The 132,835-nt window shown below is 64.3% G+C and overlaps 8 protein-coding genes and 1 long non-coding RNA gene across 16 annotated transcripts in view; 6 read left to right on the top strand and 3 right to left on the bottom strand.

Moving 5' to 3' along the window:
* Positions 1–1,854: 1,854 nt before the first annotated feature.
* LOC125424636 (FERM domain-containing protein 5-like) lies at positions 1,855–10,807 on the top strand. Its single transcript, XM_048482039.1, has 3 exons — positions 1,855–1,861; positions 9,704–10,044; positions 10,224–10,807. Exons 1-3 carry the CDS (start codon positions 1,855–1,857, stop codon positions 10,269–10,271), a joined length of 396 nt encoding a protein of 131 aa, XP_048337996.1. The 3' UTR covers positions 10,272–10,807.
* Positions 10,808–13,549: 2,742 nt separating this feature from the next.
* On the bottom strand, positions 13,550–23,735 carry WDR76 (WD repeat domain 76). The gene is made up of 12 exons (XM_048482033.1): positions 23,608–23,735; positions 23,322–23,441; positions 23,103–23,158; positions 21,592–21,718; positions 20,241–20,342; positions 19,296–19,339; positions 19,055–19,208; positions 18,726–18,881; positions 17,754–17,968; positions 16,043–16,195; positions 14,629–14,682; positions 13,550–13,955 (listed from the first exon to the last, which is right to left on the bottom strand). Exons 1-12 carry the CDS (start codon positions 23,647–23,649, stop codon positions 13,700–13,702), a joined length of 1,479 nt encoding a protein of 492 aa, XP_048337990.1. The 5' UTR covers positions 23,650–23,735; the 3' UTR covers positions 13,550–13,699.
* A 6,671-nt stretch (positions 23,736–30,406) lies between these two features.
* On the top strand, positions 30,407–47,420 carry FES (FES proto-oncogene, tyrosine kinase). The gene is made up of 19 exons (XM_048482100.1): positions 30,407–30,863; positions 31,267–31,640; positions 31,906–32,079; positions 32,501–32,597; positions 32,751–32,934; positions 33,016–33,153; positions 33,240–33,365; positions 33,663–33,785; positions 35,440–35,626; positions 35,819–35,902; positions 36,122–36,331; positions 38,303–38,425; positions 38,509–38,562; positions 39,176–39,294; positions 40,598–40,692; positions 43,799–43,922; positions 45,937–46,094; positions 46,313–46,435; positions 46,860–47,420. Exons 1-19 carry the CDS (start codon positions 30,407–30,409, stop codon positions 47,000–47,002), a joined length of 3,093 nt encoding a protein of 1,030 aa, XP_048338057.1. The 3' UTR covers positions 47,003–47,420.
* A 2,389-nt stretch (positions 47,421–49,809) lies between these two features.
* Positions 49,810–69,500, top strand: MAN2A2 (mannosidase alpha class 2A member 2). 4 transcript variants are annotated; one of them, XM_048481825.1, is made up of 23 exons: positions 49,810–50,234; positions 50,410–50,667; positions 50,855–50,999; positions 52,113–52,284; positions 53,630–53,757; positions 57,135–57,308; positions 57,643–57,826; positions 58,732–58,909; positions 59,189–59,391; positions 59,541–59,723; positions 59,817–59,931; positions 60,026–60,093; positions 61,157–61,322; positions 61,574–61,810; positions 61,917–62,039; positions 63,642–63,756; positions 63,851–63,984; positions 64,068–64,209; positions 65,282–65,415; positions 66,936–67,022; positions 67,209–67,394; positions 67,577–67,687; positions 68,171–69,500. In XM_048481825.1, exons 1-23 carry the CDS (start codon positions 50,097–50,099, stop codon positions 68,324–68,326), a joined length of 3,537 nt encoding a protein of 1,178 aa, XP_048337782.1. In that variant the 5' UTR covers positions 49,810–50,096; the 3' UTR covers positions 68,327–69,500. The 4 variants fall into 4 exon arrangements, with proteins under 4 accessions (XP_048337782.1, XP_048337778.1, XP_048337779.1 ...); XM_048481821.1 differs by lacking the exon at positions 66,936–67,022; XM_048481822.1 differs by lacking the exon at positions 66,936–67,022 and having other exon boundaries at positions 59,189–59,331.
* Positions 69,501–70,702: 1,202 nt separating this feature from the next.
* On the top strand, positions 70,703–79,545 carry UNC45A (unc-45 myosin chaperone A). Of its 2 annotated transcripts, XM_048482037.1 has the most exons (19): positions 70,704–70,953; positions 71,063–71,099; positions 71,320–71,495; positions 71,598–71,690; positions 72,397–72,564; positions 73,165–73,333; positions 73,828–73,998; positions 74,072–74,243; positions 75,374–75,674; positions 75,778–75,872; positions 76,045–76,186; positions 76,379–76,519; positions 76,647–76,774; positions 77,584–77,650; positions 77,735–77,848; positions 78,023–78,138; positions 78,233–78,350; positions 78,448–78,603; positions 78,782–79,545. In XM_048482037.1, exons 1-19 carry the CDS (start codon positions 70,756–70,758, stop codon positions 79,046–79,048), a joined length of 2,829 nt encoding a protein of 942 aa, XP_048337994.1. In that variant the 5' UTR covers positions 70,704–70,755; the 3' UTR covers positions 79,049–79,545. The 2 variants fall into 2 exon arrangements, with proteins under 2 accessions (XP_048337993.1, XP_048337994.1); XM_048482036.1 differs by having other exon boundaries at positions 70,703–71,099; positions 72,401–72,564.
* Positions 79,546–82,714: 3,169 nt separating this feature from the next.
* On the top strand, positions 82,715–84,982 carry RCCD1 (RCC1 domain containing 1). 2 transcript variants are annotated; one of them, XM_048481921.1, is made up of 6 exons: positions 82,715–83,432; positions 83,531–83,652; positions 84,007–84,117; positions 84,197–84,340; positions 84,500–84,529; positions 84,629–84,982. In XM_048481921.1, exons 1-6 carry the CDS (start codon positions 82,885–82,887, stop codon positions 84,769–84,771), a joined length of 1,098 nt encoding a protein of 365 aa, XP_048337878.1. In that variant the 5' UTR covers positions 82,715–82,884; the 3' UTR covers positions 84,772–84,982. The 2 variants fall into 2 exon arrangements, with proteins under 2 accessions (XP_048337878.1, XP_048337877.1); XM_048481920.1 differs by lacking the exon at positions 84,197–84,340 and having other exon boundaries at positions 82,790–83,432.
* PRC1 (protein regulator of cytokinesis 1) lies at positions 84,921–91,955 on the bottom strand. 3 transcript variants are annotated; one of them, XM_048481916.1, is made up of 14 exons: positions 91,829–91,955; positions 91,588–91,720; positions 90,847–90,969; positions 90,529–90,762; positions 90,277–90,447; positions 90,029–90,178; positions 89,274–89,421; positions 89,040–89,176; positions 88,827–88,922; positions 88,600–88,746; positions 88,273–88,374; positions 87,111–87,212; positions 86,595–86,777; positions 84,921–85,850 (listed from the first exon to the last, which is right to left on the bottom strand). In XM_048481916.1, the coding sequence occupies exons 1-14, from the start codon at positions 91,861–91,863 to the stop codon at positions 85,815–85,817; spliced, it is 1,797 nt and encodes a 598-aa protein (XP_048337873.1). In that variant the 5' UTR covers positions 91,864–91,955; the 3' UTR covers positions 84,921–85,814. The 3 variants fall into 3 exon arrangements, with proteins under 3 accessions (XP_048337873.1, XP_048337875.1, XP_048337876.1); XM_048481918.1 differs by having other exon boundaries at positions 84,921–85,843; positions 86,675–86,777; positions 91,829–91,872; XM_048481919.1 differs by having other exon boundaries at positions 91,598–91,720; positions 91,829–91,838.
* Positions 91,956–96,583: 4,628 nt separating this feature from the next.
* Positions 96,584–97,285, bottom strand: LOC125424573. The gene is made up of 2 exons (XR_007243254.1): positions 97,129–97,285; positions 96,584–96,921 (listed from the first exon to the last, which is right to left on the bottom strand). It is a non-coding gene; the product is annotated as an uncharacterized LOC125424573 (long non-coding RNA).
* A 29,988-nt stretch (positions 97,286–127,273) lies between these two features.
* SEMA4B (semaphorin 4B) overlaps positions 127,274–132,835 on the top strand; it is a gene marked incomplete at its 5' end in the record, with an annotated part of 9,822 nt that continues 4,260 nt past the window's right edge. Inside the window, 5 exons of the mRNA XM_048482102.1 lie at positions 127,274–127,409; positions 127,649–127,812; positions 129,746–129,924; positions 130,123–130,273; positions 130,404–130,614. Coding sequence (XP_048338059.1) covers positions 127,274–127,409; positions 127,649–127,812; positions 129,746–129,924; positions 130,123–130,273; positions 130,404–130,614 — 841 coding nt within the window. The remainder of the gene's footprint in view (positions 127,410–127,648; positions 127,813–129,745; positions 129,925–130,122; positions 130,274–130,403; positions 130,615–132,835) is intronic.

Below are 132,835 nucleotides of genomic sequence, written 5' to 3' on the forward strand. Positions count from 1 at the left end.
CCTTATTTCTCAATGTGGGGGGGGGGGGTAATCAGGCTAACCTGCGGCTATCCAAGTCTAGGTGTTACCATAGTGATGACAGTAAACAATCTTGCATCACAATACTTCTGTTGGGTCATCCTCACTGGCCATTTGGTCTGGTTAGGACTGGTCTTACTGTTCATTTGAGCTCATCATGAGAGGTAGGAAAGTCCTCAAATGGATATTAGCAGCAAGGGATCCAGCCTCATGCACTCCTGCCACATCATGGGGGTGGGGGGGTGGGGTGGACCACATTAGCCAAACCTGCTGTTGTGTGAAGTGTGGAGGTCAAGGGTGAGAGCCCTCCCAGCTGCAAGGGATTCAGGCGGCTTGGTCTTTATTTGTCAGCTGAGTGTTGCTTAGGGTCCTTTGAAGGTTCACCACTTCAATGTCCCACCCATCCATTTTCTTTTCCCTTTATAGATGAAGCGCATCTTACAGACAGGACTTTCAAGACCACCCCAGGAAGAGGGCCTAACCCCTCCTCCAGCCTATCTAGGATGGTGCAAAAAACTGTCAGCTGGCTTGGGAGGCTTGCACCCATTCCCCCTCGCAACTTTACAACTTTAGCACACTTGACATTGTCCATCCAAGTACTAGCCAGGACTGGCCCTGCTTGGCTCCAGAGATCAGGCTAGCCCGGGGCTACTGAAGTCTGGGTGTTTCCATAGCAATGGCAGTAAACAATCTTGCACCACAACACCTCTGTTGGGTCATCCTCACTGGCCATTTGGTCTGGTTAGGACTTTCCATACTGTTCATTTGAGCTCATCATGGCAGGTAGGAAAGTCCTCCAAGGAAAGGTTCATGGACTTCTCTGCCCTTCCTGCAGACAGTCCCTCTGCCTTTGGGGGTGGAAGAGACAGAGACAGAAATCCAGTATTCCTCCTTGTATGGGATTATGCCTTGGCTTTCTAACAGAATGCAAAGCGATTAAAGAGGCCCATGTTTGCCTGCTCTGTTGTTTTCCTCTGCTTCCAGGCCAACCCTTTTTATAATGGATGGAGTTTTCCTTGGCCTTCTTGAGCCAGCCCTTATTTCCCAAAAGTGTTTGCTTTTTTGGCTTCCACGGTTGCCATTTTTGGTATTTTTACATGCGTATAGGTGACATCATAAGAGAATTTCATTTTAGGTGTCCATGTCACACTTCGGGGGTGTCTGGATTAGTTTTTCTTTCTTCCTGAGACAGAGCGAATGTGCATCATTCCAGTGGTCTAAGCGCTGCATTTTTCTTAGGGTGCCCCTTTGGAATCTGAGCCTCCTTTTGGAAGCTGGTGCTATCTCAGATGCCTCCTCCCCTCTACGGTGGGACCTTGTTGTGGGCTGGTATTTCCCAGTGGCTTCTGGTCTTCTGTAAATTAGTTTGTCATACCACTATGTGCCCCTAGAGCATTAGATCTACCTGACTTTGCTCTTCTAGTTTAGTGCAAAAAATTCCACATGCTTGTGGCAAATGGCACAGTTATGTTTTCTTCATAGTTTTAAAAACGTTTCTTTTGCTGTCAAATCACATTTGACTTATGCCAACCCTGGTCGAGTTTTCAAGGTAAGAGACATTTGGAGGTGGTTTGCCATCGCCTTCCTCTCCAGCACGACACTGGTATTCCTTGAAGGCCTTTTATCCATGTACTAGCCAGGACTGGCCTTACTCGGCTTCAGAGATGGCTGGGGGGGGGGGGGGGGGGTAATCAGGCTAGCCTGAGGCTATCCCAAGTCTAGGTGTTACCATAATGATGACAGTAAACAATCTCGCATCACAATACTTCTGTTGGGTCATCCTCACTGACCATTTGGTCTGGTTAGGACTGGTCTTACTGTTCATTTGAGCTCATCATGGAAGGTAGGAAAGTCCTCCAATGGATATTAGCAGCAAGGGATCCAGCCTCATGCACTCCTGCCACATCATGGGGGTGAACCACATTAGCCAAATCTGCTGTTGTGTGAAGTGTGGAGGTCAAGGGTGAGATCCCTCCTGCCTGCAAGGGATTCATGCAGGTTGGTCTTTTTCTGGCAGCTGAGTGTTGCTTAGGGTCCTTTGAAGGTTCACTACCTCAATGTCCCATCCATCCATTTTCTTTTCCCTTTATAGATGAAGCGCATCTTACAGACAGGACTTTCAAGACCACCCCAGGAAGAGGCCCTAACCCAGTGGTTCTCAACCTGTGGGTTGGGACCCCTTTGGGGGACGAACGACCCTTTCACAGGGGTTGCCTAAGACTCTCTGCATCAGTGTTCTCCATCTGTAAAATGGATAAATGTTAGGGTGGGCGGCTCAGCTGGTGGAGGGAACCCTGCAATAAAAGGGTCATGCATTAGGGAAGGTTGAGAACCACTGGGCCCAACCCCTCCTCCAGCCTACCTAGGGTGGCTAAAACTGTCAGCTGGCTTGGGAGGCTTGCACCCATTCCCCGCGAATCCCAACTTTACACCTTTTAGCTATTAATTTGACATTGTCCATCCAAGTGCTAGCCAGGACTGGCCCTGCTTGGCTCCAGACATCAGAGATCAGGCTAGCTACTGAAGTCTGGGTGTTTCCATAGCAATGGCAGTAAACAATCTTGCATCACAACACCTCTCTGTTAGGTCATCCTCACTGGCCATTTGGTCTGGTTAGGACTTTCTCTCATACTGTTCATTTGAGCTCATCAAAGTGGCAGGTAGGAAAAGTCCTCCAAGGAAAGGTTCATGGACTTCTCTGCCCTCCCTTCCTGCAGACAGTCCCTCTGCCTTTGGTGGTGGAAGAGACAGGAGACAGAAAACCAGTATTCCTCCTTGTATGGGATTATGCCTTGGCTTTCTAACAGAATGCAAAGCCGCATTAAAGAGGCCCATAAGTACTGCTCTGTTGTTTTCTCCTCTGCTTCCAGGCCAACCCTTTTTACAATGGATGGAGTTTTCCTTGGCCTTCTTGAGCCAAGCCCTTATTTCCCAAAAGTGTTTGCTTTTTTTGGCTTCCACGGCTGCCATTTTTGGTATTTTTACATGCCATAGGTGACACTCATAACATATTCCCCATTTAGGTGTCCATGTCACACTTCGGGGGTGTCTGGATTAGTTTTTCTTTCTTCCTTCGAGACATTACATTTAACGTGCATCATTCCAGTGGTCTAAGCGCTGCATTTTTCTTAGGGTGCCCCTTTGGAAACTTGAGCCTCCTTTTGGAAGCTGGTGCTATCTCAGATGCCTCCTCCCCTACCGGTGGGACCTTTGTTGCGGGCTGGTATTTCCCAGTGGCTTCTAAGCTCCCTGTAAGCTAGTTTGCTCATACCACTATGTGCCCCTAGAGCATTAATAGATCTACCTGACTGTGCTCTTCTATTTTACTGCAAAAAATCCCACATGCTTGTAACAAATGGCACAGTTATGTTTTCTTCATAGTTTTAAAAACGCTTCTTTTGCTGTCAAACCGCACGACCCCTTATGCCAACCCTGGTCGAAGCCAAGGCAAGAGACATTTGGAGGTGGTTTGCCATCGCCTTCCTCTCCAGCACGACACACTGGTGACCTCTTTGAAGCCCTTTTTATCCATGTACTAGCCAGGACTGGCCTTTACTGGGGGGCTTCAGAGATGGCTGTGGGTGGTAATCAGGCTAGCCCGAGGCTATCCCAAGTCTAGGTGTTACCATAATGATGACAGTAAACAATCTCGCGATCACAATATTATTCTCTGTTGGGTCATCCTCACTGACCATTTGGTCTGATTAGTACTGGTCGGACTTTTCATTTGGGCTCATCAGAGAAGGTAGGTAAGTCCTCCAATGGGATACAGCAGCAAGGGATCCAGCCTCATGCACTCCTGCCACATCATGGGGTGGAACCACACAGCCAAATCTGCATGTTGTGTGAAGTGTGGAGGTCAAGGGTGAGATCCCCTCCTGCCTGCAAGTGATTCATGCAGGTTGGTCTTTTTCAGCAGCTGAGTGTTGCTTAGGGTCCTTTGAAGGTTCACTACCTCAATGTCCCATCCATCCATTTTCTTTTCCCTCGAGTAGATGAAGCATGATCTTACAGACACAGGACTCACAAGACCACCCCAGGAAGAGGACCTAACCCAGTGGTTCTCAACCTGTGGGTTGGCATCCTTTGGGGTACTGAACGACCCCTTTCACAGGGGCTGCTCTAAGACTCTCTGCATCAGTGTTCTCCATCTGTAAAATGGATAAATGTTAGGGTGGGCGGTCACCACAGGAGGAACTGTATTAAAGGGTCGCGGCATTAGGAAGGTTGAGAACCACTGGCCTAACCCCTCCTCCAGCCTATCTAGGGTGGCGCAAAAAACTGTCAGCTGGCTTGGGAGGCTTTCTGCAAAACCATCTCTGAACTTTACACCTTTAGCACACTTGACATTGTCCATCCAAGTGCTAGCCAGGACTGGCCCTGCTTGGCTCCAGACATCAGAGATCAGGCTAGCTACTGAAGTCTGGGTGTTTCCATAGCAATGGCAGTAAACAATCTTGCATCACAACACCTCTCTGTTAGGTCATCCCTACCGCCATTTTGGTCTGGTTTAGACCTTCCACACTGTTCATTTGAGCCTTATCATGGCAGGTAGGAAAGTCCTCCTCCAAGGAAAGGTTCATAACTTCTCTGCCCTTCCTGCAGAGAGTCCCTCTGCCGTTGGGGGTGGAAGAGACATTGGTGACATTGGTGAAATCCAGTATTCCTCCCCTTTGTATGGGATTATGCCTTCGCTTTCTAACAACAGAATGCAAAGCCGCATTAAAAAGGCCCATGTTTGCCTGCTCTGTTGTTTTCCTCTGCTTCCAGGCCAACTCTTTTAATACTCTGATGGAGTCTTCCTCAGCCTTGAGTGAGGACCTTATTTGTCAAAACTGTTAGCTTTTTTGGCTTCCACAGTTGCAATTTCTGCGGTTTTTACATGCGTATAGGTGACACCCAAGAGAATTTCATTTTAGGTGTCTCATGTCACCCCTCTCTGGGGTGTCCTAATTATTTTTCTTTCTTCCTGAGACATGTAAATGCACATCATTCTAGTGGCCTAAGTGCTGCATTTTTCTTAATGTGCCCCTTGGGAATCTGAGCCTCCTTTTTGAAGCTGGTGCTATCTCAGATGCCTCCTCCCCTCTACGGTGGAACCTTGTTGTTATTGGTATCTATTAGCCCCGGGCTAGCCTGATCTCCTCTGATCTCTGGAGCCAAGCAGGGCCAGTCCTGGCAAGTACTTGGATCGACACAATGTCAAGTGTGCTAAAGCCAGTAGTTATGGGGCGGAATGGGTGCAAGCCTCCCAAGCCAGCTGAAAGTTTTTTGTGCTACCCTAGATAGGTTGGAGGAGGGGTTAGGCCAGTGGTTCTCACTGGGAATGGGTGCAAGCCTCCCAAGCCAGCTGACAGTTTTTTGTGCTACCCTAGATAGGTTGGAGGAGGGGTTAGGCCAGTGGTTCTCAACCTTACTAATGCCGTGACCCCTTTATACAGTTCCTCATGTTGTGGTGACCCCAACATTAACATTTATCCGTTTTACAGATGGAGAACACTGATGCAGAGTGTCTTAGGCGACCCCTGTGAAAGGGTTGTTCGACCCCCAAAGGGGTCCCGACCCACCAACACTATCCAACACTATTGAACACTTACAAAAACTGAGTGCAACTTGCACTACCTCAAAACTACAAGAAACCGTTGCACTCAAGCTGATGTGAAATAAAATGTTCTTTACTATTATGTATCCAGTTTTGTCATCTTATTTCATTTCATATATCATCATATTACATACATAAATCCATAAAGGATATCCGTCCATATTTCATACTTCCAAATTCATAATTCATAAGAGCAAAAATCTATTTTTTCAGTCATCCATACACCAGAGTATATATGTTCTATTCCATCATTATCCAATTTTTTGGCAGCCCACTTAAAGTACCATATCAAAACAAACAGGAAACGCTTTGCGCATAAGCGCATTTCTCGACTACTTCTTCAGCAATATATGCTAATATATGTAATTTTTATAGGCTTCCTACAGGTAATAATCTCTCCTCAGAGCTGTCACTCCCATCCTGCCTTCGGTTCTGTTCATTTGAGCTCATCATGGCAGGTAGAACAGTCCTCCAAGGAAAGGTTCATGGACTTCTCTTACCAGTGGTCTAAGCGTTGCATTTTTCTTAGGGTGCCCTTTTGGAATCTGAGCCTCCTTTTGGAAGCTGGTGCTATCTCAGATGCCTCCTCCCCTCTATGCTGGGACCTTGTTGTGGGCTAATATTTTCCAGTGGCTTCTGGTCTTCTGTAAATTAGTTTGTCATACCACTATGTGCCCCTAGAGCATTAGATCTACCTTGCTTTTCTCTTTTATTTTAGTGCAAAAAATTCCACATGCTTGAGCCATACGGCATAGTTATGTTTTCTTCACAGCTTTTAAAAATTTTCTTTCGCTGTCAATTACATTTGACTTATGGCAAACCCTTCTGCTGAAGTTTTCCATGCAAGAGACATTTGGAGGCTGCGGTTTGCCAATGTCAGTCTCTCCCGCACTGCCCTGGTATTCCTGAAAGCCTTTCATCCAACTATTAGCCAGGACCAGCCCTGCTTGGCTTCCAGAGATGGCTGGGCGTGGTTAGGGGTATCAGGCTAACCTGAGGCTATCTCAAGTCTAGGGCGCTACCATATAACGATAATAGCAACAATCTTGCATCACAATACTTCTGTTGGGTCATCCCTCATTGGCCATTTGGTCTGGTTAGGGACTGGTCTTCCTGTTCATTTGAGCTCATCCTGAAGGGTAGGAAAGTCCCTCTAAATGGATGAGAAGTAGCAGTTAAAGACTCCAGCCTCAGGCCCTCCTGCTTGTTATTCATGGGTGGTGGGTGTGTGAACCGGCCAGCTTGGGCCCATATCTGCTGTTGTGTGAAGTGTGGAGGTCAAGGGTGAGAGCCCTCCCAGCTGCAAGGGATTCAGGCGGTCTTTATTTGTCAGCTGAGTGTTGCTTAGGGTCCTTTGAAGGTTCACCACCTCAATGTCCCATCCATCCATTTTCTTTTCCCTTTATAGATTAAGTGCATCTTACAGACAGGACTTTCAAGACCACCCCAGGAAGAGGGCCTCACCCCTCCTCCAGCCTATCTAGGGTGGCGCAAAAATTGTCTGTCAGCTGGCTTGGGAGGCTTGAACCCATTCCCCCTCAAAACTTCACAACTTTAGCACACTTGACATTGTCCATCCAAGTACTTGCCAGGACTGGCCCTGCTTGACTCCAGAGATCAGGGGAGATCAGGCTAGCCTGGGGCTATTGAAGTCTGGGCGTTTCCATAGCGATGGCAGTAAACAATCTTGCATCACAACACCTCTCTGTTGGGTCATCCTCACTGGCCATTTGGTCTGGTTAGGACTTTCCATACTGTTCATTTGAGCTCATCTTGGCAGGTAGGAAAGTCCTCCAAGGAAAGGTTCATGGACTTCTCTGCCCTTCCTGCAGACAATCCCTCTGCCATTGGGGGTGGAAGAGACAGAGACGCAAATCCAGTATTCGTCCTCATTTGTGATTATGCCTTGGGTTTTTTTTTAGAGAACACAAGGCAATTAGGGAAGCCCATGTTTGCCCGCTCAAATCCCCCCCCCCCCCGTTTTGTTTATAGCTGGTTGTTGATCCTTTCCTGGCCAATCCTTTTTATCAGTGGTGGGATCCAAAAATTTTAGTAACAGGTTCCCATGGTGGTGGGATTCAAACAGTGGCGTAGGCCCAATGGGGCTGGGCGGGGCACGACGGGGGCATTGCCGGGCATTCTGAGGGTGGGGCTGTGGCAAGGACGCAGGGCACATGCACCCCAGGTGCAGTTCGCTTTAAGGAGTCTCCAAACAGCTTACAAATGCCCCCCCCCTTTTCTCTCCCCACAACAAACACCTTGTGGAGCAGCAGGTGGGGCAGAGAAAGTGGGGAATCAAATTCAGCTCTCCAGATTACAGCCCAGCCCCACAGGAAAAGTTAAAGCTTTCAGGTGCTTTATGCCCCAACCCCCCCCCCCCCCAAGGGCATTCACAATTGCAAACAAGATTTTAGGGATAAAAGTGCAGTTTGGATTTGCACATTACCTTTAAGGAGTCTCCAAACAGCTAACAAACGCCCCCCCCCCCTTTTCCTCTCCCCACAACAAACACCTTGCAGGTGGGGCAGAGATTGCCTCCCTAGCCGGCCTATGGGTTTCTCCTGTGCTGGCCGGCACCCGTCTGCTGGGGAGAAGGCTTGAGACTGAGAGCAATGGCAAGGACTTAATGGAGAATAAGGCACTGCGCTCTGGGCTTGCTGGGGCTTGCAAAATCAGCCGGTGGGGGGGGGGGCATTTTGGCGCCCCCCCCCACGTGACTGCAATGGATGCGCCCGGGGACATGGGGTACCCCTTGTCCCTAGGCAAATACGCCACTGCCTCTGAGCGGACCCAATTAGTAACCCCCTCTCGGCGCACACACACTCTCGGGAACCTGTGAGAACCGCTGGATCCCACCTCTGCTTGTAAGCGTCTGTGTTCTGTCTGACACACGAGCCCTTTGATCATAATTGTCTGCACCGCTTCAAATGCACTGCAACACTGATGCCATTGAAGTTTCAACTTGCAACAAATCTTCTGCTCCTTCTGCTTTTAGTTAAGAGCAGTCTTGGTTCAGGGGGGGAGGGAAGTTTAATTTAAGCTGTAAATATGTCACAGACAATACGAGGTTATGCTGGTATCCTTTTAATCAATATATCTAATTCTAATTTTGCAGATAAAATCTTATCGCTCTGCCGGGACCGCCTGGCCATATTTGATGCCAGACCGCCTCCTGGTCCTATTTTGGACCACTTCAGGCCCCTCTCCGTGGACAATTTGAACAGAAGTGGGGGGCGTGGGGGCGGGGGAAGAGCCATTTCTTCACACAAGGAATGAGCTTTTGGGAGTCAACACTCCTTCTGTCAGATATTCTGATGAAAAAAAACTGGCTCTCGAAAGCTCATGCCTTAAAAATCTTGTTGGTCTCCACATGATGCTGGACTCGTATCAGGCTGTTAGCCTTTGTAATCCACCCCTGCCCAATCCCCTGTTTGTTTACACTGAAGTAAGTCAACCTTATTTCCGTGAGACGTTCAATTTAGTGAACATGCATTAGATTATTTGTGTATTAATATGTATCTATGCAAATACGTGGCATTAATTGGGAAAAGGTTTTCTTGTAAACAGGGGGATATAAATCCAACTCTTTTTCTTCTGTGTTTGTGACCACCAAGACAGGTTGCCAAGGCCAGAGACACAAGAAGGTCTGTGTCTACAGTCAGCCCAGAGGTCTGTGGGATGAGCTCAGAGCTTTGAGAGTCAGCTGACAGGGAGAAATCCACAGCTCCATTTTCTGTTCTGTTTGGATTTGATCCCAAAGAGGCGAGTCGCGCTCTGGAGCCAGAAAGCGCATTGGCAGGCCCTCGGGCGCACAGCTCCACTCTGGGAATCACTGCTGTAAGGTTTCTCAGCTTACAAAGATCTACAACACACCTGTCAAACTCGTGGCCCTCCAGATGTTATGGACTACAGTTCCCATCATCCCCTGCCAGCATGATGCTGGCAGGGGATGATGGGAACTGTAGTCCATGAACATCTGGAGGGCAGCGAATTCTGGAGGGCCGCGAGTTCTGAGCCTGTGGGCTCAGAAAGGCTGGAGCGCCCGGGCCTCCCCTCTGAGCGCTCTTTCCCTTCCCTGTGCAGGCCTCGAGTCTTTGCGGGACAGCGCCCACTCGACCCCCGTGCGCTCCGCCTCGCACGGCGACGCCTTCCTGCCGCGCTCGGAGAGCTGCCGGGCAGAGAGCAGCGAGCGGGTGGCCATCATCTCCGACGAGATCTACAGCCCTCTGGACAGCGTCCTGCCCACCCCGGTGGCGGAGCACAGCCTGGAGCTGATGCTGCTGTCCAGGCAGGTCAACGGGGCGCCCTGCAGCATCGAGGAGGAGTCGGAAGCCGGCACCCCCACCACGGCCGAGGCCCCCGGCAGGGAACTGCGGGCCTTGGGCCCGGGCACGGCTCGCCGGGGCCACGCCCAAGCGGAACAGGTGAATAAGTTTGTTTTAAGTGTCCTCCGTTTGCTCCTTGTGACAGTTGGACTCCTGTTTGTTTTGCTCCTCCTCCTGATCGTCCTTACCGAGTCTGACCTTGACGTTGCCTTTTTCCATGATATTCGCCAGACCCCCGAGTTTGAACAGTTCCATTATCAATACTTTTGTCCCCTCAGGCGATGGTTTGCCTGCAAAATCCGCTTCCTGCTCAGCCTCTTCCTTGACAGCTGAAGGGAGGGGCGGCCTCCTCCTAGTCACTAGCCAGGTGGACTGTGGAAGAGCCCCGGGCAGTGGGACGCCTCGCACACGGCACCCTCGGCACATAACATAAGGCCTCCTTTCATGCCTCAGAGTGCGCTGCGGCCTGGCCTGGCCTGGCCAGGGGGAGAGAGCGGAAGGGAGAGAGAGACTCCTGCCAGACCCCGGCTGCCCGCTGTCCCGCCCGGGGGCTCCTCCTGCAATGCCAGCTTCTGCAGCAGATCCGCTTCCTCACTTTAAAATTATTCTGCAACCTTCAAGTTTCATTTTAGCTTTCATAGATGTGCTCACGTCAGAAATTCCAAGGGAAAAGAGTTTTATTTTGTTACTACGGATACCTGCATGATGCGCCAGCCAGCCAGGCAACCTCTGGCTAGACCCCCACCTGGCTCAAGAGGACCGTTGGTTGTTTGAGGCAGGAGCTTCTGTTACGGTGCTACCACATTGCAATTTCAAGATGAAAGGGACTCTTATTTTATTGGAACTCGTAAACGTCCATGGTGGAGAGGTGGCAGAAAAACGAGCTTCTGGACCATACAGCGTATCTTGGTACTGAATGGGCGAATGGAATTGAGGAGCGGCTGTGGTTGATGCAATCCGATCAGCCAGCACCTCAGTCCTTTACAAATTGCCGGCAAGCTACGCCTGCCTGCTGCGGTCGACACTGGGCCCTTCCCCGTAGATCGAGAAGGTGCTGGTATTTGAAACATGTTTGTTGGGAGTTTTACACTGGGCGCTACGAGCGGAACAGAGGTCGGCAGAACTTGGGCTTGACTGGCGAAGTCCGGCGAACGGTCATATGGCGGCAGAGACAATACCTGGGGGTAGTAACTGTGTGTGTGCTGGGTCAAACCTCAGAGTGTAGGGAGGAGTGATCACATCTGTGGTCCCCGAAAGACATTTCGATTCAGAAAGCTGTCCTGGTTCTTTGTACTACAGAAGAACAAACTTGCTGCAACGTATATTTTAACAAAATGCTATTTTGTCAATGAGCAAAGACTTTTTTTTTAATGAAGTAGATGAACACGCAAGACGAGGTGGTTCATCAACAAGGGATTCTGGCAGCAGGCGGGCTTCTCAGGAGCCCTTCGACAGGGTGGAGAGGATCCCTAACACTAAACTGGGAAGGAGAACAACCCAGCTCCGCTCACTCAGCCGTCCAGCCTGAAGGCGTTCCATCCTTTTAAACATGGTTCTGCATCAGAGTCTGAGTGTGTAAAAGAGCCGCTGGTTTTGTCAAGGGAGCAATAAAAATTGTACGTCGTCCTCTTCGGTGTAAACAAGAGAACGGACTCAGCGTGTGTTTTATTTCATCTCAGGGAGAGATTTCAAGACATCTGGAACTCTTAATCAAAACGCTTTCAAAAGGCTGGATTCATTCTCTTGTCTCTGAACACAATTTCGGCAGGAGCGCCTCCCCTCCCCATTCCTGAGCCACATACAGAGTTCATAAAAGGGGGGGGGGGAGGGGGTGGACCTGTGGTCTCCAGCCCTGCTTTCCTCTCCATGTGCAGCCATGCGCTTGCCCCAGCTGGTCCTTTATTGTTTGGAAAAAGATCACAATCACACTACTAGCCATACACCAAGTATTGGTCCGAGACTCGGCTGGGGCGCACGCATGGTGCCATGGAAAGGACGCCCCGGAATCTGAACACAGCCCTGGCGGCCTGCAGGTATCTCACTTCTGGCCATTAAACGCAACAGCTAGAAAGCGCGTCCCAGGAGACAGGCTGTACTTTCAGCACATTTCAACAAGATTCATTAACTTTTGGAACGCCTGCCAGGTGACAGGAGGGAGAGATTTTACAAGAAGAGCTACTGTTTTATGCAACACAGCAACGAATTAATTTCTAGTGTCGTGTTCCTACCTCAGTCTGTAGTAAACGATGCTTCTATGCAGCGAGCGAGAAGTCTTAATTTAACATTCTCCATCATTCTGACAAAGATGCAGTATTTCATTTTTTTAATTGTTGGTGTTTTCCTCATGCCACAATTAATGTGTCCAATTATGTTTATCACTTTTGTATAAGAAACGTTTTTCCACACGGGCAGCCTTTGAATACTGGTAGTGGCGACAGCTTCGGGCGGCTGTTTCTCTTTTAAACACCCAGGATGCAATCCGGAGGGGAGGTCTGTTGCGTGCCTCCCCTGGGACTTGTGTGGGAGAACTTCCCAATGTCTTGTGCCCTGTTTTTGCTAAGCATTTTACCCTGTGACTTCTCCAGCCGGTAACTGAAAAAAGTAGTTTTCCCTGTCTTGCCCCAGAGTACCTGTCTTCTGTTTCACTACTGAGTCGTTACAGGTCTCATGTGAAGAAACTGTGGTGATTTCCATAGATTGCTGTTATAAGTGGAAATGACCCTCTTAGTATGGCCTAGTTAACGTACTGCCTCCATAAGCAGTAGAAGGTGCAGTACCTGAAAAATGTGAATTTTAGTTTTCATAATATAGATGTTAACCTTTCATGTGCCAAATGCTGTATGTTACATTTTTTCCTTCAAAACTGTGTACATTTTCTACATATTCAATATGTAGTTAGCATAAAATCATTGGTGCCATAAAGTATTTTTAAATTGAAATAAATATTTAAATATTATGAAAATGATCCGTTTCGTGTAATTTGACCAGGGCTTGACGGCAGTTGCCCGAGAGGAGTTTTAAAAGACCAGCTGCTCCAGAAGACGTTTCTTTCAAGCTCAGATTTCATGCAAACGTGCTGGACTTGGCCTGCTTACGTTTAGACAACAAATTTTAAACTAACTTCACTCCCCCCTTCACTCAAAGCATCCTGATGTCTTTGGGGAGGCAGGAGGGGTCAGGGAGTAGTCCCGCAACATGAGCTGAGTAGTCTGCAAAGCATTTTGCATGCTTGTTTTAAAGGGACCCCAAACGGAACGACCAGAAGGTACCAGGCTGGGAGGGTTGGGGGGCCACTGTTGTCCAGCAGTCTCTGTTTCCCTGGGGGGGGGGTGCAACGTTAAGTATTACTATGCAGAAGAGGCCCCTCCCCGTTTGGTTCTTGCCGTTTGTAAATGAGCATGTAGAAAAACTAATCCCCCCCTCCTCCCTTCTCTTGAAGCTCTCTAGAAGTATCTTCCTGTCTCACAATACTACATGAAATATTCCATTCAAAGGCCCTGTTCAGGTTTCTTAGCTGCTCTGAACAAACCGTGTTAAGTTAAATCTGTTTGGCTTTGTATAAAGTATGCCACCGCTCAGCTCCCGTTATTGATAATCCACACCATTTTAAGATTGGATTGAATACATTTTATTCCAAATACGTTTCTTAGCCTTAAAACAAACAGATATAAACAAAAACCAAAACAAAAGCATCCAAACCATTCTTGGTTCTCTGAGATAAAAGGAAATGTTCCTTTCCAGCAATGCACAACTTTCACTCTTTAAAAACATGGAGGCGCCCACTAGAATTGCCCCCTGCCATAATGTACCTGGTTGGGTGCCAAGCATTGATGGAACACACGGAGCCAAGGTAGTCGGCACTGGAGAACGAATGCAGCAGCTCTCCGGTTGTGTGGAAGACCTCCACTCGTCTTGGTCGAGCCATGCTGCCCACCACAATGCAGTCGTCCCGTTTGGGGTCCCACACCGCCCGGAACCTGGTCAGCCAGCGGCCTGTATTGTTGTTATGCCTAGACAGAAAGGGCAGGATGCAGAACTCTTTGTTTGGGACTCAGCACCCATTTTTCTGAGCCTGGTTCCTGCTTGGGATTTCAGCTCCAGTTTGGGAAATTTCTAGAGATTTCCTGGAAGGGACTAAGTGGAGCTAGAATGTCAAAGTCCACCCTCCAAAGTACCCATTTTCTGTCGGGGAACTGATCTTTGTAACCTAAAGACCCACTGTAGTTATGAAATATATCCAGCCGCTACCTGGAGACTGGCAACCCGAGTCCTTGCCTGACACCTGCAGCGGCTCTGCCGTCACTCAGTCCCCTTCCCCCAAAGTCATGAGCTCAAAACAGTTCCCTAAACCCACCCCATCCTCATCTTTATCCACTGAGGGCTTAAGCAGAGCTCTAAGAAGGACTTCCTTCAAAAGCTTTGGAAACATCCCTTCTCACAACAAAGAGGCATCGTTTTATTCAAGGTCCTGACGAAACAGTACATCTTGGCGAGCAGGAAAAGGAAAGGATTGAACAGCTGCAGCGGCTCTCACAGCAGAAACCCTGCCGGCGCTCCGGAATCCAGCCGGCTCCATCTGAGGGCAGACACACACACACACACACACACAGGCAGGCAGAAGGGGCCCATTCAGCTGCACCTCGCACAGGTCACGCCCCAAGACATCCTCCTCACTGAACTCACCTGATAGTTGTAAGAATGGGAGCCATCGATGACAAACAATGGGTGCCAAAAATCCTGAAACAAAGTACAAGCTCTTTACTAAAAAACACAGAATTATCATTAGAAATTCACAATATATGTATATTTATATCCCGCTTTTCTCTCTAAGAGCAACCCACAGTGGCTGACAACATTCTGCCCTCTGCCGTTTTATCCTCCCAACCAGCTCCCTGCGAGGTGGGCTAGGCTGAGAGAGGGTGACTGGCCCTGGGACACCCAGCGAGCTCCCGCGGGAGGACAGAGATTTGGGCCTGGAGGCTCCACAGCCTAACATAACACTCTAACCACTACACCACTGCCTGCTTTTCTAGCCAGGACCTGAAATGGCTTATGAATAAATCTGGGGTCAGGAGGGGAGAGAAGAATCCCAAAGTCAAGAGCGAACATAGAAAGACAGAACACAGACAACAAATCTGGGCTGGATCCACCAAGATGACTATTGCAGGTTCCAGGTTAAAAGTTCCCAGTCAAGAGCCCTTTGGCCCTGCCCTGGCCCTGCCCAGGATAAATACCTGCAAGCGGGGGGGTGGGGTGGGATGGGTGGAGCCTAGCTAGATCTCGGCCACGGCTAACAGGACAGAAAGGTTCTCCTTGTAACCTGTGCAGTGCAAACAGAGCTGTGCTGCACCAATGGCAACTTTTCCATTCCCCCCCCTCACTTCAGACTTCTGTGTTTTCAAGCTGCACCCCACCCCCCCCGCAGGCCAAGGGATTCCCTGGAATATCATGGGGGACAGTGGGGGGGGGGGGGGGACAGGCTGTCAAACATCTCCAGGGCATCCTGCACTAGGCTGTACATTTTGCCAGTCTAGCAAGAGAAGGAAGCCTCTCAGACGAATGGAGATCAATCTGATTATACTCTTGAGCAGCAACAAGTCTTTGGCGTGTCCACAAGATTTACAACAGGTCTCTCTCATTTTGCTTCCCCACCCCAGTTTGTAACTTTGCTTATAGAGGTGTTTGCAGAGTGATTACACACCTCAAGCACCCATGAAGTGAGGCCTAACTCGCTAGTGAGCGTGCCACAATAAAAACCACCTTCAGGGAAACAAGACTCTGGCTTATGTTTCCTGCAATAGACAAGGAGGGCTGCCCGTCAGGAATTCAACCTGCAAGCCCCATTTCAAGCATGACTGCACCACAGGTATGACACGTAGGGCAACTGGACAGTGGGGGCTCTATTTTCAGCCTCGCCCCTAATCGTCCCTAGCATCCTCTTCTCCCCACGGCGACCCACCTACCTGCCGTTTCCCCTGATCTGTCCACCACAACCCACAGATCCCTTTCCTGGTTAGTTGCCACAGTTCGGATTCTAAGACGTTCTACTGCGCAAGAGCGGAAGACGGCAGCTCCCTTCCCGGGCTCTCCTGCATACCTCAGGTAATCATCAGCACAAGTGGTCACCACGCGGTTGCCAGTGACGGGGGAAAAATACGCTGAAGCCACGCTTTTGGAATGCCCCACGAGAGGGACCACGGGCTGGCTTCCGCTCTCCTTTAGGTGCCGGACGTCATAAATGCCAACATTCCTGCAAGGCAAATTGTAGAGAGTTCTGCCGGTGAGGAAGCCCTGCCTTGCTCCTGGGAAAGCATTCATGCCCTTGGAGCAGGTGGGAGTTGCCCTCAACGGAATCTGCAACCAGCCCCACTGAATAGATTTCTCTGTAACATTAAACAGCTGAAAACCACTATGATACTTCTGTGCTCAGTGGAAACTAAAAATGGTTCTAGATTTTATTATTATTATTATTATTTATTTATTTATTTATTTATTTAACTGACTTATTATACCGCCCTATCCCCGAAGGGCTCAGGGCGGTGAACAATATAATACCATATGTAAAAAACATACAGTTGAATTAAAAGCATATTCTAAAAACAGTATCCCACAAAAACCCGCATACAACCTGCCCAGAAAGCACAGTGGGTCCCAAAGATGTTAGGGCCCCTATAAGGCAGAAAGGGAGGGGGGGTCAACGGCTGGTCTCTCCGAAGGCCCGGTGGAACAATTCAGTCTTGCAGGCCCTGCGGAACTCTCCAAGGTCCCGCAGGGCCCGGACAGTTGGAGGGAGAGTGTTCCACCAGGCTGGGGACAGAGCCGTAAAGGCCCTGGCCCGAGTGGAGGCCAGCCGCGTCATGGAGGGGCCAGGGATCTCCAGTAGATTGGCCTCTGCAGACCGCAGAGGTCGATTTGGGACATATGGGGTAATGCGGTCCCGAAGGTACGAGGGTCCCAGGCCGCGTAAGGCCTTAAAGGTCAGTACCCACACCTTAGTCAAAAATGTTCACATAAACCCCTGCCCCGTTTTCACAAGAGGGCTAAATTTAGAAGGTGACCAAGTCTTCAACTTCCACAAATGTTGACAAACTTTGCTCCAGTTTCTGATCCTTTCACTCCTAGCGCACAACACAAGGACTCCTTCAGAATGGGCCCCCAGGGACTGAGGTGTGCGTGTTGCACCCGATCAAATGAAGGGACTGTCGGTCCCTCGTGCAGCCAGCTCAGGGTCTACTTCTTTGAGGCAGGGCTGCGTTCCCCCCAGAAGCTCACAGCTTGGGGATGCTTTGAAGATTCAGAGTGCTGAGGGGTACCTCAACCTTTTCTGTGGAAAGAGGCCCCTTTAGCCCTCAGCCCGTCCCCTGGCCACGAGAGTCCACGCGCACGAAGCCTTGTTTCATGCATCCCCACAGGCAGGCAGGCAGGCCTTTTGTATGGGGGCACTCTGACTGTATAACTGCCTCCCATCATTACTTGTAGCACCAAGTGAAAGGGTGTGTGTGTGTGTGTGTGTACGTGCATTTGTTTTTACTGTAAGCCTCCCTCGCTGAGGCTGCTTCTATCTGTTTAAGCTATTTCAGAACTGCCACTATATATCGTTCTTAGGTTTTAAGCAGTAGTTAATTGACTGTTTATAGGACATAGTGCTGGGGATTTTAGCTGTTCTATTGGGATTATTTTGATTGCTTTTAGAAACACTGAGCCCCTGGCCCGACTTGGCCAGGAGCATCGTGACACCCCCCTGCCCCCGAAACAGACGCCTAAGAAAAAACATCACTATTTTCACCATTTGCTCGGCACGTTCTTACCTGGCTCCCGCAGCAATGAAATACTGTCGGCTGACTGGGTGGACGTGGACAGTCCTCGTCACTGAATTAAGATCGGCAGAAACCTCAGCAGACGTTCCAGGTGTCCGTTTGTCTACGACGGCCACCCTCCCGTCCCACATCCCCACAACCAAAGTGGAGGCATCGCCGGCCAGGAAGTCAAACGAGGAGAGGGCGAACTCCTCATTCCGATACACCTGAGAAGACAGAGGCTTCACTTTGGCCTGGCTGAATATTCCTTGTCCAGTCTAAATTCCTGTTGCTAAAGTCTGCTGTTTTTATGTCGACATTTTACCCCAGAGGAAGCTTGCCTTAAACTGCAGAAAACCCTAAACTCCAAAAGTGGCCCGGTCTTCCCTCAGCCCTCTTTTCTGTGCCTTACAGACACAGGAGTCATGAAGAAAATTCCCCATCCCAAACTGAGTTGCAGCTGAAATTTAGATTCAGACAATAAAAAAGGCACAAGAAGAAGAAGAAGAGTTTGGATTTATATCCCCCCTTTCTCTCCTGCAGGAGACTCAAAGGGGCTGACAATCTCTTTAGTTGCCCTTTCCCCTCACACAATGTAAACAATCCCTGTGAGGTAGGTGGGGGCTGAGAGAGTCTCCAGAGCAAGCTGTGACTCAGCCCAAGGTCAACCCAGCTGGCGTGTGTGGGAGTGCACAGGCTAATCTGAATTCCCCAGATAAGCCTCCACAGCTCAGGCGGCAGAGCTGGGAATCAAACCCGGTTCCTCCAGATTAGATACACGAGCTCTTAACCTCCTACGCCACTGCTGCTCCAAGATGAGTGAAGGACATTCGAGAAAATGGGGAAAGCACAGTTCCATTAGCTGGAGCTTTTCTAAGAACGTTAACCGCAGATATTCTTCCGTCATCAGCCCCTAAGTGAGGACAGGACACCCGAGTTTGCTCGCCACACTGTCGTTATTAGAAGGGATTTTTAGCAGGTCACCTCATCAAAGGCAGTTCGCGCAACATCTCCGCACCGCAGAGTGCCGTCGTGGCTCAGAGACAGGAGGTGGGCAGGGGTCACAGGAGAAAACTGCAGGCAGCTGACTGGCCGGCTGTGGGGAAGAAAGGCATGCGCCCCCTCTCCCGAGGAGCAATCCTGGAAAGTGCAAAAAAAGGGTCGTTTGACACCCCCCTCTCGGAAGTTCAGCAGGCAGGACGGCAGGCGGCAGCAGCAGCACCTCTGTCTTGGTCCACAAACACGGCCAGCAAACGTGCTGTTGAGCTAGCTATGACACACACACCCCCGCCAGAGGGTCAGTAGCCACTCACCAAGTTCCACAGGCCCACGTGCCCCTCCTTATCTCCAGCCGCTACCAAAGTTCTGCTTTCGGACGGGTGAACAGCGACGGAGTAAATCCGGGTGTGGACCACTTTGGCGACCGCGTCTTCCTGGAGAACCATGCCCCGCAGAGCGGCCTTGTAACTAGGCCACAACAAACCACAGGTGAGACGCCAGAGAACGAAACAAGTGCCCACTCAAAAAAGACAGAAAGCCGTTTTTCAAAGTTACCTCTCCAGGTGAGGCAGAGACGTCTCCGTCTTCTGGTGCTCGATCTACATGATTGGGGGAGAAAGCGCTTTACTAGAGGTGCTCGCTGGACTGAACATAAGAACATAAGAACAAGCCAGCTGGATCAGACCAGTGTCCATCTAGTCCCGCTCTCTGCTACTCGCAGTGGCCCACCAGGTGCCTTTGGGAGCTCACGTGCAGGATGTGAAAGCAATGGCCTTCTGCGGCTGTTGCTCCCGAGCACCTGGACTGTTAAGGCATTTGCAATCTCAGATCAAAGAGGATCAAGATTGGGAGCCATAGATCGACTACCTCCATCCACATAAAATCTGTCACGGTCCAAGCCCCTTTTAAAGCTATCCAGGTTAGTGGCCATCACCACCTCCCTGTGGCAGCATATTCCAAAGACACCAATGTCACACGCTATCGCGTGAAGAAGTGTTTCCTTTTATTAGTCCTAATTCTTCCCCAGCATTTTCAATGGATGCTCCCCTGGTTCTAGTATTGTGGGAAAGAGAGAAAAATTTCTCTCTGTCCACATTTTCTACCGCATGCATAATTGTATAGACTTCAATCATATCCCCCCTCAGACGCTCTCCTCTCCAAACTAAAGAGCCCCAAACGCTGCAGCCTCTCCTCATAAGGAAGGTGCTCCAGTCCCTCAATCATCCTCGTTGCCCTTCTCGGCACTTTTTCTATCTCTTCAATATCCTTTTTGAGATGTGGCGACCAGAACTGAACACAGTACTCCAAGTGCGGTCGCACCACGGCTTTATATAAGGGCATGACAATCCTTGCAGTTTTATTATCAATTCCTTTCCTAATGATCCCCAGCATAGAGCTTGCCTTTTTCACAGCTGCCATTGCATTGAGTTGACATTCCCATGGAACAGTATGAATTCTCATACTGCCAAAAAGTTAAGCCAATGAAATTTAACAGGGTACCTGGCTTATCTTTGCCCATTCGCTCAGAAACTCTTCTGTTAGTTCAGGTGTCTGGTCTTGGTCAGCAGCTACCATGTGAACGGGACCTGGGGGCAAACGGGGCTTTCGAAGGAGGAAAATTGCAGAGACGGTTACTAGTTCAACCTACCTGTCCATATTTAACCACTTAGAACCAGCCAACAGAGCTACCTCCTGACTCCCACGTCCTAATTCTTCCCTTGACTCAAAACCCAAACGACTTCTGAAGAAAAGTCGAGATCCTTAAAACTCACAGGAAACCACATTTGTCCCGACAAGGAAACAAAGGCCCCTTCCGCACACACAGAATAATGCATTTTCAAACCACTTTCACAACTGTTTGCAAGTGGATTTTGCTATTCCGCACAGCTTCAAAGAGCATTGAAAGCAGTTTGAAAGTGGATTATTCTGCATGTGCGGAAGGAGCCAAAGACCGCCAAAGTCCAGCCTTTTGCTTCTTAGCCAGGAGCTTCTGGGGACCCCTCCGGCAGCCACCCCGCGCCCTCCCTTCTCTCAGACACGAACATCCCGGCACTCAATTGCCCCGGAAGACCACCAGTTTCCATAAACAGAAAAGGGTTGATCAACTTCCTAAAGGCCGTGCAGAATTACACAAACCTCTGCCCCCTGTTCTTCCTAAACTCTGTTCCCTTTTCCTGATCATCCAGCTCCCCCTCCCATTCCTTTTCCTGCTGTTTCTGAAATCATATGTCCAGATCGGTGCAGTTTTCCAGATGTGGACGCCCCATCGGGCAGTCATTCTGAAGCATGAAGGCCAGCACACGGCCCTCACGGAGGAAATCCCCACGCTGACTTTGATCCCACTAGGACCATGGTGGCCAACCTGTGGCACTCCAGATGTTCATGGACTACAATTCCCATCAGCCCCTGCCAGAATGGCCAATTGGCCATTCTGGCAGGGGCTGATGGGAATTGTAGTCCATGAACATCTGGAGTGCCATAGGTTGGCCACCACTGCACTAGGACAAACTAACCTGGATAGTCCTGGGGGCCAGTCTGGCCTCGCCAGGCCTCAGTCGCTTAGCAGGGTCAGCCTTGGGTATTATTTGGATGGGCAACCTGCAACCGCCGAGGAACACCGGGGCTGGGATGCAGAGACAGGCGAGGCAAGACCCCTCCAAATGTCCCTGGCCACCAAAACTTCACAGAGGCAGCTGTTACTTGATGGCCAAAAAAAGGAAAGGGACAAACTGTCTTGATTTTACAGCAAAACCCGTCCTGTAAAGTGATGAACTGCTGGAGAAGCCAGCCCCCCCCCCCCCGCCCTCAGGGCTGCACGATGCAGTTCTCCACTCTGCGTGGGCCGCCTCACCTGCTCTTCCACTGCAGGTCCTGCCAGAACGGGCTTTTCTGGAAGTGGCACTCCCAGGGGGTCTATTCGCTGCAAGCGCATCGATCTTCGAAGCGTCGTCTCCACGGTTGCTTTGGCCTGCTTCACCCTGGAGCAGTGATGGTGAACCTTTTTGAGACCGAGTGCCCAAACCCCACTTATTTATCGCAAAGTGCCAACCCGGCAATTTAACCTGAATGCTGAGGTTTTAGTTTAGAAAAAAGTTGGTTCCCTCTTCCTCCGCCCCACCCGCTCGAGCAGGGGCCAGCCTGCTCTAGCCTCCAGCATGTCCCGCGTGCACTGCTCTGTGCCTCTCTAGCATCTCTGCCTCCTCTGCTACCCCCCTCGGGCAGCAGCCACCCAGAGCACAGGCACCAGGCTCGCCAGCTGAGTCCTCCCTGCTCACCGCGGTGTGCGCACGTCGTACTCAGTGGCCCAGGCCAGCCTAGATGTGTATGTGTGTGGGGGGGGTGATTTTCCGCCCCCCACATGATGAATTCTGTGTATGAGTGCCCATAGAGGGTTCCGAGTTCCACCTCCGGCACCCGTGCCATAGGTTCGCCACCACTGCCCTAGAGAGAACACGGCTGCCCCATCAGGGACTGGGCCTCAACTCCACGTCTCTGACCTCCACACGAACACAGGCTCAGCTGCTGCAATTCGAACCAACTGAAGTGTCTCGGCCATCGAGTCAGAGCACAGATCACTGTGGCCAGATCCCGCTTGGGGAGGTTCAGCGGGGGGGGGGGGGGGGTCAACAGAGGAGGCCTGAGCTTTCATCGGCAAGCAGGACCCAGCCACACCTCAAGGCCACAAACCTGCTTTTCAAGCAATTCCCTCCCCCCTCTGGCCTCCCATGGCTTTTGGTCGGGGACCGAGACTCCCCCACAGTCTTCCTTGGGCTGAGCACCAGTGTGGCCCCCCCTCATCCACCCGTTCTTCCCTCTGGGCTCCTGTCTGGGGCCTCCGTGGACCTGTGCACAACTCGGCTGTTGAGGAAAAACTGAGCCGCGTGGTGGCCGAGACGCCTTCAGTCTGCCGAGTGCCCCCCTTCCATGACGACCACTGCAGGTTTTCTGAACGTCATGGACGGGGTGCAGCTGAAGGTGGGTTCCCCCTCCTTTCACACCTGAAATAACAGCTGGCCAGGTGGAGCTGCAGAGCCCTCCTGAGCAGAGTCCGTCTCTTCTGGGGCCTGTGAGGTGCCCAGGCCTCCCTGCAGTCTCCGTGGCGTGCCAATGTCAGGCCTGTCTCCCACCCGGGCCGGCACCTTCCAGCTGGAGCCAAGGTCACGCCTGCCCGCCCGGGCTGTTGTTCATCTGGGGCCTAATGATGGCCCCTTCTGTTTCCACTGGTTCACAAGGGGACACTGAGGCAGCCCAGCTCTTGCACCTTTCCTGGGTGCAGCAGACAGACCCTTCCAGCCTCCCAGCTCCCCCGGGCGAAAGAAAGGCACCTGTGCGCGCTGAAGGTGCGCCTGACCCGGACCTCACCTGTTCACTCGGGCAGGACGCCTCCCGGTGGCCCCTCTCCGCAGCCGGGCCGCTGACTGGGAAGAGAAAAGGCGGTCGCGGCAGTCAGGCAGAACTTGCCAGCCCGGGAGGGGGGACCTTTTTCGCCCCCCAACTCCGCCCCCCCGGTCCCTGCCTGCTTTCAGTCCGGGAGGGGCCCTCCTCCTCCTGGTGCCCGGGGGGGGGGGTCTGCGCGGGTACCTGGAAGAGCTGCAGGGAGGCCAGGAAGGCGGCGTTCTCGCGCAGGTTCCGCAGCCGCTGCCTCTCGTAGGCCGACAGCGGCGCCCCGGACGGGTCCTGCTCCTCCTGCTGCTGCTGCTGCTGCCGGGGGAGGGCTCAGCGGTCCGGCCGACCCAAGCCCCGCGCCCGACACCCACCACGGGCCTGCCGCACGGAGGGAGGGAGGAGGCGGCGGCGGCCCTTCCACGCCAAACCCCCCCCCCCCGGTCCCGTCCCGTGGCCAAGGAGCAGCCCGCCCCCTCCTCACCTGCCCGGGGGCGCCGGAGCCCCTCGCGGGCGGCTGCTCCATGGCCGCCGCTGCTCTGCCGCCGCCTCCTGCGCACTTCCCGCCAAACGCGGCTGCCCCGCCCCTCGCCACGTGCCCCCGGCCTGGGCTCTTGCGGGGTGGCGCCGCCCCCTCCCCCCGAAGACTCCTCCCACCCCCACCACGCGGCCAGGGGCGGAGGGGAGAGGCGAGCAGGAGGAGGAGCAGGAAGGCGGGTCTGTACCCCGCTCTTCTCTCCTCTTAAGGAGACTCCACGAGAGAACCGGGACTGGTGTTTGGAAGATGCTGCCACAGGAGGTAGTGATGGCCACTCACCTGGCTAGCTTTCAAAGGGGCTTGGGCAGATTGATGGAGGAGAAGTCGATCTATGGCTACCAATCTCGATCCTCTTTGATCTGAGATTGCAAAGGCCTTAGCAGACCAGGTGCTCGGGAGCAACAGCCGCAGAAGGCCATTGCGTTCACCTCCTGCAGGTGAGCTCCCAAAGGCACCTGGTGGGCCACTGCGAGTGGCAGAGTGCTGGACTAGATGGACTCTGGGCTGATCCAGCAGGCTAGTTCTTATGTTCTTATGACCTGCGCAGCCCCCTCATTATGCTACTGGGAATCCCTTTGGGGCTGGCTCTGGCGCCTATCGCTGCCCTTTCGTTGCTGCACCCACCACACCACGTCATAAGCCCACATGTGCCCACAGGGACGTAGGTAAGGGGGTGGTTCTTAGGTTCAAACCCCCCCATTGCATGTCCAAAGCTCGCCCCCCCCCCATTTATGGGTTTTTGCATTTTAAAGTGGTTTTTTGTTTTTGACCTGCAGGGGGCGCAGTTTTCAGACTAACGGCACCAAAATTTCAGGCTATCGTCAGGTGACCTCTGATGATGATACCAAGTATTTGGTGAAGTTTCGTTCAGGAGTCCAAGTTATGTGATTTAAAGGTGCCCCATCCCCCATTGTTTCCAATGGGAACTAATAGTAGATGGGGCTACCCTTTTGAGGGTCCATATCTACTAAATCAAACTTCACCAAACCTAGTGTTTTGGGGTGGATTCTCCCCCACCCTGAAACAGCATCACTTTCAACATTTGAACTGGGGACCTCAGATTCTCACTTTAAATCCATGCCAAAGAGGGTGGATTTAAAAAGAGAATCTGAAGTGAAGTGCCTGCCTGCTGTCAGGGGTGCAATTGTTAAGCTAGCAGCACCAAACCTTCAGGGTATCTTTGGGAGACTCTCCTGATGATACCACCCAAGTTTGGTGAAGTTTGGTTCAGGGGGTCCAAAATTATGGACTCTCAAAGGTGTAGCCCCCATCTCCTATTAGCCCCCATCTCCTATTAGTTATAACGGCAATGGCCATCAATATCCGTTATATCGATCACGGCAATGGCCAGTCCCAGAGTCCACCACACCCCACCCACCCGCAGCCCTGTTTTTCGGGGCTGGGGGGGAAGGGGCTGCCGTTTTGGAAAGAGCGGAGGGGGAGGGCATCCCTTGGGGGCGGGGCTTGGCCTCCACCTGAAGCCAATAACGGAAGCCCCTCCCCGCCGCCTCGTGGCCAATGGGCTCATTGGCCCGTCGCCCTTCCTCCTTGTTCTCCTCCCGCTTGATTGGTCGGCGGGGCCGTAAAGGCAGAAGCGTACAGCGAGCCCCGTGAGCGGAGCGGACTCTGGCCGCCCTCCCTCCCTCCCTCCCTGCCTGCCTCGCTGGCCCTGGTGGATGGGGGGAGGGGCTGGCAGTGGAGGAGCGCTCGGCGGGGGGGGGGGGGGCGATGGGTCTGTCGCTTGCAGGGGGCGGGAGGAGGGGGCAGCTGCTGGGGGGGGCAGTTCTGGCCCCTGGGAAGGGAGGCGTGCATGGGGCTGATCTTGTCCGCCCCTTGGCTCATTCCGCAGGAGGAGGAGGACGGGAGGAAGGCTCGCTGCTGCTGCCTCCGCTGCTCCCCTCCGGGAGACCCCTGCACGGTCTTTTTAAAAAATCTTTTAAAATTATTTTATCATTTTGGAATACATATTAATTGGCAGACAAAGTGGTTCCAGTAATAACAGAATATGATCTGCCACATAAATTATAAACAATGTACTAAATATTTGCAAGTGATAGTTACAGAAGAAAAAGTGGTTCGCCTGCATCTGAAACCACACCTTTGCAGAGCAAGTTCCACCCAAACACTGAATGATTGGTTCCCCACCCTGGGACATGGACAATATACCACACTAAACTTTCCCTTCTCACTTAGACACAGTGAGAAACAGACTTCCCTCTGTGAGACACCTCTGAAGAGGCCAGCCACAGATGCAGGTGAAACATTAGGAACAAGATCCACCAGACCATGGCCACACAGCCCGGAAAACCCACCAGAACCAGTTGAATCTGGCCGTGAAAGCCTTCGACAATACAGAAAGTGATGCTGTTTGGGGGTGGATTCCAGTGTCACAGCAGCCGCCCGTAGTGTGGGGTGGTGTGGTGGTGCGAAAACCTCAGATTTTGCACTGGGCTCCATTTCCCCTCGCTGCCCCTCTGCCTGGCGGGGAGAGAGAAGGTACTGCCGGGTGCCAGCTGGGGAGCCCAGCCAGTTGGGGGGGGGTAGGTCACAGGAGTCTGCCATTCCTTGCCTCAGAGAGCTGCTTTTTATAAGCACTGAGGCCATGGAGTGTGTGGCAGGAGGCGTGTTACACACCCCTGGGAGTGGTAGTGAAGCTGTTAGCTTCACCCCCCAAATTCCCCATAAAAAATCTATACCTCACGTCTCACTGGGTGGGGCGGGGAGTGAGGGGAGTCTGCCGTCCCTGCCTTGGGAAACGAGGTGGGAGCTTGGGGAGGCGTGGCCATGCCCTAGGGGCAGGTGGGGGTGTGACCCCACCCGAACCGGAGCAGCTCCCATAAAATTCTATACCCTACGATCCCTGGTCCTCTGCTAACACCATCAATCCTGAAGCAAAACGGCTGCATCCGAGAAGATAATGTCTCTAGAAAGCAGAAGGCGGGATGAAACCTGTGGAATTCAGGACACACACAAAGACCTTCACCTCCCACCCCAATGTCACGCGAGACTCTCCCTCTCTTGGTTTAGACATGGAGCACTGCATGGCTTGCTGTAAACACATAATACATCTCCTGTTCTGCTATCAAGAAAGAGCTCGGTTATAAAATCCCCAGATTGGAGAAGGGTCAGAGAAAGTGGAGCCACCTTCCGCCACGTCCTGCCAGGTGCTGCTGCAGGGGACAGGCGGGTAGAGCAAGGGGGCAGAGAGGGGGCAGAGAGGGGGTGGGGGGGGGTGGGGCGAGCCTCCCCTTCCTCCTGCTTGCAAGTTCCTGCCAAGGGAGGAGGGAGCTGGGGTGTGAGCTTGTGCGTCACTCAGGCTGGTGGCAGCAAAGCAAAGGGACGGGGTCAGGCTGGCATTCACCCCGCTGGAGCTGCCGCTGCATGTGGGTGGGGTGCAAGGGTGGGAAGGGATGAGGGGGGGAGATGGGGAGCCACCTCCCATCCCCCACTGCTCAGGCAGGCAGGGAGCAGTTGGGTGGGCAGGCAGGCAGGCAGAGCTTTGGCAAGAGGGTCTGGCAAGTGAACCGCAAAATGGGGCAGTGTTATCAGTGGGATTGTGAGTTTCTCATGTGCCCCCACGTGGAATATATCGAAGTCCTCTATGACGAGCACAAAGTCCTGCAGAAAGTCAGCAGCTACAAACAAGACAGCATTTTGGAGCACCCGAAAGATTTAACCTGGCAAAAGCTCTCCGTTTTAGAGCCAACTGTCAGGTGCCGTCCCCACTGAAACATTAACTCCCCCTATTTATTTATTTATTTATTTATTTATTTATTTATTTATTTATTTATTTATTATTCAAACTTGATATTCCGCCCCATCCCCACCCTACAGCTTCACCGGGGGGCGGGGGGGGGTTAACATTACCTGCTATTCTTTTAAGGGTAGCAGTGTTGAAAATGTTGAAGTAATGGACAGCTTCCCGAGGTCTTTGCAAACATCAGTGAGTTCTGAGAGGCACTTCTTCACCATCTCCAATTGGCCATGCTGGCAGGGGCTGATGGGAATTGTAGTCCATGAACATCTGGAGAGCCACAGGTTGCAGACCCCTGGTCTAGAGGGTAACTGTAGCTGCCTCACCCACATCCCTGGTGGAGTCGCTCTGTGTTGCAGGCCCTGCGGAACTGCATTAAGCCGTGCAGGGTCCTGGATGCTGCTTTCCCCTGATCGTGACCGTTGGGGCCGTGGGACTAACCCACCTGTCTGAAGCCAGGGTGATACACTTGCGTTGTCCACCACCAGACCAAACAAGAGCACCTTCTTGGCATCTATCCTGCTGTGCTTGTGCTGGTCCTTGAACCCTTTGCCACAGCAGCAAACTGTTGTGGCAGATGGATGCCTTGCTGTGGGAGCCCCTCCTGCCCAAAGCATAAGCATAAGCATTTTATTGTCATTGTGCACGCACAACGAAATTTACAGCAGCATTCCTCAATGCACACAATTCCAGACTCATACCCCATCCCTCCTTTTCCCCTTCCTCCACCCATCCCTACACAGCCCCAAACACATCAACATGAAGCCCCGGAGTTCAACATCATACAGCTCTAGAGTAGAAGCTGTCTCTAAACCTCTTTGTCCCTAGCTTTTGATAGATCTGTATGATCTGCCGGATGGCAACAGTTCAAAAAAAGAGAGTGTGCTGGATAGAGGCAGGGTCTCTCAGAATATCTTTGGGCTTTCTTTGGGGCTCAGGAATTTATAGAGTTCTTCCAAGGGAGGGGAGAGGGGCAGCCCGAGTCATCCTCTGTGCAGTAGTGATCGCCCTTTGGAGCGCCTTCCTATCTGCCACTGTGCAACTGGAGAACCATACACAGATGCAGTAGGTTAAGAGCTGCGATATTGCCTCAAAGGCCACCATGGCCGCAGCAGCCACTACGAGACGGAAAGGGCTGGTGAGGGTGCCGACGGTGCCACAAGAGGTAGGAGCTGAAGGAGCTGAGAGTTGGGGGCCAGAGGTGTTCCCTGCCCCAGTCTCACACTCTCTGCCCACACCAGCATGGCATCCGTCTCGGAGGCCTGGTGCTCCCTTCAGCCACCTCCGTATTCCTTGGGCAACAGCACCTTCCACCTGCTCCCAGTCCCGTGTGTCTGGGTAGCCATCCAGCAGAGGTGGCGTGCACAGGGAGAGAATCAGCACCCCTCGCCCGCTGGACAGCTCCTGCCTGGGCTGCTTCTGGCTGGACATAGAGCAGTGGTGGTGAACCTTTGGCACTCCAGATGTTATGGACTACAATTCCCATCAGCCCCTTCCAGCATGGCCAATTGGCCATGCTAGAAGGGGCTGATGGGAATTGTAGTCCATAACATCTGGAGTGCCAAAGGTTCGCCACCACGGACATAGAGGGAGAGTCATCACAAGGACTTTCCACGGACACCACGAGAGGAAGGAGACAGCCAATATGAGGGGGTTAACATGAAGGGGAGTAAACAGCAGAGGCCCATCTGGTAGGACTGGGTCTGAGAGAGACAAAAGTGTGGGGCTACAAGTGTAGCCCTCCTTGAGCAGCCTGGCAGGGGATCCACACAACATGCCCTGCAATGTCTGGGTGACTTCAACTTCCCTGACTTGGGTGACAAACTCATGTCCACCGGCTCAAAAGTTCCTGACCTGCGTGGCTGACAGCTTCATTCACCAAATGGTGGAGGAAGCCACGAGAGGCTCAGCCCTACTTGGCTCACTATTGACCAGCAGGCAAGAGACTGTCGATGGGGTTAAGGAAGGTGTGGTGGTGGGGACCTTAGGGGGAAGTGACCGAGTCCTCCTAGAAATCCTTTTACGGTGGGGCCCAAGGACGTCCAAAGCCACGCTTGTCTGTTAGAGTTTAGTGGGGCAGATTGCAATGAACCCCGAGGCACGATGCGAGTCATTGCGTGGGCAAGACTGCTGGAAGGGGGAGGGGGGCTCTCCTAAAACAAGAGCTCTCGCAAGCTCAAGGCATCGCTCTTCCAACAAGACGGAGACAAGGCAGGGGATCCAAGAAGCCGCTGTGGAGGAACAGAGAACTCCATGATGAGGTAAAGACAAACAAGGAAATGGTCAAGGAGTGGGGAGAGGGGCAAGCCGCTCAAGAAGAGAAGGTGTGGGTTGCTGGGCACTGTAGGTCAGCCCTCAGGGAGGGCAAAGTTCAGGGAGAGCTGGCAAGCTGACTGGGTGAAAATGGCAACTGACTGGGTGAAAATGGAGGCAACTGACTGGGTGAAAATGGAGAAATTCTGACAGAAATCAGGCAAACGCAGTAAGGCTCAATGCCTATTTTGCCTCAGTGTTTCCCCAGAAGAAGCAAACTGATGGGTTGTGGGCAAGGCGTGTCATCTGGACCGCTGACTGACATGGGCAGAGAGGATGCTGAGAAGCACTTGGCTTCTGAGAAGCTGTGACTCGCCCAAGGTCACCCAGCTGGCGTGTGTGGGAGTGCACATGCTAATCTGAATTCCCCAGACAAGCCTCCACAGCTCAAGTGACAGAGCGGGGAATCATACCTGGTTCTCCAGGTTAGAGGGCACCTGTTCTTAACCGCTACACCACGCTGGCTTTGCCCAGGGGCGGTGTGCATGTTGGGGGTGGCAGGGCCCAGACTTCCCAAGGGAGGCAGGATGCTGCCACGCCCCAGGCCACCAGCTGCTGGGCTTGCCAGGCTTGTCCGCCTCATCCCAGGGGAGGCCTCGGCTGCTGGGCATGCTGGGGTGGGGCAGGGGGCAGTTCAGGGCAGGTTAATGATTCATCTCGGTGCAGGTTAATTCAGCGATGGCTTCTGGGATGCAACCCTGCAGCGGAAGGAGGACGGGTTTGCTGAGGTTTCCTGTTCCTTCTTTGAGGCTGGCCACACGAGAGAGGAGGCCAGCAGAGGCGAAGGAGGCATGCAGGAGCAGCAGCAGCAGGTATGGCCGCAGAGCAAGCGGGGTCTCGGCCATGGAGGGGTCCCTGGTGGGGCGGGAGAAGCCAGCTCTCCCTCAAAGCGGTGCTACGATCCCTCTAGACAGGGGCAGAGAATCCTTGCACTGCACAGCTCCGGTGGTCTGCAGTGGGACAGCTGGATTCGAGATCATGAATGGGGTGGCCAGGTCTGCCCGGCCCCCCCGCAGGGCATCAGAGCAGAGGAATAGCTGCAGCCTGGGAAGGAGAGGGACGAGCTGTAATTCCAAGGGGTCCCCAGGGGCCACCTGGGAATTGGCATCCCTGGAGACCAACAAATATTCCAGGGGTACAGGCTTTGGAGAGTCAAAACTCCCTTCATCAGCGCTTTGATTCGCCAAAGCTCATGTTCCCCACCCCACCCCCATCTGGTTGGTTTCTAAAGTGCGACTGGATCCGGATCTCTCCGGAGGGAATCCAGCCCAGCCCAGCCCAGCCCTTCCTTACCGGCAGGAAGCCTGGCCCAGCTGCTCTCCCAAGGGAAGGAGGCAAAGAGTGGGGCAAATAACGCCAGGCCCCAAGGTGCTCTGCTGGACCTCTCTGGGGCTGGGCCCTCCGCTGCATTTCCATGGTGAGGCCTGCCCTCGGTAGCCCGGCTGGCTCGCAAACAGGGCAGCCCTGAGCCGCTGGGGGAAGGGGGTTGCTGGCTGCTTGCAGCTTCCTCCCCTTGCTCCTTTGGGGAACTGCTCCAGCCCCGTCCAGGAAATGCAAAGAGGAAGCCACGGCCAGGCTATGCAGGAGGATGGTTGGGGGGCCAGGAGTTCCCACGCAGAGGGCTCTTGGGGGTTCGCTGACAATGCTGGCTTTGCAGGGAAGAAGTGCAGCAGGGCCCGAGGGCCAGTCCCCCCCCGCCACGGGCTTCAGGCTGCAGCTGGGCTGCCCGGAGGGCCACAGCGCTCTGCTCCAGCTGCAAGAGGCCGAGCTCCGCCAGCTGGACGCCCTGAAGAAGTGGATGGGCCAGCGTGCCAAGAGCGACCGGGAGTATGCCGCCCAGCTGCACCAGATGTACTGCTTGGCCGAGAAGCAGGAGAGTGGCCGGCAGCCTGGCCCCAGCCACGTCAGCCAGGTGGGAGACCCCGGCCACCCAGCCCACTGCGTGTCCAGCCCCAGGGACAAGCACAGGGCGGCCCCACCTGGCTGCCCCCTCTGGTTTGGCACCAGCTCTCCCGCCCAGGAGGGCCTCTTTTGTTATCCTCAAGATAACTGCCTCGGGGGCATTTTGCCTGGGCCCCCTTCCCAGCTCCTCGCCTGACACCCCCGCCCCGCCCTCCCAGCTTCCCAGGCCTCACCTGACTGGTGAGCAGCCTGCCTCTCTCTCTCTCTGCTCCCAGAGCTGGTGGTCGCTGGTGACGCAGACGGAGGCCCTGAGCCAGCTCCTGCAGCAGCACGCGGAGGCCCTGGCCACGGGGCCTCTCCACAGGCTGGCTCTTCTCACCCGCGACAGGCAGCACCTGCGCCGGATTTACAGCGAGCAGTGGCAGCAGCTCAGCCAGGAGTTCACCCGGGTATGCCAGCCAGCCAGCCAGCCAGCCAGCCTTCCCTGCCCCCCTCCCCTGCCCCTCCCATCCCATCCCAGGCAGTGGGGTTGCCAGCCTCCAGGTGGAGCCTGCAGACCTCCTGCTTTTGCAAATGATCGCCAGAGATCCGTCTGCGTTGGGAGGGTCAGCCGTGTGCCCCTGTGAGTCCGGCTAAGGCTCCGGCCCCCCTCAAGCCCTGCCCTCCCCGGGGCCCCACCCCCATCTCCAGGTATTTCCCAACTGAGAGCTGGTAACCCTGGGCTCCAAGTGTGTGTGGGGGGGAGGGGGTGTCTGTCATGCAGAAGCTCCATTACTGTGGCTGCTGCACCTTTAATCGGCAGCCACCCAGTCCCCCCACCCACCCTTGTTCAAGGCTGTTCCCGCTGTCCCCCCACCCCGGCTTCTGCAGGCCACTCAGCAAGAGCCGGAGCGCCTGAAGGCCCAGTATTTGGCCCACATCCGGGAGAGCCTGCAGGCCAAGCGCAAGTTCCAGGAAGCCAGCAAAGGTGGGCGCGCTCAGAGTCTCCATAGCTGCCCTCGCCCTAGGTGGGGATTCCACTGGCGCCCCCGGGAAACCCCCGCCCGCGTTGCCTCGGTGGGTGGCCCTGCTGCGCCCGTGCTGCGGCCGGCTGTGATCCTCTCCTGGGCGGGTCTTGCAGAGAAGGAGCGCGAGAAGGCCAAAGACCGGTACGTGCGCAGCCTGTGGAAGCTCTACTCACTGCACAACCAGTACGTGCTGGCTCTCCGGGCGGCGGAGGTCCACCACGCCCACCACTTCCAGCAGATGCTGCCTGGGCTGCTCCAGTCTCTCTTCAGCCTGCAGCAGGAGATGGCTCACATCACGTAAGCGGGGCTGTGGTGGGCGGGGGCTGCCGGGCTCCGGGAGGGCTGAGGTGGGCTGGAGCTCTCTGTCTGTGCCAACAGCAAGGAGACGCTGCAGGAGTACGCCACCATCACAAGCCTGGTGCAAGAGGAAATGGTCTCTGTGCACCAAGCCATGGGCAGGGCCCTCGAGCGCCTCCAGCCAGCCATGGAATACAGCGGATTCACCCCCCAGTGCAGGTACGACAGCCTGCTGAGCAGGAGGCCCCTCAGACTCGGGCGGGGTGGGCAACCTCTCTCTGCCTGACTCTGGCCAACCTCCGCAGCTGCGAGGGGGAGCCCCCACCGGTGGTGGCCTTTGACAGAAGCCTCCTGGAGGACCTGGAGACGGAGGGCCTGCAGGCTGGGGAGCTCCAGCTGAACGAGCTGACCCTGGAGAGCGTGCAGCACACGTGCGTACGGAGGAGGGGCTCGCCACGCGCCTGACACGCGGTTGTGGTTGTGGTTGTGCAGGGCAGAGAGGCTGTGCCCAGGAAGGGCTTGGCCTGTGCGGTGAGGGGTCCCAGAGGGAGGCTGGCAATGTGGGGAAGGGGGGGACATTCAGCCCTCCTCCCCAGAAAGGGGGTAGATGTGCCAGCAAGGAGCCCTGGGCCACTGAGCCGAGGCCTGCAGCAGTCCGGCCTGTTGGGGACTGTGCAGGTTGCCTCGCAGCGCTGGGGGTCTCTGAGGCCCGGCTGTCTCTCCTGCAGCCTCACCTCAGTGGAAGAGGAGCTGGCCACAGCCGTCAGAAGCGCTCAGGACCTCCAGCAGCATGCCCAGACCCTGGGGAGTGAAGTCCAGAACAGCGAGTGTGTTGGAGGCTCTGCCGAGCGGTGAGGCTGTGGGGGGGGGGGGGGAGAGGGAGAGGGGCCGGCACAAAAGGAGGCCGGGTCAGAACCATCCCCACCCAGAGACCAGCGCAACCCACGACTTGTGGTGTGGCCGTAAGGGACATAGTCTCTGCTCTGCTGGTTTGGTCACATGCGGGAGCGGTCTGGACACCTAACTCAGTTTTCCTTGCCTCCCCACTGGATCTGGCTCTTTCCACCTGGGATGATTTGTGGAGGAGCGGAGCTGTGTCCGGCTGCCCCGTGGGTCCCCCGCCGGGTATCCCAATACGGGGGTGGTCTGCCTTTGGGAAGCTGCCGCCCTTGATTTTTTTGCCCTCCAGCTCCTAGGACAGGTGGCAAAGGAAGCCCCGCTCATTGCCTGCCCCCACCCCCCCGAGTGTGTTCCAAGTCCAGATTCAAAGCTGGACTTTCCACTAGACCAGCAAATTGGCCCTGAGTCGGGAGCGTCCGCAGCCTTCCCACCGGTTTGCGTGTTCTAGCCTTCTAATATTTGCCTTCTAATCTAATTGATAGGGAATCCCAGTTATGAACCCTAGTTTTTTCCTACGGCATTTGTACTGGGACATTGTGCAGCCTTCACACCTTGGTTTTTGGATTTGCAGAGTTCCTCCGTTTCCGAGATGAATCATTAAGAGACTTCCTGGGCTAATTTTTAATTCCAGAGGAACAGCTGTAAGAGTTGTGAGCTGGAAAAAATAAAGAAGAAGAGTTTGGATTTATATCCCCCCCCCCTTCTCTCCTGGAAGGAGACTCAAAGGGCTTACAAACTCCTTGCCCTTGCTCCCTCACAACAAACACCCTGTGAGGTGGGTGGGGCTGAGAGAGCTCCAAAGAACTGTGACTAGCCCAAGGTCACCCCGCTGGTGTGTGTGGGATTCTTAAAGACTAATGAGACTTTATTCTAGCAGAACGGTCTGGAGTCCACTTTGTCACATGCTGTGGAGTGGACCCTCGTCAAAAGAAAGGATCCCCCAGAGGCATAGTTGAAGAGCACTGCAGGGAATACGGACGTGCTGTGCAGACCACCCCCACAGGGATACAACCCCCCCCCCCCCGAGAATCTCCCTTCAATACTTACCTTGCATTGCTGTCTGTGTTGTGAGGGACCTGTTGTAATCCTCCCAAAGGAATGTTTAAAGTTGTGGGAGGGGTGGCATGCAAGGGAGGGGAGGGGGCCCGGCATCTGGACATGGCCCACCCACCCTAGCGGAGGGGAAGGAGAGGGAGGGGTGGCATGCAAGGGAAGGGGAGTGAGGGAGGGGAAGGAGTGAGGGGTGCCAGGCAAGAGAGGGGAGGGCGGGGAGGGCTGTGGAGAGCCGAGAGAATCCCACTGGGCCAGAGGCAGAAGGGAGGGGAAAGGAGTCGCTGTTGGGAAGGGGAGTGACTGAGGAATGGGAAAGAAGACAATCAATCGTTTCAGTCCCATGTGTGCCTGCACAGAAAACCATTCAATGAACAGCAGTTGCAGGTAAGTGCAACTTTTTTTGCATACACAAAGCGTCTCAGGGCAGGGCACCCCCCCCCCCCAAATTGTCACGCAACTCTGCAACACGCAGGACTGCCCAGCAGCTGCTTTGGTTTTGTCAGTGAGTGCCGGTAGTGGCTGACGGGGAGGGCTGTCTTCTCTCCGCCGCAGCCTCCTCCTCCTGGGGCAGCGCCAGGCCTTCCACGAAGCCCTGCACCAAGCCCAGCTGGCCCAGTGCGCTCAGGCCAAGCTCCAGGCCCAGAAGCAGGTGCTGCAGCACAAGCTGGACGAGCTGGGCTCCAGGGACCCCCCTCCTGCCCCGGCCCTGCAAGAGGACAGTCCGGCCCTGGACCCTGCGGTACGTCCACCCCGCCAGGGGTCTCCTGCTGCTCCCCCCTCGGAGCCCACATGGCGATTTGCTGCTGTGCTCGTCGAGAGAGGGGGCGTAAGCCTGGGACCCTGCAAGCCCCGTGGCCCTGCCTAGCATGTGGGAGCCGTGGCAAGCAGGTCCCCTCACCCCTCTGGCCTCTGTCCCCTCCCTCTCGGGCAGGAGCAGGAACGTTGCGGGAGCCGAAGGCCGGCTTTGGAGGCTCTGAAGCACCACATCTCCGGCATCTTCCGGCCACGCTTCTCAGTGAGTGCTCTTCCTCCCAGTACCGTGCTTCCTAGCCAGAAAGTGCTGAGTGCGAATGCTGTGAGCCATGCCCACTCTTTGCTTGTGATTGGGTGGGGGCAGAGAGTGCCTGGAGTCACAAGATGCCCTCCCTCCTGGCCACCTTTGTCGTGTCTCCCCTTGAAAAGAGGGCCACGTTCCCACATCTTGCCTGGTTCCCCCCTCTCTTTCTCTCCTCAGCTGCCACCCTTAACGCCCACCCTGCCAGAAGTACAAAAGCCCCTCAGCCAGCAAGCCTGGTACCACGGCGCCGCCCCCCGCGTGGAGATGCAGCGGCTGCTGCAGGCTGATGGAGACTTCCTGGTGCGGGAAAGCCAAGGCAAGCAGGAGTCCGTCCTGTCGGTGCTGTGGGACGGCCAGCCCCGGCACTTCATCGTCCAGGCGATGGAGGTGAGCGAGGACTGATCGGGGCGGGTGGGGGTGCCAGGGGAACGAAAGACAGTGGCTGTGGCAGTTCAGTTGGAAACAAAGGGCATAGGGCCTCTTGTTCTGCTCTTGGAATGCGAGAGTTCGCCCCAAATGGGTATTGCCAAATCAGTAATACTGGTTTTTCATAGAATCATAGAAGGTTCAATTGGGAAAGTCAAGCCACCCTCCAAAAGTATAGTACAAGCAGTGGTGGGATCCAAAAATTTTAGTAACAGGTTCCCATGGTGGTGGGATTCAAACTGTGGCGTAGCGCCAATGGGGCTGGGCAGGGCACGACGGGGGCATGGCTGGGCATTCCGGGGGCGGGGCATTCCTGGGCGGGGCTGTGGCAAGGACACAGCCGCTGCGCCGGTCCTTGGGTGGGAAACGAATGCACGCAGGCGCAGGCTGCCACGTACGCCGGTGCACCTCCTGCTAGACTGCTTCAAATTCTGCGCGCTACTGCTGAGAGGAGGGGCGTAACGAAGGCAAAAATCAGGTGGCAAAATCACCCATTAGTAACCCCCTCTCGGCACACACAAATAATTTGTAACCTACTCTCGGGAACCTGTGAGAACCTGCTGGATCCCACCTCTGCCATCAAGTGCAACCCCCTGCAATGCAGGAACACAAGATCAGAGCACTTCTGACAGATGGCCATCCAACCTCTCTTTAAAAACCTCCAAAGAAGGAGACTTCACCACACTCTGAGGCAGAGACGTACCTAGGCAAACTGGACCCCTGGCCAAAACCTGAGTTTGATGCCCCCCCCCATGGGCAGCTACCCTCCCCCACCCTGACCAAACAATGATTTTTTTCCACCAGGTCATTTCAAAGTCACCATCACATTATAGAACATCCCCCAACTCACAAATCTGAACACAGCAATGGGCCATGCCACACAGCAGAAATAATTTTTGGAAAACATTTTCAAAATGCTTTCAAAATGTTTTATTACTGCTATGAAAACATTTTATGGTGTTGTATCCAGTCCCCTCAATTGGGGGAGACAGCATCACTTTCAATGTTATTTAAACTGGGGACCCCAGATTCTCTCTTTAAGGTGGATTTAAAAGGAGAATCTGGGCTCCCTAGTTTAAACAAGTGATGCTGGAATCCACCCCCAAACAGCATCATTTTCAATGGTGTTTAAACTAGGGAGCCCAGGTATGTTGACGGGGTGCAGAGCTGTGAGTGATGAGGACGGCTGCTGCTTCAGTCCTGCACTCTCGTTGGGGCAGGGACTCTGGCTAAAGATCCGGCTTTCTAGGTTAGTTGAGACCCCCGTGGCAACATTTCTTTCCTATGAGTTATTTATAGTCTGCATTTCCCACTGAGACTAAAGGCAGATTACAGAGTGTCAGTCAATGTGATCAACAGGGTGGGACATGATGCAACTGACAGCGTCGCAGGGCTGGGATTGCAGAGGCCTGGTGCCAAGCAGAAATGCGAACAGAATGGAGACAAAAGCATAAATATTGGAATTGGGATTTTAATATATATACCGCCCTCCCCCGAAGGGCTCAGGGAGGTGTACAACATAATAAAATAAACAATAACATAACAATACAATAGGACTGATCATAGTAACAACAGCATTAACAGTCTGACAATAAACCCTAACGATAGTCCAATATCAGGTTAATATGACACACTGCATTTTTTGAAAATTAGATCCTACTTACTGCAGCAGACGGTACAAACGACACCCAGTACACAATGCATAACCCATTATTGTTGTTGTTGTTGTTGTTGTTGTTGTTATTATTATTATTATTAATTAGATTCCCCCCCTGCCCATTTCCACGGCCCCAGCTGCAGATTGCTGATCCCGCAAGGAAGTTCAGGAATCCCCACGAGGAGCCTCTGTCGGTGGCCTCAACATCGGGGCCGGCAGCACAAGTGGGGCAAACTGGTTGCTGCACCTCCCTTCTCTGCTGTGTTTCTCCCCAGAACCAGTATCGGCTGGAGGGCGAAGCGTTCCCCACAATCCCCCTGTTGGTTGACCACTTCCTGAAGTCTAAGCAGCCCGTCACAAAGAAGAGCGGCGTCCTCTTGGTCAAGCCCATTGCCAGGGTAGGGGGTTCCTTCCTGCCTTGGGGGCTGGGGAGGCCTCGGGAGGGAGGGAACGTATAGCTGAATGGCTGCTCTTGCTTCAGGACAAATGGGTGCTGGACCATGAGGAGGTGCTGCTTGGGGAGCGCATAGGGCAGGTGAGTGACCCTCAAATGGGGGGAGGGGGAGGAGGAGGAGGAGGAGGAGGGCTGGGACGGGGTGGGGGTGGCTTTGCCTCCAAGGAGTTCCGGGCTTCTGGGGTGTTGCTCTCAGTTCCCCCTTCTGTCCGAGTCCTGCAGTGGCAATAGAGTGTCCTTGAGCAAATGACTGCGTTGCTCTTGGTTGTCCCTGCGTTCAGTGGGTAAGCAGAGAGCCACAGCACCGCCACGTGGTACCTTGTGGTCTCTGGGCTGGGTGTGAGAAGGGCCGGCAGCCCAGGATCTCGGATGTGGCAGGAGCCCCAAAGCAAAGCACCCTCCCTGCCGGCAAGCAGAGCTCCGGTGGCCAGTGGACCAAGTTGGAACCCCTGGCCTGCGTTGAGTCCTGAGCCCCGAGCCCTGGGCAAGTTGCATTGGGTGACCTTGCTGCTCTGCCGCCTTCCCATAGCGCCGCTTGTCCGGCTGTGCCTGGAGAGTTCCAGACCACGTTCCAGAAGAGGTTCTCCAAGGAGGGTTCGGCCACCCACTCAGGGCGGGTGTGAGGGTTGCCCCCAGGGAGGTCGTGCCCTGCCATCTGTGGGTCGAGCCGACAGCCGAGCCTTTCTTCCTGCAGGGCCACTTTGGGGAGGTGTTCAGTGGGCGCCTGCTTTGTGACAACAGGCCGGTGGCTGTGAAGACCTGTCGCGAGACTCTCCCGCCAGAGCTGAAGGCCAAATTCCTGCAGGAGGCCAGGTGTGTGTGGGCAAAGCCCCGAACGGCTGGGCTTGCTTTGCTAGGGAGGGGACTCATTGGGAGTGTTCCAACAAACGTTAAAGTGCAAACAGTGAAATAAAGTGCAAAAATCAACTGTGCAATACTCTCATACAATTCTATACGATATAGCACATAAATTACAATAGCAGCTCTTGGGTGTCGTCTTTAAACAGTCCTCTTAAATTGTATGAGAGTATTGCACAGTTGATTTTTGCACTTTATTTCGCTGTTTGCACTTTAATGTTTGTTGGAACACTGATAATAATAATAAGCGGTTGATGCAGCGCGTTTGTTTCTGTAGTGATTGTGCACGTTGCATCCATTGAGAGATTGACTCATTGGGAGTCCCATCGTCTGATTCTGGAGGGGAGCCTGCCCAGGGAGGCAGGGGCGGGGTCTGGCGGGGCGGGGTCAAGAAGCTCCATGGGTCACTGTTGTGTTGCCTCTTGAAAGGAGAAATTTATTTATTTATTTATTTAGATTTTAGATTTCTAGGCCGCCTCTTCCCCGGAGGGCTCGAGGCGGCTTAACAACATGGCTGTTATCAACAGCAACTCAAACAACATAACTTAAACATTAAAACTCCGGCAGCAGTTACATATAGTTTAAACAATCCAAACAATTCAAACAGTTTAAAACAGTTCAAACAGGTGCCCCTTCCTAAGGCTAAAAGCAAGGAAAAAGATAAAAGAAGAAAGGGAGGGAACAGGTGGGCCCAGATGGAGTTACGGCAGGCCCGACCAAGATGACAAAGATGGAAATCGGCAGAGTTTCAGTGGGGGGGCAGTAGAACCGCGGCCAGCCTCTCCAAAGGCCCGGTGGAATAATTCTGTCTTACAGGCCCTGCGGAACTCGCCAAGATCCCGCAGGGCCCGGACTGATGGAGGTAGGGCATTCCACCAGGCAGGGGCCAGAGCCGTAAAGGCCCTGGCCCGGGTCGAGGCCAGCCGCATCATCGAGGCCAGCCGGGTCGAGGCCAGCCGCATCAAATGTTGAAGGCAGGCCTGGAGCAACGCCTCCCTGTCTTCCCTGGGGAAACGGCTGGTGCAGGCTGCAATGGCGGGTCTTGGACTGCCAACGTGTGCCCTTGGAATGACTGTGGACCCCCAGCGCAGATGGAGCACAGACAACCCGCCCCCGCCCGCTGCATCTGGACAGTGAGCCCTTTGTTGCCCCTGCTTCTGGCAGCTTTCAAAGCAGAGAAGCTTCGCTAGTGGGAGACAAAACTCATTGCAGGCCTGATTCAGCCCCGCCCTTGTGCCTCCTCTCGCTCTCCCTGCAGGATCCTGAAGCAGTACGATCACCCCAACATTGTCCGACTGATTGGCGTCTGCACCCAGAAGCACCCCATTTACATTGTCATGGAGCTGGTTCAGGGTAAGTCCGGCCCCTCGGCTGCCTCCGCAGCTCCGCTTCGGTGCTCCTGACTCAACACTCGAGATGGAAATACGCAAAAGCTGGTTTGGGGGAGGAGGCTCAGCAGGCGTCCAGGTCGGGGCCATTCATCCCCCTGGTTCCCTGCGCAGTCCTCCTCTTTCAGAGACCAGCCCCTACGCATCTGCCCGGGTTGCCAAACTCCAGGTGGAGCCTGGAGAGCTCCCAGAAGGACCCCTGGCGTCCAAACTGCTGAGGGAATGGCTGCTTCGGAGGGTAGGCCGTGTGGCCTTATTGTGCCCTTGCTGAGGCCCCTCTCCTCCCCCAGGCCCCACCCTCAACATCTCCAGGTATTCCTCAACTCAGGTTTGGCAGTCCCAAGCGTCCTGCAGAGAGCCACACCTGGGTGCTGCTGCTCAGACTGGCCGGGAGGGGCTGGCACTTCCCCTGCACAGAGCACACCCAAGAAGTGGCCCTTTCCTTGTACTGAAGTCCCTTGGCGGGCAGATGTTATGGACTACAGTTCCCATCATCCCCTGCCAGCATGATGCTGGCGGCGATGTCAGGCTCCCCAAGAGCTGCCTTGACATCCACCTAACATCTGGCCACCTGAAACTGAGCAACATCTGTGCTCTAGATCCATGGTGGCGAACCTTTGGCACTCCAGATGTTGTGGACTACAATTCCCATCAGCCCCTGCCAGCATGGCCAATTGGCATGCATGGCAGGGAGACTGATGGGAATCAGTATGAATCCATAACTTATCTGGAGGGCCACGAATTTGACACCTGTGCTCTAGATAGAGAAATAAACGCCCAGTTCAGTACAGAAAGAAGCGGGAAGAAGTGCTGACGATGGGCTTTTGCCAGATGAACGGATTACCAGATTTTGCTAGACGAACAGCCCAGTCCTGAGGCAGCGGCCAGCATAACAGCAGGACCTCTGTTCGGAAACAGCTGGCAGGCATCTGGAGGTACCTGCCACGCGGCCACATGGGCGGAGACACCTCCAGAGTCCCAACTAACTGTGCCATTGTGGTCAAGTGATGTTATACTGGAGCAGCTCAGCTGAGATTGGGGGGGGGGGCGGGGCAGGGGGGCCATAACCAAGTAGCAGCAGCAACAGCAGTAGCAGGAGGAGGATTCCCAGCCTTCGACACACCCACGGTGTGTGGGGTGCAGCTAGCTGCCTGCCCATGCCAATTTGATTCTTTATTTGGCCCTGCTCAGCTGATGTAGTTCCCTGCTGATCTTTCAGTATGTCTAATCATGCTTTAAATTTTCCCTTTGATTTCTATACTGGCCTTCTGGTGATATCCGTGCTTACAATCATCGGTTTAGTTGCCTGAAATGTCTTTGTAATGAACAAATTGTTGTCTTTACAAGCTTCTATGAGTTGGAATCCTGGTTCATTTTGTACTCCTAGCCCAAATCTGCCTACAAACATTTGATTCCGTTTTGTTTCCTACTTTTGCGTTCCAGCCGCCTGTGATTATCATCACATCTTGTTCAGGAGTGATCAGTTTTTTCCTCAACACTTGCATAAAAGCTTTCAATTTTTTTGTCAGCAGCATCTATAGTTGAGACGTAACTTGAATGATTGTTGATAATCTTTCCCTGAGGCCTGATAGATATTATTCAGTCAGACTCTACATTACAGCCCCTGCTACTTATGCTACATCTCGCCTCAGTATTAGAGTAACTCATTTTCTTTTGTTTTTGTCATTCTCTGAGTAAAACACTTCATAATTTGCTGACTGAAGATGTCCTAATCTGGTCCACTTTAGTTAACCCACTCGTAGGATTGAAATATTTAAACATTCAATTTCTTGTTTTACAATTTCAAACTTTCCTTGATTCCTGCTTCTCACGTTCCACATGGTTTTTATTCAATAGACCCCATCTGACTGACCTCTAACAACTGTAATGAGAGACAGGAATTTGATGTGAGGTATTAGGAAATTTTAAGTATGGGAAAAAAATTGGGTTTGTAAATTATAGAGGTTTGATCAGTAGGCATGAAGAAACCCCATAGGACTTGTGATGTACTTTTGGTATTTTCATAATTATCATCTTCAAGGTGTTGCTGTTGACCTTTAAGAAGAAGAAGAAGAAGAAGAGTTTGGATTTATATCCCCCCTTTCTCTCCTGCAGGAGACTCAAAGGGGCTTACAATCTCTTTGCCCTTCCCCCCTCACAACAAACACCCTGTGAGGTAGATGGGGCTGAGAGAGCTCCGAGAAGCTGTGACTAGCCCAAGGTCGACCCAGCTGGCGTGTGTGGGAGTGCACAGGCTAATCTGAATTCCCCAGATAAGCCTCCACAGCTCAGGTGCAGAGCAGGGAATCAAACCTGGTTCCTCCAGATTAGATACACGAGCTCTTAACCTCCTATGCCACTGCTGCTCCAGGCCATGTAAGGCCTTACGTGGCCTGGGACCCTCGTATCTTCAAGACCACATCACCCCATATGTCCCTACACGGCCTCTCCGCTCGGCGGAGGCCAATCTATTGGTGGTCCCTGGCCCCTCGATGATACGGCTGGCCTCCACGTGGGCCAGGGCCTTTACGGCTCTGGCCCCAGCCTGGCGCGGCAGCTCTTCCCTGCAAGCTGTCCAGGCCCTGCGGAGACCTTAGCCGGAAGTTCCGCCCAGGACCTGTAAAGGCGAAGAGTTGTTCCCACCTGGGCCTTTGGAGGGACCAGCCGCTGAAGGTGCCCCCCCACTTTTTTGGCTCTTAATATCTAGGCTCTTTCCACCTAATGGGACTCGCCGCTCCCTCCCTCCTGAGGAGGATTTAAAATTAGGGTTTGTTGGACGCCTCTTGTTATTTTTACTGCTGTTTTTTAAAAGGTTTTAATTATATTTATACTTGTATTGAGATTTTATGTTGTGCACCGCCCGGAGCCCCTCGGGGATGGGGCGGTATAAAAGTCTAAATAATAAATAAAAATAAATAAATAAATTATGCCAACTAACACATCATTCTTCCAGATTGGGCCTCCGACCCTTTCTTCTGCATGCTGAATCACCACCTTCCTCACAGCCCCAAGGGGGGGGGGGGTTGCTGCTATGCCAAGAGGGCACTCAGTCCTCCCAACTTTTTCCACAGGAGGGGACTTCCTCAGCTTCCTGCGGAATGAGGGGCCCCAGCTGAAAGTGCGGGAGCTGCTCCAGATGATGCAGAATGCTGCGTTGGGGATGAAGTATCTGGCCAGCAAGGGCTGCATCCACCGGTGAGTCCCTCGTCCCTCCCCTCCCCCACCAGCCGTGTTGAGTCCCCTCCTTAGTGGAGTTGGAAGAGACCCCAAGGGCCGTCAGGTCCCACCCCCTGCCATGCAGGAACACACAATCAAAGCACTCCAGAGAAGGAGCATAAGCATAAGCATTTTTATTGTCATTGTGCACGCACAACGAAATTTACAGCAGCATTCCTCGATGCTCACAATTTCAGACTCATACATCATCCTCACTTTCCCCTTCCTCCACCCATCCCTACACAGCCCCAAACACACATCAGCCTTACGAAGCCGCGGAGTTCAGCATGCCTCAGCCACACAGCTCTAGAGTAGAAGCTGTCTCCTAAGCCTCTTTGTCCTAGTTTTGATAGACCTGTATGCGTCTGGCCGGATGGTCACAGTTCAAAAAGAGAGTGTGCTTTCGGATAAGAGGCAGGGTCCCCTCAGAATATTTTGGGCTTTCTTTAGGCAAGGGGAATTATAGAGTTCTTCCAAGGAGGGGAGAGGGCAGCCGATAATCCTCTGTGCAGGAGTGATCACCCTTTGGAGCGCCTTCCTATCTGCCACTGTGCAACTGGAGAACCATACACAGAGGCAGTAGGTTAAGACACTCTCTATAGCACAGCGGTAAAAGGACACCAGGAGTTTTCCATTCAGTTGTTGTTTTCCTTAAAAGTCTCAGATAGTACAGTCTTTGCTGTGCTATCTGTACAGACTCCACCACTCTCCAAGGCAGTGAATTCCACTGTCAGACAGCCCTGACGGTCAGAAAGTCCTTCCTGATGTTTAGGTGGAATCTCTTTTCTGGCACCTTGAATCCATTCCTCCATCCTCCCAGTCTCTGAGTCAGCAGAAAACAAGCTTGCTCCTGTTGCGGCTTCCCTTCCAGCCACATTTTGCCGTCTTTGACTCAGCAGGCTCACAAATGATCTGTCAAAGGTCTGCAGACAATGCCAGGCCAGGCCAGGCCTTGGGGAGCTTGGGTGCTTTAGAGACCGGGCCCCAGGCAAACTGATGGCTCTGTCCCCACAAACTCTTTTCCTAATTTCCTAATCATAACAACTCCTATGAGGTAGGCTGTGCAGCCTGAGAATCGCACAACTCCAAGCCAGTGCACGCGGGTATTAAGCATGTAAATGTATCACAAATGCACCCCCCAGCAAAACATTTTACCAAACAAATTTCAGCATCTTTCTCACAATACTAGAACCAGGGGGGCATTCATTCCCAAACTGGGCATCACTTTCAATGGTGAAGAATTAGGACTAATACCAGGGAGCTCAGATTCTTCTCTTTACAATCTACCTGAAAGGTGTTTTAGAATCTGGGGTCCCCGGTTAAAATTGGAAGTGATGCTGTTTGGAGGTGGATTCTCCCCTACCCTGAAACAGCATCACTTTTGAGGGTTGAAAGGACGAATTTATGGAGATAAAATAGCAGATCTCTGGCTGGAATCTTGGCAAATCCTCCTTGATCTTCTGAGATTGCAAACTGTCCTTAGCAGACCAAGGTGCTCAAATATGAACAAATGCGAATGCAAGGTATTTGGGCTTTTGACTGAAACGCGGAAAAAAACACTGCATGTGAGCTCCAAATGGGGGCACCCGGGGAGCATAGGGTACCCCTCGCAGTAGGCAGGAACGCTTTACTAGATGCGCTTTAGAGACCCTGCATGTGAGGCTCCGAGATCAGCTGAAGAGGCACTTGTTCTTATGTTCTAGAGAGGAGGCTGGGTTGGGCGTTCAGGCGGATCTGAGGACGGCAGGAAGGAAGCTATTCTTATGTGAGTTTTCTGCAGGGAAAATGATTTCATGGAAATCTGTGTCTGCACAGAATGAATTGCGTGCACCAAGTGGACAGGGTGGTGTTACTACTGACAAGTTTTAGTCCAGGACCAAGGGACAGATCTGAGCCGCAGCTGCGATCTAGGCGTTTCCTGCCACTGCGCAGCTTGTGTGCGTCTCCCCCTCGCATCAGCCTGGTTAGCGCCCGTGGGTCCGCTTCCTCCTAGGGACCTGGCAGCACGGAACTGTCTGGTGACCGAGAACAACACCCTCAAGATCAGTGACTTTGGGATGTCCCGACAAGAGAAGGACGGCATTTACTCCTCCACGGGTGGCATGAAGCAGATCCCTGTGAAGTGGACGGCGCCTGAAGCCCTTAGTTACGGTAGCCCTCTCTGTGTCCTCCCCCCAACCCTTGCTCAAGACACGTTCTACGGGGAGGGGGCAGCCTCGGGGTGCTCAAGGGCTGGGCATCCTAGCTTGGCCTGGTCTCTCCCCGTGACCCTTTCATGCCTCTGGGGCCCAAGGGGGCATCGTGCAGCCCGGCCACCTCCCACCCAAGGCTCCAGCCAGGGTCACACCACCATTGTGTCTCCTCACCAGGCCGGTACTCCTCAGAAAGCGACGTGTGGAGCTTCGGGATCCTGCTTTGGGAAGCCTTCAGCCTGGGCGCGACTCCTTACCCCAATATGAGCAACCAACAGGCCCGCGAGGGGGTGGAGAAGGGTAAGCAGCGGAAGCAGGCAGGGTCTGCACGCAGGGGGCTTTCTCGGGGTAGGAAGGTCGGCGGTGCCAGAGGCCTCCTGGGCAAAGGAGCAGCAGTGGCGTAGGTGGTTAACAGTTTGTGTATCTAATCTGGAGGAACTGGGTTTGATTCCCAGCTCTGCTGCCTGAGCTGTGGAGGCTTCTCTGGGGAATTCAGATTAGCCTGTACACTCCCACACACACCAGCTGGGTGACCTTGGGCTAGTCACAGTTCTTCGGAGCTCTCTCAGCCCCACCCACCTCACAGGGTGTTTGTTGTGAGGGGGGAAGGGCAAGGAGATTGTCAGCCCCTTTGAGTCTCCTGCAGGAGAGAAAGGGGGGATATAAATCCAAACTCCTCCTCCTCCTCCTCTTCTTCTTCTTCTTCCTCTTCTTCTTCTTCTAGGAATGCGGATGAGTGCCCCCAATCAGTGCCCGGAGGAGGTCTACCAGCTGATGCGGAGGTGCTGGGAATACTACCCCCAGGACCGGCCAACATTTAGCACCCTCTTCCAGGAACTGGTGGCCCTTCAGAAGAGGCTGCCCTGAGGGCGTTTGCCCCAACCCCCTCTTGGGCACCCTTTCCACATACTCTGGCCACCATCTTCCTTTACTTGGCTTTTCGCCCCGTTGGCCACGAAGACGGGTTTCCACACGTGCCGCTTGTTCCCAAGAAGGGAAGCCTTCCTCTCCGACTCGGGGGACGGGTTTCTCGGAAGATCCTGGACCGTCCCTTTTCTAAACAGACCAGATATGGACGTCATTTTGTTGGCTTTATTTTATTAGAGCTGGAAGGGACCACTTGGGTCATCTAGACCAACCCCACTGCCAATGCAGGAGCTACAGTGTCCTTGACAATTTTAAAAGACTTTCAGAAACCTGCACACACAAGACCCACAACTGTGCGAACGAGGCCTGTGTGACCGAGGTGGTGTCAGACTCCCAATAAACGCTCTGGTTGGTCAAAGTATTTTACTGGCAGACTTCAGGGTACAGTAAAGAGGACGACTCTGAGTGAAAGCGCGCCGAGCAATTGATAATGTGCCCCAGGTTCCCCACCCTCGCATGGGAACACAGCAGCACATCACAGCACAACAGAGTCCAGACATCAGGCCCGTCCCAGCAGACGACCCTCAAGGCCGGACCGTTAGGCAGCAGAGCACCTGCAAAAGCGGAAGCAATTCTGGGCATGTCCCCCTCTGGGCCAGGCAAGCCAATGCGTTTGACAGGTGGCCCCTTCCATAGTGCAGCTCTAACCACTACACCATGTTGGCTGTCCTTATTGATTCTGGTTAAGAACATAAGAACATAAGAACAAGCCAGCTGGATCAGAGCAGAGTCCATCTAGTCCAGCACTCTGCTCCTCGCAGTGGCCCACCAGGTGCCTTTGGGAGCTCACGTGCAGGAGGTGAAAGCAATGGCCTTCTGTGGCTGCTCCCCCCGATCACCTGGTCTGCTCAGGCATTTGCAATCTGAGATCAAGGAGGATCAAGATTGGTAGCCATAAATCGACTTCTCCATAAATCTGTCCAAGCCCCTTTTAAAGCTATCCAGGTTAGTGGCAGTCACTACCTCCTGTGGCAGCATATTCCAAACACCAATCACACGTTGCGTGAAGAAGTGTTTCCTTTTAATAGTCCTAATTCTCCCCCCCAGCATTTTCAATGGATGCCCCCTGGTTCTAGTATTGTGGGCAGCCTTCTTGCATTCTCAATAGTTTACATCTGCCTTTGCTGGGGAATTTTACCTGAGAGGCAAGCATGGCCCCATATCTTTCTACTACATCCAGAAACAAGCAACACCCCCCCCACCCCAATTCAAAAGAACCCAGCAGTTGCAACTGACTATAGACGACAGACCCCCTCCCACTCCACACACTCAGATTGGCATCTCTGTAGAGGCCTATGTGACCCCCCCCCCCCCAATCTGCCTTCAGACCAAGGAAAGGAAACATGGGGGCCGCCAGCAGCGGGAGCTGGATGGATTGAGGGCCTCTTGCCTCAAAAAGCTGGGTGGAACTTGAACCCGGCACTGCTGGAGCCGCCAGGGCACACGAGGATCTGGCCTCCCAGCCGGAGGAGTTTCCCTTTATTTTTCCCTGAGTGTGTGACAGCCAGCCTGGAGGACCGTTCTGGCGACCTGGCCGGCTGGCACGTTCTTCTGTGTCGTGGGCCTGGTTGGAAGCAAAGGTACCATTGGTGGTTCTGCCTTCTGCAGAGCACCTGCCAGCTTGGTCCCCCCCCCTCCTCCCCCCCAAAGGGCCTGCTTCGAGGTATCTGTCACTTCACTTCCTAGGCCTGGGCCAGTCTCAGCAGCAGCTGGGGGGCCAAGGAAGGCTGCCCACTGGCTGTGTGGTGACTTGGCTGGAGAAGGGGCAGAAGTGGGGGGGGGGGTCCCCAGGGGCAGGCAGGGCCACTTCCTCCTGGCTGGCCACCTGGTCCCACCTGATGGGCTCATGGGGTGAACGTGGCTCTCTCTGCTCTGGTGCCGGCTGGAGTGTCCCCGTCCCCACCGCCTCCTGGATCGCCTGCTTTGAGGAAATGAGGGGAGGGGGGCGTTTGGTCTCTGCTTGGTGCTGCGGGGGCCTGCTGTCTAGTAGCAGCCTGCTCTTCATAGTGGCCTCCTGGTCGCGCCACCGGCTCCTGTCGCACGATGCGGAGGATGCGGTTGATGCCCGGGGCTGCCCACTGGGCCGCTCCGCGTGAATCGGGGCGCGTGAGAGGCGGCGGCGCAGCTGTGCTGCTGCTGTGGCCGGATGCGGAGGAGGCCCCTCTGGCCGCCCGGGGGTCTTGCCTCCGGCGTGAGCTTCCCTCCGCGCCCCCCCCCCCGCTGGCCACCTCGCCCAAGGGGGCGCCCCCTGCAAAGGGGCAAGCCGAGCTCAGCCTCGCAAGCCCCCGGGCCAGAAAGGGAGCGAGCGGGGCTACCGCCCGGGCCTCAGGCGAAGCAGCGAGCAGGTGCCGGCCGGTCGTTCGCCCACCCGCGGGACCGGCCCCTCCCGTCCGTCCCGCTCCCCTTGCCCGGGCGAGCGCCCGCCGGAGCCGCAAACCCAGTCCGCCTCCTTGTTCGGCCTGGACCACCTGGCCCGTTCCTGCCGGAGGCTTCGCCGCAGCAGCAGCAGCGCCGGGCCCACCGCGGGCGCCTCCCTCTGGGCATGCACAGAGGCCGGCCTGGGCGGGGGGGAGGCGGCGGTGCAGGAGGCTCACTGGCCGGGCGCTCGGAGGGCGGGAGGGAGGGAGGGAGGGAGGGAGCTCCGCCTCCGCCCTCCTCCTCTCCCCCCCCCCAGGCCGGCCCTCGAGGGTCCCTCCCTCCCCGACGCGCGCAAGTGCGCCTGCGCGGAGCTGTCCGGGCCTGGGGGCGGAGCCGGGAGCGCGGCCGGGGCGAGGGCTGCGCAGGGCGGCCGAGGGAGGGGTGGCCCCGCCGGGCTCTCCTCCCCCTTCGCCGCCGCCGCCGCCGCCGCCTGCTCGGGCCGGGCCCTGCTGCACGCCGACCGGACGCCGAGGCTACCGCGGGCCCGCTTCGCAGGCTGGGCCGGGGCCGGGAGGGGAGGGGAGGGGAGGGGAGGGGTGCCGTGCCGTGCCGTGCCGTGCCTGACCTGAGCTGACCTGCGCGAGTCCCAGCCGTGCCCGGCAGCGGCGCCCCCGGGATGAAGCTGAAGAAGCAGGTGACGGTGTGCGGCGCGGCCATCTTCTGCGTGGCCGTCTTCTCCCTCTACCTGATGCTGGACCGCGTCCAGCATGACCCCGCGCGGCCCCACAGCGGCGGCGGAGGCAATTTCCCGCGGGTGAGCCTCGGGCGGGGCCCGGGGGGCGGGTTGGGGGCGGGCGGGCGGGCGGGGGGCTGGGAGTGCGGAGCCGCCCTGGCCGCCGACGGCACCTGCCGCTTTCTGTCCTCTGCGGGCCCGTCGGCCGAGCCATACAAGGAGCGCCGCCTGCTTGACCCTCCCTCCCCCTCCCCAGAGCCAGATCTCGGTGCTTCAGAACCGCATCGAGCAGCTGGAGCAGCTGCTGGAAGAGAACCACGAGATCATCGTGCACATCAAGGACTCGGTGCTGGAGCTGACGGCCAACGCCGAGGGGCAGCCGGTGGTGCTGCCCTTCCACATGCCCAACGGCTCCTGGATGCTGCCCCCCGAGAGCCGCCCCAGCTTCTACTCCGTCGCCTCCCAGGACTGCCACTTTGCCCTGGGCAGCAAGGCCCCCAAGACGGACCTGCAGGTGAGGCAGGGAGCAGGGGGGCCAGGTGGGGCGGACAGGAGAGCCCGGCATGCCCTCTGGGGGAGGGGCTTCTGAGAGGAGGAGGAGGAGGAGGCCTTGGGGGGGCACCCATTGAGGCACGGAAGCCACCCTGGGCAGGGAGCTGCGGGTGAAGCAGGACATGAGCCCGAGGCTCCTCCCCGCGCAGATGCTGGCCGTGTCGGAGTTGCTCCCCTACGACAACCAGGATGGCGGCGTGTGGAAGCAAGGCTTTGACATCACCTACGACCCCAACGAGTGGGACACGGAGCAGCTGCAGGTCTTTGTGGTGCCGCATTCCCACAACGACCCAGGTGAGCGAGCTGCGCCCCTGCCCTCGTGTTCAGCCATTACCCCCACAGCTGCGACACAAACGGATCCTGCCTTGGGTCCGTCCTGACGATCCAAGCGGTGGCGAGGGTGGGGGGAGCGCCTCAGACCCAGTGCCGGCGCCCGTGGTGGCCTGGCCTTTCTCCGCCTCCCAGAAGGAGGTGCAGAGCCCAAAAGCCACAGGGAATACATCTCAGGCTTGTGCGTTTCCACCTGGGCCCAACCCCCTTCTACCGAGGAGCAGCAGTGGCGCAGGAGGTTAAGAGCTCGTGTATCTAATCTGGAGGAACCGGGTTTGATTCCCCGCTCAGCCGCCTGAGCTGTGGAGGCTTCTCTGGGGAATTCAGATTAGCCTGGGCACTCCCACACACGCCAGCTGGGTGACCTTGGGCTAGTCACAGCTTCTCGGAGCTCTCTCAGCCCCACCTACCTCACAGGGTGTTTGTTGGGAAGGGGGGAGGGGCAAGGAGATTGTAAGCCCCTTTGAGTCTCCTGCAGGAGAGAAAGGGGGGATATAAATCCAAACTCTTCTTCTGAGGCCTGGATGCTCATTTTCCTCTGAAAGGGAAAAGCCCTGGGGCCACGGCAGAGGAAGTGGGGCTGACTTGGTGTTTCTGGCGGCCCAGAAGGCCTGGCCCCGGACTCTGAGGAGGGCTGAGGGCTTCTGGAGGGGAAACTCTTTGAGCCGCTGTCGGGGCCCTGCCGAGCGCAGGAAGCCGTGCTGAGTAGATCACAGATTGGATTCCAAATGGCTGCTTGTGTCCCCCCACTCACGTCTGACTGAGGGGGGCTTCAAGGCAAGAGTTGTGCAGAGGGGGTCTGCAGAGAGACCCAGGAGTTCCTCGGTGGTCCCCCGTCCAAGTACTAGCCAGGGCTGACCTGCTCGGCTTCTGATCCTGCTGGTCCAGGTCAGGGCATTTGACTCAACAGGCAGCAGCATCTTCGCTGTCCCAAAGGCGTTCTCGGCTTGGCAGCAGCTGGACGTAAGGCGGTTCCAGCTGTGAGCCTGGCTGGGTGGCACTCACAGGAGCCCTGAGGACCGTGGCCCAGCCCACCCAGGAACAGCGCGCATCGACTGTAACCCCTCCCCCCCGCAGGCTGGATCAAGACCTTTGACAAGTACTACTATGACCAGACACAGCACATCCTGAACAGCATGGTGGTGAAGCTACAAGAGGACTCGCGGCGGCGCTTCATCTGGTCCGAAATCTCCTTCTTTTCCAAATGGTGGGATAACATCAGTGCCCAGAAACGGGCCGCTGTCCGCAGGTGAAGGCGGCGTCTGGGGGTGTCGGTTGCTTTCCTGCTTGGGGTAGTTTCTAGGATGGAGTTTTTGAAAGAAGCATCCAGTGGGGAGGGGGGGTGTCCTACGGACTCCTGGGTGATGAAAGAGGGCTTTGCAGTGGTCCTCCGATCAGCGCAGGCGGACTCTGAAAGGCCTGCTTAAGAACATAAGAACAAGCCAGCTGGATCAGACCAGAGTCCATCTAGTCCAGCTCTCTGCTACTCGCAGTGGCCCACCAGGTGCCTTTGGGAGCTCACGTGCAGGAGGTGAAAGCAATGGCCTGCTGCTGCTGCTGCTGCTCCCGATCACCTGGTCTGCTAAGGCCTTTGCAATCTCAGATCAAGGAGGATCAAGATTAGTAGCCATAAATCGACTTCTCCTCCATAAATCTGTCCAAGCCCTTTTTAAAGCTATCCAGGTGAGTGGCCATCACCACCTCCTGTGGCAGCATATTCCAAACACCAATCACACGTTGCGTGAAGAAGTGTTTCCTTTTATTAGTCCTAATTCTTCCCCCTCCCAGCATTTTCAATGGGTGCCCCCTGGTTCTAGTATTGCTTGCCTTTCCGTTGGCTGAGATGAAGCACACCTGTTTTGTACACCGGAGTCTGTCTTCCCTGCAGAGACTGCTAGGCAAAGTGGCTCTGCCCCCTGTTCTCCTGGAGGAATGTGCTTGGCTCGTCAATCCTCCCTGGTTGTCTGGGAGCCTTTTCCCACGGGGGGGGGGGGGGGGCTCTCTGCCGCCACGAATGGGTCTGTCAGATCTGTCCTGCCTCAGCATGAAAGTGAGGCTTGATCTCTCAGGTGACCACAGGATTGTCCGGGAGCTCCCTGGCCTGCTTCTCTGCGTTGCCCTCCTGTGGTCTGGGAGGACAGCCCTCTGCCGTGCTGCTGGCTTGGCGGTTCAGGAGTGAAGGAATAGCCTTCTCGCATCCGAGCGGGTTTTCTTCAGACCCTCCCTAGTTCTGCTGCTGTGTCAGGAGGGGAGGTGGGGGGGGGGGGTTACCTGAAAGAATCGCCTGTCTGAGGTTTATTTATTTATTTATTATTGCATTTATAAACCGCCCCATCCCCTAAGGGCTCTGGGCGGTGAACAACAAGTATTACAAACAATATAGCAATAACATTTAAAATCATTAACATCATTAAAATATATAAAATTACAGCGTTCTGTACGAACCATATGGCGTCCTGCGTTAAAACTATTAGTAAAAAACCCCTCCCAGAGAGGGGGACGGTGTAGGTGTCACAGGTTGTGCTGCCACCCCAGCCGGAGCAGGAGCCGCCGGGGTTTTCAGTGTTGTCCTGACTTAGGCGTCGTCCTCCCAGGCTGGTGGGCAACGGGCAGCTGGAGATGGCGACTGGAGGCTGGGTGATGCCCGACGAAGCCAATTCCCACTACTTTGCCATGATCGACCAGCTCATTGAAGGGCACCAGTGGCTCGAGAAGAACGTCGGTGAGTTCCGAGGACTCGGAGGGGAGGGGTGAGCGTGGAGTCGTTTGGTGGCGCCGCGTGTCGCTCTGAGCGACGTTGTTGAATGCAGAGGGCGGGGAGGGAGCAGTGCTGAGGCCCGGCGGTGACGAGGTGTCCATCTGCGAGCCACGTGCAGAGTGTGACGTGGCCACCCCCTGCAGCTGCAGTCCCTGAAAGGACAGGAGGTGCAAAGTAGGCCAAGTGACTGCTTTGAGGGTAGCAACTTGTTTATATGAATCTAGAACTTTGCAGTGTGGTGTAGCAGTTAGAGTGCCAACCTAGAACCTGGGAGACTCCAGGTTTGAATCCCCACCCTGCCATGGAAGCGTCAGAGGGATGCTGTCTAGGTCCGTGGTGGCGAGCCTTTGGCACTCCAGATGTTATGGACTACAATTCCCATCAGCCCCAATTGGCCATGCTGGCAGGGGTTGATGGGAATTATGAATCTAACGTTATAAAGGCTGCTCCCTACAAGACTCAATGATGGAGATACAGTCGGAACACAGGAACTGCTTAAAATAACAAATTGCTGCTGCTAGAAAGATATATGCAACCAGCCTGCTATATGTAACTGCTGCCATCTGTGCATCCTTACCTTGATCTTACTTTATGGCTTCACAGCCGTAGAACACTAGAGCTTCCTGGTACTCCTGTCCCACGGGAACTGTGTTACATCCATTGCCTTGTAGGCCAGGAAATCAGGTGGCTTTCTCTTGCCATCTGCGCGACCGTGGAAGCAGCACTCCCAAAGACTGGTTTTCCCCAAGCTCTTGGGGAAGCGGAGGATCCCCTGTAAGGATAAAGGGACTTTGAATGCCAGTTTAATCAGAACTAGAAGCGGCCCAGAAAGCAGGTGCTGATGCCTATTCAATAAAGCGCTGCTGACCAATGCTTCCAGAGTCCATTTTGTTGGCAGGTTCGCGGGGCCTAAGAGGAAGCTTGCTTAGAAAAAGGGCCGGGCCTTGGGTCAGTCCGCGTGCTCATCAGCCCAGCTTTCCTCACAGGGTGGTTAATGGGGACAAAAGCGGGAAATCTTGTCCAGCTGCTTTGGGTTTCATTTAAGGGACAAAAGAAGTAGGACACAAATGGAAACCAAACAAAGCAACAAAACCAGCAGAAGCGAATCTTGCATACTGACGGGCACATATTCCTAAGGAGGGAGGCTTCGGTGGCCTCCTGGCCCGGATCGCAGCAACATTTACTCACGGCTCTCACGTTGCTAAAAGCGATCATCAGGGTTTTTTTTTAATGCCTAGTTATTCGCATGTAGCATATTTGAACTGTCGCGGTGATGGGGCACAGTTAACGTAGCCAGCTGCTTTAGGCTGGAGCAGGCTTGCAGTCAGGGACCCTCTGGCTGCGCCAGTGAAGCCAATATGAAGAAGAAGAAGAGTTTGGATTTACATCCCCCCTTTCTCTACTGTAAGGAGACTCAAAGGGGCTGACAATCTCCTTATCCCTTCCCCTCACGGCAGCACTCTGTAGGGTAGGTGGGGCAGAAGCCTAGAAAGAGCTGTGACTGGCAAAAGGTCACCCAGCTGGCGTGTTGTTGGGAGTGCTTGGAGGCTAATCTGAATTCCCCAGATAAGCCTCCACAGCTCAAATGACAGATGAGAATGAAACCAGTTCCTCCAGATTGAATACACGAGCTCTTAGCTTATATCGCCCTGCTGCTCCCAATATGGTTATTTGGGTTATATTAACAATTATGGTTGTATTAACAATTATGGTTATATTAACAATTATAATATTAACAATTATGGTTATATTAACAATATGGTTATTGTTTTCGTTTCAGTGGGCAAATTATATATAGTTGGAGTTAGTATCTGGTACGGTGAAGGTGGCCGGTGCTGGCACTCAGATGTTATGGACTACAATTCCCATCAGCCCCCTTCAGCAGCCAATTGGCCATGCTGGCGAAACTGATGAAAGTGTAATCCATAGCATCTAGATATAAAGTCCTACCAGTCTATTAGTTTAGGCATTTACCACCCAATTGTCCATTGCATGTGGGGACTCAGAGTGGCTTACAAAATCAATGCAGCCCCCTCCGCAGCGTGAAGTACCGGTCCACTTTTCTGGGCTAACACCTTCCTGGGCTGCTTCTCTCGCTCAGAGCCACAGGCTGCGAGTAGAAGAGCCACAGAGCTGGGCCTGTTGTGGACGGGAAGTGGACAAATAACTCTGGCCTGTTGCAGGATGTCCGCTTCAACAAATCCTTAGGACACTGTACCTTTCTTGAACTGGACAAGTCACGATGGCGCTTTAGCCTAGTCTAGAGAGGCATTGAGATAGTGGAGCTGCTTTTAAGAGTGAGAACTAGGGTATTTCCGGTGGCTGGCTGGCATTTTGTGAGGCCTCTGCTCTGATCAGAATCAGATGCCTTTATCAGGCATCATGTTAAGTCAAGGTTCGAAGGGAAAGACCAGTGCAGCGCCATGTATGCAAAACAATAATGAACCAGAAAAGAAAGGAAGGAAGGAGGGCTCTCCACCTGTCTCCAAGTGCGGTAGCCACAAGTCTGCACTCACCACTCCTGATTATTCAGAGAAACAAAATCTGGTTTTCAGAACAGTCCCTCACAGAAGGTGGGCTGCGGCGGCAGAAGCAGGTCTAAAGCTACCCTGCTTAGGGCAGAGGAACAAAACGTGTGCCAGTGATTCCACAGCGGTGGCACAGCCTGAGCAAACCCGTTCCTGGTTAACAATATTCTGGAATCACTGTGACAGCAGGGCAGAGGGAAGCGGGTTACTTCTATCTAGCCCTTGTAAGAGCCCATCTTTGTTATGGCGATCAGGTTGTGGCGCTTGGGACCGCCAAGGCTGTCCTGTTTTCATCATCTGAACAAGGGAAAGAATGTATTTGCAGCTGGAGAACCTTGGATTTTGGAAGAAGAAGAAGAAGAGGAGGAGGAGGAGTTTGGATTTATATCCCCCCTTTCTCTCCTGCAGGAGACTCAAAGGGGCTGACAATCTCCTTGCCCTTCTCCCCCCTCAGCAAGCACCCTGTAGTGGGAGGTGGAGGCCAAGGCTCCAGCTGTATTGCCCAAGGTCACCCAGCTGGCTTGTGTGGGAGTGCACAGGCTAATCTGAATTCCCCAGATAAGCCTTCACAGCTCAAGCGGCTGAGCCGGGAATCAAACCCGGTTCCTCCAGATCAGAATGCACCCTGCTCTGCGCCACTGCTCTTAGCCACTCGCCCTGCTGCTCCTAAAGAGAGCCAGTTCAGTCCACAAGGTTTGAGAATTGTGCCCAGATGAGGCCTGCTTGGGTGAGCCCGTGCTGAAAGCCGGGACCCGTGCACCCTCTGGGCCACCTGCCAGCCGCCCACGTGCGCCTCTTCTCTTTGCTGTGCAGGGGTGATGCCGCGTTCCGGATGGGCCGTGGATCCCTTTGGGCACAGCTCCACAATGCCATATCTGCTGCGTCGCGCAAACCTGACCAGCATGCTCATCCAGCGCGTCCACTATGCCATCAAGAAACACTTTGCAGCCACCCAGAATTTGGAGTTTATGTGGAGGCAGAGCTGGGGTAAGGGAAGGTGCAGCGGCCCTGATCCCCTCCCTGGGTTTGCTGCCAGAGTAAAAGCCGCCTGCTGTGGGCCCGAAGGAGGATTTCCCTGTGGGCAGCTGGCGGCTGGGCTCCCTGGAACAACTTCTACCACAGGCCGGGTGTTTCAGCTCTGTCTGCTTGTAGACAGTTTCTTTGGCTAGATGTGTGGGGACCAGGTGGACAGACGGACAGACAGACAGACGTGCTCTCCGCGTGTCTGGGCAAAAGGGGCCTTTGAGTTTCTCCCGGGCCCCTGGATCCCCTCTGGCATTTCCTGAGCAGTCCAAAGAAGCTCCAGCTTTGCCTTTTTCAGATGCCGACTCCAGCACAGACATCCTCTGCCACATGATGCCCTTCTACAGCTATGATGTGCCCCACACGTGTGGCCCTGACCCCAAGATCTGCCAGTTTGACTTCAAGCGACTGCCAGGGGGCCGCATCAACTGCCCCTGGAAAGTGCCACCCAAGGCCATCACCAGTGCCAACGTGGCTGAGAGGTGAGTAGCTGCAGAGGTGAGTGCGGCAAAGTCTTCTGCCCCTCCCGCGCATGGCTCCTGTGCTCCACACCAGCCGAGGCCAGGGGCGGAGCTACCAGGGGCAGGGGGTATGTGCATTGCACTGGGTGCATGCCAGCCCCGCCCGGAAAATCCACCCCTTACGCCCAGTTCCAGCCTGAAGAGGTGCAGCCTGGAGAAGCGGCCTGTTCGCGAGAGTTGAAAGCGACCTGGTGGGAACTACTTGCTTCCCAGGAGACCGTGGGGCTTGCAAGGTCTCCTGGGAAGTGTAGTTCCCACCAGGCTGTTTTCAGCCTCCAGAGTGAACTGAGCCCTTTCGAGCTTCTACACTTTCAGGCTGAACCGTAAATGAGGAAGTGGTGAGGGCATGTGTGGAAGAAATGCATCGGGAGCAGTGGTGGCTAAGCCTTCGCCTCTGGCCGAGGCTCTGGGTTTTTCTTTTCTCCCAGGTGGCACTCCTAGATATGGAGCCTCCGCGTCCCCCGGGGGCACAACGCAGGACGTGTCTCCTGGCTGCTTATGGTATCGCTCTGAGTGCTTCTGAGTGTACATAGAGACTGATATGCCACATTTTTCCAAGGGGGGGGAGGGCTAGAGCAGCTTACATGATTGTCCTTTATTTTAGCCTTACAAAACCTCCCCTGTGAGGCTAGTCAGTGATGGCGAACCTTTGGCACTCCAGATGTTATGGACTACAATTCCCATGCTGGCAGGGGCTGATGGGAATTGTAGTCCATAACATCTGGAGTGCCAAAGGTTTGCCACCATGGGGCTAGGTTGAGAGAGAGAGAGGCCCCCAGTTAACTTCCATGGCAGAGTGGGGATTTGAACCCGCGTCTCTCAGATCCTAGTCACCGTCGCCCCCTGCTGTGCTGCTCTCCTCCCAGGGCTCTGCTGCTTCTCGACCAGTACCGGAAGAAGTCCAAACTCTACCGCAGCAAAGTGCTGCTGGTGCCGCTGGGGGACGACTTCCGCTACGACAAGCCCCAGGAGTGGGACGCCCAGTTCCTCAACTACCAGCGCCTCTTCGACTACCTCAACGCTCACCCCGACCTCCACGTGCAGGTGTGGCTGCCTTGCCTTGGGACAGAGTTTCTGGGAAAGGGGGGCGTGGGGGGGGGAGAGCTGTGGGTCCCGGGCTCTCGGCTCAGCTTGTCTCGTCTTGACCCCCTCCTGCCCCCCCCCACCCCCCTGCTCTCAGGCAGGCTGGGGTTTGCACCAGGATGCCTTCTGGGGCTCTCGGAGAGGGCCGATGCCACAGGGTGGTTCCTGCATTCACCTTGCCTGGGTGCTGGCTCTCTTTCGGGGGGGCTTCCTGAGAAATTGCTCATCGCTCTCTTGCAGGCACAGTTTGGGACTCTCTCCGACTACTTCGATGCCCTGTACAAGCGGGTAGGCATCGTCCCAGGCATGCGCCCACCCGGCTTCCCAGTGCTCAGTGGCGATTTTTTCTCCTATGCGGACCGCGAGGATCACTACTGGACAGGGTACTACACCTCCAGGCCCTTCTACAAGAGCATGGGTCGCGTGCTGGAGGCCCACCTCAGGTGCGAGGGGGTGCCGGGGCAGCGTGCGTGGGGGGGGGGGTGTGCCAACTGGCCCCTCCGGGGTGACAGGCTCCTGGCTGTCGTGGAGCAGAGGAGCATGTCTGGGGCGCTGGGGAAGCGAGCGACTGGTGTCCTTTTCTTTGAGGCAGGAGTGCTGAGATCTTGTACAGCTTGGCTGTGAGCCACGCCCGCCACGCCGGCATGGACAGCAAGTATCCGCTGTCAGACTATGCCACGCTCACGGATGCACGGCGCAACCTGGGCCTCTTCCAGCATCACGACGCCATCACTGGCACGGCCAAGGAGGCGGTGGTTGTGGACTACGGAGTCAGGTGCGTGCCGGTCTTGGCCGGGTGGAGGGGCTGGGTGGATCTGCCCCGCGGGCCGCTTCCCGTCTCACTTCCTATCTCCCCCCCTCCTTTCAGGCTGCTTCACTCCCTCGCGAACCTCAAACGAGTCATCATCAACGCCGCGCACTACCTGGTCCTGGGGGATAAGGAAACCTACCACTATGACTTGGCAGCGCCCTTCCTTGGCCCTGTGAGCCGCCGTTTGCCTCTTCCCCAGGGCCTGCTGGGCTTGATCCTGGCTGAGTTTGGGCTGTGTGAGTGCTGAGTCCCCTTCTCTTTTCCAGGATGAGACACGCCTCAATCAGGACTCTTTGCCAGAGAAAACGGTCATCAAGTTAGATACAACGCCCAGGTGGGAACAGCCTGTTTCAGAGCGTGGGTGCAGGGGGGAGGGTGCCCGGTGACTGCCCGCAGGGGATGGGAGAGGAGGGCTGGATGCCCCCCCTCCCGGATGCTTCTCTTCCTAGTCCACAGAGACGCCTGCTAGTTTGGGCCCAGTCGGTTGGGGGGCGGGGCACAGAGGTGTCGGAAAGAGCAGGAGGTTTTGAGCCTTGGGTGTACGGACACGACTCCCTTGCTTTCAAGCCATTCACTCTTTTTTTTTAAATTAACTTTCCAATAATACCAAAATAGAAATAGAAAGACAATAACAAAACTATATCAATAGTTCAAAAAAGATCATGTCTTAGAGCAGGGGTAGGGAACCTGCGGCTCTCCAGATGTTCAGGAACTACAATTCCCATCAGCCCCTACCAGCATGGCCAATTGGGGCTGATGGGAATTGTAGTTCCTGAACATCTGGAGGGGCTGATGGGAATTGTAGTTCCTGAACATCTGGAGAGCCGCAGGTTCCCTACCCCTGTCTTAGAGAGAACCAATAGGATTAGGTTGAATAATGCTGTATAAAATCAAGGAATGATCAATTAATTTTACAAGGATTTTGTCAGCAATCGTAATATAAAGACAATGTGTGTGACGTAAGTAGCAGGGAACCAAAAATCGCGTCACACACTCAGACGGAGAGAAATATATACATTTTGTGTAATATAATTCGTTCAGTTTATAACAGTACAAAAACAAACTAGTAGTATAATTAAAGCAACAGATATTAAATCCAAGTAACGTCCAGGAAAATAACGTATCAATTTTTCTTCAACCAAAGAAAAGGGTCTTATTGACGCCCAATTATGTTTCTCTCTGGAAACCATACGTTCATAAGTCATGCTTGAGTCTCTCTCAAGCGCCTCACGCGTTATAAGAACACTCAGAAATTTTAAAGATAGATTCTGTTAAGGTAATAAAAAAGCCTTGACATGTAATTGCTATTATTGTTTTGTGAGATTTCTTTTTTTACATGCACATATTCTCGTACCAAACAAGCCAGCTTCTCGTCTAACCGCACAGTCCACTTGCAGGTTTGTGGTTGTGTTCAACCCACTGGAACAGGAGCGCCTGAGCGTCGTGTCCTTCCTGGTGAACACGCCTCGCATCCGTGTCACCAACGAAGAGGGGCAGCCTTTGGCCGCGCAGCTCAGTGCCTGGTGGAGTTCTGCCACAGACATGGCTCCCGACGTCTACCAGGTAGCTCATCAGGAGGTCCACTGGTGTGTTTGCTGCGGGGTGAGGGGCATGGGAGGTCACAGTGAATAGCAGGAGGGGGGGCCTTCTCCAGCCAGCTAGGGACAGGCATGCTGGCTACCGTGGCCAGCCTCTTCACCAAGTTCCTGTGCTACAAATTCTCGCCTACTAGCTGGAGGCTGTTGTGGTGCCCCTTTGGCACCTTATGTACCTGCCACAGGGGCTGCTGCCATTGTCTGGGCTTGATTTGACAGGCGTCCATCATGATCCGACTGCAGCCGCTGGGTCTCGCCGTCCTGCAAGTGAGCAAGTCTTTTGACAACCACAGCACTCTCAAGTCCTCTGTGCGCCTCTTCCTGCACGGCCGTGACCTCCCTGTGCGTAAGCAGAAGGCCTTTCCGGCGCGCATCATCCCTGCTGCCACTGAGGACTTCTGTCTTGAGAACCAGCAGATGCGGGCCTGCTTCCTGGGGCCCAGTGGCTTGCTCAAAGTACGTTTGCTCAAAGTGGGCAGGATGTCCAGTTCGGGCGGGGGGGGGGGGGGCTTAAGGGAAGGGGAGGGTCTTGTTCACTGGGGCTCTTCCTGCTTCCTGGCAGAGCGTGCACTATGCTGGGGAAGATCATGAGCGGCAGCTGCAGAACCAGTTCCTTGTCTATGGGACCCGGAGCACCAAGGACAAGAGTGGGGCCTACCTCTTCCTGCCGGATGGAGAAGCCAAGGTCTGGGGAGGGGGTGTGGGGCTGCAGAGCAAGGGGGAGAACGAGGGCCCTCGCCTTGGGGGAGGCCTGGTATTTGTCAGGTTCCCACAGCAGAGACCACCTCCCCTTTTCCCTTGGGCTGGAAATGCTCTGCCAACCTGCACACAATGCAGTCACGGCTTTTTGGAGATGCCAAGGGTGGGCAATTATTTTTTCCATGGGGCCGCATAAGAAACAGAAAATATTGTGGAGGGCTGGGCCAAAAGGCAGGGGGGCGAGGCGCTTTTGAAAGCCCCGCAGAAGCCGGCAGCCAAGGCAACCGGCTTCTGCGGGGCTTTCAAGCCTGCAGCTCCCCAGCAAGGGGGCGAAAGAGCCCGGCGAGAAGCCGCAGCCAAGGCAACCGGCTTCTGCTGGGCTTTGCTGGGCGCCAGCCCCCCCGTGCGGGGCGCAGGGGGGGCAATCAGGGTCATCCGGCGGGCCGGATATGGCTCGCGGGCTGTATAATGCCCAGGTCTGTGCTAGGGCCTTCTTTCATCGTGCCAGCCAAGCACATGTGCCCCCCCCACCCCCCCGGTTTTATCCTTTGATTTTCTTGGACTGTCCCCCTGGGCAAAGCGGCCATCCCTTTCTCTCTTTCCTGGGAACTTGGCAGCCCTGGTCCCCCCAGCCCCCAACACCAGTCCACACCTCAACCCCTTTCTCTTTCTGAAGGAGGGACTCTGGGTTCCCCGGAGCAGCATCCTGAAGGGGGGCGGGGGGGCGTCCCAGGCCCAGAACTGTCTGACTGGCTGCAGGATGTCTTGGTGGTGCTTCGGCTGCGCTGGGCCCCTTCAGTTTAGTAAATCCGTTTAGGAAAACGTCCTGCTCGGGAATGAATGCTCCAGTCTAGTCTGATGCGTTTAATGTGCTCCGAAAGGACCCCGGGCCCCTCTGCACGTGGGCGGTCGTTCCATTTCTACCTTGCAGGAGCATCTGAAAGATGTCAGTAGTTTTAATGGGGCTTTCAAATGCCGGCAGTTTCTTTTGTTTGTTCGTTTTCCTGATGGGATCTCACAAATAGTTTTTTAAACTTTTGTGTTTGTTTGTAAAGGACGTGTTTATCACGCACGGAGCAACTGTTTCACTGCCCTGCCCACTGGCTGTGTATCTGACCATCTGCCAGCCCCCTCCCAGAATTTGACCACTCCCAGGATTTGATCACTGGGGTGTGATGCCAGACGCCCCTTATTATCATTAATTATTAACTATTTATTGATGGATGCTGCTGCTATAGTTTTAAGGTTTTGTATTTTAACTGGGGTTATTCAATTTGTTTTATTATGTTTGTTGTTGTTTGCTGTACACCGCCCTGAGCCCTTCGGGGGTAGGGCGGTTTATCAAATCGAATTAATAATAATAATAATAATAATAATAATAATAACAACAACAACAACAACAACAACAACAACAACAACAACAACAATGATGATGATAATAATAATAATAAAAAAGAATATGTCCCCTTCAGCATGTAGGAAAGCAGGCTCACCAGCTGCTGAGAAAAAGAGGGGTGGGGCACTTTGGGGAATGTGACATCAGGCAGACTGTGCCAACAGGGTGGTTTGCCATTGCCTTCCCTTGCAGCCCTACGTACCCAAGGACCCCCCCGTCATTCGGGTGACAGAGGGACCCTTCTTCTCAGAGGTGGCTGTCTATTATCAGAACATCCAGGAGGTGGTGCGGCTCTATAATGTGCCAGGTGGGGGCTACGGGAACAGCGCAGGGCTGAGTGGGGTGGGGGTGGGGCGGAGCTGAGACTTTCCCCCCAACGCCCTTGCCTTCTTGGGCCCTAGGGGTGGATGGGCTGTCCCTGGAGATCTCCTGCCTGGTGGACATCCGCGACTACGTCAACAAGGAGCTGGCGCTGCGCTTCAGCACTGACATCGATAGCGGGGGCACTTTTTTCACTGACCTGAACGGCTTCCAGGTATTGTGGGGCTGGGAGAAACACCTGAGGCCCCTCCCCACGCTCTGCTAGCATCTTTAGCCATCTTTTTTCTTTGCTGGCAGATTCAGCCACGACAGTACCTGAAGAAGCTACCGCTGCAGGCCAACTTCTACCCCATGCCAGTCATGGCTTATATCCAGGACCCACAGAGCCGCCTGACCCTGCAGACGGCTCAGGCCCTGGGAGTCTCCAGCCTGAGCAGTGGTGAGTGCAGCAGGAGAGGCTGAAGCCCATGGAAGTGAGATGGGGGCTCTCCGTTTAGGATTGCTCTGCTTAGGACAGGGGTCTGCAACCTGCGGCTCTCCACTCTCCAATTGGCCATGCTGGCAGGGGCGGATGGGAATTGTAGTCCATGAACATCTGGAGAGCCGCAGCCCCCGCTGTAAGCTGCAGTAGCTGTAAGTAGCAGGCGGATGGGAATTGTAGTCCAATTGGCCATGCTGGCAGGGGCGGATGGGAATTGTAGTCCATGAACATCTGGAGAGCCGCAGGTTGCAGACCCCTGGGTTCAGGACTAACCCCCAGCAATGCTCCTGGTGGTTTGGGTGAGCTCTAAGGGGCACGCAGGGGAAGCTGCTGGGATGGAGGCCTCTTCCCGTAGGGTCATGCGTTTGTTCACAGTGCTTCTAGTCCACCTTTTCACAGACTCAAGGCAGATGACCCAGTACAAATCAGTGCCATGAACGGGATGAGACATCCCGTAAGCTTAAGCCATGCTGAATTAGGACAGGCGAGCAATTCGTGAAGCGACAGCACTTGAGGTCTTCCGTTGCCTCAGTTCCCAGGATCTGAATTTTTCTCTTATTGTTCATTGACATGTGTTCAAAACAGAGTCCTTCATGGCTTGGGTTGAAATCATCAAGAGAGCCGCTGCTTTGCGCACAGGGGGTTTGTGGTTTCCCATTAGGAGTAATTCCAAGCCAACAGGAAGAAATGCAAGCTAGCTTTTGAGCTTTCAGACTCTATCCCTTAAGTGTGACAATGCAGCTGGCGAACCTTTTGTTCCAGACCAGCCAGAGCTACTTGCGTTACTGAGCACTGAAGGGTTCCTGCCCTGGAGACTAGTGATGTCCCCTGTACTTTTCCTCCTGGCCCCCTGCTCACCTGCTGCCAGGCTCCTGGACATGGACAAAGGGCAAATGCAATCACTGTAATGCCAGCCTGGGTGGAAGCCCTCTGCCCATCCCCAGGCTGCACTGACTGATTCCGCACTGGCAGGAGCCTCGGGTCAGGTCCTGTCCGAAGGCCGTGTGTTCATTTTCTCAATGACCTGCAGGCCAGCTGGAGGTGATTCTGGACCGACGCCTCATGCAAGATGACAACCGAGGCCTCGGACAGGGTTTGAAGGATAACAAACGGACCTGCCACCACTTCCGTCTCCTCCTGGAACGGCGGAGCGCCACTCCGAAGGTAGGAGGCTTCAACCTGTGGTGAAGAAGCCATGTCACGCGGCACATCCCTCCCTCGTGGTTTCTTGGAAGTGCCACGCAGCACCTGCTGAGGGAGAGGATCCAAATGCAAAGGGATGCTGGAGAGGCCCTCTGCTAGGAATGGTGGATTCCCCCCCCCCCCCCCCCCAGTTGCAGGCCAACTCCACTGCTCCTCAAGAGCAGCACAGCAAAGTTCCTACTGGCTGCCTCTTGGGTACCTTTTTCATGCTGGGGGTCTCCTGTCAGGCTGCCCCGGGTGAGGGACCCTTGGAAGTTGGAAGGAAGGAAGTTGCCACGATCTTCTCATCCTGCTTTGCCACATGGCTTGATTTCCGTATCTTTGAAAAACACACACACACACACTCACATATAGCTGCTGAGCGCGCGCACACACACACACACACACACACACTTATAGCTGCTGAGCTGCCTGGTTAAATGCACTGATTTTTTGGTTTTCACTGAATTTCTTGACATCAGCCAAGGCAAGTAGGAAAGGCTGGTTTAATCCAGCCACTGGGTGGCGGCAGCATCACTTGGGGACTAGCATGCAGAGTGAAGGAAGGGAGAGCAAGGCTGGAGGCGGGGGGGGGGGGCATCAAATGTGCAAGGGAGAGAGAGCCCCCTCCTTCTGAAACAGCAGAGCCTTTTCATTCTAGTGTCTGGAGCAGGGGTCTTCAAACTATGGCCCTCCAGATGTTCATAGACTAAAATTCCCATGATCCCTACCACTTGGCCATGCTGGCAGGTGCTGATGGGAATTGTAGTCCATGAACATCTGGAGGGCCATAGTTTGAAGACCCCTGGTCTGGAGGAAAGCGAGTCAGCAAGAAGCAGGCCAGGGGGTGAGTCTTCAAATGCAAAACTCATCCACGTGGCGGGTAATTGGGAAAGAAAATGCTCGTTTCAAAGGCGGGTGGGGTTGTAAAGTCTCAGGCCAGGATGGCATAGAGCACAGGTGTCAAAACCCGCGCCCCTCCAGATGTTATGGACTACAGTTCCCATGATGGGAACTGTAGTCCATAACATCTGGAGGGTCGCGAGTTTGACACTTATGGAGTGTCTGTCTGCAGTCTGGGAGACCAGCTTTGGACTACTTCTCTGCCATAGTGACTTCAAGCCATTTGCACACAGTCAGCCTGACCTACCTCACAGGGTGGTTGTGAGACTCAAGTGAAGAACTGTGTATGTCGCTTTTGGGAGAAAGCCAGGGTTTTTTTTTTTAATAGCAAAACTGAAGAATGAAATGAGAGGGGTTGGTGGGAAAATACTGCCCAGGGCAGCACAGAGATGAGCCCTGGCAGGACGAACTTGAAGCGAGCCCCGTTGCTATGCTGAACTAAAGGTCTCCCTTGTGGCACCGGGGGGATATCGCTGGGCCTCTCCCACAGAGCCTCCAGCCCTCCCTTGTGCCTCAGAGGCCGTGTTGTGTTGGCCCCTGAACTCTTTTCCTCTTGTAACGTGGTTGTTCTCCTTGACCCCCTTTCCACTCCAACCCAGAGCTCCGGCTTCTTTTCCAAAGTGGCCTCCATGCTTAGGGACTGGGTCTATTCCGGCAGCAAGGCCAACGGCCAAGAGGTAAAGCCTGCCCTGTCTTGTGCACCGGCTAGTGGTGACTTAGCTGAGCCCTGCCTTGTGTCTGTGTTAGCCCAGGTAATAGCGCAGTTGGCCTAGATTCCCTGCGTGTGACCGCCTGACCTCCAGGGCCAGACCACCCGCCCTGGACTCTCGGCCAGAGCCTGCTCTCACTCTGCTGCGTTCTCCCTGCTGCAGGCACAGCCCGGCACTTTCCCTTCTTTGCTCAGCCACATGACTTCCATGCACCTGAACACTGAGGTGCTGGTGATGCCCGTGGCCCAGGAGAAGCCCCTGCCTCCGGCCCTGCGGTCTTTCCAGCCCTTCTCAGCCCCCATGCCGTGCGACTTCCACCTCGTCAATCTGCGCACGCTTCAAGGGGAGGTGAGTCCCGGCAGGCAGGGGCGAGAGGCCAAGCAGAGGAGCCGCCAGCCCACCGTGGTCCTGGGGGCGGGGGTGGGGGGCAGCTGGCAGTCCTCTCTTCAGCTGGCCTGCAGCGAGCTGCACTGTGCCTCGTTTCCTCACCTGTTGCTTTCCTCGTGGCACACCTGCTCCCTTCTCCATAGGACGATTCGCTGCCTTCCCCGGAGACCGCTCTGATCCTGCACCGCAAGGGCTTTGATTGCGGCCTGGAAGCCAGGAACCTGGGCTTCAATTGCACCACCACCCAGGGCTCGGTAGGTGGGAGGGCCCAGGGGCTCTGACCTCTCGGGGTGCTGAATGAGAGAAGGGGGGGGTGTAGCAAAATCATTTCACACACCCCCCTCCAGTAGCAAGAGGCGGGAGGCCCCTCTCTGTTTGCTCTGCGATGTGCTGCTGTTGCCTTCTCTGACCCCCTGCCGGGAGCAGCAGTGGCGTAGGAGGTTAAGAGCTCGTGTATCTAATCTGGAGGAACCGGGTTTGATTCCCAGCTCTGCCGCCTGAGCTGTGGAGGCTTCTCTGGGGAATTCAGATTAGCCTGTGCACTCCCACACACGCCAGCTGGGTGACCTTGGGCTAGTCACAGCTTCTCGGAGCTCTCTCAGCCCCACCTACCTCACAGGGTGTTTGTTGTGGGGGGGGGGGGAGGGAAAGGAGATTGTCTGCCCCTTTGAGTCTCCTGCAGGAGAGAAAGGGGGGATATAAATCCAAACTCTTCTTCTACTCTTCTTCTCCTGCAGCTGTCCCTTGGTGGCCTCTTCCAAGGCCTTGAGCTGGTGTCCATGCAGCTCTCCTCGTTGACTCTGATGTACCCACTCGGCCCTGCTTCCTCCAACAGCACAGTCCTTCACCTGGACCCCATGGAGATAGCCACAGTTCGTCTTCACCTCGGGTAACGCCCCTCCGAGGCTGGCTGGAGCATGCTGGGCTGCCAGGCGTTGCAGAAACTGGACTGGTGACAGACGTGCAGGCTGTGCTGTGGGGCCGGAGGGAGGGCGGGAGGCCTCCTGTTATTTATTCACCTCCTTTCAGGGATGCTGCATGTCAAAGGCCAGGTGCTCCGTGGGCCTGTGCAGCTCAGCCCAGCCCAGCACATGCTGTCCAAGGGAAGGCCTCTCATCGCGCCCTCTTCTGACCTGTCCGACGTGGCCTGTTGGCCCGGCTTGGCTGCTTCCTTGAGCAGGAAAACAATGACGTAGCAATCACTGGATAGAAACTAAACGCGTTCTCAGGGAAAAAGCCCCTCTGGGGGACACGCAGCTCTCGCGGAACCCGGGTGGAACGAGCCTCCTTTCCAGGATGCAGGGAATGTCGCCGATGCTGCTACAGACAGTCACACTTGACGCGGTGACAGAAACTGCTATGTTTCAAATGGATCCCAAACAGCTGGATTCCACGAGGCCTCTCTGGCTCTGGCAGACGGGGAAGACGGGAGCCGAAGCTCCGATGGCCAGCTGTGGCCCACAAGGCCCCTGGTGAAGCCGGCGGAGAAATGCTTCTTTAGCTCATTCCCCACCCCCTGGGGAAGTGGACAGGCCTTCCTGGGTGAAGCCCTCGGCCCTGGGGCTTCTTCCAAACCACAATGACTAGTATCCCCCGAGTGCTTGTCCGCACTGCAATGATCAAGAGCTAAGTGCGGCTCCGAGAGGCTTAGGATGAGCCCCCTCCCACCTGACAGCATCTTCCTCTGGAGGGTCTCCAGCGCTCACGGTGGCTGCATCACGGAAGCAGGGCTGTGGAACGCCCCAGGCTCCCTTCTGGCCACGGAACAGTGGTGTCCTGCCACTGGCTTCGTCGGTGGAGATGCTGGCTGTGTGTTGTGCAAGGAGGATGGGTGGCGAAGAAGGGGCTGCCCTCACTTGTACCTGGGCGCTAGTGGGGGGCCCAGGGAGCAGCACCCCCGCCCCTGCAGCAAAGAGCAACGCCAGAGGGGGAGGTTGCAGCTGGCCAGTGGAGGCCACTCGTGCAAGAGGACTGGTCCTCCTCCGCAAGGCAGGCGAACACTTGGCCAGGCATGGCAGCCAAGGGCAGTCATTGGTGGCGTGGTGCAATAAAGGCAGTTCTCTTCTACCAGGCCGTCATTGCTTATTTGCACTCTGGTGTTTGGGGGGAGGGGACCCCTTGTTAACACGGGTTAACCAATAAAGTAAAAGAAGCTCAAGAAAGCTCAAACCGATACAGAATAAAATCAATTTGAATTTTATTCAGCCAACTGGGGCAATTTAGTCTCAGAGGAGCCTAGCCAAAATGGCAGTGTGTTCTTACTTTTATAGCATTATAGCAGGTTACATTCAAAATGGCAGAAAAGAATACACCCCAAAATGCCCCCATCATCAATCGATCATACAGAAAGGTGGAGATTTTCCCTTTCCCCGAAACATTTGGGGTTGTCCAAGACCTTTATTGGAAGGTGTCGGCACCTGATCCTTTGACGCAAGATGAACTAGGGCCTGTTCCTTTCTTATCTCTGTTGCCTTTTGTTGCCCTTCTTCCCAGACAAAGAGCCTAAACATTGTCATGTTTCTTTCTTCTGTCTCCTAGAAGAAGGGCAAACTCAAGGTATCTAGTCGGGGACAGCGAGACCTTAAAACAGTTGAGTTTGCACACTCTGTATGACTCTGAACAAGGGGGGCCTTCTGCTGGGCTATCAAGCTTGCCTAGTAACAGGAAGAGAATGGATTCTCAGGCCTTGCATCTTTACTTTGGTTCAGCTGCATTATGGTTGCCAACTCCCCTTTGCAGAAAGAAAGTAATGGGGGGGGGGCAAGGAGAAAACCTTTGCTTTTCAATAGAGTACATCCTCCTTATGCCTTCTGCGCCTACACGCCCAGTGTGCGCGCGCCCCCCCTCCCCCACGCACACATGCACCTGCGCTGACAGGTCCAAGGTGGGGGGGGGGATGCGAGGCCCCACCCACCCACCCACCCATTTGGCTCTTGGGGGGCTTCCCCGCACCTCTCAGGGCAGCAGAGCCCTTCCTTCCTTCCTAGCCCCGCCTCCTAGCTCCTCCTCCCTCCCCCACAGGTGCCTGATGCTGCCCGGAAAGGGGGGCGGATGCCGGGCGGGGCCCTGCGGTTTCCCCGCCTTCGCCTCCCGGCGGGTCAGCCACGCCCCCCCCCTCCGAGAAGCCCCGGGGCCAGGCCACGGCCAGCCCCTCCCCCTCAGGCGCTCCATCGCGGGTGGGGCGGGGGTCGCCTGCGGTGGGCGGGGCCTCTGTGGCTGCTCCGCCCTCCCCCCCAGCGTCGCGCCCGGAAGAGAGGCGGGGCCGCAGCCGTTCTGTCCCTCCTCCGGAAGCGGCGGCGAGGGCGGGCCTTCCGGGAGCGGCATGGCGGCCAGCGCGAGGAGTGGCGGCGGCGATGCGGGGGGAGAGGCGTCGGGGCTGCGCCGGGCGGGCAACGAGCACTTCCAGGCGGGCCGCTACGAGGAGGCGCTGGAGGCCTACGCGCGCGCCCTCAGCCTCGGGCCCCCGGCCGCCGACCGCGCCGCCCTGCACCGCAACCGCGCCGCCTGCCACCTCAAGCGCGTCAGTCGGCGGGGAGGGGGCGGGAGGGCGGGCGGGCGAGGGGAGGGGGCTGTTGCCATGGCGACCCTGCTGACCGGCGTCTCCCACCCCCCCCCCCTCTGTCCGGCAGGGCGACTTCGCGCGGGCCGAGCAGGACGCCTCCCGAGGTAGCGTTGCGGGATCGTCCGCGGTGTATGTGCGGGGGGCAGGTCGCGCGCTCTCAGCCCGGCCTGCCTCGCAGGGGTGTTGCGCGGGGGAAGAGAGCGCCCTGCGCCGCGCTGGGTGTCGTCCCCCCGGGGGGGGGGGCTGAGGCGGGGCAGGCGCTCTGGGGGCCTCCCTTCCCCCCCCCCCGACTGACGCCGCTCTCCCCCTGGCCGCGGAGGGCAGCCGTCGACGCCGACCCCGGGGACGTGAAGGGGCTCTTCCGCCGCAGCCAAGCCCTGCAGCAGCTGGGCCGCCTGGACCAGGCCCTCTCCGACCTGCGGCGCTGCGTCAGCCTGGAGCCCAAGAACCGGGCCCTGCAGGAGGCCCTGCGCGACCTGGGCAGCCGCCTGCACGAGAAGGTGGGCGTGGCGGGGGGGAGGTCAGGGGGTGGGAGTGCAGACCCCCCCCCCACTCGCTTCTCTTCCGCTGACCTGGCCCTTCCCTCCCCCCCTCCGACTCAGATGAGCGCCACGGCCTCCACCGACTCGAAAGTGCAGCAGATGTTCCAGGTCTTGCTGGACCCCGAGGAGAAGGACCAAGACAAGAAGCAGAAGGTCGAGTGCCCGCTCTGAGTGCCAGGCTGGGTGGGCATGCGGGGGGGGGGGGGGGGGGCTGCTAGCCCATTCCCCCTAAGCCTGTAGCACGTAGACGTTGTTGCGCAAAAGGATGCATGTTCACAGCTAGAAGAGCAGGACAGCGTAGTGGGGGGCGGGAGGGAGGGGGGGAACAGAACAGCTGCGCCACAGCCAGGGGTGGGTAGCAGGGCAGCAGTGCAGCTGGTCAGCCTCCTAACCTGGTCAGCTCCACAACCACAGAGCAAAAGGCCAGTCTGAGGGCCTGGAATGATGGCGCAGCAGAATCGACGTGGAGCAGGCGGTGCAGGGGCTCTGGGGGGTGGGGCGTTTCCAGATGGTCCCCAGCTTCCTCTCCTTCCAGTTTAGGGGTGGGGGTTGGGAGTACGCCTGTCTACTCCTGTCCCTGGGCTGGCTTCACTGGCTCTCCCCTCCTCAGTTCCTAGGCCCCCCTTTTTCACAGTCTGATAACGCAGCTTTGGAGGCCGTGCTGTGGTTATTGATGACGTAGCTTTGTGCTTGGAGAAGACAGAATCTGTGGCCCCAAAGGGCTCAGGGTGCTGATGATCTTCCTCCGCCCCCCTAGGAGCGCCCTCTTTGCTGCTCGTGGTGTGCTTTGGCAGGTGGTTGTTCTGTAAGGGAGTGGGGGATGTTGCTTGTCAGACTGAATTGTTCTTGCTCCGGCCAGGCAGCCCAGAACCTGATCGTGTTGGCTCGAGAGGAGCCCGGTGCTGAGAAGATTTTCCAGAACGAAGGGGTGGATCTGCTGCTGCAGCTGCTGGACACGGAGCAGCTTGACATGATCCTGGCATCTCTGCGCACCCTCACTGGCCTCTGCCGCGGCCATCGCTCTCGGGTAAGCGTCAGAGCCGCTGTTCCCCAGAAGCGCCTGCCTGCCTGCCTGCCTGCCTGGCGAGCAGCCCTTCAGTTGACCTGTGGGAGTGGTAGAAAAGACAGATTCCATCATACCCCGTCTGCCTGCCTAGGCAGGACTGTCCTAATCTGAAACGCCTCTCCTGGCCGGTCGTGCCAGGCTTCTGAGTGCAGAGTGCCGCAGTCGTATTCCGTGGCCTGCAGCCATTCTCGCCTTTCGGGGTAGGCTGTGGCATGTTCTTCAAGGGCCTTTGGAGAGATCAGCCGCTGAGGGTGCCCCAACTCCCCCTCTCCTCTGGCTTCATATGGGTCCCTAATGCCTTCTGGACCCATTATTCTGTTTTGGGAGGGTTAGGTAAGGGTTTTGTGGGACGCTGTTTTAGGATTTAATTGTTGTTTTAAACTGTATGTATATGACTTTATGTGAAGTTTTATATTGTCCACAGCCCTGAGCCCCTCGGGGATAGGGCGGTATATTAAATAAATATAATAATAATAATTGCCAGTAACAGTCTGCGCAGAGGAGCAGAGGCTGGCCTCAGGGGCTTCTCAGCATCTCTGACCCTCGGGGCTTGTCTTGCAGACCGTGGCAGTCCTGACCACACTGGGAGCTCGGCGCGTCTTCGCCATGTTGGAGTGGGAGGATGAGCAGATCTCACTGGCCGCCTATAGCCTGTTACAGGTCATGTTCGATTCCCTTAAGGAGGGCTTGCAAAGGGAGGAGCGCGGCAAGGAGGAAGCCGTGGTGTCTGGTGAGTGTCTGACTGCTGTCGTCACGGCTGAGTAGGGATGCCAGCAGTTCTTGCCAGGAAAGGGATGGTGTGGGGCATTCACGTGCTCTGAGAATTGGAAGGTGGTCTTTGTGCTCTGAAACTGAGGGGAGGAGATGTGTTGTGGGTTCTCCAGGTTGTATATCCGTGTTCCAGTAGCATTTTCTCCTGCTGTTTCGCTTGCATCTTGGGTGCCAGCCACAGATGCAGGCAAAACTTCAAGAGAAAATGCTACTGGAACACGGCTATACAACCCGGAAAACCCACAAATACTCTAGTGATTCCAGCCATGAAAGCCTTTGACAATATCTCTAATGTGTGTTTGGAAAAGAAACGTGGCTTGCTGTGAGCTGAATCTGACCTGTGCCTTTCATTGACCTCGTGCCAGCCCCCCCACCCCCCCGGTCCATCCTGCCTCCATCCTGTGGTGCGGCATGCGAAGGCGCTGATGCCCCTCTCTATTTCTCTTCCTTCAGAGACATCCAGAGAGCTGAAATTGCTCCTCCAGCAGCTGCTGGAAGCCCTGACCCGGAAGGGCGTTTCCTGCTACGGCCGTGACAGCATTCTGAGCTTGCTGGTCAGCGTGGTGCCTCGGAAGTCGCAACAGGAGCCCAGCAACAGCCTGACCCTCTGGGTCATCGACCAGGGTAAGCACTTGGGCGGTGTGTGTTTCTCATGCTCAGGAGCCTGAGGAGAATGACGTGGCCTGTGTCCTTGCAGGCCTGAAGGAGATCCTGGCCGTGGGAGGCACCGTGGCCCATGTGCCTGGCAGCCTCCGCGTGACGGAGAACACCCACATGAGCGCCGCTGTCCTGCTCAACAAGCTCTACGGGGACCTGAAGTGTGACGTGGAGCGGGAGAATTTCCACCTGCTCTGTGAGAACTGCATCAGGTAGGAGACTTTGGGGCCAGCCGCTCTGGGAGGAGGAAGAGGAGGAGACACAGGTGGGGACGGTTTCCTCTGCTCAAGGGGTTTTTGGAAGGGAGCGTTCTTTGCTTTGTTTGCTTTCAGCTGCTAGACAGATCCGTTGGCTGCCGTTCGGTAGCTTGAAACTTTTTTCTAAAACCAGACTTTGCAACATTCTGTGACATCAGCTTAGTTAATAATTGGGGGTGTGGGGGAAGGCTTGAGTTGCTGGGAGATACCCTGTGGTTAGTGGTACCGCAGCAGTGGCGTAGGAGGTTAAGAGCTCGTGTATCTAATCTGGAGGAACCGGGTTTGATTCCCAGCTCTGCTGCCCGAGCTGTGGAGGCTTATCTGGGGAATTCAGATTAGCCTGGGCCAGCGGTAGGGAACCTTTAACACTCAAAGAGCCATTTGGACCCGTTTTCCATGGGAAAAGAAAACATTTGGAGCCGCAAATAATTTTTGACATTTAAAAAAAAGGTAACACTGTATATATTGGGGTTTTTTTACCTTTTACTCTGCTCATTCTGAGAAGCGCATGGATGTGTCTGCCCTGCTGCCTGCAGAGCGGGCAAGGATGGGGCCAGCGGCTCAGCCTCACTGGCCGCCGGGAAAGCGCCCGCCCCGCTCCAACGGGGCAGGCAAGAGGGGAAGCCCGCGGTGCGGCCCAGCCAGCTGCGGGCAGTTGGTGCACCCGCCCTGCTGCCTGCAGGGCGGGCAAGGATGGGGCCAGCGGCTCGGCTCGTGGAGCCGCAGTGCAAGGGCAGAAGAGCCGCATGCGGCTCTCGAGCCGCAGGTTCCCTACCCCTGGCCTGGGCACTCCCACACACGCCAGCTGGGTGACCTTGGGCTAGTCACAGCTTCTCGGAGCTCTCTCAGCCCCACCTACCTCACAGGGTGTTTGTTGTGAGGGGGGAAGGGCAAGGAGATTGTCAGCCCCCCTTTCTCTCCTGCAGGAGAGAAAGGGGGGATATAAACCCAAACTCTTCTTCTTATGTCTGATGGTGGGTTTCTGCAGAATTTTTAACCGTTTCCCCCCCAGACTGGATTCCTGGCTCTGCTCCGCCACAAACCAAGAGACTCTCGTGATGGGCTCCTTGTTCTTTTCCCCCCAGGGGCTGGTTCCAGGGCGAGGGGCTGGCTGGGAAGCTGCAGGCCATCCGGGCCGTGTCGTGCCTTTTGCAGGGCCCCTCGGAGGCCGGGAATCGGGTGCTGGAGCTGAGCGGCATCATGGAGAGCATCCTGTCCTTGTGCGCCTCCTCGCAGGAGGCTGACCAGCTTGTGGCCGTGGAAGCCCTGATCCACGCGGCGGACAAGGCCAAGCACGCCTCCTTCATCACTGCCAACGGCGTCACGCTGCTGAAGGAGATCTACAAGCACAGCGAGCGGGACAGCATTCGCATTCGTGCTCTGGTGGTGAGCGGGGCGGGGGCGGGGCCTGGATCCTGCCAAAGTCTGGGAAGGGGCAGCACGGGCGACGGCCCCTCTGCCCCACTGCAGTGGCTCCTTCTGTTTTCAGGGCCTCTGTAAACTGGGGTCAGCGGGAGGTACGGATTTCAGCATGAAGCAGTTTGCAGAGGGCTCGACCCTGAAGTTGGCCAAACAGTGTCGCAAGTGAGTGCTGCCCCCACAGGGTTGCTGTGGGGCCAAATCAGTTGGTGGGCTTGGGGGGTGCTGCCATCTGCACGACGCAAGTGAGCTGTCACTGGGGGGGCAGTGGGGTTGTGTGTGTGTGTGACCCCCACAGGGCTTATCTCTGTGCTTATCCTGTGCTTCCCTCCCCAAGGTGGCTCTGCAATGAGGCCATGGGGGGTGGCACCCGGCACTGGGCTGCGGAGGGCCTGGCGTACCTGACCTTGGATGCAGACGTGAAGGAGGAGCTCGTGGAGGACCGGGTGGCGCTGCAGGCACTCTTCCAGCTGGCGAGGGTACAGCTCCTGTGGGGCGTGGGCAGGGTTGTGGGGAGCTGCTTTGGGCTAGCTAGGGGGAGGGAGGGGATGAAGTCCTGGGGCTTCCCACGTCCGTCGTTCGTTCCTGTCAGTCGCCGGATACATCTGATGTGTGGCTGGCTAGGAAAAGGGGGCTGCCGCATCACCCCCCCTTTCTCCTGCTCCCCCCAGTCAGAGAACCAGACCGTCATGTTTGCCGTGGCCTCTGCCATGGTGAACTGCACCTGCAGCTACGACCAGGAAGAGCTGGACCCCCAGATGGTGGAGTTGGCCAAGTATGCCAAGCAGCACGTCCCTGAGAAGCACCCCAAGGTCAGTGGTGGAGCAGGGCGAGCTCCAAGGCCCTCTCCTCCCCCCCCCCATGCCGCGGAGGGGTTCTCCTTGTGCTGGGGTAGCCATGCTGGAACAAGCGCCCTCACGCCTTCCCTCCACTGCCCAGGACAAACCGGAGTTCGTGCACCGGCGTGTGCAGAAGCTGCTGGCCGCCGGGGTGGTGTCGGCACTCAGCTGCATGGTGAAGAACGAGAGCCCCGCCCTGAGCGCCTCCTGCCGGGAGCTGATTTCCAGGTGAAGCCCCGCCCCTTCCCAGCATGCCTCAGGGATCCCTGATGGCCGGCTGGAGTTCCACGCTGGAGACCTCCCAGGGGGAGCAGCAGTGGCGCAGTGGTTAAGAGCAGGTGTACTCCAATCTGGAGGAACCGGGGTGGATTCCCCGCTCTGCCACTAGCTTATCTGGGGAACTAGATTGGCTTGTGCGCTCCCACGCCAGCTGGGTGACCTTGGGCTAGTCACAGTTCTTCTGAGCTCTCTCAGCCCCACCCACCTCACAGGGTGTTTGTTGTGGGGGGGGAAGGGAAAGGAGTTTGTCAGCCCCTTTGAGTCTCCTTGCAGGGGAGAAAGGAGAGAGATAAATCCAACTCCTCCTCCTTCTACTCCCTTTTCCTGAAGCAGACCAGCAATAGGCAGGCCCCAGCCCAAGGAAGCCTTCGTGGACAGAGCATTCTGTGGATGCCCTTGGAGGCTAGGACTTGGGGTGGGGGTGGGGCTGTGAGCTGCCTCTGCAAGAACTGTTCTGGGACCATCGCACCATGAAAGCACTTCTGATCCAACCTATCAACCAATGGCTTTCAGTGGTGCTCTGGACCCTTGAGAGGCAAGGACCCCCAGCTGCATTTGCCCCCACCCCCAACCCCCGGGGGGCACAACTTCTCTGGCCACAGTGCTGGCTGTCGTGGCTCTTGGAACTGTTGAAGGCTGTTAGCTACCGGTCTGGACGGCTGCCCGGCAACCCCAGTTCCTGCTTGCGTGGCAGAGGACGGGTTGAGGGGGGCTGCAGCGGACCCTGTGCCTTTTATTGTGTCTCTTCTGTGTCCCAGGGTGTTCCTTGCTCTCGTGGATGATCCGGAGGACAGAGGGGTTGTGGTAGCCCACGGAGGGGGCAAGGTAAGCCAGACCCCGCGCCCCTGTGCCTTTCCCTTCCCTCCCGTGCCTTGACTGCAGCAACGCCTCTCGCGTCTTCCTTTCCAGGCTCTCATTCCTTTGGCCCTGGACGGCACGGAAGTTGGGCAGACCAGAGCCGCCCAAGCGCTCGCCAAGATCACCATCACAACCGCCCCAGAGATGGCCTTCCCAGGCGAGCGCGTGAGTGTGGGCTGAGGGCTGTGGGGCTGGCTCTGCTTTGGGGGCCTGTGCTTGCTCTGCCGGCCTTGGGTGGCTGTGTGGGCGCAGGAGAAGGGAGCGGAGGGCTGTGGGCCCCCTGCCCGGCCCCCCGGCCCTTCCCCCGCTCTGCCTGAGCCCGGCTCTCTTGCTCCGTAGCTCTATGAAGTGGTTCGGCCTCTGGTGGGCCTCCTGCACTTGAAGTGCGCTGGGCTGCAGAACTTTGAGGGGCTGATGGCTCTCACCAACCTGGCAGGGACCAGTGAGCGGCTCAGGTGAGGAGGCCGGGGGGAGGCGCCCGGCTGCTGGGTGTGTCGCCTGGGGGCCCGCGGGCAAGGAAGGCTGCCTGACCTCTTCTGCTTCCCGCAGGCAGAAGATTGTGAAGGAGAAGGCCGTGCCGATGATTGAGGGCTACATGTTTGAGGAGCACGCCATGATCCGCCTGGCGGCCACCGAGTGCATGTGTAACTTGACCCTCAGCCCAGAGGTGAGCAGGCGGGGGCCAGCGAGGGGTGGGGGGCGGGAGGGAAGGGGCGCATGCCGGGCTTCTGCCTGTGCCGTGAACAGCCCTCGTTTCTGTGCAGGTAGCAAAGTTGTTCCTGGCTGAAGGGAGCGACCGGCTGAAGCTCATGGTGCTGTACAGCGGGGAGGAAGATGAGCGGCTCCGGAGGGCAGCGGCGGGGACTCTGGCTGTGCTCACTTCTGTGTTGCCCCAGACCTGCACCCTCATCCCCCAAGTGGTAAGCGGGGTGGGGCTGCCCTTGTCCCTGCCTGGGGGCTGGAGGGTGGCTGGTCGTGCCCGTCGTACCCAGGGCTCAGTGAAGGGGGAGGAGGAGGGGTTGTTGAGCGGTTTGCCCTGGAGAGGCGGGGCCAGGCCTGGCTGTGTGCTTCCCAGCTTCCCCTCTTCCCGTTCCCCAGACAGTCCATTGGCTGGAGATCCTGCAGGCGCTGCTGCTGAGCCCCAGCACCGAGCTCCAGCACCGTGGCGTGGTCGTGGTCAGGAACATGGTAGCCGCCAAGAAGGAGGTGGCGGAGAAGCTGATGGAGAGTGAGATGATGGAGATCCTGTCGGTCCTGGCTGGGCTGGAGGAAGGCCAGCCCCAAGTGGCCCAGCCGGCCAAGGAGTGCCTGGCCCAAGCAGTCGCCTACGGCTTGATTCAACCCAGCGCTGCTGGTGGGGAGTGAGAGGCGGCTCCCCTTCTGCCCGTCCGTCCGTGCACACGCTGCTTCTGCCTCAGCCGGTGTGGGAAAGGGGGCGAGGGGCTCGTTCCTTGTGGCCACTCCCCGCAGGGCTCTCTGCGCGGGGGTGGGGGGTGGAGCCCTCCTCAAAGGAGCGGCTGCAATGGTGAACTCTCCATGCCCTCGGCCGTGCTGCCGCTTGGAGACGCCTGAAGCTTCAGGGTTGGGGGTCCTCCAGCTGCTTGCTGCCCCTGCCTTCACTCTCTCTCATTCCTGCTCTCACCCGGGGGTGGAGCTCTCCTTTTGAACCGGGCCCCTGTGTGGCAAATGTCGGTCCACTCTTGGTAGCAAGTACTGGTTGGAATGACCACCTGACTGGGCACATGTGTTGTGCGAATCTGCACCTGTCTTTTCTATAACGCCTGTTCAGCCAACAGATTTTCAGCATTATTGTGGTTGACTCTGTAAACGCTAAGATTTAAAAATACAGGAGGGAACTGAAATGTGTGTGTCGTTGTCTGTGTCCTACATTCGTCCACGGAGGGGAACGCCTGCACTTATTCAGGGTGGGTTAGGAGGGATCCTTGTCCACTCAGGGCAAAGCCCTCCTCTGGGCCTTCTGAGTTGCACCAGACTCCCGGGTGGGTCCTGCTAACTCGCCACATGCCCAGCAAATGAGTAAGTTGCCTCCTGCCCTGTGTGTGTGTTTTTTAATGAATTAATTCTCTCAAAATAATTATAATAAGAAAATGGTAAACAAAAAAATAACCAGAGAATAGTAAACAGAAAAAAACACCTTATCTTAACATTTGTCAGTTTCCCTCTTGTAGCACATTACTTCCCAAATCTCCATATTTTGTCACCTTCCGGTCTGCCAGCTGGATGCTGTTTTCGTTCTGGCAGCTTTTAAGAAGAAGAAGAGTTTGGATTTATATCCCCCCCTTTCTCTCCTGTAGGAGACTCAAAGGGGCTGACAATCTCCTTGCCCTTCCCCCCTTACAACAAACACCCTGTGAGGTAGGTGGGGCTGAGAGAGCTCCGAGAAGCTGTGACTAGCCCAAGGTCACCCAGCTGGCGTGTGTGGGAGTGCACAGGCTAATTTGAATTCCCCAGAGAAGCCTCCACAGCTCAGGTGGCAGAGCGGAGAATCAAACCCGGTTCCTCCAGATTAGATACACGAGCGCTTAACCTCCTACGCCACTGCTGCTCACTTTTAACATATAGAAACGTAATTAAGTTTTTTTGGAAGGTTCTCAGGAAGACCACCAGGTACCGTTGTCTTAGCAGCAAAAAAGAATTTAATTTTGAGTATTTTTTGCACTTTTGCATGTGCTTCCTCCCAAAACGTTTTAATTCTTTTGTAAGTCTACCACATGTGAAAGAAGAATCCAACTTCGTCTTGCCACATCCAGGAAAGCCTGTTACTACTTTTGCTAATTTGCGTAAGGTTTTTGGGAGTCTTATATCATCTATAAAACATTTTATACCAGTTCTCTTTTAATGTTTGCCATGCAGTAAATGTAATATTTTGGACCATAATTCCTCCCATTATTGGAAAGTTATTTCTTCTTGGACATTTTGCATCCATTTTACCATGCAAACTTTTACTTGCTGTGTTTTAGTTTCATATTTGAGCAGGATTTTATATACCCTTCCCAACAAATGTTTCTGTGATGTAATCTCTTTTTCGAATTAGACTTCCTCTAATTTTAATTCTGAATCTGGACATTAATTGAAAGTATATCAACCGTTATATTATCTTTCCTTCATCCTTTATCTCATTCCATGACTTGATATTCCCTTCCCTATTAATCATTTCATGGCATGTTGTCGTTTGTAAGGTTCTGGTACACCAGTCAATAATTGAGACTCTAGAAAGGTTCAAGAGCTTTATTGAACTGTGTTGGTTATCCTTGCTGCAGAAAGCTAGAGCTAAAGAGACTGGTTTCTGCAGCCACATTTATCACCAACTTTTCCCCCTCTCCCAGCCCCCCTCCCAACTTCTCCTAGTTTTTCATCTCGCTCCAGGGCTCGGATGGAGGAAGCCTGGTTCACTAGTTGCTAAGTGCAGTGATTAGAACAGAAAGACCCATTAGAACAGAAAGGCCCATTAACATGAATAGATATCAGCAAGTCCAGGTGTGATCTTGACTCTGGGCTGGTCGTGTCCAGGCCCAGCAGGAGGATCCGGGCCAGACATATTCTTTCTTTCTTGTCTCTCTCTCATAGTCAGCTTCCATAGGAGATTTTTAAGGTGAAACTGAAGGGCTAAGTCTTAGGCTGGTTTTTCCCCCCAAAATTCCCATGCATAATTTTATAGACTTCAGTCATATCCCCCCTCAGACGTCTCCTCTCCAAACTAAAGAGTCCCAAAAGCTGCAGCCTCTCCTCATAAGGAAGGTGCTCCAATCCCTCAATCATCCTCGTTGCCCTTCTCTGCACTTTTTCTATCTCCGGGTTGGAGGGAGGTGGACGAGGCGCAGCCCAGCCACCTTTCCCCACAGCACTGCAGAGGCTACTGTCCGTTCTTGACCAACATTATTTTCTGAGCTTGGAAGTAACGCTATTGTGAGGGGGTGGGGGGTTTGCCTCCCAGGGAGCTGCTGAGGGGCCAATGGCGAATCATGGCCCTTTTGGGTCCTGTAGTTTGCAGGAGGAAGTCAGGCTCAAAGGGTTTAGTGTCAAACTCCCCGTTCAGACAGCAACTCGCTTGATGGGTTCAAGGATTTTACTGAGGACATGAGAGTAACAGCGAAAGACAGTTCTGGCGAAAGGGCGCCAAAGCTGCTGCTCATATGTTGTAGCAAATTCCACCACCAACACGGCAGAAAGACTCCAGTTTTCCTTCTCGGAGAGACAGGAGAAGTTGCGTGGGGGCAGAATTTCCCCTTCCCAGCAGCTCTTAGGCTGGCAGGGTTGTGGGTCAGCATGCCCTTCGCCACTCAGCACCAGCCCTCGACATCTGGAGGAACCGTCACTGGAAGTTTTCCTCTTTCCCCTTCACCCTTGAAACCTGCCATTGGGCTGCACTCGGCATGCGCAGGGGACGGAGGGCAACTTCTGTGTCCTCTTCAGTGGTCCGGGAAAGATTCCATGCTGGAATTCTGTCACTCAAAAGGACACGCGCCCATTTCAATTTTGACCCCTCTCTGTGGGGAGATTTGGCCCTGTTGGGTTCAGTTTTGAGGTTGCTCAGTGCTGACCAGGTGGAGTGGACCCCACTCCTGTGGGCCTGTGTGTGTGTGCTCTAGCATGCATGGTGCTTTGCTTTTTTAAAAACCCTCATAGAAGAAGTGGGCAACTCAGCCCGTGGAAGCATCTCGCTCCGTCCTCTGGGCTCAGATCTCAGCTGGCTTTCTGCTTACCGGCAGCATCCCAGAATAAGCCTAACCCCCCCCCCCCCGCTCCCGTGCAGTGCTCCGTGGCCGTTCACCCCCCCTGCACTTGTGAGTGTGGCGCTCTTTGTGCTTCGGGCTCCAGCCTTATTTCTTGAGCTATTTAGACCCCGCTTCGATCCTTAAAGGGGGGGGGGGGTCTAATGAGCGTTCCCCCCCCCCCGCGTTTAAAGGGAAGGCAGGACTGGTAGCGTTGCCAGATGCTTGGCCAGGGTGCCCGTCCAGTGCTTTCCTCCTTCATGGCTCTTCCTCTGAGGAGGGGGGGTTGTGTCGGCGCGGAGGGGGCCCTCTGCACACTCCTCGGGCGCGCCTTGTCCGGGGCTCGCTTGCCACTCCGCCCGCCCCCGCCGGGGCGCTGCAGGGCTGCCTGGGAGGGCCCGTGGTGAGTGGGGCGGCGCTGAGCCCTCCCGGCGGCAGGGGGCGGCCGAGCTGGCCGAGGGGCGCGCGATGGCGGGCCGGGGGGGCGGCTGGTTCCACGTGGGCTTTCGGCCGGGGGCGGGCGCGGGGCTGGAGCCGGCGCGGGTGGGCGGCGCGGGGGCGGCGCAGGCGGTGCGGCCCAGCTGGAGCTTCGTGGGCGTCGTGGGGGGCGGCTCGCCTGGCACCCCGCTGCCCCCCTCGGCCGGGGCCGCGCCGCCGCTCCTGGCGCTGCCCGGGGACTGCCGCGACGCGCTGCCTTCCGAGACGCACGTGGTGCTGCTGCGCGGGGCGGCCCAGCTGGAGGCCTGGCCGGTGGGCGCGGGGCCGGCCCTGGGCGAGCGGCCGGATTGGCGGAGGGAGCTGCGGGCGGGGGAGGAGGAGGAGGACGGGGTGCCGCGGCCCGGTCCTGACCCTGCCGCCCCCCCGCTGCCGCTGGTGCCGGGCGGGTACGTGGTGCCGCGCCCGGGCTTCTTCCGGCCCTTGTCGCCGGCCCTGCGCGCCCGCCGCCTGGCCCTGGGCCACGAGCACGCCGTGCTGCTGGCCGCCGGGGGGGACCTCTTCACCTGGGGCGCCGGCAGGTGAGCGACCGGGGGGCGGGGGCGGGCGGGGGGTCCTCTGCGGCGAGGCGAGTGGTGACGACTGGCTCCCTCCCTCCCTCCCTCCCTCTCTCCCGCAGGCACGGGCAGCTGGGCCACGGGGGGCTGGAGGACGAAGCCGAGCCCCGGCCGGTGGAGGCTTTGCAGGGCGTGCCCGTGGGCCAGGTGGCGGCCGGCGGCTGGCATTCCGCCGCCCTGAGCGGTAAGGGGGCGGGGCGCGGGTCCTCCCCGGGGCTTTCTCTCCCCTTCCCCCCCCCCCCGCAGGCCAAATGGCTGAGCGCCGAGTCTGGGGTCTGCCAGCAGCGACCATCTCCGCAGGAGGGCAGGACGCCCCCCCCCCCCCGCGTGGTACCTGTGCTAAAGGGCGGAGGAGCCTGAACTCCTGGAGCGGCTGGCCCAGTCCAGCAAAGGGCTGGTGGGCTCCTCGGAAACAGGACGTGCTCCTGGGGGGGCGGGCGGGGTCCCTTCACTGGGCCGGGGAAGAGCTGGGGTCTCCTTCCCTCTCCCCCCCTCTGCGCTGGGGCCCCACCGGTTCTCTCCCTTTTCCACCTGGCAGAAGCAGCGGGCGACTTGTACGTGTGGGGCTGGAATGAGTCTGGGCAGCTTGCGCTGCCGTCCAAGAAGGTGTCGGGAAGCCCAGCGGCTGCAGCGGAGGCCCATCCCGGCGGTAAGGCCTGAGGCCCGCGGGGAGGCGGAGGGTTAGGGTTAGGGGGGGTTTTCCCCCCTAACCGGCAGCCTCTTTCCAGGGCCCGGGGCGCAGCAGCAGCACGAGAGCCCCCCCAGAGGCGCCTTCATCTCCATCCAGGCCTTCCCTGCGCTGCTGGACATGCCTCAGGGGGCAGCCTTGAGCAAGGTCAGCTGTGGATCGCGCCACACCGCCGCCCTGACACGTAAGGAGAGGTGGAGAGGAGACCTGCCCCTCGGCCCACCGCCGGCCTTATGATGCCAGAAGGGAGAGGAGAGGGCCAGGCGACCCCCCCCCCCCATCTTTCAGAGCTTGACCCAATGTGGTCCTTAGCACCTGAACCGTGCCTGCCTTTGCCTTCCAGGAACGGGGGATCTCTACACCTGGGGCTGGGGTAAGTCTCCAAATGAGGCCCCAAATGCCTTCTTCTCAGGGGCACTGACACCCCCCACCCCACCCCTGCAAAAGGACTAACAGCTGTGCTTATTTCTAGGCAAATACGGCCAACTGGGCCACGGGGCCACGACTGCTTCTGACAGACCAAGGAAAGTCTGCTGCTTCCAGTCTTGGGGCCTCGGGGTGAGGGATGTGGTGTGTGGCCCGTGGGCCACTTTTGTCCTAGCCCTGCCCCTCTGACCCACGAGGCCGGCAAGACCTTGGCGGAGTCCTGGGGCTGGCCTGCCGAAGTCTGCCCGCCCAACTTTCTTGCCCAGAGGTGCTCCTGGAACAGCGCGTGAACAGACAGAAAGGAACTCTTTGAAAGAAAAGGACCAAAGACTCATCAGTAGCTTCATTCTTGCTGTATTTCGTACACAGTTAAGCTATAAAACATACATCTAATAATTCATTTTATTCATAAAGCGACCACATCTTTACAGTAAATTTTCTCCCAGAGGCCAGGGCAGTTGCTTCAGCAAGCCAGGGGGGGTTCCAACTTGCGGAGAGAACAGGCAACAAAACCCTGTGCGTGAGAGCAACAGGGCATGCAAATAAATAATGGGGTCTGTAGTGAAAACAAAGTGCAAATCAAGACCTGGTAATCAAAGGCAGAAGGAACAGCCTCCCTCAGCCAACCCACACAAAGGGGGTGGGACGACCCTCCTCCAGCCTTTCCCAGGGGACGGAACGCCAGCCCAGCTGAAGAGTCTGAGAGGAAGCCGCCTGCTGCCTGAGCCCCAAGGGGACAGGGTGGGGTATACGTATAAATTGGAACGACGGCTTGTCCCCTGCCCCTGCTCTTGCCGTGCTCACAAGGAGGCCGCTGCTGGTGCCCCACATGCCTACTTGCCCCTGGGGCACCTGAAGACACACGTGGGCCAAAAGCATCACTGTTTTTGCACCTGGGCTGCTCACACCAGCCCTGCACACGAATGACCTCAGAGTGTTCCATTCATGTACACTTGAACAATAAAAAAGGATAACCCAGAAGCATCGCCAACACAGGCTGGTGCCAGGCTGGCACGTGGACCAACTGTGCAGTTAGTTTCTTTTAAAAATAAAATCGTATATTGACAAGCATGTACGTTAAAAGGGCCTTGCAACTCTCTGCCCAGAGAGAGGCCCAGGTAGACATTTGGCCGAGGGATGGGGGCCAGCGGCGTCCCAGGCATTTCAGCGAACAGATGGTCCTTTAGCTGTCAAGAGCAGAAACTGTAGAATTAAGAATGTAGAGTCGATTCTCAGATTTTGAAGTTTTTGACAGTTCGCGCTGCAAAGAGAAAAATGCGTGTGTTTTAGGGAACAGACAGTGGAAATGGCCACCCCCGACCGGGAAGTAGGGAACAGAGCGAGTCTCCATCCAGAGGAGGGAATTTGGGCAGCAGCAATCTCTTGAAAACCCCCCTGGGGAATGCTGGGTTGCCCAGAAACAGCAGAGGAGGAGCTTGGCTCTGTACTCTACTCAGCCCCAGGGAGTCTCTGAGCAGCTTACAAACTGCTTCCTTTCCTGTTTTTCAAAACTCAGCCCCACCTCTCTCACAAAGGTGTCTGTTGTGGGGAGAGGAAGGGAAAAGGTGGAAGCTGCCTTGAAACTCCTTCAAGGAGAGAAAGGCAGGTTATCGATCCAACCTCTTCTCTTCCCACGACAGACGCCTTGTGAGGCCGGTGGGGCTGAGCAAGTTCTGAGAGAACTGTGTCTGGCCCAAGGTCTCACTCAGCAGGCTTCATGTGGAAGAGGAGGGAAACAGTCCCCGTCCCCCGAGTCCACCGCTCTTAACCACTCCACCACGGCAGCCCTCGTGACAAGGAGAGGACGGGAATCTCACCCAGCGTCAGCTGAAGCGAAGGGTGTTAGGACACCACTCTAGCAAGGCACAGGAGGGAGCTGCGGGGCCGTTCAAAGGGGGCTCTCCGAGGTCTGGGCTGAGCCTGCTCGGGGCAAAGAGGGGGGACAGAGTGGCGCAGGCCTGGGCTCAGACCAAAGGGAGGTGCGTTTAGAAAAGAGATGAATTACCTTAGAGCTCAGAATACGTGCTTAGCTTAGAATTAATGCTGGCATGGAGTGCAGCTGAAGTGAGGGAGGCTGTTGAGGTGCACCCACCGCTCAGAGGAGTTCCACCCAGCTGAGACACGTTCTCTTTGTTGTGCTCCAGGCGGCCTGGGCGAGACGGCTTGGCAGCTGTGCGGCAAGGGGTCCGGGAAGCCTGTGGAGGGGGGGAGAAGACAGCAGCCATTAGAGCTCCTGGCAGTCAGAGGGGATGCCTCACCTAGATCCACTTGGCCAGAACTGCGCTGCTTGCAATACAATTGCAGGGGGGGGGGGGAGGGAGGGGTTGCACCCTAATTTGGCCTTACACAGACTGAACAATACACCTGGGGGCTTTTGAGCTCCCTCACTGGGCACAGCAGCCGTCCTTCTGTGCAACCAGTCCTGAGAAGTGGATCTCAAGAGGGACAGCAGCACTTGATGGCGAAGGATCCTGCTCTCTGGGGCGGGGCTGGAGTTGGCCTTCCTCCACAAGGGACCAGGGACTCACCTTGCTTCCAGAGAGGGGGGGATGGGATGCTGGGGAGCGAAACACAGAGCCTCTCAAGGCTGAACGGATGGTACTGTTGGGGGTGGCTGGTGTGGAGTTGAGCTGCAGGAAAAAGGAAGGTTACTTCAACTGAACCCCGCCTCCCACAGACGGACAGGCGCACGCACGCACACACACACCCCGACTGCTTATCACTCCAGCAAAACTCTCTGGACTCCAGGATCTTTTTCACAGTGAGTCTTGCCAGCTTCTCCTCCACCTGCTTCTCCCAGGATTTCAAGAGAATGCAGTGAAAGATGGCCAAGTTGTCCTCATCGAAGACTTTCCTCTGGAGAAACACACCATCTGCAGTTCAAAAGGGCCTTCTGTTTCTTCCATCGGCCAGTTTAGATTGATCACAGCACCACAACCACCCAGGGATTTCATAACTTGATGAAAAATGGCTGCGTGTGTGTGTGTGCTTTCAACAACTGCATTTGTATCACCTACATTGGTAATAAGGGGGCTCAATACCTGCACCAGATAACCGTGCCCAGGCTCCGTAGAGCAATGATGTTGGCCCGTTGCAATGCCCTTCCATCAGCCGTATCAACAGGGAGATTCACTAAAACCCCTTACCGCCAAAGGCTATGCATATGCAACGGGAATTGTGTTGACTCTATAGACCACATTTTACTTTATTGTCAACTTTACACAGTACCCAGAGTCAAATACTTGTCACCTCTGCTACTCAAAAAGGAGTATGCATCTGACTTGCAAAAGATTACCTTTCTGTTGGACAGCCCCAGTAGTGATGCAAACGATGCAGTCACCAAATTTTTGGATTTGTATATAAAACAGCGCTTTAGGAGCAAATCCTGAACATCAGCCTCTCCACCTGTACCTTTATTTTAGCTTCCCTCTACTTGGTTAAGTGGATCTGTGTATATAATGTTGTTATGCCAATAAAGGTTCTTTGTTGTTTGCAACTGCATTTTAACTGAGAGGAAATTACTCAGCCTTTGTCAGAGATGGGGACCAAGGAAAGGTCAGATGTATGGGTGGGGGTGGGAGTGGCTGGCCTCTGCCCCGCTCTTGTGGTGCAGAAGTCAAAGCAGAGACAAGCCATTTGTGTCTGTGTCTCTCCAAGTAAGGCCAGATGTAGCCGGCACTGCACACCCACCGTCCGCACTTTGCCAGGGGTGGTGGCGCCCAGGACCCGAGGTTTGCTGGGGGTGCTGCCGTACATCATCTCCTCCTCCATTTGACGGGATTTCTTGAGTTGCTGAAACAGAGAAGCAAAACTGCCCAAAGGACCCCAGAAGCAAAACACAGAGCAGCCAACGAGCAAGAGCCGCCAGGACCACGGCGTGTGGCACGTGACCTCACTCAATGCAGGAGGCTGCAGCAATCCTGCAGCAACTGCTCCTGCCTTACATCTGAGCCCCACCCAGCGCAGCGGTCTGCAGGGAAGGCAGGGCCCGTCCAGGTGGGCCCAGAGACCACTCACCCGCTCCTGCTTCTCTCTCTCCTTCTCCAGGCGGTGCAGCTGCCACTGCTCTGCCACGTGATCTGTGAAGCGCTGCCCGTTCACGAGCAAGGGACGGCCTTGCTCTTGCTCCCAGAGCTCCAGCCGACCCCTCAGCTCCTCCTCCAGCTGCAACACAACAGTCAAGCTGCCTCTTCTTAGCAGGAAACCAGTTGGCTTCCCACCCCCCACCCCAGAGACCCACAGACCTTGGGAAGCGTCTTCTGCAGCTTCGCCCGCAGCTTCTCCTCTTTCAAGAGGTTCCCCCCTCGGTTGGTGAAACGACTTGGGTCTGTTGCCTTCCGCTGCAATGGAGGGCCAGCGGGTCAGAGGGTGCTCCCCCACACTCGCCCTCCCCGCCTTCCCTGGGCCAGGGCCAGCAACAGCCGCCCACGTGTCTGCCCAGCAGGGCTCTGAGTTACCTCCAGCTCCTGGAAGAGGCGCCAGTTCCCCTCCCATTTGCGGACCGCTTGAAAGAGTTCCTGGTGCGTCTCAAAGAAGCGCTTAATGCGGGCTAGTTCGTCCTCATGTTGGCGCAACAGTTCCTCAGTAAAATCAGCTGCAGGAGGAGGAGCCAAAGAGGAGGTGAGAAGAGAGAAGCCTCCTTCGGCCCCGGCAGGAAGCCCACTGCAAGCAGCAAGCAGATGGAAACTCACCCTCCCGCAGTGGACTGAAACGCTCCCTCTGCTCCTCGCCGCAAAAGCATTTGTCCCAGTAATCAGCCAGCTCCGCCCGGATGGCTTCCACCATGCTCTGGATATTCTGGAGCTTCATTGTCTCCAGGCGATTCAGTTCTACCTGCAGCTGAGAGGGGCAGGTCTGGGGTTTGCTCTCAAGCCAAACATTCAGTTGGAGGCACCAACAGTCTATCTTCTCTTCCACATTCTCTGAATTATGGCAGTCTGGTGCCCCCCCCCCCGTGCTCCTTGGGCCTTGAGGGGACTTGATTTCCTCTGTCGATTAGCAGCCTCCCCTCAAAAAAACTCACCTCCTCCTCAACTAGATGGAAAGAGCAACTCTGGAGGGGCTGGTTGTGTAAGAGAGTCAGGGAGTCCCTGAGAATGAGTTTGGATTTCTATCCCCCCTTTCTCTCCTGCAGGAGACTCAAAGGGGCTGACAATCTCCTTGCCCTTCCCCCCTCACAACAAACACCCTGTGAGGTAGGTGGGGCTGAGAGAGCTCCGAGAAGCTGTGACTAGCCCAAGGTCACCCAGCTGGCGTGTGTGGGAGTGCACAGGCTAATCTGAATTCCCCAGATAAACCGCCACAGCTCAGGCGCCAGAGCTGGGAATCAAACCTGGTTCCTCCAGATTAGATACACGAGCTCTTAACCTCCTGCGCCACTGCTGCTCCTGAGGATCAATTCCCCCCCCCCTGCAGTTGGGACTGCAAGCAAGAAAAAGGTCCTTACTGCATGGATAATCTTGCTCCTAGATCCCACCATGGAGGAGACGAAGGATTCTCTTTCCTCGGCAGGCACGTGCAGCCGATCCCAGAGTACCAGGATTTTGGAGCGCAGTTCTTCACACAAAGCCTCATTCAGAATTTTCCTGCCCTCCAGCTGCAACATAGCGAAAAAAATCAACCCGGGTAGAACCAAGCACAGAGCGAGAGGCAGCCCAGGCTAGCCCCAAGCGCCCCGGCACTGCCCCCCCTCACCTGCCGCAGTAGATCCTTCAGAGCGGTGATGTTCTCTTCTGAGAGGCAGAAGGCATCCACCTCTTCACACAAGACATCCCGCTCAAAGCTGGTGTCCGGGTCGTGCTCCAGTTCCGCCATGCAAAGGATGATCTTCTGCCTCGTATCCACAAACTCCACTTGACGGCGATTCTGGGGGCCCAAAGAGGGAGTCAGCACCTGAACCGGCCCCTCCTCAGCTGCCCTGAGGCCCGCCCTCCCCACCCCACAGACCTTTTCCGTCACCAACACTGCCAAGTGGTGCTGGAAGCGGTCCAGCTCCTCCAGGCTGGGCACAGCGTTGGCAGAGATGTCGGAGGGCGCCACAGAGAGCAGGCTGCAGATCTCCAGCTCCTGCTCCTGCAGAGCCTTCAGGGCCTGCTTGCGCTTCTGCTTCTGCTGCAGCAAGTCTTCCACCTGCGTGCGCAGCTCCTTTTCCAGCTCCAGAACGGTCGCCTCCCCATCCTCCTGCGGAGGGAAGAAGAGGGAGAGTGCCTGAGGCTCACCTGTGGGCTCTGCCCCTCCCCCCTGCCCGTGGAGCTGCCTCCTCACCTCGAAAGGAGCCAGCTGCAGCTCCTGGCAGAGGGTGGCCAGTCGGCTGCGCCACACCTGGATGCCCCTCAGCAGCCGGTTCTTGAGGTTCTGCTCCTCAGTGATCATCTTGTCCAACAGCTCCTGCAGCCGGGGAGGAGGAGGGGGGACGGGGGTTGCGTGGATTTTATGGTCACTGCTGCTGTAAGCCGCCCAGAGCACACCTGGGGGAAAGGCGGCTGCGATGGACTGCCACGAAAGGGTTAACCTGGAGGCCCAGACAGTCCTGCCACGGAGGAAGGACAGCGCCGCCTGATTGGCTGGCTGAGGTGCAGTGGCGAGGGGCCTGCGGTAGGGGGCGCTGGCCGGCAGAGCGGCCGAAAAAGCCTGGCCGCCTCTCGCCCCTGGGCCCTGCGCGCGCCCTCGCTTGGGACCCCCCTCTGACGCGCGCGCCGGAAGTCGCCAGGTGGGCGGAAGTCGCCGCCGCAAAATGAAGCCTCGCCTCGTTTCCCTCCTTTTTCAGAAACCGCTCGAAATCTCCTCGTCTTCACTTCAGACGTTGGCAGCGGAGCCTGGCAGGATTTCTGTCGCGTGTGCGCGTGCGCGCGCCTGAGGCCAAAAACCGCCGCCGCCGCCGCCGCCTCACGCGCCCCGCCCTTCGGGGGCCTCCGCCTCTCGCCGGGGGGGGCATGGGGGGGTCACAGCGGCCTGTCAATCACCCCGTCCTCCCAGCCGCCTGCAGCGCCAGCCCCGCTCGCTCACCTGCACGTACTTCCCGACCACCTGGGTGCGCTCCAGGCGCTGCTCCTCGGGGATGCCGATCTCCTCCCAGATGCCGCGCAGCTGGCCCAGCGCCTCCCGCAGGCACAGCACCAGGTCGCTGGCCAGGCCCTCGCTGGGGGGGGGGAGGGAGGGAGAAGCCGGTCAGACGGGGGGGAGGGGGGAGGGAAGCGGCCGCGCGCGCCGTGCCCGCCCTGTCCTGCCTGCCTGCCCGCCCGCCTACCTCCTCCGCATGGCCGCCCTGCCGCCCTTCTCCATCGAGCGCTCGAGGGGCTCTCCGGCGACAGCTCGATTCAAACCGGGTCCCGCCGAAGCGCCATTGGCTGCAGCGCCAGGCCCCGCCCACGCCCCACCCCCTGAAGGCCTAGTCCCGCTGGGATCGCGCATGCGCAGCGGCGCCCCCTGGGAAAGGCCTGCCTGCCCCGCCCCCCCGAGCAGCCTCCGCCCGGCTCGTCCCCGGGCAGCGCCCCTGCCTCGGGTGGAGGGGGGGGGGGTGCAACCAAGGCATTCCCGAGACGCCCCCCGCCCCAGAACACGCGCCTGCCAATCAGAGGGAGGGAGGAGCCAGCTGCTGCACTTGGCAGTCCAGGTCCACCAACGCTCAGGGGGCTCCTCTTTGGCCTCCCTGGATCTCTTCTCCGCCCCCCCCCCTCAGGTGCTTTGGCTGCAAACGGAAGCACCGGGCCCCAGACAGGCCCCTAATTCTTCCCCCCAGCATTTTCAATGGGTGCCCCCTGGTTCTAGTATTGTGAGAAAGAGAGAAAAATTTCTCTCTGTCCACATTTTCTACCCCATGCATAATTTTGTAGACTTCAATCCTATCCCCCCTCAGCCGCCTCCTCTCCAAACTAAAGAGTCCCAAACGCTGCAGCCTCTCCTCGTAAGGAAGGTGCTCCAGTCCCTCAATCATCCTCGTTGCCCTTCTCTGCACTTTTTCTATCTCCTCAATATCCTTTTTGAGATGTGGCGACCAGAACTGGACACAGGACTCCAAGTGCAACAGGTTGGTGGGCCGCGCAAGAATCTCTGAGCCCACAGAATCAGAGTCCAAGATAACAGATTTTTTTTACTTTCATGGCCAACTGCTTAGATCTGAATTGTGTGTGTGACCGAGTATTTCTAATTGCTGGGAAGGCAGGGTTATCAATGACAGGCATTATATTGAAATCTACATACGTTCAAAGTTAGTCCTAATTCTTTCCCCCAGCATTTTCAATGGATGCCCCCTGGTTCTCGTGTTGTGAGAAAGAGAGAAACATTTCTCTCTCCCAACGTTTTCTCTGCCACTTTCCTTCAGCTATCCCCTTCCCTCACTGGCCATCCTTGGGTTGATGTCCTGCTCCAAATATATTTTAAAATATACACGTACTGGGTTGTTGTGTGAGTACCTTTGAGTGCCTGTTGGCAGAAAGGTGAGGATAGAAACAAAATAAACAACGAAACCAGACAAGAGCAGTCTGGAGGGCATGAAGGAAGTGGTGCTCTAAGACTGTGCCCCACCAGGAAAGTTCTCTGCAAGTTAACTGGCCAGATTTGTCCTAACCCCAGATGCTCCAACTCAAGTTGCCAGAGGCTGGCCCTCAACCAGGTAAAGTAGACGTACATCAGTGCTTTTAATGGACTTTCCTGTGACTTAGAGCTTCTGGCCACTAGAGTTCAGATACTAGAGTGAAGGTACAAATGAAGCCATGAAGGAAAAGGGGTCAAAAGCAGGGCCAAAGAACCACGGGATGCAGGAAGTACAGGGCATAATACAAATACGTCAAATGCAGGTTAAAGTCGAGATGATTCACAACAGCAGTAACTGGCAATAAGAAAAACTTGCTTAACACCTGCAGTGGCCAAGGAATCTCTGTCGTGACCTGGCCTTGTTCTGGCCCGATCCTGTAATTTCTTCTGACCGGGATGTAGGAACCTTCTATGGGGGATGCTCCCATTTACTGGCTTGTGACTTGCGCTTTCCTGCTGGGGCTGATTAGTTTGATACGTAGCTGCTTGCTTTGCACTTCCAAGTGCTGGGGGGCATGGATTGCTTTGACTTGGTGAAGGTCATATTTCTGCCTTCCATTGGGAACTGGCACCGAAGGGTGGTGTGGAGCTTGGTTTTTGAGGGAAGGGGGGAGCAACGGGGGTGAGGATATGGGGATGATGGCCGCTAACCTGAATAGCTTTAAAAGGGGCTTGGATAGATTTATGGAGAAGTTGATCTACGGCTACCAATGTTGATCCTCCTTCATGTGAGATTGCAAATGCCTGAGCAGACCAGATGCTCCGGAGCAGCAGCAGAAGGCCATTGCTTTCATCTCTGCAGGTGAGCTCCCAAAGGCATCTGGTGGGCCACTGCGAGTAGCAGAGTGCTGGACTAGATGGGTGATGTGGTCTGATCCAGCAGGCTCTTTCTTGTGTTCTTATAACGGAAGCTCCTTTGGCGTGCAAACTCTAGTTCTGTCAATGGGAGTCTAAATGCTTAATCGTGATTCTGTTTTCAAGAAAGGAAATCTTTTCAACATGAAGTCTCATTGTTGAACCGTCCAGGGGCATGACGGGCTTCTGGAAATGCAGTTTTTAAAATATGAATTCTGATTCAGATGTTTTACATCGGAACCACCCTTGGAAATTGTTTTCTTGGAGAATGGTGATATCAACAGCCAACTGAGTGTTGCTGGCTTCCGAAAATTGCAATCATGTTGTCAGACTGAATTTTTATAAATGTAGGGACTGAAGGACTTGCCCTGTGTGGAGACGGAAGAGTATTGTTGGCACACGACACACTGGTGTGGGAAGGGACAGTGGCTCAGTGGCAGAGCGTCCGAGGTCACAGGCCCAGGCCCTGGAAGCTCCAGCTCAGAAGGGACGGCTTCCGTCTGGGATGCTGGAGGGCCACGGCCAGTCCAAATAGTCAAGACTAGGTTTGATGAACTGATGGTCGGAATCAGATGGATGAGTCCAAAATGGCACAACCAATGTTAATAGATCCTATAAAAGTACTGGCCTGAGTGGATATGGGGACAGTTTGATGCCTTGGAGCCTTTCAGGAGATGGGACTCTGTTAGGTGGAGTACTGTCATGGTGGGTGGGTGTGTTTCTTGCCAGGAATTAAATGAAAATGAAGAGGACAAATAAAAGCAGCACCGTGACGGTTAAGTGGCTGATCTACCAGATTCTCTGTGGCTGGGAACGAGGCAGGACAACCGGCCGTTGGGGCTAAAATAGAGCCAAAATAACCTTAACAAGGATCTAAGATCTTCCCGTGAGTTATGGGGTGTGTTTCTCTCTTAGCTGTTTTGATCCAAGAGTCTCTCTAAACTTATGGTGTGGCAGAGAGTGCTTCTCTAGTTTGGCAAATCGGGCCCCCCAGTGGTAATGCAATCGGACTGGGTATCTCTGTTCCTACCTCTGCCTCTGCCAATTCACTTCCTATTATGCTGCAGCTAGCTGCAAAATGGCATTTCATGAACCGTGGGAGACTGGGAAAGACAGGCTGTGATACAGACAGAGGCCCACAAAGCAAGGGCAAGAAGGCAGAGTTTCTGGGGCAAGGCTTGGGCAGATGGTCTTCCAGCAATTCTCTCTTTAGAAACGTGTTACTGGCCGCCCAGAGAAACTGTGGCTGGGCTACAGCTTAAACAAACCCAGAACATTCCACTTTGCCTGTGAACTACAATATCTGTCAGGGTGGTGAAGGGGTGTGGATTGTTGTCAATTGCGCACCTGTGCCATGAGGAGTCTTTACTGAGTCGCACCAGCAGAGGGCAGTATCACACATGAAAACCAACAACTGGAATACATCTTCACAAACACGATAATAAACAGTCAGCATGTGTTTATTAAAATATTGCCGTGTAGCTGTGGTGGCCGGCCCTGTCAGGTCAGCCAGACAGATATATCTCTTGGAGAAGACGGTCATCAGTTATAGGAACAAGAGAAGGTTGTGTGATCCCAGAGGGACACTCCAGGCAGAGCCACTTTACTTGACCAGACTGGGAAGGAAGTCCTGCTGTGGGTGGCCGACTGGGCACTGCCCCGACCCCACCAACTATAAAAAGCAGCTGGGGGAGCAGCAAAGGGGACCACGCGGAGGAGCAGTTGGGGTGGGGGTCTCTGACTCTGCTCTGCTCTTGGAAAAATGGTGCGTGTGTGTGTTCTTTTCCAGACCATAGGTCCATGCCATGGTAAACTTGAGACTAGACTACTATAACAGCCTCTTCATGGGGCTGCCCTTGAATATGACCTGAGCTGAACCCAGAAACTGCAGATAGTCGAAAAGTGGCAGCTTGCTTGAGTGAGTCATTATTGATGTATTTCGGCTGTCTTCAGATAGCTCTGCTGGCTGCTGACCAGTTCCTGGGTTCAGCTCAAGGTGTCAGTGCTTACCTTCAAAGCCCTCACGGCCCGGTAGGACCTGCATACCTGAAGCTCCGCCTCTTCTGGTGTCTTCCAGCGCAGCAATGATGTTCTTCTGCCCAAAGTTTGCTGTTCAACATTTCCTGGAGACATAACCTGTTTGGACCTTTAACATTCATTGACCCGACTACCCTATGGCTGGTCATGCCTCCGGTGGCCAAAGGCGCGAACTGCAGTTCCTCAGGCCATTTTTACTGAGAACAGGCCTTTTGTAGCCTGGAAAAGTTTTGAAAAAGGAAAGGAACTAAGGTTAGCGTGGGAAGGGGGGGTGGGGGTTGCGATTTTGCGCCCCCAGGCGTGTGCCTGGTGCACGCCTCCCCCCCCCCGGTCCCCTTGTAGCTCCACGACTGGCCCACAGCCTTTTCCTCTCACCCTGGGTTGGGTTGGCAACCTGGCTGAATCCAGGCCCCTCCCAAACCTGTAAAAAGTGTTGGGCCACCTTGTTCACACCAGCCTCAGCAGCCCCCCCTCCCTCACTCCCCGTGGCCCCTGTGGGGGCAGCCTTCCCATCCCAGTTCTCCAGATCACCCCACCCCACTCACAAGGAGTCAGAAAGACAACAGAGCACAGGGGATAGGTTCACAGCTGTTTATTCTGATGACAAGCTGGAACACCAACTCAGGTGATGAACCCCCCCCCCCCCCCGCCGCCAGCTGGGAAACTGGAGAAGAGTGTCTCTGCCCACAGGAGGACCAGATGTGATCTCCACACTGAGCCCCCCTTTCCGGGGCAGCCTGAGGTTCAAGCAGGGTGCCTGTGAGGAGGAGGAGGAAGAACTGCACGCTTCTTTCTCAGGAAGCAGAAGTCTGGTCCGAAGGGGTCTCCGGCTTCCTCAGGCCCTGGTCTCCATCATGGATTCCAGCAATCGCGCGCTGTTAGTGATGGCCGTGGTCAGGAACACAAACCTGAGGCCTAGAAAGAGAGAGGAAGAGGAGAGGGGAAGTGTGAAGCAAATCACTGCGGTGGGTGTCTGGAAAGAGTCACACACACACACACACACACGCCGCCTGCCCCTTGCTCTCAGCACCGTTCTGTGCACCAACAAAACATTCCACAATTCGGCAAGCCCACTGCCCACCCCACCCCAGTGAACTGGCCTGTCTCTGCCCTGCTGAGTACCTCTTTCTTTGCCCAGGAAGCGGAGTGCAGAAATCTCCGAGAAAGTGCATCCCCCTAAGAAGACAGCCAGGATGATGCGCTGGGAGTCCCAAGTGTGCTCCTCGGCCGCTGGGTCTACAGCCACACACGAAACACGAGTCCCCCACCCCCCCCCCCCCCCACCCCCCCCCCCCCCCACCCCCCCCCCCCCCCACCCCCCCCCCCCCCCACCCCCCCCCCCCCCCACCCCCCCCCCCCCCCACCCCCCCCCCCCCCCACCCCCCCCCCCCCCCACCCCCCCCCCCCCCCACCCCCCCCCCCCCCCACCCCCCCCCCCCCCCACCCCCCCCCCCCCCCACCCCCCCCCCCCCCCACCCCCCCCCCCCCCCACCCCCCCCCCCCCCCACCCCCCCCCCCCCCCACCCCCCCCCCCCCCCACCCCCCCCCCCCCCCACCCCCCCCCCCCCCCACCCCCCCCCCCCCCCACCCCCCCCCCCCCCCACCCCCCCCCCCCCCCACCCCCCCCCCCCCCCACCCCCCCCCCCCCCCACCCCCCCCCCCCCCCACCCCCCCCCCCCCCCACCCCCCCCCCCCCCCACCCCCCCCCCCCCCCACCCCCCCCCCCCCCCACCCCCCCCCCCCCCCACCCCCCCCCCCCCCCACCCCCCCCCCCCCCCACCCCCCCCCCCCCCCACCCCCCCCCCCCCCCACCCCCCCCCCCCCCCACCCCCCCCCCCCCCCACCCCCCCCCCCCCCCACCCCCCCCCCCCCCCACCCCCCCCCCCCCCCACCCCCCCCCCCCCCCACCCCCCCCCCCCCCCACCCCCCCCCCCCCCCACCCCCCCCCCCCCCCACCCCCCCCCCCCCCCACCCCCCCCCCCCCCCACCCCCCCCCCCCCCCACCCCCCCCCCCCCCCACCCCCCCCCCCCCCCACCCCCCCCCCCCCCCACCCCCCCCCCCCCCCACCCCCCCCCCCCCCCACCCCCCCCCCCCCCCACCCCCCCCCCCCCCCACCCCCCCCCCCCCCCACCCCCCCCCCCCCCCACCCCCCCCCCCCCCCACCCCCCCCCCCCCCCACCCCCCCCCCCCCCCACCCCCCCCCCCCCCCACCCCCCCCCCCCCCCACCCCCCCCCCCCCCCACCCCCCCCCCCCCCCACCCCCCCCCCCCCCCACCCCCCCCCCCCCCCACCCCCCCCCCCCCCCACCCCCCCCCCCCCCCACCCCCCCCCCCCCCCACCCCCCCCCCCCCCCACCCCCCCCCCCCCCCACCCCCCCCCCCCCCCACCCCCCCCCCCCCCCACCCCCCCCCCCCCCCACCCCCCCCCCCCCCCACCCCCCCCCCCCCCCACCCCCCCCCCCCCCCACCCCCCCCCCCCCCCACCCCCCCCCCCCCCCACCCCCCCCCCCCCCCACCCCCCCCCCCCCCCACCCCCCCCCCCCCCCACCCCCCCCCCCCCCCACCCCCCCCCCCCCCCACCCCCCCCCCCCCCCACCCCCCCCCCCCCCCACCCCCCCCCCCCCCCACCCCCCCCCCCCCCCACCCCCCCCCCCCCCCACCCCCCCCCCCCCCCACCCCCCCCCCCCCCCACCCCCCCCCCCCCCCACCCCCCCCCCCCCCCACCCCCCCCCCCCCCCACCCCCCCCCCCCCCCACCCCCCCCCCCCCCCACCCCCCCCCCCCCCCACCCCCCCCCCCCCCCACCCCCCCCCCCCCCCACCCCCCCCCCCCCCCACCCCCCCCCCCCCCCACCCCCCCCCCCCCCCACCCCCCCCCCCCCCCACCCCCCCCCCCCCCCACCCCCCCCCCCCCCCACCCCCCCCCCCCCCCACCCCCCCCCCCCCCCACCCCCCCCCCCCCCCACCCCCCCCCCCCCCCACCCCCCCCCCCCCCCACCCCCCCCCCCCCCCACCCCCCCCCCCCCCCACCCCCCCCCCCCCCCACCCCCCCCCCCCCCCACCCCCCCCCCCCCCCACCCCCCCCCCCCCCCACCCCCCCCCCCCCCCACCCCCCCCCCCCCCCACCCCCCCCCCCCCCCACCCCCCCCCCCCCCCACCCCCCCCCCCCCCCACCCCCCCCCCCCCCCACCCCCCCCCCCCCCCACCCCCCCCCCCCCCCACCCCCCCCCCCCCCCACCCCCCCCCCCCCCCACCCCCCCCCCCCCCCACCCCCCCCCCCCCCCACCCCCCCCCCCCCCCACCCCCCCCCCCCCCCACCCCCCCCCCCCCCCACCCCCCCCCCCCCCCACCCCCCCCCCCCCCCACCCCCCCCCCCCCCCACCCCCCCCCCCCCCCACCCCCCCCCCCCCCCACCCCCCCCCCCCCCCACCCCCCCCCCCCCCCACCCCCCCCCCCCCCCACCCCCCCCCCCCCCCACCCCCCCCCCCCCCCACCCCCCCCCCCCCCCACCCCCCCCCCCCCCCACCCCCCCCCCCCCCCACCCCCCCCCCCCCCCACCCCCCCCCCCCCCCACCCCCCCCCCCCCCCACCCCCCCCCCCCCCCACCCCCCCCCCCCCCCACCCCCCCCCCCCCCCACCCCCCCCCCCCCCCACCCCCCCCCCCCCCCACCCCCCCCCCCCCCCACCCCCCCCCCCCCCCACCCCCCCCCCCCCCCACCCCCCCCCCCCCCCACCCCCCCCCCCCCCCACCCCCCCCCCCCCCCACCCCCCCCCCCCCCCACCCCCCCCCCCCCCCACCCCCCCCCCCCCCCACCCCCCCCCCCCCCCACCCCCCCCCCCCCCCACCCCCCCCCCCCCCCACCCCCCCCCCCCCCCACCCCCCCCCCCCCCCACCCCCCCCCCCCCCCACCCCCCCCCCCCCCCACCCCCCCCCCCCCCCACCCCCCCCCCCCCCCACCCCCCCCCCCCCCCACCCCCCCCCCCCCCCACCCCCCCCCCCCCCCACCCCCCCCCCCCCCCACCCCCCCCCCCCCCCACCCCCCCCCCCCCCCACCCCCCCCCCCCCCCACCCCCCCCCCCCCCCACCCCCCCCCCCCCCCACCCCCCCCCCCCCCCACCCCCCCCCCCCCCCACCCCCCCCCCCCCCCACCCCCCCCCCCCCCCACCCCCCCCCCCCCCCACCCCCCCCCCCCCCCACCCCCCCCCCCCCCCACCCCCCCCCCCCCCCACCCCCCCCCCCCCCCACCCCCCCCCCCCCCCACCCCCCCCCCCCCCCACCCCCCCCCCCCCCCACCCCCCCCCCCCCCCACCCCCCCCCCCCCCCACCCCCCCCCCCCCCCACCCCCCCCCCCCCCCACCCCCCCCCCCCCCCACCCCCCCCCCCCCCCACCCCCCCCCCCCCCCACCCCCCCCCCCCCCCACCCCCCCCCCCCCCCACCCCCCCCCCCCCCCACCCCCCCCCCCCCCCACCCCCCCCCCCCCCCACCCCCCCCCCCCCCCACCCCCCCCCCCCCCCACCCCCCCCCCCCCCCACCCCCCCCCCCCCCCACCCCCCCCCCCCCCCACCCCCCCCCCCCCCCACCCCCCCCCCCCCCCACCCCCCCCCCCCCCCACCCCCCCCCCCCCCCACCCCCCCCCCCCCCCACCCCCCCCCCCCCCCACCCCCCCCCCCCCCCACCCCCCCCCCCCCCCACCCCCCCCCCCCCCCACCCCCCCCCCCCCCCACCCCCCCCCCCCCCCACCCCCCCCCCCCCCCACCCCCCCCCCCCCCCACCCCCCCCCCCCCCCACCCCCCCCCCCCCCCACCCCCCCCCCCCCCCACCCCCCCCCCCCCCCACCCCCCCCCCCCCCCACCCCCCCCCCCCCCCACCCCCCCCCCCCCCCACCCCCCCCCCCCCCCACCCCCCCCCCCCCCCACCCCCCCCCCCCCCCACCCCCCCCCCCCCCCACCCCCCCCCCCCCCCACCCCCCCCCCCCCCCACCCCCCCCCCCCCCCACCCCCCCCCCCCCCCACCCCCCCCCCCCCCCACCCCCCCCCCCCCCCACCCCCCCCCCCCCCCACCCCCCCCCCCCCCCACCCCCCCCCCCCCCCACCCCCCCCCCCCCCCACCCCCCCCCCCCCCCACCCCCCCCCCCCCCCACCCCCCCCCCCCCCCACCCCCCCCCCCCCCCACCCCCCCCCCCCCCCACCCCCCCCCCCCCCCACCCCCCCCCCCCCCCACCCCCCCCCCCCCCCACCCCCCCCCCCCCCCACCCCCCCCCCCCCCCACCCCCCCCCCCCCCCACCCCCCCCCCCCCCCACCCCCCCCCCCCCCCACCCCCCCCCCCCCCCACCCCCCCCCCCCCCCACCCCCCCCCCCCCCCACCCCCCCCCCCCCCCACCCCCCCCCCCCCCCACCCCCCCCCCCCCCCACCCCCCCCCCCCCCCACCCCCCCCCCCCCCCACCCCCCCCCCCCCCCACCCCCCCCCCCCCCCACCCCCCCCCCCCCCCACCCCCCCCCCCCCCCACCCCCCCCCCCCCCCACCCCCCCCCCCCCCCACCCCCCCCCCCCCCCACCCCCCCCCCCCCCCACCCCCCCCCCCCCCCACCCCCCCCCCCCCCCACCCCCCCCCCCCCCCACCCCCCCCCCCCCCCACCCCCCCCCCCCCCCACCCCCCCCCCCCCCCACCCCCCCCCCCCCCCACCCCCCCCCCCCCCCACCCCCCCCCCCCCCCACCCCCCCCCCCCCCCACCCCCCCCCCCCCCCACCCCCCCCCCCCCCCACCCCCCCCCCCCCCCACCCCCCCCCCCCCCCACCCCCCCCCCCCCCCACCCCCCCCCCCCCCCACCCCCCCCCCCCCCCACCCCCCCCCCCCCCCACCCCCCCCCCCCCCCACCCCCCCCCCCCCCCACCCCCCCCCCCCCCCACCCCCCCCCCCCCCCACCCCCCCCCCCCCCCACCCCCCCCCCCCCCCACCCCCCCCCCCCCCCACCCCCCCCCCCCCCCACCCCCCCCCCCCCCCACCCCCCCCCCCCCCCACCCCCCCCCCCCCCCACCCCCCCCCCCCCCCACCCCCCCCCCCCCCCACCCCCCCCCCCCCCCACCCCCCCCCCCCCCCACCCCCCCCCCCCCCCACCCCCCCCCCCCCCCACCCCCCCCCCCCCCCACCCCCCCCCCCCCCCACCCCCCCCCCCCCCCACCCCCCCCCCCCCCCACCCCCCCCCCCCCCCACCCCCCCCCCCCCCCACCCCCCCCCCCCCCCACCCCCCCCCCCCCCCACCCCCCCCCCCCCCCACCCCCCCCCCCCCCCACCCCCCCCCCCCCCCACCCCCCCCCCCCCCCACCCCCCCCCCCCCCCACCCCCCCCCCCCCCCACCCCCCCCCCCCCCCACCCCCCCCCCCCCCCACCCCCCCCCCCCCCCACCCCCCCCCCCCCCCACCCCCCCCCCCCCCCACCCCCCCCCCCCCCCACCCCCCCCCCCCCCCACCCCCCCCCCCCCCCACCCCCCCCCCCCCCCACCCCCCCCCCCCCCCACCCCCCCCCCCCCCCACCCCCCCCCCCCCCCACCCCCCCCCCCCCCCACCCCCCCCCCCCCCCACCCCCCCCCCCCCCCACCCCCCCCCCCCCCCACCCCCCCCCCCCCCCACCCCCCCCCCCCCCCACCCCCCCCCCCCCCCACCCCCCCCCCCCCCCACCCCCCCCCCCCCCCACCCCCCCCCCCCCCCACCCCCCCCCCCCCCCACCCCCCCCCCCCCCCACCCCCCCCCCCCCCCACCCCCCCCCCCCCCCACCCCCCCCCCCCCCCACCCCCCCCCCCCCCCACCCCCCCCCCCCCCCACCCCCCCCCCCCCCCACCCCCCCCCCCCCCCACCCCCCCCCCCCCCCACCCCCCCCCCCCCCCACCCCCCCCCCCCCCCACCCCCCCCCCCCCCCACCCCCCCCCCCCCCCACCCCCCCCCCCCCCCACCCCCCCCCCCCCCCACCCCCCCCCCCCCCCACCCCCCCCCCCCCCCACCCCCCCCCCCCCCCACCCCCCCCCCCCCCCACCCCCCCCCCCCCCCACCCCCCCCCCCCCCCACCCCCCCCCCCCCCCACCCCCCCCCCCCCCCACCCCCCCCCCCCCCCACCCCCCCCCCCCCCCACCCCCCCCCCCCCCCACCCCCCCCCCCCCCCACCCCCCCCCCCCCCCACCCCCCCCCCCCCCCACCCCCCCCCCCCCCCACCCCCCCCCCCCCCCACCCCCCCCCCCCCCCACCCCCCCCCCCCCCCACCCCCCCCCCCCCCCACCCCCCCCCCCCCCCACCCCCCCCCCCCCCCACCCCCCCCCCCCCCCACCCCCCCCCCCCCCCACCCCCCCCCCCCCCCACCCCCCCCCCCCCCCACCCCCCCCCCCCCCCACCCCCCCCCCCCCCCACCCCCCCCCCCCCCCACCCCCCCCCCCCCCCACCCCCCCCCCCCCCCACCCCCCCCCCCCCCCACCCCCCCCCCCCCCCACCCCCCCCCCCCCCCACCCCCCCCCCCCCCCACCCCCCCCCCCCCCCACCCCCCCCCCCCCCCACCCCCCCCCCCCCCCACCCCCCCCCCCCCCCACCCCCCCCCCCCCCCACCCCCCCCCCCCCCCACCCCCCCCCCCCCCCACCCCCCCCCCCCCCCACCCCCCCCCCCCCCCACCCCCCCCCCCCCCCACCCCCCCCCCCCCCCACCCCCCCCCCCCCCCACCCCCCCCCCCCCCCACCCCCCCCCCCCCCCACCCCCCCCCCCCCCCACCCCCCCCCCCCCCCACCCCCCCCCCCCCCCACCCCCCCCCCCCCCCACCCCCCCCCCCCCCCACCCCCCCCCCCCCCCACCCCCCCCCCCCCCCACCCCCCCCCCCCCCCACCCCCCCCCCCCCCCACCCCCCCCCCCCCCCACCCCCCCCCCCCCCCACCCCCCCCCCCCCCCACCCCCCCCCCCCCCCACCCCCCCCCCCCCCCACCCCCCCCCCCCCCCACCCCCCCCCCCCCCCACCCCCCCCCCCCCCCACCCCCCCCCCCCCCCACCCCCCCCCCCCCCCACCCCCCCCCCCCCCCACCCCCCCCCCCCCCCACCCCCCCCCCCCCCCACCCCCCCCCCCCCCCACCCCCCCCCCCCCCCACCCCCCCCCCCCCCCACCCCCCCCCCCCCCCACCCCCCCCCCCCCCCACCCCCCCCCCCCCCCACCCCCCCCCCCCCCCACCCCCCCCCCCCCCCACCCCCCCCCCCCCCCACCCCCCCCCCCCCCCACCCCCCCCCCCCCCCACCCCCCCCCCCCCCCACCCCCCCCCCCCCCCACCCCCCCCCCCCCCCACCCCCCCCCCCCCCCACCCCCCCCCCCCCCCACCCCCCCCCCCCCCCACCCCCCCCCCCCCCCACCCCCCCCCCCCCCCACCCCCCCCCCCCCCCACCCCCCCCCCCCCCCACCCCCCCCCCCCCCCACCCCCCCCCCCCCCCACCCCCCCCCCCCCCCACCCCCCCCCCCCCCCACCCCCCCCCCCCCCCACCCCCCCCCCCCCCCACCCCCCCCCCCCCCCACCCCCCCCCCCCCCCACCCCCCCCCCCCCCCACCCCCCCCCCCCCCCACCCCCCCCCCCCCCCACCCCCCCCCCCCCCCACCCCCCCCCCCCCCCACCCCCCCCCCCCCCCACCCCCCCCCCCCCCCACCCCCCCCCCCCCCCACCCCCCCCCCCCCCCACCCCCCCCCCCCCCCACCCCCCCCCCCCCCCACCCCCCCCCCCCCCCACCCCCCCCCCCCCCCACCCCCCCCCCCCCCCACCCCCCCCCCCCCCCACCCCCCCCCCCCCCCACCCCCCCCCCCCCCCACCCCCCCCCCCCCCCACCCCCCCCCCCCCCCACCCCCCCCCCCCCCCACCCCCCCCCCCCCCCACCCCCCCCCCCCCCCACCCCCCCCCCCCCCCACCCCCCCCCCCCCCCACCCCCCCCCCCCCCCACCCCCCCCCCCCCCCACCCCCCCCCCCCCCCACCCCCCCCCCCCCCCACCCCCCCCCCCCCCCACCCCCCCCCCCCCCCACCCCCCCCCCCCCCCACCCCCCCCCCCCCCCACCCCCCCCCCCCCCCACCCCCCCCCCCCCCCACCCCCCCCCCCCCCCACCCCCCCCCCCCCCCACCCCCCCCCCCCCCCACCCCCCCCCCCCCCCACCCCCCCCCCCCCCCACCCCCCCCCCCCCCCACCCCCCCCCCCCCCCACCCCCCCCCCCCCCCACCCCCCCCCCCCCCCACCCCCCCCCCCCCCCACCCCCCCCCCCCCCCACCCCCCCCCCCCCCCACCCCCCCCCCCCCCCACCCCCCCCCCCCCCCACCCCCCCCCCCCCCCACCCCCCCCCCCCCCCACCCCCCCCCCCCCCCACCCCCCCCCCCCCCCACCCCCCCCCCCCCCCACCCCCCCCCCCCCCCACCCCCCCCCCCCCCCACCCCCCCCCCCCCCCACCCCCCCCCCCCCCCACCCCCCCCCCCCCCCACCCCCCCCCCCCCCCACCCCCCCCCCCCCCCACCCCCCCCCCCCCCCACCCCCCCCCCCCCCCACCCCCCCCCCCCCCCACCCCCCCCCCCCCCCACCCCCCCCCCCCCCCACCCCCCCCCCCCCCCACCCCCCCCCCCCCCCACCCCCCCCCCCCCCCACCCCCCCCCCCCCCCACCCCCCCCCCCCCCCACCCCCCCCCCCCCCCACCCCCCCCCCCCCCCACCCCCCCCCCCCCCCACCCCCCCCCCCCCCCACCCCCCCCCCCCCCCACCCCCCCCCCCCCCCACCCCCCCCCCCCCCCACCCCCCCCCCCCCCCACCCCCCCCCCCCCCCACCCCCCCCCCCCCCCACCCCCCCCCCCCCCCACCCCCCCCCCCCCCCACCCCCCCCCCCCCCCACCCCCCCCCCCCCCCACCCCCCCCCCCCCCCACCCCCCCCCCCCCCCACCCCCCCCCCCCCCCACCCCCCCCCCCCCCCACCCCCCCCCCCCCCCACCCCCCCCCCCCCCCACCCCCCCCCCCCCCCACCCCCCCCCCCCCCCACCCCCCCCCCCCCCCACCCCCCCCCCCCCCCACCCCCCCCCCCCCCCACCCCCCCCCCCCCCCACCCCCCCCCCCCCCCACCCCCCCCCCCCCCCACCCCCCCCCCCCCCCACCCCCCCCCCCCCCCACCCCCCCCCCCCCCCACCCCCCCCCCCCCCCACCCCCCCCCCCCCCCACCCCCCCCCCCCCCCACCCCCCCCCCCCCCCACCCCCCCCCCCCCCCACCCCCCCCCCCCCCCACCCCCCCCCCCCCCCACCCCCCCCCCCCCCCACCCCCCCCCCCCCCCACCCCCCCCCCCCCCCACCCCCCCCCCCCCCCACCCCCCCCCCCCCCCACCCCCCCCCCCCCCCACCCCCCCCCCCCCCCACCCCCCCCCCCCCCCACCCCCCCCCCCCCCCACCCCCCCCCCCCCCCACCCCCCCCCCCCCCCACCCCCCCCCCCCCCCACCCCCCCCCCCCCCCACCCCCCCCCCCCCCCACCCCCCCCCCCCCCCACCCCCCCCCCCCCCCACCCCCCCCCCCCCCCACCCCCCCCCCCCCCCACCCCCCCCCCCCCCCACCCCCCCCCCCCCCCACCCCCCCCCCCCCCCACCCCCCCCCCCCCCCACCCCCCCCCCCCCCCACCCCCCCCCCCCCCCACCCCCCCCCCCCCCCACCCCCCCCCCCCCCCACCCCCCCCCCCCCCCACCCCCCCCCCCCCCCACCCCCCCCCCCCCCCACCCCCCCCCCCCCCCACCCCCCCCCCCCCCCACCCCCCCCCCCCCCCACCCCCCCCCCCCCCCACCCCCCCCCCCCCCCACCCCCCCCCCCCCCCACCCCCCCCCCCCCCCACCCCCCCCCCCCCCCACCCCCCCCCCCCCCCACCCCCCCCCCCCCCCACCCCCCCCCCCCCCCACCCCCCCCCCCCCCCACCCCCCCCCCCCCCCACCCCCCCCCCCCCCCACCCCCCCCCCCCCCCACCCCCCCCCCCCCCCACCCCCCCCCCCCCCCACCCCCCCCCCCCCCCACCCCCCCCCCCCCCCACCCCCCCCCCCCCCCACCCCCCCCCCCCCCCACCCCCCCCCCCCCCCACCCCCCCCCCCCCCCACCCCCCCCCCCCCCCACCCCCCCCCCCCCCCACCCCCCCCCCCCCCCACCCCCCCCCCCCCCCACCCCCCCCCCCCCCCACCCCCCCCCCCCCCCACCCCCCCCCCCCCCCACCCCCCCCCCCCCCCACCCCCCCCCCCCCCCACCCCCCCCCCCCCCCACCCCCCCCCCCCCCCACCCCCCCCCCCCCCCACCCCCCCCCCCCCCCACCCCCCCCCCCCCCCACCCCCCCCCCCCCCCACCCCCCCCCCCCCCCACCCCCCCCCCCCCCCACCCCCCCCCCCCCCCACCCCCCCCCCCCCCCACCCCCCCCCCCCCCCACCCCCCCCCCCCCCCACCCCCCCCCCCCCCCACCCCCCCCCCCCCCCACCCCCCCCCCCCCCCACCCCCCCCCCCCCCCACCCCCCCCCCCCCCCACCCCCCCCCCCCCCCACCCCCCCCCCCCCCCACCCCCCCCCCCCCCCACCCCCCCCCCCCCCCACCCCCCCCCCCCCCCACCCCCCCCCCCCCCCACCCCCCCCCCCCCCCACCCCCCCCCCCCCCCACCCCCCCCCCCCCCCACCCCCCCCCCCCCCCACCCCCCCCCCCCCCCACCCCCCCCCCCCCCCACCCCCCCCCCCCCCCACCCCCCCCCCCCCCCACCCCCCCCCCCCCCCACCCCCCCCCCCCCCCACCCCCCCCCCCCCCCACCCCCCCCCCCCCCCACCCCCCCCCCCCCCCACCCCCCCCCCCCCCCACCCCCCCCCCCCCCCACCCCCCCCCCCCCCCACCCCCCCCCCCCCCCACCCCCCCCCCCCCCCACCCCCCCCCCCCCCCACCCCCCCCCCCCCCCACCCCCCCCCCCCCCCACCCCCCCCCCCCCCCACCCCCCCCCCCCCCCACCCCCCCCCCCCCCCACCCCCCCCCCCCCCCACCCCCCCCCCCCCCCACCCCCCCCCCCCCCCACCCCCCCCCCCCCCCACCCCCCCCCCCCCCCACCCCCCCCCCCCCCCACCCCCCCCCCCCCCCACCCCCCCCCCCCCCCACCCCCCCCCCCCCCCACCCCCCCCCCCCCCCACCCCCCCCCCCCCCCACCCCCCCCCCCCCCCACCCCCCCCCCCCCCCACCCCCCCCCCCCCCCACCCCCCCCCCCCCCCACCCCCCCCCCCCCCCACCCCCCCCCCCCCCCACCCCCCCCCCCCCCCACCCCCCCCCCCCCCCACCCCCCCCCCCCCCCACCCCCCCCCCCCCCCACCCCCCCCCCCCCCCACCCCCCCCCCCCCCCACCCCCCCCCCCCCCCACCCCCCCCCCCCCCCACCCCCCCCCCCCCCCACCCCCCCCCCCCCCCACCCCCCCCCCCCCCCACCCCCCCCCCCCCCCACCCCCCCCCCCCCCCACCCCCCCCCCCCCCCACCCCCCCCCCCCCCCACCCCCCCCCCCCCCCACCCCCCCCCCCCCCCACCCCCCCCCCCCCCCACCCCCCCCCCCCCCCACCCCCCCCCCCCCCCACCCCCCCCCCCCCCCACCCCCCCCCCCCCCCACCCCCCCCCCCCCCCACCCCCCCCCCCCCCCACCCCCCCCCCCCCCCACCCCCCCCCCCCCCCACCCCCCCCCCCCCCCACCCCCCCCCCCCCCCACCCCCCCCCCCCCCCACCCCCCCCCCCCCCCACCCCCCCCCCCCCCCACCCCCCCCCCCCCCCACCCCCCCCCCCCCCCACCCCCCCCCCCCCCCACCCCCCCCCCCCCCCACCCCCCCCCCCCCCCACCCCCCCCCCCCCCCACCCCCCCCCCCCCCCACCCCCCCCCCCCCCCACCCCCCCCCCCCCCCACCCCCCCCCCCCCCCACCCCCCCCCCCCCCCACCCCCCCCCCCCCCCACCCCCCCCCCCCCCCACCCCCCCCCCCCCCCACCCCCCCCCCCCCCCACCCCCCCCCCCCCCCACCCCCCCCCCCCCCCACCCCCCCCCCCCCCCACCCCCCCCCCCCCCCACCCCCCCCCCCCCCCACCCCCCCCCCCCCCCACCCCCCCCCCCCCCCACCCCCCCCCCCCCCCACCCCCCCCCCCCCCCACCCCCCCCCCCCCCCACCCCCCCCCCCCCCCACCCCCCCCCCCCCCCACCCCCCCCCCCCCCCACCCCCCCCCCCCCCCACCCCCCCCCCCCCCCACCCCCCCCCCCCCCCACCCCCCCCCCCCCCCACCCCCCCCCCCCCCCACCCCCCCCCCCCCCCACCCCCCCCCCCCCCCACCCCCCCCCCCCCCCACCCCCCCCCCCCCCCACCCCCCCCCCCCCCCACCCCCCCCCCCCCCCACCCCCCCCCCCCCCCACCCCCCCCCCCCCCCACCCCCCCCCCCCCCCACCCCCCCCCCCCCCCACCCCCCCCCCCCCCCACCCCCCCCCCCCCCCACCCCCCCCCCCCCCCACCCCCCCCCCCCCCCACCCCCCCCCCCCCCCACCCCCCCCCCCCCCCACCCCCCCCCCCCCCCACCCCCCCCCCCCCCCACCCCCCCCCCCCCCCACCCCCCCCCCCCCCCACCCCCCCCCCCCCCCACCCCCCCCCCCCCCCACCCCCCCCCCCCCCCACCCCCCCCCCCCCCCACCCCCCCCCCCCCCCACCCCCCCCCCCCCCCACCCCCCCCCCCCCCCACCCCCCCCCCCCCCCACCCCCCCCCCCCCCCACCCCCCCCCCCCCCCACCCCCCCCCCCCCCCACCCCCCCCCCCCCCCACCCCCCCCCCCCCCCACCCCCCCCCCCCCCCACCCCCCCCCCCCCCCACCCCCCCCCCCCCCCACCCCCCCCCCCCCCCACCCCCCCCCCCCCCCACCCCCCCCCCCCCCCACCCCCCCCCCCCCCCACCCCCCCCCCCCCCCACCCCCCCCCCCCCCCACCCCCCCCCCCCCCCACCCCCCCCCCCCCCCACCCCCCCCCCCCCCCACCCCCCCCCCCCCCCACCCCCCCCCCCCCCCACCCCCCCCCCCCCCCACCCCCCCCCCCCCCCACCCCCCCCCCCCCCCACCCCCCCCCCCCCCCACCCCCCCCCCCCCCCACCCCCCCCCCCCCCCACCCCCCCCCCCCCCCACCCCCCCCCCCCCCCACCCCCCCCCCCCCCCACCCCCCCCCCCCCCCACCCCCCCCCCCCCCCACCCCCCCCCCCCCCCACCCCCCCCCCCCCCCACCCCCCCCCCCCCCCACCCCCCCCCCCCCCCACCCCCCCCCCCCCCCACCCCCCCCCCCCCCCACCCCCCCCCCCCCCCACCCCCCCCCCCCCCCACCCCCCCCCCCCCCCACCCCCCCCCCCCCCCACCCCCCCCCCCCCCCACCCCCCCCCCCCCCCACCCCCCCCCCCCCCCACCCCCCCCCCCCCCCACCCCCCCCCCCCCCCACCCCCCCCCCCCCCCACCCCCCCCCCCCCCCACCCCCCCCCCCCCCCACCCCCCCCCCCCCCCACCCCCCCCCCCCCCCACCCCCCCCCCCCCCCACCCCCCCCCCCCCCCACCCCCCCCCCCCCCCACCCCCCCCCCCCCCCACCCCCCCCCCCCCCCACCCCCCCCCCCCCCCACCCCCCCCCCCCCCCACCCCCCCCCCCCCCCACCCCCCCCCCCCCCCACCCCCCCCCCCCCCCACCCCCCCCCCCCCCCACCCCCCCCCCCCCCCACCCCCCCCCCCCCCCACCCCCCCCCCCCCCCACCCCCCCCCCCCCCCACCCCCCCCCCCCCCCACCCCCCCCCCCCCCCACCCCCCCCCCCCCCCACCCCCCCCCCCCCCCACCCCCCCCCCCCCCCACCCCCCCCCCCCCCCACCCCCCCCCCCCCCCACCCCCCCCCCCCCCCACCCCCCCCCCCCCCCACCCCCCCCCCCCCCCACCCCCCCCCCCCCCCACCCCCCCCCCCCCCCACCCCCCCCCCCCCCCACCCCCCCCCCCCCCCACCCCCCCCCCCCCCCACCCCCCCCCCCCCCCACCCCCCCCCCCCCCCACCCCCCCCCCCCCCCACCCCCCCCCCCCCCCACCCCCCCCCCCCCCCACCCCCCCCCCCCCCCACCCCCCCCCCCCCCCACCCCCCCCCCCCCCCACCCCCCCCCCCCCCCACCCCCCCCCCCCCCCACCCCCCCCCCCCCCCACCCCCCCCCCCCCCCACCCCCCCCCCCCCCCACCCCCCCCCCCCCCCACCCCCCCCCCCCCCCACCCCCCCCCCCCCCCACCCCCCCCCCCCCCCACCCCCCCCCCCCCCCACCCCCCCCCCCCCCCACCCCCCCCCCCCCCCACCCCCCCCCCCCCCCACCCCCCCCCCCCCCCACCCCCCCCCCCCCCCACCCCCCCCCCCCCCCACCCCCCCCCCCCCCCACCCCCCCCCCCCCCCACCCCCCCCCCCCCCCACCCCCCCCCCCCCCCACCCCCCCCCCCCCCCACCCCCCCCCCCCCCCACCCCCCCCCCCCCCCACCCCCCCCCCCCCCCACCCCCCCCCCCCCCCACCCCCCCCCCCCCCCACCCCCCCCCCCCCCCACCCCCCCCCCCCCCCACCCCCCCCCCCCCCCACCCCCCCCCCCCCCCACCCCCCCCCCCCCCCACCCCCCCCCCCCCCCACCCCCCCCCCCCCCCACCCCCCCCCCCCCCCACCCCCCCCCCCCCCCACCCCCCCCCCCCCCCACCCCCCCCCCCCCCCACCCCCCCCCCCCCCCACCCCCCCCCCCCCCCACCCCCCCCCCCCCCCACCCCCCCCCCCCCCCACCCCCCCCCCCCCCCACCCCCCCCCCCCCCCACCCCCCCCCCCCCCCACCCCCCCCCCCCCCCACCCCCCCCCCCCCCCACCCCCCCCCCCCCCCACCCCCCCCCCCCCCCACCCCCCCCCCCCCCCACCCCCCCCCCCCCCCACCCCCCCCCCCCCCCACCCCCCCCCCCCCCCACCCCCCCCCCCCCCCACCCCCCCCCCCCCCCACCCCCCCCCCCCCCCACCCCCCCCCCCCCCCACCCCCCCCCCCCCCCACCCCCCCCCCCCCCCACCCCCCCCCCCCCCCACCCCCCCCCCCCCCCACCCCCCCCCCCCCCCACCCCCCCCCCCCCCCACCCCCCCCCCCCCCCACCCCCCCCCCCCCCCACCCCCCCCCCCCCCCACCCCCCCCCCCCCCCACCCCCCCCCCCCCCCACCCCCCCCCCCCCCCACCCCCCCCCCCCCCCACCCCCCCCCCCCCCCACCCCCCCCCCCCCCCACCCCCCCCCCCCCCCACCCCCCCCCCCCCCCACCCCCCCCCCCCCCCACCCCCCCCCCCCCCCACCCCCCCCCCCCCCCACCCCCCCCCCCCCCCACCCCCCCCCCCCCCCACCCCCCCCCCCCCCCACCCCCCCCCCCCCCCACCCCCCCCCCCCCCCACCCCCCCCCCCCCCCACCCCCCCCCCCCCCCACCCCCCCCCCCCCCCACCCCCCCCCCCCCCCACCCCCCCCCCCCCCCACCCCCCCCCCCCCCCACCCCCCCCCCCCCCCACCCCCCCCCCCCCCCACCCCCCCCCCCCCCCACCCCCCCCCCCCCCCACCCCCCCCCCCCCCCACCCCCCCCCCCCCCCACCCCCCCCCCCCCCCACCCCCCCCCCCCCCCACCCCCCCCCCCCCCCACCCCCCCCCCCCCCCACCCCCCCCCCCCCCCACCCCCCCCCCCCCCCACCCCCCCCCCCCCCCACCCCCCCCCCCCCCCACCCCCCCCCCCCCCCACCCCCCCCCCCCCCCACCCCCCCCCCCCCCCACCCCCCCCCCCCCCCACCCCCCCCCCCCCCCACCCCCCCCCCCCCCCACCCCCCCCCCCCCCCACCCCCCCCCCCCCCCACCCCCCCCCCCCCCCACCCCCCCCCCCCCCCACCCCCCCCCCCCCCCACCCCCCCCCCCCCCCACCCCCCCCCCCCCCCACCCCCCCCCCCCCCCACCCCCCCCCCCCCCCACCCCCCCCCCCCCCCACCCCCCCCCCCCCCCACCCCCCCCCCCCCCCACCCCCCCCCCCCCCCACCCCCCCCCCCCCCCACCCCCCCCCCCCCCCACCCCCCCCCCCCCCCACCCCCCCCCCCCCCCACCCCCCCCCCCCCCCACCCCCCCCCCCCCCCACCCCCCCCCCCCCCCACCCCCCCCCCCCCCCACCCCCCCCCCCCCCCACCCCCCCCCCCCCCCACCCCCCCCCCCCCCCACCCCCCCCCCCCCCCACCCCCCCCCCCCCCCACCCCCCCCCCCCCCCACCCCCCCCCCCCCCCACCCCCCCCCCCCCCCACCCCCCCCCCCCCCCACCCCCCCCCCCCCCCACCCCCCCCCCCCCCCACCCCCCCCCCCCCCCACCCCCCCCCCCCCCCACCCCCCCCCCCCCCCACCCCCCCCCCCCCCCACCCCCCCCCCCCCCCACCCCCCCCCCCCCCCACCCCCCCCCCCCCCCACCCCCCCCCCCCCCCACCCCCCCCCCCCCCCACCCCCCCCCCCCCCCACCCCCCCCCCCCCCCACCCCCCCCCCCCCCCACCCCCCCCCCCCCCCACCCCCCCCCCCCCCCACCCCCCCCCCCCCCCACCCCCCCCCCCCCCCACCCCCCCCCCCCCCCACCCCCCCCCCCCCCCACCCCCCCCCCCCCCCACCCCCCCCCCCCCCCACCCCCCCCCCCCCCCACCCCCCCCCCCCCCCACCCCCCCCCCCCCCCACCCCCCCCCCCCCCCACCCCCCCCCCCCCCCACCCCCCCCCCCCCCCACCCCCCCCCCCCCCCACCCCCCCCCCCCCCCACCCCCCCCCCCCCCCACCCCCCCCCCCCCCCACCCCCCCCCCCCCCCACCCCCCCCCCCCCCCACCCCCCCCCCCCCCCACCCCCCCCCCCCCCCACCCCCCCCCCCCCCCACCCCCCCCCCCCCCCACCCCCCCCCCCCCCCACCCCCCCCCCCCCCCACCCCCCCCCCCCCCCACCCCCCCCCCCCCCCACCCCCCCCCCCCCCCACCCCCCCCCCCCCCCACCCCCCCCCCCCCCCACCCCCCCCCCCCCCCACCCCCCCCCCCCCCCACCCCCCCCCCCCCCCACCCCCCCCCCCCCCCACCCCCCCCCCCCCCCACCCCCCCCCCCCCCCACCCCCCCCCCCCCCCACCCCCCCCCCCCCCCACCCCCCCCCCCCCCCACCCCCCCCCCCCCCCACCCCCCCCCCCCCCCACCCCCCCCCCCCCCCACCCCCCCCCCCCCCCACCCCCCCCCCCCCCCACCCCCCCCCCCCCCCACCCCCCCCCCCCCCCACCCCCCCCCCCCCCCACCCCCCCCCCCCCCCACCCCCCCCCCCCCCCACCCCCCCCCCCCCCCACCCCCCCCCCCCCCCACCCCCCCCCCCCCCCACCCCCCCCCCCCCCCACCCCCCCCCCCCCCCACCCCCCCCCCCCCCCACCCCCCCCCCCCCCCACCCCCCCCCCCCCCCACCCCCCCCCCCCCCCACCCCCCCCCCCCCCCACCCCCCCCCCCCCCCACCCCCCCCCCCCCCCACCCCCCCCCCCCCCCACCCCCCCCCCCCCCCACCCCCCCCCCCCCCCACCCCCCCCCCCCCCCACCCCCCCCCCCCCCCACCCCCCCCCCCCCCCACCCCCCCCCCCCCCCACCCCCCCCCCCCCCCACCCCCCCCCCCCCCCACCCCCCCCCCCCCCCACCCCCCCCCCCCCCCACCCCCCCCCCCCCCCACCCCCCCCCCCCCCCACCCCCCCCCCCCCCCACCCCCCCCCCCCCCCACCCCCCCCCCCCCCCACCCCCCCCCCCCCCCACCCCCCCCCCCCCCCACCCCCCCCCCCCCCCACCCCCCCCCCCCCCCACCCCCCCCCCCCCCCACCCCCCCCCCCCCCCACCCCCCCCCCCCCCCACCCCCCCCCCCCCCCACCCCCCCCCCCCCCCACCCCCCCCCCCCCCCACCCCCCCCCCCCCCCACCCCCCCCCCCCCCCACCCCCCCCCCCCCCCACCCCCCCCCCCCCCCACCCCCCCCCCCCCCCACCCCCCCCCCCCCCCACCCCCCCCCCCCCCCACCCCCCCCCCCCCCCACCCCCCCCCCCCCCCACCCCCCCCCCCCCCCACCCCCCCCCCCCCCCACCCCCCCCCCCCCCCACCCCCCCCCCCCCCCACCCCCCCCCCCCCCCACCCCCCCCCCCCCCCACCCCCCCCCCCCCCCACCCCCCCCCCCCCCCACCCCCCCCCCCCCCCACCCCCCCCCCCCCCCACCCCCCCCCCCCCCCACCCCCCCCCCCCCCCACCCCCCCCCCCCCCCACCCCCCCCCCCCCCCACCCCCCCCCCCCCCCACCCCCCCCCCCCCCCACCCCCCCCCCCCCCCACCCCCCCCCCCCCCCACCCCCCCCCCCCCCCACCCCCCCCCCCCCCCACCCCCCCCCCCCCCCACCCCCCCCCCCCCCCACCCCCCCCCCCCCCCACCCCCCCCCCCCCCCACCCCCCCCCCCCCCCACCCCCCCCCCCCCCCACCCCCCCCCCCCCCCACCCCCCCCCCCCCCCACCCCCCCCCCCCCCCACCCCCCCCCCCCCCCACCCCCCCCCCCCCCCACCCCCCCCCCCCCCCACCCCCCCCCCCCCCCACCCCCCCCCCCCCCCACCCCCCCCCCCCCCCACCCCCCCCCCCCCCCACCCCCCCCCCCCCCCACCCCCCCCCCCCCCCACCCCCCCCCCCCCCCACCCCCCCCCCCCCCCACCCCCCCCCCCCCCCACCCCCCCCCCCCCCCACCCCCCCCCCCCCCCACCCCCCCCCCCCCCCACCCCCCCCCCCCCCCACCCCCCCCCCCCCCCACCCCCCCCCCCCCCCACCCCCCCCCCCCCCCACCCCCCCCCCCCCCCACCCCCCCCCCCCCCCACCCCCCCCCCCCCCCACCCCCCCCCCCCCCCACCCCCCCCCCCCCCCACCCCCCCCCCCCCCCACCCCCCCCCCCCCCCACCCCCCCCCCCCCCCACCCCCCCCCCCCCCCACCCCCCCCCCCCCCCACCCCCCCCCCCCCCCACCCCCCCCCCCCCCCACCCCCCCCCCCCCCCACCCCCCCCCCCCCCCACCCCCCCCCCCCCCCACCCCCCCCCCCCCCCACCCCCCCCCCCCCCCACCCCCCCCCCCCCCCACCCCCCCCCCCCCCCACCCCCCCCCCCCCCCACCCCCCCCCCCCCCCACCCCCCCCCCCCCCCACCCCCCCCCCCCCCCACCCCCCCCCCCCCCCACCCCCCCCCCCCCCCACCCCCCCCCCCCCCCACCCCCCCCCCCCCCCACCCCCCCCCCCCCCCACCCCCCCCCCCCCCCACCCCCCCCCCCCCCCACCCCCCCCCCCCCCCACCCCCCCCCCCCCCCACCCCCCCCCCCCCCCACCCCCCCCCCCCCCCACCCCCCCCCCCCCCCACCCCCCCCCCCCCCCACCCCCCCCCCCCCCCACCCCCCCCCCCCCCCACCCCCCCCCCCCCCCACCCCCCCCCCCCCCCACCCCCCCCCCCCCCCACCCCCCCCCCCCCCCACCCCCCCCCCCCCCCACCCCCCCCCCCCCCCACCCCCCCCCCCCCCCACCCCCCCCCCCCCCCACCCCCCCCCCCCCCCACCCCCCCCCCCCCCCACCCCCCCCCCCCCCCACCCCCCCCCCCCCCCACCCCCCCCCCCCCCCACCCCCCCCCCCCCCCACCCCCCCCCCCCCCCACCCCCCCCCCCCCCCACCCCCCCCCCCCCCCACCCCCCCCCCCCCCCACCCCCCCCCCCCCCCACCCCCCCCCCCCCCCACCCCCCCCCCCCCCCACCCCCCCCCCCCCCCACCCCCCCCCCCCCCCACCCCCCCCCCCCCCCACCCCCCCCCCCCCCCACCCCCCCCCCCCCCCACCCCCCCCCCCCCCCACCCCCCCCCCCCCCCACCCCCCCCCCCCCCCACCCCCCCCCCCCCCCACCCCCCCCCCCCCCCACCCCCCCCCCCCCCCACCCCCCCCCCCCCCCACCCCCCCCCCCCCCCACCCCCCCCCCCCCCCACCCCCCCCCCCCCCCACCCCCCCCCCCCCCCACCCCCCCCCCCCCCCACCCCCCCCCCCCCCCACCCCCCCCCCCCCCCACCCCCCCCCCCCCCCACCCCCCCCCCCCCCCACCCCCCCCCCCCCCCACCCCCCCCCCCCCCCACCCCCCCCCCCCCCCACCCCCCCCCCCCCCCACCCCCCCCCCCCCCCACCCCCCCCCCCCCCCACCCCCCCCCCCCCCCACCCCCCCCCCCCCCCACCCCCCCCCCCCCCCACCCCCCCCCCCCCCCACCCCCCCCCCCCCCCACCCCCCCCCCCCCCCACCCCCCCCCCCCCCCACCCCCCCCCCCCCCCACCCCCCCCCCCCCCCACCCCCCCCCCCCCCCACCCCCCCCCCCCCCCACCCCCCCCCCCCCCCACCCCCCCCCCCCCCCACCCCCCCCCCCCCCCACCCCCCCCCCCCCCCACCCCCCCCCCCCCCCACCCCCCCCCCCCCCCACCCCCCCCCCCCCCCACCCCCCCCCCCCCCCACCCCCCCCCCCCCCCACCCCCCCCCCCCCCCACCCCCCCCCCCCCCCACCCCCCCCCCCCCCCACCCCCCCCCCCCCCCACCCCCCCCCCCCCCCACCCCCCCCCCCCCCCACCCCCCCCCCCCCCCACCCCCCCCCCCCCCCACCCCCCCCCCCCCCCACCCCCCCCCCCCCCCACCCCCCCCCCCCCCCACCCCCCCCCCCCCCCACCCCCCCCCCCCCCCACCCCCCCCCCCCCCCACCCCCCCCCCCCCCCACCCCCCCCCCCCCCCACCCCCCCCCCCCCCCACCCCCCCCCCCCCCCACCCCCCCCCCCCCCCACCCCCCCCCCCCCCCACCCCCCCCCCCCCCCACCCCCCCCCCCCCCCACCCCCCCCCCCCCCCACCCCCCCCCCCCCCCACCCCCCCCCCCCCCCACCCCCCCCCCCCCCCACCCCCCCCCCCCCCCACCCCCCCCCCCCCCCACCCCCCCCCCCCCCCACCCCCCCCCCCCCCCACCCCCCCCCCCCCCCACCCCCCCCCCCCCCCACCCCCCCCCCCCCCCACCCCCCCCCCCCCCCACCCCCCCCCCCCCCCACCCCCCCCCCCCCCCACCCCCCCCCCCCCCCACCCCCCCCCCCCCCCACCCCCCCCCCCCCCCACCCCCCCCCCCCCCCACCCCCCCCCCCCCCCACCCCCCCCCCCCCCCACCCCCCCCCCCCCCCACCCCCCCCCCCCCCCACCCCCCCCCCCCCCCACCCCCCCCCCCCCCCACCCCCCCCCCCCCCCACCCCCCCCCCCCCCCACCCCCCCCCCCCCCCACCCCCCCCCCCCCCCACCCCCCCCCCCCCCCACCCCCCCCCCCCCCCACCCCCCCCCCCCCCCACCCCCCCCCCCCCCCACCCCCCCCCCCCCCCACCCCCCCCCCCCCCCACCCCCCCCCCCCCCCACCCCCCCCCCCCCCCACCCCCCCCCCCCCCCACCCCCCCCCCCCCCCACCCCCCCCCCCCCCCACCCCCCCCCCCCCCCACCCCCCCCCCCCCCCACCCCCCCCCCCCCCCACCCCCCCCCCCCCCCACCCCCCCCCCCCCCCACCCCCCCCCCCCCCCACCCCCCCCCCCCCCCACCCCCCCCCCCCCCCACCCCCCCCCCCCCCCACCCCCCCCCCCCCCCACCCCCCCCCCCCCCCACCCCCCCCCCCCCCCACCCCCCCCCCCCCCCACCCCCCCCCCCCCCCACCCCCCCCCCCCCCCACCCCCCCCCCCCCCCACCCCCCCCCCCCCCCACCCCCCCCCCCCCCCACCCCCCCCCCCCCCCACCCCCCCCCCCCCCCACCCCCCCCCCCCCCCACCCCCCCCCCCCCCCACCCCCCCCCCCCCCCACCCCCCCCCCCCCCCACCCCCCCCCCCCCCCACCCCCCCCCCCCCCCACCCCCCCCCCCCCCCACCCCCCCCCCCCCCCACCCCCCCCCCCCCCCACCCCCCCCCCCCCCCACCCCCCCCCCCCCCCACCCCCCCCCCCCCCCACCCCCCCCCCCCCCCACCCCCCCCCCCCCCCACCCCCCCCCCCCCCCACCCCCCCCCCCCCCCACCCCCCCCCCCCCCCACCCCCCCCCCCCCCCACCCCCCCCCCCCCCCACCCCCCCCCCCCCCCACCCCCCCCCCCCCCCACCCCCCCCCCCCCCCACCCCCCCCCCCCCCCACCCCCCCCCCCCCCCACCCCCCCCCCCCCCCACCCCCCCCCCCCCCCACCCCCCCCCCCCCCCACCCCCCCCCCCCCCCACCCCCCCCCCCCCCCACCCCCCCCCCCCCCCACCCCCCCCCCCCCCCACCCCCCCCCCCCCCCACCCCCCCCCCCCCCCACCCCCCCCCCCCCCCACCCCCCCCCCCCCCCACCCCCCCCCCCCCCCACCCCCCCCCCCCCCCACCCCCCCCCCCCCCCACCCCCCCCCCCCCCCACCCCCCCCCCCCCCCACCCCCCCCCCCCCCCACCCCCCCCCCCCCCCACCCCCCCCCCCCCCCACCCCCCCCCCCCCCCACCCCCCCCCCCCCCCACCCCCCCCCCCCCCCACCCCCCCCCCCCCCCACCCCCCCCCCCCCCCACCCCCCCCCCCCCCCACCCCCCCCCCCCCCCACCCCCCCCCCCCCCCACCCCCCCCCCCCCCCACCCCCCCCCCCCCCCACCCCCCCCCCCCCCCACCCCCCCCCCCCCCCACCCCCCCCCCCCCCCACCCCCCCCCCCCCCCACCCCCCCCCCCCCCCACCCCCCCCCCCCCCCACCCCCCCCCCCCCCCACCCCCCCCCCCCCCCACCCCCCCCCCCCCCCACCCCCCCCCCCCCCCACCCCCCCCCCCCCCCACCCCCCCCCCCCCCCACCCCCCCCCCCCCCCACCCCCCCCCCCCCCCACCCCCCCCCCCCCCCACCCCCCCCCCCCCCCACCCCCCCCCCCCCCCACCCCCCCCCCCCCCCACCCCCCCCCCCCCCCACCCCCCCCCCCCCCCACCCCCCCCCCCCCCCACCCCCCCCCCCCCCCACCCCCCCCCCCCCCCACCCCCCCCCCCCCCCACCCCCCCCCCCCCCCACCCCCCCCCCCCCCCACCCCCCCCCCCCCCCACCCCCCCCCCCCCCCACCCCCCCCCCCCCCCACCCCCCCCCCCCCCCACCCCCCCCCCCCCCCACCCCCCCCCCCCCCCACCCCCCCCCCCCCCCACCCCCCCCCCCCCCCACCCCCCCCCCCCCCCACCCCCCCCCCCCCCCACCCCCCCCCCCCCCCACCCCCCCCCCCCCCCACCCCCCCCCCCCCCCACCCCCCCCCCCCCCCACCCCCCCCCCCCCCCACCCCCCCCCCCCCCCACCCCCCCCCCCCCCCACCCCCCCCCCCCCCCACCCCCCCCCCCCCCCACCCCCCCCCCCCCCCACCCCCCCCCCCCCCCACCCCCCCCCCCCCCCACCCCCCCCCCCCCCCACCCCCCCCCCCCCCCACCCCCCCCCCCCCCCACCCCCCCCCCCCCCCACCCCCCCCCCCCCCCACCCCCCCCCCCCCCCACCCCCCCCCCCCCCCACCCCCCCCCCCCCCCACCCCCCCCCCCCCCCACCCCCCCCCCCCCCCACCCCCCCCCCCCCCCACCCCCCCCCCCCCCCACCCCCCCCCCCCCCCACCCCCCCCCCCCCCCACCCCCCCCCCCCCCCACCCCCCCCCCCCCCCACCCCCCCCCCCCCCCACCCCCCCCCCCCCCCACCCCCCCCCCCCCCCACCCCCCCCCCCCCCCACCCCCCCCCCCCCCCACCCCCCCCCCCCCCCACCCCCCCCCCCCCCCACCCCCCCCCCCCCCCACCCCCCCCCCCCCCCACCCCCCCCCCCCCCCACCCCCCCCCCCCCCCACCCCCCCCCCCCCCCACCCCCCCCCCCCCCCACCCCCCCCCCCCCCCACCCCCCCCCCCCCCCACCCCCCCCCCCCCCCACCCCCCCCCCCCCCCACCCCCCCCCCCCCCCACCCCCCCCCCCCCCCACCCCCCCCCCCCCCCACCCCCCCCCCCCCCCACCCCCCCCCCCCCCCACCCCCCCCCCCCCCCACCCCCCCCCCCCCCCACCCCCCCCCCCCCCCACCCCCCCCCCCCCCCACCCCCCCCCCCCCCCACCCCCCCCCCCCCCCACCCCCCCCCCCCCCCACCCCCCCCCCCCCCCACCCCCCCCCCCCCCCACCCCCCCCCCCCCCCACCCCCCCCCCCCCCCACCCCCCCCCCCCCCCACCCCCCCCCCCCCCCACCCCCCCCCCCCCCCACCCCCCCCCCCCCCCACCCCCCCCCCCCCCCACCCCCCCCCCCCCCCACCCCCCCCCCCCCCCACCCCCCCCCCCCCCCACCCCCCCCCCCCCCCACCCCCCCCCCCCCCCACCCCCCCCCCCCCCCACCCCCCCCCCCCCCCACCCCCCCCCCCCCCCACCCCCCCCCCCCCCCACCCCCCCCCCCCCCCACCCCCCCCCCCCCCCACCCCCCCCCCCCCCCACCCCCCCCCCCCCCCACCCCCCCCCCCCCCCACCCCCCCCCCCCCCCACCCCCCCCCCCCCCCACCCCCCCCCCCCCCCACCCCCCCCCCCCCCCACCCCCCCCCCCCCCCACCCCCCCCCCCCCCCACCCCCCCCCCCCCCCACCCCCCCCCCCCCCCACCCCCCCCCCCCCCCACCCCCCCCCCCCCCCACCCCCCCCCCCCCCCACCCCCCCCCCCCCCCACCCCCCCCCCCCCCCACCCCCCCCCCCCCCCACCCCCCCCCCCCCCCACCCCCCCCCCCCCCCACCCCCCCCCCCCCCCACCCCCCCCCCCCCCCACCCCCCCCCCCCCCCACCCCCCCCCCCCCCCACCCCCCCCCCCCCCCACCCCCCCCCCCCCCCACCCCCCCCCCCCCCCACCCCCCCCCCCCCCCACCCCCCCCCCCCCCCACCCCCCCCCCCCCCCACCCCCCCCCCCCCCCACCCCCCCCCCCCCCCACCCCCCCCCCCCCCCACCCCCCCCCCCCCCCACCCCCCCCCCCCCCCACCCCCCCCCCCCCCCACCCCCCCCCCCCCCCACCCCCCCCCCCCCCCACCCCCCCCCCCCCCCACCCCCCCCCCCCCCCACCCCCCCCCCCCCCCACCCCCCCCCCCCCCCACCCCCCCCCCCCCCCACCCCCCCCCCCCCCCACCCCCCCCCCCCCCCACCCCCCCCCCCCCCCACCCCCCCCCCCCCCCACCCCCCCCCCCCCCCACCCCCCCCCCCCCCCACCCCCCCCCCCCCCCACCCCCCCCCCCCCCCACCCCCCCCCCCCCCCACCCCCCCCCCCCCCCACCCCCCCCCCCCCCCACCCCCCCCCCCCCCCACCCCCCCCCCCCCCCACCCCCCCCCCCCCCCACCCCCCCCCCCCCCCACCCCCCCCCCCCCCCACCCCCCCCCCCCCCCACCCCCCCCCCCCCCCACCCCCCCCCCCCCCCACCCCCCCCCCCCCCCACCCCCCCCCCCCCCCACCCCCCCCCCCCCCCACCCCCCCCCCCCCCCACCCCCCCCCCCCCCCACCCCCCCCCCCCCCCACCCCCCCCCCCCCCCACCCCCCCCCCCCCCCACCCCCCCCCCCCCCCACCCCCCCCCCCCCCCACCCCCCCCCCCCCCCACCCCCCCCCCCCCCCACCCCCCCCCCCCCCCACCCCCCCCCCCCCCCACCCCCCCCCCCCCCCACCCCCCCCCCCCCCCACCCCCCCCCCCCCCCACCCCCCCCCCCCCCCACCCCCCCCCCCCCCCACCCCCCCCCCCCCCCACCCCCCCCCCCCCCCACCCCCCCCCCCCCCCACCCCCCCCCCCCCCCACCCCCCCCCCCCCCCACCCCCCCCCCCCCCCACCCCCCCCCCCCCCCACCCCCCCCCCCCCCCACCCCCCCCCCCCCCCACCCCCCCCCCCCCCCACCCCCCCCCCCCCCCACCCCCCCCCCCCCCCACCCCCCCCCCCCCCCACCCCCCCCCCCCCCCACCCCCCCCCCCCCCCACCCCCCCCCCCCCCCACCCCCCCCCCCCCCCACCCCCCCCCCCCCCCACCCCCCCCCCCCCCCACCCCCCCCCCCCCCCACCCCCCCCCCCCCCCACCCCCCCCCCCCCCCACCCCCCCCCCCCCCCACCCCCCCCCCCCCCCACCCCCCCCCCCCCCCACCCCCCCCCCCCCCCACCCCCCCCCCCCCCCACCCCCCCCCCCCCCCACCCCCCCCCCCCCCCACCCCCCCCCCCCCCCACCCCCCCCCCCCCCCACCCCCCCCCCCCCCCACCCCCCCCCCCCCCCACCCCCCCCCCCCCCCACCCCCCCCCCCCCCCACCCCCCCCCCCCCCCACCCCCCCCCCCCCCCACCCCCCCCCCCCCCCACCCCCCCCCCCCCCCACCCCCCCCCCCCCCCACCCCCCCCCCCCCCCACCCCCCCCCCCCCCCACCCCCCCCCCCCCCCACCCCCCCCCCCCCCCACCCCCCCCCCCCCCCACCCCCCCCCCCCCCCACCCCCCCCCCCCCCCACCCCCCCCCCCCCCCACCCCCCCCCCCCCCCACCCCCCCCCCCCCCCACCCCCCCCCCCCCCCACCCCCCCCCCCCCCCACCCCCCCCCCCCCCCACCCCCCCCCCCCCCCACCCCCCCCCCCCCCCACCCCCCCCCCCCCCCACCCCCCCCCCCCCCCACCCCCCCCCCCCCCCACCCCCCCCCCCCCCCACCCCCCCCCCCCCCCACCCCCCCCCCCCCCCACCCCCCCCCCCCCCCACCCCCCCCCCCCCCCACCCCCCCCCCCCCCCACCCCCCCCCCCCCCCACCCCCCCCCCCCCCCACCCCCCCCCCCCCCCACCCCCCCCCCCCCCCACCCCCCCCCCCCCCCACCCCCCCCCCCCCCCACCCCCCCCCCCCCCCACCCCCCCCCCCCCCCACCCCCCCCCCCCCCCACCCCCCCCCCCCCCCACCCCCCCCCCCCCCCACCCCCCCCCCCCCCCACCCCCCCCCCCCCCCACCCCCCCCCCCCCCCACCCCCCCCCCCCCCCACCCCCCCCCCCCCCCACCCCCCCCCCCCCCCACCCCCCCCCCCCCCCACCCCCCCCCCCCCCCACCCCCCCCCCCCCCCACCCCCCCCCCCCCCCACCCCCCCCCCCCCCCACCCCCCCCCCCCCCCACCCCCCCCCCCCCCCACCCCCCCCCCCCCCCACCCCCCCCCCCCCCCACCCCCCCCCCCCCCCACCCCCCCCCCCCCCCACCCCCCCCCCCCCCCACCCCCCCCCCCCCCCACCCCCCCCCCCCCCCACCCCCCCCCCCCCCCACCCCCCCCCCCCCCCACCCCCCCCCCCCCCCACCCCCCCCCCCCCCCACCCCCCCCCCCCCCCACCCCCCCCCCCCCCCACCCCCCCCCCCCCCCACCCCCCCCCCCCCCCACCCCCCCCCCCCCCCACCCCCCCCCCCCCCCACCCCCCCCCCCCCCCACCCCCCCCCCCCCCCACCCCCCCCCCCCCCCACCCCCCCCCCCCCCCACCCCCCCCCCCCCCCACCCCCCCCCCCCCCCACCCCCCCCCCCCCCCACCCCCCCCCCCCCCCACCCCCCCCCCCCCCCACCCCCCCCCCCCCCCACCCCCCCCCCCCCCCACCCCCCCCCCCCCCCACCCCCCCCCCCCCCCACCCCCCCCCCCCCCCACCCCCCCCCCCCCCCACCCCCCCCCCCCCCCACCCCCCCCCCCCCCCACCCCCCCCCCCCCCCACCCCCCCCCCCCCCCACCCCCCCCCCCCCCCACCCCCCCCCCCCCCCACCCCCCCCCCCCCCCACCCCCCCCCCCCCCCACCCCCCCCCCCCCCCACCCCCCCCCCCCCCCACCCCCCCCCCCCCCCACCCCCCCCCCCCCCCACCCCCCCCCCCCCCCACCCCCCCCCCCCCCCACCCCCCCCCCCCCCCACCCCCCCCCCCCCCCACCCCCCCCCCCCCCCACCCCCCCCCCCCCCCACCCCCCCCCCCCCCCACCCCCCCCCCCCCCCACCCCCCCCCCCCCCCACCCCCCCCCCCCCCCACCCCCCCCCCCCCCCACCCCCCCCCCCCCCCACCCCCCCCCCCCCCCACCCCCCCCCCCCCCCACCCCCCCCCCCCCCCACCCCCCCCCCCCCCCACCCCCCCCCCCCCCCACCCCCCCCCCCCCCCACCCCCCCCCCCCCCCACCCCCCCCCCCCCCCACCCCCCCCCCCCCCCACCCCCCCCCCCCCCCACCCCCCCCCCCCCCCACCCCCCCCCCCCCCCACCCCCCCCCCCCCCCACCCCCCCCCCCCCCCACCCCCCCCCCCCCCCACCCCCCCCCCCCCCCACCCCCCCCCCCCCCCACCCCCCCCCCCCCCCACCCCCCCCCCCCCCCACCCCCCCCCCCCCCCACCCCCCCCCCCCCCCACCCCCCCCCCCCCCCACCCCCCCCCCCCCCCACCCCCCCCCCCCCCCACCCCCCCCCCCCCCCACCCCCCCCCCCCCCCACCCCCCCCCCCCCCCACCCCCCCCCCCCCCCACCCCCCCCCCCCCCCACCCCCCCCCCCCCCCACCCCCCCCCCCCCCCACCCCCCCCCCCCCCCACCCCCCCCCCCCCCCACCCCCCCCCCCCCCCACCCCCCCCCCCCCCCACCCCCCCCCCCCCCCACCCCCCCCCCCCCCCACCCCCCCCCCCCCCCACCCCCCCCCCCCCCCACCCCCCCCCCCCCCCACCCCCCCCCCCCCCCACCCCCCCCCCCCCCCACCCCCCCCCCCCCCCACCCCCCCCCCCCCCCACCCCCCCCCCCCCCCACCCCCCCCCCCCCCCACCCCCCCCCCCCCCCACCCCCCCCCCCCCCCACCCCCCCCCCCCCCCACCCCCCCCCCCCCCCACCCCCCCCCCCCCCCACCCCCCCCCCCCCCCACCCCCCCCCCCCCCCACCCCCCCCCCCCCCCACCCCCCCCCCCCCCCACCCCCCCCCCCCCCCACCCCCCCCCCCCCCCACCCCCCCCCCCCCCCACCCCCCCCCCCCCCCACCCCCCCCCCCCCCCACCCCCCCCCCCCCCCACCCCCCCCCCCCCCCACCCCCCCCCCCCCCCACCCCCCCCCCCCCCCACCCCCCCCCCCCCCCACCCCCCCCCCCCCCCACCCCCCCCCCCCCCCACCCCCCCCCCCCCCCACCCCCCCCCCCCCCCACCCCCCCCCCCCCCCACCCCCCCCCCCCCCCACCCCCCCCCCCCCCCACCCCCCCCCCCCCCCACCCCCCCCCCCCCCCACCCCCCCCCCCCCCCACCCCCCCCCCCCCCCACCCCCCCCCCCCCCCACCCCCCCCCCCCCCCACCCCCCCCCCCCCCCACCCCCCCCCCCCCCCACCCCCCCCCCCCCCCACCCCCCCCCCCCCCCACCCCCCCCCCCCCCCACCCCCCCCCCCCCCCACCCCCCCCCCCCCCCACCCCCCCCCCCCCCCACCCCCCCCCCCCCCCACCCCCCCCCCCCCCCACCCCCCCCCCCCCCCACCCCCCCCCCCCCCCACCCCCCCCCCCCCCCACCCCCCCCCCCCCCCACCCCCCCCCCCCCCCACCCCCCCCCCCCCCCACCCCCCCCCCCCCCCACCCCCCCCCCCCCCCACCCCCCCCCCCCCCCACCCCCCCCCCCCCCCACCCCCCCCCCCCCCCACCCCCCCCCCCCCCCACCCCCCCCCCCCCCCACCCCCCCCCCCCCCCACCCCCCCCCCCCCCCACCCCCCCCCCCCCCCACCCCCCCCCCCCCCCACCCCCCCCCCCCCCCACCCCCCCCCCCCCCCACCCCCCCCCCCCCCCACCCCCCCCCCCCCCCACCCCCCCCCCCCCCCACCCCCCCCCCCCCCCACCCCCCCCCCCCCCCACCCCCCCCCCCCCCCACCCCCCCCCCCCCCCACCCCCCCCCCCCCCCACCCCCCCCCCCCCCCACCCCCCCCCCCCCCCACCCCCCCCCCCCCCCACCCCCCCCCCCCCCCACCCCCCCCCCCCCCCACCCCCCCCCCCCCCCACCCCCCCCCCCCCCCACCCCCCCCCCCCCCCACCCCCCCCCCCCCCCACCCCCCCCCCCCCCCACCCCCCCCCCCCCCCACCCCCCCCCCCCCCCACCCCCCCCCCCCCCCACCCCCCCCCCCCCCCACCCCCCCCCCCCCCCACCCCCCCCCCCCCCCACCCCCCCCCCCCCCCACCCCCCCCCCCCCCCACCCCCCACCAGTTCTGACAGGGATCTTTTCTGCAGACGGGGAACTGTACACCGGGACAGTGAGCAACTTCCAAGGCAACGAGCCGACCATTTCCCGGAGCCACAGTAGCCGCGTGGCCATCAAGACCGAGAACTCCCTCAGCTGGCTGCAAGGTGAGTGCCGGAAAGGAGGGCGGGGCGGGGGGGCAGCAGCCGCAGGAGAGCAGCCTGGAGCAGGAGGGGGGGTACTCGGCTAGGAGGCCCGCTCGGTGGAGGGTCTGATCCGGCTCTTCCACTGACACACTCTTGGCTCCCGTGTCAATGAGGGAAGCCAGTGTTGTTGTGGACGGGGCTGTTGGCACCTGAAGGAGGCCGGTCCTCACCTGCCTGTCTTTGGTGTGGCTGCGGCACAGACCCTTCGTTTGCGGGTTCCGCGTTCCTCCGCGAGAGTCTCCCGCCCAGCGATTCCCAGGAGGACGACGACGACGACAAGATCTACTTCTTCTTCAGTGAGAGCGGCAAAGAATTTGACTTCTTCGAGGACACGATTGTGTCACGCATCGCACGCGTGTGCAAGGTGAGGGGCGTGTGTGCTGATGGCCAGCAGGCGCTTTGGAGCTGGGCTCTGGTGGGGAGGGGGCTTCTCTTTGGGGGGCCGGGCAGCGGGCCAAGTATTCAGGAACCCGAAGCTGTTGGTGAGGTGGAAACCAAAATGGAGGAGTTGGAGAGGATGCGGCAGCAGAGGTCCGGTGTGAGTAACTCAGGCGCGTCTGGCCTTGGGTTTGAAGTGGATCCACGAGGATATTTCTGTGTGCAGCAGCAGCAGCAGCAGCAGCGAAAAACAGGCGAAGCTGTGCTTGGGAAAGGTCTTGAAACCCAAACTGCCCGGATGGCAGCATTCTCGTACAGCTTCAGAGCAGCCTCCTGGGGAATTGTGCGTACAGTTTAGCTTGCTGTATCCCCAAAAACTCCATACGAGTTTTAAGAAAGGTGTAGGACAGAGCAACCCGCGGCTCTTTCAGCCTTATACTGCAGCTCCGGTGGCCTGGAGGTCAGAGGGTAGCATAGGCGTGTCCCTCCAGGAAAGGTGAGTGGAGGGGCCAAACTGGAGGCAGCTCCACACGGAGCCACCTCTCCGGCTCAGTAGATCTTTGGGGCCATGGGAAATGGGTCCAAATGGCTCTTTGGGTGGTAAAAGTTGCTGACCCCTGGTGTAGGACAACCACAAGGGATCGGAGCGCTTTCCTTGTGAGGAGGGGCCATGAATCAGGCATTTCAGTTCAGGGGGGAAAACAGTAAAGGAGCAGGAATGTGAGAGGTGCACGAAGTTATCCCTGACGCGGAGGGGACGGATGGTGAGAACGAACGGTTTCTCCCCCTCACATAAAAGTCAGACTAACAGACATCCAGTGAAGTTGATGGCCAGAAAGTGACAGTAAAAAAGCCCTTCTCCTTTCAAAGTGGGATTTGCTATCAGAGGATGCAGCCGTGGCCCCACGTGGCCCTTCAGAGGGGGACACGCAGGACAGGTCTAGCTGAGGCTGCTGGCTGAAAGGACTCGGTGAGCCTAGTACATGCAGAGGCAATATGACAGAGAGAAATTTTGCTCTCTTTCTCACAATACTAGAACCAGGGGGCATCCATTGAAAATGCTGGGGGGAAGAATTAGGACTAATAAAAGGAAACACTTCTTCACGCAACGTGTGATTGGTGTTTGGAATATGCTGCCACAGGAGGTGGTGATGGCCACTAACCTGGAGAGCTTTAAAAGGGGCTTGGACAGATTTATGGAGGAGAAGTCGATCTCTGGCTACCAATCTTGATCCTCCTTGATCTGAGGTTACAAATGCCTTAGCAGTCCAGGTGCCCGGGAGCAGCAGCCGCAGAAGGCCGTTGCTTTCACCTCCTGCATGTGAGCTCCCGAAGGCACCTGGTGGGCCACTGCGAGTAGCAGAGAGCTGGACTAGGTAGACTCTGGTCTGATCCAGCTGGCTTGTTCTTATGTTCTTATGTCAGCCAACAGAAGACCCTCTGTGCCCTGCTGGAGGGTCTTCCAGACGGACCATTTATCTGCAGCTCCCCCAAGTGTGCAGCTCTGAGTGAGCTGCTTCCACCCCCAGCAGATGCCTGCCCTTGTGGGGAGGGTGCTCCTTGGATGTGGGGTGGTGGTGAATGTCCAGCTGCCGGCTTGGGCCATCTCACTAGGACTGGCCTCCCTGCCTCTCTGCAGGGTCTGGGGCACAGACCCTCTTCTCAGAGGTCAGAGGGAACTTCCTCCGGTTCTCCACCAGGGTCTGGCCACTGAGGAGAGCTCTTGGCTGAGGTGCTCGAGTGTGGAGCTCTGACGGGAACTTGTCCCCACCTTAGTTCCGATTTTACAAAAACCGCTCTTCGTTGCTGAACTGTGAGGTCGGAAGAGCTCTTATTGGGGTCCCACCGGGGCTCATTCTTTCCCGGTGATCCTGGGGGGGTCTCATGGGCTGTTCTTGCTCTGTCCCCCTTCCTGCCAGGGCGATGTCGGAGGCGAGCGGGTGCTCCAGAGGCGCTGGACAACCTTCCTGAAGGCGCAGCTGCTGTGCTCACGCCCCAGAGATGGCTTCCCCTTCAACGTGCTGCAGGATGTGTTTACGTTGACTCCTGGCGAGCGCTGGCTGGAAACCGTCTTCTACGGGGTTTTCTCCTCTCAGTGGTGAGCTTCAGCAGGAAACAGTGGTGGAGGGCCAGCCGTGGGATGGCGGGAGAGGCTGAGACACGCAGGCATTGTGGCGCCACACACACTGGGGCAACGGCTCCCAGTGGGCGGGTTTCGCCACGAGGGAAATCTGGGGCTCCGTTCTGTGTGCGGGCACCTGATCGCTCCCTGTGGGCCTCTGTTCCTCTCTGCCAGGGATAGGAAGGGCAGCGTGGGCACCGCAGTGTGTGCCTTCTCCATGGCTGATGTGAAGGAAGCCTTCAATGGCCTCTACAAGGAAATCAGCCGAGAGACGCAGCAGTGGTACACGGACACCCACCCTGTGCCGGAGCCTCGGCCTGGAGCGGTACGTAGCTCTGGCAGGCACCAGGCCTCGGGGCAGCTCTTGCTGCTGCTTTGCGCCCCTGGCTTGCCGGTTGCGCGGCTGTCTGAGACCCTCATCCTCTTCATCCCCCCCCACCCCCCCCACCCCACAGTGCATCACCAGCCGCGCACGCCACATGAAGATCACCTCTTCGCTCCAGATGCCCGACCGGGTGCTCAACTACCTGAAAGACCACTTCTTGATGGACAGCGCCGTTCGCAGCCAGCCGCTCCTGCTGCAAGGCCAGGCTCACTACCAGCAGATCAGCGCGCAGCGTGTCCAGGGCCTGCACCGCACCTACGATGTCCTCTTCCTGGGTGCAGGTGGGGCGCAAGAGTAGGAGAAGGGTCTTGGGGTTAGGATGACAAGGCCCTGGGGCGGGAGGGGTCTGGGAGAGGGGTCTTGCCACTGAAATGGCCACACAAACCCTGCGCAGAAGTCTCCCGAGAACTTGCTCCAAGGGCAGGCCGAGGTTCTGCCAGGAACTGCCAGGGTCAGGGACTTCCCGAGAAGTGGCCGAGGAGCTCTTCCCCACCTGACGGGCAGTGCTGGACTCCTGGTGCTGTGTGGCACGGCCGAGGGCCCAGGCTCGCTCTGAGGCAGCTCCAGTTAGCAGAGCTGTTGGGAAAGCCTCAGCCTCCTCATATGCAGTGGTGGGATCCAAAAATTTTAGTAACAGGTTCCCATGGTGGTGGGATTCAAACTGTGGGGTAGCGCCAATGGGGCTGGGCAGGGCACGATGGGGGCGTGGCCGGGCATTCCTGGGGCATGGCATTCCTGGGCGGGGCTGTGGCAAGGACGCAGCCGCTGCGCTGGTCCTTGGGTGGGAAACGAATGCACGCAGGCACAGGCTGCCACGCACGCCGGTGCACCTCCTGCTAGGCTGCTTCAAGTTCTGTGCGCTACTGCTGAGAGGAGGGGCGTAACTAAGGCAAAAATCATGTGGCAAAATCACCCATTAGTAACCCCCTCTCGGCACACACCAATAATTAGTAACCTACTCTCAGGAAACTGTGAGAACCTGCTGGATCCCACCTCTGCTCATATGGCATACGATGGCTGCCAGTCAGAGGAGAGGCTGCCGGGCGGGAGGGACCAGGGGTCTGGGCTGCTCAGCAGCAGTTCTAGGGGCCCCTCAGCCCCACGCACACTTTCTGGGGGCTATGGGCTTGCAATTATTTCAATCAGTCCTTTTGTTTTGGTGCCTTCATTCTGAGAGCTGCCCTGTGAGACCATAATAGAAAAGGATGAACATCGGAGGGAGCTTTTCTGGAGCAAGCCAGGTTACGGCTGGAGTTGCCAATCAAACGTCCCTCGTTGCAGTCAGCAAATGAAAATATTGCGGTGACCCCCTGGCCCAAAGGAGGTCCAGGCAAGGGGGCTCTCCATCCTAGCCCCAGACTGGGGGAAAATTCTGTTTGGCGAGACCCGGCCCCTGTGGGACTTACTCCACAGGGCCTGTGAGATGAGATGGTTCCATCAGGCATAAGGTTGAAGCAGCTGCCGTTTCCCATCTGTTGGACTCTCTCTTTCCCACTTACCTTGACTTCCCTCGAACATAAGAATGAGCCTGCTGGATGAGACCAGAGCTCTCTGCTACTCACAGTGGCCTACCAGGTGCCTTTGGGAGCTCACATGCAGGAGGTGAAAGCAAGGGCCTGCTGCTGCTGCTGCTGCTGCTGCTCCTGAGCACCTGGTCTGCTAAGGCATTTGCAACCTCAGATCAAGGAGGATCAAGATTGGTAGCCATAGATCGACTTCTCCATAAATCTGTCCAAGCCCTTTTTAAAGCTATAAAGGTTAGTGGCCATCACCACCTCCTGGGGCAGCATATTCCAAACACCAATCATGCGTTGCGTGAAGAAGTGTTTCCTTTTATTAGTGCTAATTCTTCCCCCCAGCATTTTCAATGGATGCCCCCTGGTTCTAGTATTGTGAGAAAGAGAGAAAAATTTCTCTCTGTCAACATTTTCTACCCCATGCATAGTTTTATAGACTTCAATTCTATCCCCCCTCAGCCGTCTCCTCTCCAAACTAAAGAGTCCCAAACGCTGCAGCCTCTCCTCATAAGGAAGGTGCTCCAATCCTTCAATCATCCTCGTTGCCCTTCTCTGCACTTTTTCTATCTCTTCGATACCCTTTTTGAGATGTGGCGACCAGAACTGAACACAGGACTCCAAGTGTGGTCGCACCACAGCTTTATATAAGGGCATGACAATCTTTGCAGTTTTATGATCAATTCCTTTCCTAATTATCCCCAGCATAGAACATTTTAGTTAATATGATTTTGTCATCACATGACATGATTTAGATTATGTTTTGAACCATTTTGTATTACTGTATTTATAAATTGTTGTGAGCCGCCCTGAGCTCACAAGGGAAAGGATGGCAGATAAAACTAAATAACAACAACAACAACCGGACCCTGGGCACCATCCCAAAAACGCTCAGGCAGCACTTGAAACATTTTCAAATTGACAAAATCAACCTGTGAGATTCAGAAGGCAGCCCTGCTGGGATCCGCACGAATACTGTGCCGATACG

This window comes from Sphaerodactylus townsendi, linkage group LG17 (genome assembly GCF_021028975.2).
Source record: "Sphaerodactylus townsendi isolate TG3544 linkage group LG17, MPM_Stown_v2.3, whole genome shotgun sequence".
Classification (NCBI taxonomy): Eukaryota; Metazoa; Chordata; class Lepidosauria; order Squamata; family Sphaerodactylidae; genus Sphaerodactylus; species Sphaerodactylus townsendi.

What these genes read in the sequence shown, in the direction of transcription:
- RCCD1 (XM_048481921.1), top strand. Translation starts at nt 82,885, where the DNA reads ATGGCGGGCCGGGGGGGCGGCTGGTTCCACGTGGGCTTTCGGCCGGGG. An exon ending in AGCGGAGGCCCATCCCGGCG is followed by an intron (nt 84,118 to 84,196) that starts GTAAGGCCTGAG and finishes GCCTCTTTCCAG; the next exon opens with GGCCCGGGGCGCAGCAGCAG. An exon ending in CCACACCGCCGCCCTGACAC is followed by an intron (nt 84,341 to 84,499) that starts GTAAGGAGAGGT and finishes TTTGCCTTCCAG; the next exon opens with GAACGGGGGATCTCTACACC.
- FES (XM_048482100.1), top strand. Translation starts at nt 30,407, where the DNA reads ATGGCTTCTGGGATGCAACCCTGCAGCGGAAGGAGGACGGGTTTGCTG. An exon ending in GCCCCAGCCACGTCAGCCAG is followed by an intron (nt 31,641 to 31,905) that starts GTGGGAGACCCC and finishes CTCTGCTCCCAG; the next exon opens with AGCTGGTGGTCGCTGGTGAC. An exon ending in TCAGCCAGGAGTTCACCCGG is followed by an intron (nt 32,080 to 32,500) that starts GTATGCCAGCCA and finishes CGGCTTCTGCAG; the next exon opens with GCCACTCAGCAAGAGCCGGA.
- UNC45A (XM_048482036.1), top strand. Translation starts at nt 70,756, where the DNA reads ATGGCGGCCAGCGCGAGGAGTGGCGGCGGCGATGCGGGGGGAGAGGCG. An exon ending in ACCAAGACAAGAAGCAGAAG is followed by an intron (nt 71,691 to 72,400) that starts GTCGAGTGCCCG and finishes CCGGCCAGGCAG; the next exon opens with CCCAGAACCTGATCGTGTTG. An exon ending in TGGCCTTCCCAGGCGAGCGC is followed by an intron (nt 77,849 to 78,022) that starts GTGAGTGTGGGC and finishes CTTGCTCCGTAG; the next exon opens with CTCTATGAAGTGGTTCGGCC.
- MAN2A2 (XM_048481825.1), top strand. Translation starts at nt 50,097, where the DNA reads ATGAAGCTGAAGAAGCAGGTGACGGTGTGCGGCGCGGCCATCTTCTGC. An exon ending in GTGCTGGAGGCCCACCTCAG is followed by an intron (nt 59,392 to 59,540) that starts GTGCGAGGGGGT and finishes TCTTTGAGGCAG; the next exon opens with GAGTGCTGAGATCTTGTACA. An exon ending in ACGGCCAAGAGGTAAAGCCT is followed by an intron (nt 67,023 to 67,208) that starts GCCCTGTCTTGT and finishes TCCCTGCTGCAG; the next exon opens with GCACAGCCCGGCACTTTCCC.
- WDR76 (XM_048482033.1), bottom strand. Translation starts at nt 23,649, where the DNA reads ATGGAGCAGCCGCCCGCGAGGGGCTCCGGCGCCCCCGGGCAG. An exon ending in CGTCCTGCCCGAGTGAACAG is followed by an intron (nt 21,719 to 23,102) that starts GTGAGGTCCGGG and finishes TCACTGCTCCAG; the next exon opens with GGTGAAGCAGGCCAAAGCAA. An exon ending in GACCTGCAGTGGAAGAGCAG is followed by an intron (nt 20,343 to 21,591) that starts GTGAGGCGGCCC and finishes CTCCTTCGAAAG; the next exon opens with CCCCGTTTGCCCCCAGGTCC.
- PRC1 (XM_048481916.1), bottom strand. Translation starts at nt 91,863, where the DNA reads ATGGAGAAGGGCGGCAGGGCGGCCATGCGGAGGAG. An exon ending in AGGGCGGCCATGCGGAGGAG is followed by an intron (nt 91,721 to 91,828) that starts GTAGGCGGGCGG and finishes CCCCCCCCCCAG; the next exon opens with CGAGGGCCTGGCCAGCGACC. An exon ending in GGAGCAAGATTATCCATGCA is followed by an intron (nt 89,422 to 90,028) that starts GTAAGGACCTTT and finishes TGCCCCTCTCAG; the next exon opens with CTGCAGGTAGAACTGAATCG.
- LOC125424636 (XM_048482039.1), top strand. An exon ending in GCCACGCCCAAGCGGAACAG is followed by an intron (nt 10,045 to 10,223) that starts GTGAATAAGTTT and finishes TTGTCCCCTCAG; the next exon opens with GCGATGGTTTGCCTGCAAAA.